We start from the raw sequence: 102,910 nt of genomic DNA, 5'->3' as shown, positions 1-102,910 counted from the left end.
CCTAGATGTCACCTAGACCTGCCTCAAAAGTCACTTTGAACTTGGGGGTGATTTAATCTCTTTTATACTGCATATGGGAATTCGTTAGGAGCTGAAAAGTTCCGTTGTTGAAATCAAAAGGTAGAAACAATTCCTCCACCTTTTTCTCAACGTCCCACCCCAGAGCTGGGCTCAGCAGAGGACACCTCATAGCACAGCCAGGGAAGTACACAGCTGTGATGGAGCTGGGATGCTATAGCACGACGACACATTTCCTGGTCCGACCGGCCCATCAGCAGTGGTGCGACACCGCAAGGTTCCTGCCCACCAGTCAGTTGAACTTCAAAGCAGAGAGCGCTTCATCACACCAGCTTGGAATTGGACCCCAGAGCATCATATAGATGGAAAGAAACCTCTAGAAGTGTGCAGTCCAACTGTCCTACCCAAACCAACACCAGTTTTGAAGTTAAAATTAAGCTGCTCGGGGCTCTGCCCAGCTGGGTTATGAATATCCTGATTGGAATATCTCAGCTTGCCCAGGGAGAGCTCTACAACATCGTGTTTGAGACCTCCAGCTCACAATGGATCTCATTTTATCCACAGTCTTATCCCAGGGGAGAAGAACTTCCCAGACATCACTGCACCGCTGCATCACGGCACGGTCTACACACCTTCAAACCACAACAAGAACCCAAAGCGTGCAACACACTCTTACGACCAGGACAGGAGACAACATAAACCACCACGGTGAGCTATGACTAACCCGCACACATCATTGCTTCCTGGGTGGGAAACACAAGGGGACCCCAACTGTCGTTAGCTCAGCTCAGTCCCCGTTTAGTCCGTTTAAGTACAAGGGGTCGCAGCTCCGAGCCACCAAGGACCTTGCTCGGCTCACGGAGGCTCACAAGCGCTCTAGACACTTCCTCATTTGTTGTTACTCCATGGAAGAAAATAAGCTCTCGAGCCGCGGATGTGCAGTCAATTGATTCATACATCACTGGGGAGAGGCACAGACATTTCTGCAACACACTCTGTGCAGCAGCCGTGAGCTGCAATGCGGTGTCATCAGATAAATCTGTTCCTCTGTGCTGGAAAACCATTTGGATTGCACTCAAATTCTCAAACTTCCAACTGGGTTCCAGGCACTATTTTTGACTTACAACAAGCGGGAGCCGTTTCATAAATTCCCACTGGAGAGAGGGCCTCGGTGCCTCCTCTCTCCCCAGGCAATTTCCAAGCTGTGCTCTGCAGGAACACCCTCTGCTCGGTTGACCGCCGGGAAGCTTTGCTCTCCAGGTCCCGCTGGACCTTAGACAGCGATGGCTCCTCAGTGGGGTGCGGGCACAATTCTGCACAACCGGCAAGGGTTGCAGACCTCAGCATACTCCTCCCTATCCACGTCTCCCCTCCCTGACCACGGCACGCACTGGTGTCCTGTGTGTCATGTGTGTCACGTGTGTCAAGGCAGGTACCACAAACGGAGCCCATGGTGCTGCAGGTGAAGAACTGGGTGGCACAGGAGCTGTATCCACTAAGAGATGATTGATCCCGGGTGGGAGGGTCAACCCAGGACCTCCTCCAGGAGAAAAGACCATTTTTGAGCAGGGATGATCGACATGGCCGCTTGGGCTCCTTGCCCCGTGTGCTCGAGAGCCCCAGCTCACACCAAGGGCTTTGCTGCATCAAGACCCGTAACAGCCCTTCCACCAGCTTCCATTGCGACTGTAGCGCTTGGGAAGGGGACGAAGACCCTGGCTTGGATGTGTTCACAGAAACCTGCGGGCTCGGTGCAGTAGCTCAAACATGGCTGTTGGGTGCCTGCAGATAAGGGGTTTGTAGCTGCAGAGGACCAAAGGAGCTGGAATATCACACTGACCCCAAGGCAAGCAACAAACGATGGGCTTGGATGGTCTTCTCTGGAACATTCCTTGAAGCAAAATAAAGGTAAAACATCCAGGAGAAGAGCAGGCTGGGTTTCACCAGGAGACATCACACCACTGAGGAGGCTCTCAGTCATTGGAGCTGCACTGACCTCCGTGAGTCACAAATGCTGGCACGACATCTCAGCCAATGGAAATGTCTAGAAGGAAAGCCAGCCACGGTCCAGCAAAGGGCAGCCACCGCCACCATCTTCAATTGATTTGGTCATGGAAAATGTGTAATTTACAGGGCAAACTGTGACTGTTCATCTCTAATGTGATTTCTACCTTAATATATGGCGGGAAGGCTGGAAACCCACCAAAGGTGCAGATGGACGTCAGAGCGCTGCTGAAAACAAAGAACTGAGGGAAATACGAAAGGTCAAGCGGTATAAATCTGTCCCAAGCACTGAGATTCATTGCAAAGGCCAGGAACTCATTATCTCTAGAGCTGTCCGGGAGGAAAAAAGAAATGTCTGGAGGATGGAGTAAAGCAGGATCAGCTGCCACGGCAGCCTTTGCAGAGGGGCTGTAGAGCAGCGTGTGAGGAGAGGTGCCCATGAGCTACCTACCATCAAACCCTGCTTGGAGAGAGGAATTTTGGGGGTGGGGGGTGTGAAGAGCATCTCCAAGCAAACAGAAACAGGAGAGCCCTACTCGGCCCTCGGATGAGCCTTGGCAGCATGGAAATGACTCTCATTTAGTGACTGTCTTCAGCAACGGATCCTCTTCCTCCGTCTTCCTCTTCAAAAAGGCAAAGGAGCCCAAAGGGTTTGGGTTTGCCTTGGCTGCAGAGAGGCTCCACTGCTTGGCCTCTTCCTCTTGGAGAGCACAAGCATCTCCTGTCATCTGCAGAAGTTGGAAAAGGTGGATTATGACCACAGAGAGAGGATCTGGAAGGGGTGGCAATGCCAAGAAGTAAGTAATGCCTCCCCCTCCTCCGCCTGCAATGCAGCAACATCCCCTTTTGGTGCGGGCCCGGCTGAGGAGCAGGCGGAAGGGATCTCTCATCCCAGGGGAAGGCTCGTGTACTCCACCGGGGTAGTCCTAGGGTAGCGCAGGGCTTGCTATCCCATCCGTGGGACTCCCACCAGGAACAGGCTTAGCCCAGGAGAGACAGAGTCAGGGAAACCCCCCTCCGACGGCAGCCAGCCCACCAAAGGCTCCCACGCATCAGGGTGGCGGTGGCACCTCGCAAGGCTCAAGGCATGGCCGGCTCTGCAGCAAGCCAGAGCAGAAACAGCACGAGAGGTTGTTTATTACAGTCATGGTCACTTAACTGGCTTAAATGAGTATTTAGGAGCTATTACAGTGAATCATGGCTGTGTCTGATGTGAGTACACAGTGCAGGAGCCACTGCAGGCAGGCTAAGAATTAGCTGGCAAAGATAAATGAAGAAAAATTAGAGTCTGGAGATGACCAAGGAAAACATTTTTCAGTTTCAGGTGACGCACAAGGAAAGCCGAGGGAGTTATCTGAGGAGCTCATGGCTGACTGTCCCGTCAAGCAGCACGTTGGCCAAGAGCTCCCCAGTTTCCAGAAGCAGCGTTGTGTATCAGCGTCAGGATAGACCACGTTAAACACCGGAAATCGGTCAACACCAGCAGATTTGAGCGCCAGAGGGAAGGGGGCAAGGATCGAGATAAGCCACCTCACTGGAACAGTCATCCCAGGTTCTTTTGGATTTTTGAAGTTTCTCACAAGCAAGATTTGAGCCAAAGTGTTTCACCCCCGTCCCACCGGGCAGGAGCATCCCTGATGTGGTCCGGAGATGCGAGCCAGCACGCGGCCAGCCCGGCTCCAGAGCCACCCCGGGCAGTGCCGGATCCCGCACAAGCCAGTGCTTTCAGCAGATGAGAGATTTATTTATAACAACGGTAATCACAGAGTTCCAACAGCAGGAGGAACGGGATGAGCTATGAATATTCATAGCAGAACCTCATAGCCCAGGGCCAAAGAGCAAAATCTTGTGGGAACGGCTTGTGAGTAACCAATTTGGGTTTGAGTTTTCCCTGCATATAAAAAAATATCGAACTAATTTCTTAAGGAAGTTTTCAACCTGAAGCTCCTACCTCCTCCGAAGGGAAAGCCGTCAGGAATGGAAGGCTGTAACCATACCGATGTTGGTACCTGACAGCAAGGACTTCTGGAGGCAGATGGAAGTGCTCCGCATCAGAGAGTCAGATTGTATTCACCAAATCCCACAGCTGAATTTTGGGGACATCCCTCCGAGCTCTCGAACGTCACCCTGACTTCTGGCAACCCGGCGGCAGGGACAAAGGGCATCCCGTGTCCAAAGTGACCGCGCGCTGTCTCTGCGCAACTCCTCCAGCTCTCCTGCTCACGCGGAGCCCCCGGAGGGGGGTGGGAATCGCATCCCCAAGTGATCCCACCCCTTGAGCCCGGAGCACTTCTGAGTACGGCCCTCACAAAGCTCAGCTTCACCAGCACCAATTACTCCAAACGACGGCAGCTCCCCCATGAACCCAACACCCTCCTGTCCACCCTGCCGCCTTCTCAGGGTGGGATTTGTCAGGGGCCACGAAGGGATGCGTTTATCACGCTGACACCGCCGAGATGAGCTAAAGCGATGCCATTCATCTCGGAGGAGTCACACGCCGACAGCCCGCCTGCGCAGGGGATGCAGGGGAGGAAGGCCGTCGCTCCCAGCTCCATCCCCGCTGCGTTTGCCGACCACGCCGCCGCGTGTGGTGCCGGGAGCTGCCTGCCGCCCCGGAGCAACGCAGAGCTGCGTGGAGGAACAAGCCCACCGCAGCCTGTTGAGCTGTTGCTTTGGCCAACCGTCACCTTCTTCCCACCTCATTGCTACTGGAGGGTCTCTCGGTCACCCTGCCACCATGAGAATAAAAACCAGGAATAAGTCAAGTTCAACCTTCCGGGGACAGCTGGATAAACAGTATGACAGCAAACTCCCTCAGCGTGTGTTAGTCTCGCCTGGGAACGGACACAAGGCTCGTGCCCGGCCTGGAGGGAAGGCTTCAGAGCAGCTCTCGCCGTGCTCAGACACGGCCATGGGGTGACCATATCAGGGAGGGAAATAGAGGAGCGGCCAGGGCTCTGTGCTCTGGCCAAGCTAGGGAGGACACCAAGTTAGGGAGGACACCAAGCTAGGGAGGACACCAAGCTAGGGAGGACACCAAGCTTGGTCCTCCAGAATGAGCTCCCCTGTGGATCTGCCCTCCCCGCCTCTGGCTGAGGTTCGATGGGGAGTGAAGCCAAGACACTGTTTGGGGGACAATCATCACAAGCTTCAGCGTTCCCATCTAAACCCTACGTGCCGTTGTTGCCTACCACAAACCCAGACCTGGTTACGGGGCCCACAAGCCAGCAGGGGCACGAGACAGAAGATGGGCAGCAGGAGGGAATGAGGGGCTGCCGAATCCCCCCCCCACTTACTCCAGCCACGGCACTGATACTCTCCACCACAGCCCTGAGGAGGAGAAGTCCCTTCCAGCCTCTCCCCATGGCGGCGTGCCCCAGAGAGGGGCTGGGGTTGTAGCCTGGCACACCCCCTGCCAAGGGAGCGGTGGGTTTGGTGCCAGCCGGGCTCCCCAGCGAGACCTCGCAGCCTCCATCTCCTCCCCAGCCCAGGGCTTTGGTGGTGCGGGTGCCCCCACACTCCTGCACAGGCACAGCCGGGAGGGAGGGGGAGCTGCCGGAGAGCGAGATTTGGGGAGAAAAGCATGGAGAAGTTACCGCAAGGAGCAAAATGCTCAATTCCAGCTGCCTCCCAATGAGCAAATTGATTGTTTCTACCAGTCCCACGGATCAATCTACCCGAGCTGTCTAATTAGACAGCAGCCAGCTCCTTCCACACATCAGTGGCCACCGGCAACACTGGGGAGCAAAAGGTCTCATCACAGAAAGGCCAACAGTGCTTCTGAGCAGGAGTGGGAATAATTACAGAATCACAGAATGGTTTAGGTTGGAAGGGACTGTAAAGATCACTGAGTTCCAACCCCCCTGCCCTGGGCAGGGCCACCTCCCCCCAGCCCAGGTTGCTCCCAGCCCCGTCCAACCCGGCCTTGAACACCTCCAGGGATGGGGCAGCCACAGCTTCTCGGGGCAACCTGCGCCAGGGGCTCACCACCCTCACAGCCAAGAAGTTCTTCCTCAGATCTCATCTCAATCTCCCCTCTTCCAGTTTAAAATCATCACCCCCTTGTCCCATCACTCCCCTCCCTGATCAGGAGTCCCTCCCCAGCTCTCCTGCAGCCCCTTTAGGCACTGGAAGAGGCTCTCAGGTCTCCACGGAGCATCTTCTTCTGATGCAGCCCGGGATACGGGTGGCTTTCTGGGCTGCGATCACACACTGCCGGCTCATGTTGAGCTTCTCATCAATCAGCACCTCCCGGTCCTTCTCCTGAGGGCTGCTCCCAGCCATTCCCTGCCCAGCCTGGATTTGTGCTTGGGAACACCCCCAACCCAGAGGCAGGACCTTGCGGGATGTGATCTCACTCCACCATCTCCTTCCCACAGACACAGACAGAGCAACACGTGGGACCACCATCAGCCCCACCTTGTCCTCCTCTCCGACATGGTCTGGGGCAGAGGAAAGCATCATACTTTGCTTTGGATACGGTTTAACTGGAGCGGCACCCGCTGCCTGAGCAGCCCAGACCATCGGGGACCGGGGGTGATGTGGGGACATCACCCGTGCCAAGGGCAACCCATGCCAAGGAGAACATTTTAGGGAAGGACAGAAAATGCAGGGTCTAACCAAACTAATGCCATCTCCTGAAATTCCCGTTCGCCTTGAAATCATTCAGTGTTTTCATGGGAATATCCGAATGAGAACATTTGCCAAGAAAATACCGACACGTTTCCCATATCGGGTCAAACAAATCCACGCAGGGAAGTGGGGAGCGTCTCCAAAAAAGGCTGAAATTTTCCACTGCAAACGCCTGTAACGAATGTTGCCGCTTCCACCAAAGTTTTATACAAAAAGCTCATTCCAAACAGCTGTAGTGGCACATTTCTATTTGTTTGTTTCCTTATGATTTCTAAATAGAGCCTCTGCCCATAAAAATTATTTCATTTCCAGAAAATAACGAGGCATCTTCGGATAATTTTGGCAAATCCCGGGGGAGGGAGGCGAATAATACCCATCCGAGCCTGTGCCTGGTGCGTGCAGTCCTGCGCCCCCCACTGTGGGACGCCGTCAGCCCCAGCGATGGACCGGCACCGAGTCACCCCACGTCCCTGCTCGGGGATGGGGCGCAGGAGCTTGCTGGATCCCTGCTTGGAAGGAGGGGGCGGGGGGGGAGGGGGGGGTAACCAGGACCCCCCCCCCCCGGAGATGGGGCTCTTGGCTGGTGGGGGGGAGCTCAGCCGTGGTGTCAAACAGCCCCGTCGGGCTCTTCCACGCTCGGTCTGCTGCAGACTCGTTCCCCGTTACTCCTGTTCAGGCCCTACACAATTAACTCAGGTTAAACGCGAGAGCCTGTTTGTACCCGATGAGTAATTGGGCAGTGCTTCGTCAGCCAGGGTAATTGCCGTCCCCCTAATTGCCATGTCATCCCCCCCAGCGCGACCTCGGCGCTGCCTCCTGCCCTGCAGCACTCGGCCTTCCCAGGCTGGTTAAACACTGCAACCGCTAATTGGCTTAGCCCCAAACCCCTCCACTTCGGCAGGGTTCAGGCCCTAATTACGGCAAATTATCCTTCGTTCATTATTCATGAATCGTAAATTCGCATGAGCAAACAGTCCCCAGGGTTTAGGATGGAGCACTGCGGTGTCTCCTAATGCCAGTGGCTCTTGGGGGGGGGGGGGGGGGGGAAGATGGTTATTGTCCCCAACCATCAGTGTCCCCGAGCCACTGGTGACAACCTGGGGGGGTCTGCGCCGTCCCGGGGCGCTGATGGAAGGGAGGTCTTCTCCCCACAGCAGATCTTGGCAGTTGGATGGGGCTATGGGGAGCCGGGCTGTGTCAGCAGCACTGCCAGCTCCACGGCACGGCGTGGGACCCTGCTCCAAGCCCACAGCAGTCCACCCCATCCCCTCAGGCTGGCACCCACAGGTCCTTCTGTCCCTCTTCTACTTCCCAGTTTGGGCTTTGTCATCTTCTTCTTGGAGAATGGCTGGAGAGCAGCCCTGAGGAGAAGGACCTGGGGGTGCTGATTGATGAGAAGCTCGTGGCGAGAACACGTCTGCCAACATCTTACAGTGCAGATCACGTCCAGGTAATTGGGAAGAGGCTCAGCGGAGCAGAACGGAGCCCCCGGACACAGCAGGCTGAGCCCGCGAGGCTGTAATTCCCACTGCCCTCATCTGACACCCTGTTAATAGAGAGACACGCGTTAAACAACGCCCTGCGCTGAGCCCAGCAGCGGCGACTCCGCAGGGCCACCAGGAACCAGCACAGGCTCGGGGCTGGCGCGTGACGAGGATGGCGACGTCCCCAAACATCAGCGAGTTGGGTTCGTTGACCTTCATTCAACCAAATATCCTCGTGGGCTGGACAAGGCGAGGTCTCACGTACTTCTGGTGACACGCCGCCCCCGCGGCCAACAGCTGTGTCCCACTGCCAAACATCATCTCCTGCCAGCTGCTTCTCGGTGAGGAAGAGAAAAGGTTGTCTTTTGCAAAGCCAAAAGCTCCAAGAGAACGACGGGCTGAGCTCACTGCGCTGCGGGGACGAGCCGGTCCCTCACCACCAGGCACCAGTGGGTCAGCACGGACCCGGGTGTAAACACATCCCTGCTTGAGGGACGGGGAACGCTGGCCAAAATTGTGTCTGCATCTGCCTCGTCGCTGCTGGGCCAGTGTCCCGCAGGGGTGGAGCGCTGTGCTGCGGCTCAGCAAGGTGCTCCGGCAGCGGCCGGGCTCTGCAGCGCAGGAGCGAGAGCCTTAGGTGGAGGGCGCGGGTTTAAAGCCCACTCCAACGCTTCCCGGTGACCAGTATCACACTACCCCGGATCAGCCAACACCACAAAAACCGGCTCCACCATGAGCTGCAATCGCTCCAGGGAGCCGAGGACACCTACAGGCACCATCCCATGCAAGAGCCGTCCCTCCCGGGAAGCCCTGCAAAGACCTCGGGCCATGAAGATGAAAGCCAACCATATCCTGGGCTGCATCAGAAGCAGCGTGGCCAGCAGGGCGAGGGGGGGGATTCTGCCCCTCTGCTCCACTCTGGGGAGACCCCACCTGGAGTACTGCCTCCAGCTCTGGAGCCCCCAACATAGGAAAGACAGGGACCTGTTGGAGTGGGGCCAGAGGAGGCCCCGGAGCTGCTGGGAGGGCTGGAGCCCCTCTGCTGGGACGACAGGCTGGGAGAGGTGGGGGGGTTCGGCCTGGAGAAGAGAAGGCTCCACGGAGACCTTAGAGCCCCTTCCAGTGCCTAAAGGGGCTCCAGGAGAGCTGGGGAGGGACTTTTTACAAGGGCATGGAGTGATAGGACGAGGGGGAATGGCTTCAAACTGGAAGAGGGGAGATTTAGATGAGATATGAGGAAGAAATTCTTGGCTGTGCGGGTGGTGAGCCCCTGGCGCAGGGTGCCCCGAGAAGCTGTGGCTGCCCCGTCCCTGGAGGTGTTCAAGGCCGGGTTGGACGGGGCTGGGGGGAGGTGTCCTGGGTGACCTTCAAGGTCCCTTCCAACCCAAACCATTCTATGATTCTGGCTGGGGCCACCTGGGGATGTGACACCATTTGTGACAAGGACCCGCTCCCCCCGGCCTTTCCAGCACGATGGCCGGGATTATGTGGGTTCAGGATGCTCTCCCCAAAGGAGGAGGGTTGAAGAATACCCCCGTGCCACCAGGACCCAGCACCAGAGCCGTCTTCTGTGCTGGCACAAGGGGTTCACCACTGAATATCAGGTTCACCACAGGACTCCGTCACTGCTCCTGCCCCACCACCGCAGAGTGCTGAACCCATCTGCAGAAGCAGCAGGTGGGGACGCGCCGTCTCAGCCAGCGACCGGTAGACCTCCCACTCGAAAAGCGCTCGCCAAGCGAGCTGCACATTTTCATACTGACGGAGTACAGCGGGTGACCCGCTACACAACAAGCGGTATTTAATATTTAAGGCAGAATTAAACCAGGCTTCACAAACACGCACGCGGCGCTTGGCAAAAGATAATACTGGAAATGATTAAATATGTTTGCAGAGCACAGCCAAGAAAAACAGCAATTATCTAAACCCCTGCACAAGTTGCAGTGCAACAAGACCTGTGGAACGGACTCTAGCGCTGGAGGAAGGACAAGAAAAATTGGGGCTGAGGGAAGAGTCTTGTTGCGAGGAAGAGCGGTAATGACAGCTTCTCTGCAGTAGGTAATCCAGGAAAAGACTTAAATCTCCTTTTTTCAATATATAGAATCAACGTGGTGGTAAAATTATTAAAGTGGGTAACGCGGTATTGACTTAAGAGATTTACGGTGTTGTCACAGTGATCCCAAATCTCTTTATCAAGTAAAAAAAGTTTTCAAAACACCTCTGTGCAAAAGAATAAGGGAAATATTAGGAGCCAAACACTGAACCTGTGGTTAAGGAAGGTTTCTTCCCACGTGCGGGGACAGACTGCGGTGGGGTCGGGAGCACATGCCCGGGTCTCACCAGGACCCTCGTGCTCCTGTCTAACGGGCAGAGGGACCTTTGAGGGACCTTTGACCTCCGTAGTACCAGCAACATCATGCAACAGATGAGGCTTGCAAGGCATTGGGCACATAGAGTGTGCCACGGTGATCCTGGCGCCCCAGGATTAACCAATTCCAGGTCCCGCATCCATCCTTTGGCATCTCCAAAACGGCACGAGGGGCTCCATCTCAACCCCAGCTCCATCTTAGAGAGCCCCAAGCAAGACCTTCATCCCCATGAAACCATCGTTTGCAATGGGGCCAGAGCAGTTTATATTATCATTATCACTATTACTACTATTATTATTATATTTAATCCCCAGTGGAACAGGCTGGAGAGGCTGAGCCCCGAAATGCAGCTCCTGGTTGCAGATCTCCCCGTCTCGGGTGTTCTCCCCGTACCAATTTGACTCATTATCTTTTTTTAGAGAGATTTATAAGCGCCACCAAGATCTCTCCACACACCAATGCCTTTACAGCAGTGCCGTCGTGGCGGCTGCCAGCAAGCCCAGGTCTACGCGGTGCTACTATAACTCAGCGCTGCAAAGTATTTACAGCCCACTGTAAATCTGCTCACTCATGAGAAGTATTTAAAAATAATTTAAAATCCTTTTCCTCCTATGTGCAGACTGAGCACTGCCTTTCTATCCAAACTATCTGCATCTCCCACTTGTAATTACTCTAAAAAAAAAAAAAATCCCAAGATAATTAATTATCCCAAGAGCTAAAATATAATTAAGTTACACTTCCCACTGAGACACAACAAGTGAAGTCTCTCCACTGTCCCTTTAGCGCAGAGCAGTTGGGATTCGGGGACAACTTACCCCCCCAGGGCAAGGGGGGAAGGTGTTCCTCCTCGGGCAGGATCCTGCCCTCAGACACAGCTTCCCACATGCCACAGAGGACACTTGTCACCACCCACGAGGCACAGGGAAGGAGGGTTCAAAAGACTGGCAAGCAGCGAGGCTCCCATCCCATCCCATCCCATCCCATCCCATCCCATCCCATCCCATCCCATCCCATCCCATCCCATGCGGCAGACATGAGATGCCCCGAGGTCCACCCAAGCCCCTGACAGCATCCAAAAGGGATGTGGGGTGCAGAGCGCCCGGCTCCATCCGAGTCTGACCTTGGGCGAAGGTCTGAGAGAGGAAGAGCCAGGCAGTGGGAGCCTCCACCTCTCCCACAACCACTACGGGTCTCTCACAGTTGAGCAGAGCTTAGAGATGGTTTGTTTCAGCAGTTGTGATTTCTGCTGCTTCTTGAAGCTCCCTCTTGGGTCCAGGGGCTCTCTGACCCAGCTCACCACCTTCCCCATGGGGAGAAGCAACCTCTAGCTTCCCAAATCCCATATCACACACCAATTTTGCTGAAAAACCAAGAGGTGGATTTAGCGCAGCGTCATCTCGAATCCCAAGGTGACCAACAAACGCACGCTGCAGACCAGGCCACCACGAACACCTGGCAGATGCAGCAGTCACCAGTATGGCACTTGCGGTGGTTAACCTTCACTCCTCCTCCATGCCTTCGACCCCATCTCGTTTCAGTAATTGCCTTCATGCCACTCTATCTGGAGAAAAGCTGCTCATGAGCAGTGAGCGAGACGGCAGCTGAAGGAAACGTCCCATGTACATGCCAGAAGCCCCCACAGGGAGCAGCCAGCACCACAAGGTGTTCTCCAGGGAAAGATTTTCTTTATCAGCAGGATCACCAGAGCACCACCAGCTCTGCTCCTTGGGGACATCCCGGGCTGACTGCCAGCACAAACTGTGACCCAGCGCTCACAGGGGAAGCCAACCAAGGCGAGATAGTGCTCCCCCTCCACGGCTGGGTTACTGCCCCTGCCCTGGGCACACCAATTACTTTTACACTTTTAATTCCGATCTTTTTTCCCCGACATCAGTTAAAAAAAGTGAAAAGCACACTGAGTAAAAGAAGTTTTGCACATGCTTCATAGAAACATCCCAAAAAGCTCGGACCACAGGTTGCACATACATACCCAGGCTGTTGTAGACGCCTGTCCGATCGGGGACTGCCTGCACCCTACTGAGGGTGACCAGTCTTTATTTTCAGAGGCCACTGACTCTGCATGGTCTTGGCAATGAGACTTTCTCCATCCCTGATGAGGTTCAAGAAGCATCTGAAAGACATTCAGTGTCACCACTGCATTTGTACTCAGTGGTCCGGCTGTTCAAATAAAGGATCAGTCCCCGCGCACACGATACAGCCTGCGCGCGGAGATGTTAGATGGGATCTGCCCCAGAGCGAGCCTCACTGAGTGAGGCCCACATCAAACGTTCATCCGCCATTCCTGAAGGCAGTCAGATACAGCTATTCCCAATTTCATAAACGACTTGTGCATTTATTGGGGAATTTATCCTGTTTGGATCTTTAGTTTGTGGTCTAGTGCTTAAGATATTTGAGTAAGAATCTGAAATTATTTCACTGGCAAAAGCACCAGTAAGAAAACTGTGCGATGAGGGAGGCAGCAGGGACCACGTCCCACCCACAGCCTGCCCTGAGAGACAGAAATCCCCAGCGTGGCAGCCAGACAGCAGGTCTGGGCTTCTTCTAAGGGGACAGGGCAGACTCTGCTATTGAATTTGCCACACTCATCGCCTCGCACTCTAAGAAAGCTGCTGCAGTTAAATGTCTCACTCAAGGGCTGTGACATAATCCCATTTACCTTCAAAGGAACTGATCCGGACACTCACAAGAAAGGAAGAACTGGCAATTATTCTCTTTAATCATAATGTCAAGGAAGCACTGTCCTGCATCACCCTGTTTTGTGCACAGGCAGAACACAGCAGCAGTTCAGTCCTTTGATTTCCTATCCCACAATCAATTTCCACTCCCCTCCCCGCAACCTCACTTCCCATTAATAGGCAGCTGACGCATTGACCCACACCACAGCTCCCAGACTGAGCCTCCAGCAGAAGCCCAGAACCACGAGGCCATGTAAGCGTGCCAGCAGCTCACCCTCTGACATCTTCCAGTTGCCACCCGGGACCCCCAGGCCAGCTGTGCCCTCCCCGTGAAGCACAAGTCCATCTGGTGAAGAAAGCCACGCTCGTGACGCACTTTACGCAGCAGGTGTGTGAACTGCACCCTCTTTTCTCATCTCACATAATACCTGAGCTACAAGAGGCGATGTTCTGTTACTGCATTTTATTTTCTCATCTGTTGCCAGTCCGTCCATCTCTACTCCCAACCACTGTTGTAGCACTGCCTGCTTCCTCGTAGCCACCTACAGCCTGTCTCCTCCACGCCATCAGATTAACCCAACATAGAAATGCCGTTGCGCGCTCTTTAGCGGTACCGGCTGACACAATGAACAGAACGCCACAAACAATAATGTTCCCCCTGCAAAGCTGCGGATATATAAATATTACCACGGGCAGCAAACTCCACCCTGCAACCAGCCTCAAGAACCTGCCCGATGATGCCAACATCGCCATCCTGACTCCGCTCCACGCCAACAAAGAGTGACGTGGAAAGTCCCGATTGTATTTGGTTTGGTAAAGTGCAAGACACTGCAGCAGCAGAAGGCTTATCGGTGCAAGAGATGTATATTAGCTAAGACCAACATGCCTTAAAAGCATCTCTAAGTTCTTTTCAGGGATGCTTTGAGGATGACAGCAGATGGGAACTAGACCTGACACATCTCCCTCTCCGATACCCACCTCTGTCCATCACTGGAAGCACTGGGAAAACTTACAGGACCCAAACCAGCCTCTTTCAGTCACAATCAAAAAAGAAGCCAACAGCAGCTGTTTGTGTCTTAGACCATTCACGTTGAAATCTACCGTACATCCTTACAGTGCGATACTACACAGCAAAGCGTAAGGCAGATGTGTCAGACTCGTCCAGTTCGTAACAGGGATTGGTATAATGAGGGCACACCGAATAGCCTGTTCTTCTGAGAAGGAACCAGTCTAGCCTCCTTCCCCCAGAGTCCGTCATACAGCAGACTGGTGCGAGTTCAGAGATGGCGCTGCTTCAAGAGAGGTACAGGATGCCCTTGGGTGCAATTCTTCTCAGAGAACCTGCTCAGTGCTCGATGAGGAAATGTCCAATAACCTCCACGCGGCGTAGGGGTTGAGTTCATCCTGGTCTCTGCAGAGCGCCCACACGTACAGCATCCGCAGCACCTTGTCCTGGAAGGAAAATCGTGTCGTTAGAGCATGCGTGATGGTCACAGACCTCCTAGCTCAGCGCTGATGGGGATGTGCCAGAGATTGTTGTTGTGATTTTCCTCTCTGGTTCTAAGCCCAGAAGTCCCAAATAAGGATAGTTTGATAATATTTGAGCTTATTTTTAAATATAAATTTCTGGTTTCAAATTGGTTCGGTTTCCAGGCTGCACTGCTCTCTGTAACCTTCAATCAAATTTAGGCTCTTTCCTGTGGCTATAACTCTGCCTCTCCCACGTCGGCCTGTGAGCTGCATCCCCTCCCAGCAGCTATATCCCTAGCTCTCACACTTCAATTTCAGCAGCCCAAATTATCCCAGAAATTATCATCACCGGGTCTGAGAAGAGATAGAGAGCACAAACCCCCAGCATTTATCAATGAAAATCAGATCACACCAAGCCCAGCCACAGACAGACGCTAATTCTGCAATCAAATCTCTGCTGTGCAAACAGCGCTTTCACCATACAGAGTTACAGACTGAAAAAAAAACAAAAAAAAACTAGAAGCTTTTCCATCCTTGACGCATGTAACGAGAACGCCAGCAGTTTTGTTCATAGTACGTGAATAAGGATGAAAGCCATATCTCAGCACATCCCGAGGCCATCACTCACGCTCTTATGAAAACAACTCCCTGAAGAGTCACTGCAGCTACCTGTGACAAAGTCTCTGCCTCTCCCAGGAGAGGTAACGCTGCCCGTTGCAGACTGGGCTGCCAGGAGCCCAAATCTGGCACAGAGTCACAGATCCATTCTGCAAATCAAAGGTTATTTTGATTTTTATCATTTAACCATTAACCACGGAGAGCATTTCGCTCAGATAAGGAAGTATCACTGAGGGATCAGATTGTGCATTGGCTCAGCTCCCGGATGTATACTTAACTACTACATTTTTTGATCGAATGTGTGAATCTTTATAGGTTATAATTTAGATACACAAATGTGAGCAGGGAGGCTTTCTGTACCAGACCAGTCATTAGAAAACTAATGCTTTAGAAATATCACATATCATAAAGTCATTTTTTTTCCTTGCTCGGTGTTTCAGAAGATTAACTTGCTTCAGCTCTGCTCAGGAGTGTTAAAAGTGATTGAAAACTTGAGTGGTGTACATGTTTGGGATATGTCAGAAGGAAGAGCAGAGGGGACAAGAGAGGAAAAACATCGAAAGTTTCACCTGCTCGAGACAGGCTGCATATTGCCACAGTGATGCTAACAGGTCTTCCCTGAGTGTAAAACACTAAGTATAAGCTCAAGATGAAGTGGGTAACATAACGGACTTAACATTGCCAGCGGAATGTTAATTTGTATGATATATGTGATTTTCAAAGTCCATTTCGTAAACTTGTGTATGAAAGGCAATTTAATCACACACTTCAGCATCAAAGCTCTGCTACATCTGGAAAAGTTTATGTTCTTGAACGTAGGATTTCTAAAGGGATGAATAGCAGATAAGCTTAGAGCCGCTGGTGAGCTCACAGCATGAAGTACCGAACAAGTAGCAAAGCTTTCTTCCTGGAAATGAGACGTGATGAAACATAAAATTTCTGCGTTTCCAAAGCGGAGAGATTTCTGGGTTTCTGATCTGGTGCTTTCATTAATAGGGTACACCTTAATCCTCAGCGTGCAGCGCATGCTGCTGCATACATTCACGGGAAGTGGGACAGCAAAGGTGTGGACTCCCAAATGCAGATTTCTATCACGGCCATGCATGCAAGGCGAAAATTTGTCCTTTAATCCCACAGTCTGCTGTGACAAACAGCATCCCGTCTCACTGTCCTTCAGGACCTAATTTCAAAAAGATTCCCTTGCCTTCGCAGCGTTGCTCGATGGGTTGTCTAAGGCTTCACCTTCCCAGATGGATTTTGTGGTGCTCCATGTGGATTCCCTACGTTATCTGCCACACCACCTGGTCCAGCCCTGGCAGAGGCTGCCCAGTCTCCCCACATCTCACTGGGGTGAGCCTGGTGGCACAGCAGTGCACTTGAACAATTGCAACGAGGTAAAATACTGCAGCAATTACAAGCATATGATTTCTATTTAGAGAGTTTACAATTTGAGGCTCCTTTTCCCTAGAAGGTCATTTGTTCAATACTCCGCAGGAGCAGCTCAGCAGTTAACACCAAATCATAGTTACCAGCCAGCCTGCATCTGACATTTGATTAAAGCTGAAGTTTTGTTTCCAACGGAGAATTTTAATGCATCTCCTTGATTTATTGCTGCTCCAGAGCAATCAGACAGCAAACGGACTTTGATATCCTGTTCAATAATTATCACATCAATATCTATCTTCTAGGAATGCAGTAATTTAATGCAAGAAATCACTATATCAGCTCTTCCTCCCCTGCAGTCGATGTGACAGGTTATAAATCAGCCCAGATGGGCCCCATCATTAAAATTAGTCCCTTTTTTTGTAAACTTATAGCCTGGACTAGAGAATGGTTGCAAAAAGCCGATATTTATTAAATGCATGTATTAATTTTAATGGAAGTCTGCACAGAACTGCCAGCTCCAGGCATCTCACAATGTCCCCCATTACATATCATTAAGCTACTTAAACTTTGCGCAGACACAAATACAAGCCAGAGCTGTCGGGATAGCGAGCCACCGGAGAACAAAGGTATTCCAGAAAAGGCACGGGCTCCTGGAGCCTGCTGTGTCATTAACTCTGGTAACAAGCATGTTCTGCGGTTACATCTGACACGTTCCATTTGGCATCACTCACAACGGAACAGGCAGGCTGGACTCGCAGCGTTAAAAGCTAAACCACAGTGAAGTACAATCCAGAGAGATGCCAGAGATTTGCTGCACAGCAGCCACACCACAAATCACCCTGTGTCAGAGGTTCCCATTATGCTGTACCATATACAGCATTTAATACACCTGGATATGGGAGAGTTTTGTGGAAGGAAAAGCTCGCAGCGCTGTAAGGTATTTTGTACTAGTGTAGTGACGCAGTAGCCAAAAACATTAACTCGGTGATTTTCCCCATCCCCTGCAAATGATTTAACTCCAGCTCCCACCGTGTTTGTCAAACAACTTTGTTCTTACTTTGAAAGGAAATGGGAGGAAAAAAAAAGAACAGGAGCAGGTGGAAGCTGTGCAATGGAGCTTTAATCTACAGCAGGATAAGTTCAGTTCTGTCCCAGAGGGTGCCAAAGGAGCAGAACTCAGAGGCGATAACGGCAGGCAGGGAGCGCGCTGGCCAGGCGCAGCAGCAACTAGAAGGGAAAGCACTGCTGGTGGTCACGGCTCTAGCTCCTCTCCTTACTGTGAATTTAAAGCATCCCTTTCTCTGTCCCTTCTAAGCGTTTGCAGACTCTCCTCATATATGGTAATTCACAATTAATGGGTCGTAACACTTCTAGAGCCTGATGGGAATAAAGAGCCCACACCGAGCTGGAATATTATTCATACCAGTCAATGGGGGATGTGCGGACACCCACCGCTCTCGATGCACAAAGATAAATCCATAACAACCGAGACAACCGGCAGGGGACCCAGGGAAACCGTACACAGCCAACGAGCATTACTTACTGGATCACCTTCCACCACTTCCCCTCTCTGGTTCTTTATAACCATCACGACCTGAGCCTGAAAAGTGATGATTAATACTGGTCCCTGCTCCATCATCTTCCCCATAGCCAGCTGCAAGGAAAGAAAATTCCGTTAAAAAACAGACAATTTCTGCAGATTCATGTGAAAGCATCAAGTATTTAACACAACTGCAATGGCTTGACCGGGCTAACAATCCCACCTTCTCCCCAAGCTGAATCTAGTTATTTTAATCAGGTTATACCCACTTTGTTAATACAGATGCTGTAGACTTTACAGCAAAGCATTTTCCCCCAAAACATTCCCCGTACTTAAAAGCTTCCCCAAAACCATTCTGAAAGTTTTCTTCAGTTTTTCCAAGTCTAAAAATCTGGGAAACATGAACAAGCTCTGTTCTGTTATTTCCAAATTAGAAACCAAAAATAAAAGAAATTTTGCTCTTAAAAAAAAAATGACATTTTCTGAAGAAAATACATCAACTAAAGTTTTTTTCTCTTGCTTTTAAATGAATCTTCTATATAAAGTTGTACTGAACTAGATAAAAAGAACTAAGTAGCAGAAAGACTTCAAGGTGAGAGCCTTTTGTTTGACAGGATTATTGTCTCTATTCTAAGATCACTCCATTAAATATTTGAAGAACTTATTAACTGAAATGCAAAGAGGAATGGAAAATTAAGTTTTGTTTACCCAAAATTGTACTCTTGAAAAATACAACCATCTTTCTGCCGGTACTGTGGGAATGCAGTATGCTACAGAATAATATCTTGCTCTTGAGTAACTCTGGAGTTACTGGCTATGTTACCCCAAAAGGTAATCATCCTACCTCAAACTTAAAGTAGCACGATTATACTCACTTTTATATGAGATACTGTATCAAAAAACATTGCATTTTATCACATAATAAAGAATGCATCACAAAAGACAGATACAAGACTGTGCCATAATTCACAAAGGCGCGTGTATATATATATATTTCTATTTTATTCTCCCCTGAGGAAAATGCAGCACTACCGCAATGCTCCTTTGCTTAACCCGAGGGAATGGGTTCCCGAGCTCGGCAGTAACTCACACCACCCCAGACCACACCGCATTTCTGCAACTGGGCTGACTCAGTCAGCAACGCGTAACGCCTTCCACCCAAGGACCAAAACCCACATCTCACAGCTCTTCGTCAGACCGATTTCCACAACCGACATTTTATATGACACCAATTGGCACTGATAATTTGACAACACAAATTTGCTCGTGGGTTTCAAGGAGGAGGACCGTATCACCGACTAGGCTGCATCCCTTACAGGCACCAAGACTTCCATACTGCTATTGCTTTACTTTTTAGTACTATGATCCCCCAAAAAACTATAACCAACACAGTATTTATATCACTCCTCCCCCGCCCGTTTCACAAGTCACATACTTAAAACTACATTTAGGCAGTCAAATAAATAGTCCTAAGAAACATCAAGGATCCAAAATTACATTAAATTTAAAAGCAGCAGTCGTCTGGTGAAATAGAGAGTGCTTAAGCAAGTACCTGGAACATGACTTCAGATGCTTATGTTTGAAAGACTGATTTTAATTTTAATTCTGCCAAGTTTGCAGCATGTGAATTCCCTTAAATCTTTGAAATGTTTGGCTTTTTTTTTTTTTTTCCAAACTCACTGAACTGTTTTTCTGGATGAGATCACTCAGCATACTCCCATAAATCCCCTCCACGGAAACGCATTTAAAAATTTAAACGCACAACACCCTTTATCCCCCTTTCTTGCAATACAGACAGCATAACAAGAGCTGCACTTGTTTATGTTCCATATCAATCATTTTCCAGCTAAGATGCAATTTTCTTGAGAAATTTCATGCAAAAATACAGGAAATGTCTTTCCAGCCACCACTCAGAATCCGTGCGCAACTCTACGCTAATTAGCACCTACAGAGGAACAAAGTTATTTGGCATACAATGAAATCCAGTCTCCTAGACACGACACAGAAAATCCTCTGATTTAAGTAAGACGCTTAGAAAAAAGCAATCACGTTTATTACTTCCATAGCCTTAATTTTGTTAGACCACATTATTTATTGCTGAAGACAATCAAGAGAATTGCAGATGCCACAGAACTTTCCCCTGCTCATTTGGCACATGCTTGCAGCTAATATCCAGAGTCACCGAAGAGGTAGGAATGGCCTCCTCTGGGCCCAGATGGATAAGATAAAACAAGAAGCCTATCAGACCAAAAGGCCAAACAGTCCTAGGAAGAGGACCAGACGTTAGCTTTTTGTGTTAGGAGATGCCCTGTAGATGATCTTCTTACTCCCTGTGAAGATATGTAGTGATTAATCAAGTCAGTTCCTGCTGTTCCTTTTGTAGGGCTAGACAGGTCAAACTCACTCTTGCCGTAGGGCATTTCCTCACGTGTTTCTGGAGCTCTCCTGCACCCGCTCCACGTTTCTAATGATGTGGGTACAAAAAGAGAGACTCCTGCAAAGGGCAGCAGGTATAGAAAAATCCCTACCCGTAGTCCGCCTTTCCGCAAACCACCAACAGCATCAGATTTTCCTCCCTCAGTTTTCCATGAGGGTTCCTGAATTCTTCCTGACGTCTTGTAGGGGTGTGACCACAAGTAAGCAACATCTGGCCAGCGAATACACCCAACAACATCTGGAACAGCTCTCACTTTCTGAACAGCATCCTTTTATCACCATGCTCCATTGCCATCTCTGCCTGAAAGCTCCTCCACTTCCTTACCTTCGACCAGACCACTGGTGGGCTTAGTCCCCTGTTAAATAGCTCTGTCTTCTCTGTACCTACAGGAACGACCCTGCAGTTGGCTTTACGGTAATTGTCTGAATGGATCCGGCTTATAATTTTATTGAGGATAATACTGCACAGCTGCAGTATATTGGACAATTATACCATAATACTTGGTTCCAACAGAAACACGTACTGAAGGTTGCTGCCTTTGAGGTAGCACCTTTGATGACAAAGGCAAACAGCTGATCTGACTTCAGATTACTTCCACACGTATTTTCAAGCACTCGTGTACAGCTGCCCTGTTCCCCTCCTCCCCTTGGACGTCTCCTTTGAGGCAGCGCTGGTTATGGCATATGAAAGGTCTGACTACAGGTGGCAATTTCTTTGAGATTTGCCATTGCAGGAAAGATCTGAAAGAAAACTCAGGGGCCATTAACAGATGACACTAATGACTTAATTAAATAGAAGTACTACTGTAGACTTACTGCTAAGTAGAACCGTAACACCTCTACCTCCTCAATAAAGGGGAACGCAGAGACCGTTAAGACTGTGCAGACATTTGGCCGCGGTCCCCAACTACCAACACTGCTCCTAAGGAGGCAAGGGCTGCGCTCACAGCCACGACCTCCCCGCTCATCAGTAGCCCTCCAGAACAGCAGTTACATCCCTCTAACAGCCATTCCTGCACGGCACAACCTCGAGTCACAGAAGCACTGAGCATTATCATCCAGAGTAAGCACCAACAAAGCCCTTTTGGAAAGCACTGGGTAGGTGCTATTTGCCTTTATTATTTGCCTTTCTCAATCTAGAAGCTGGTGATTAAGATCAAGGTGCCCTGGCAGAGAGGAGACAAAAGACAACGCCATAATTTAGGCATGATCACACAGTAGTGAACCTGTCCCATGAGCTCTCCCTTCCAGCAGCAGTGATCTGCTCCTCTGTTAGCAGAAATGGCAAATACCAGAGTGGCATGAGACAAAAAAACCCAGCAGTCAGAGCAAAGAAAAAAAACCCTCCTGAGTTTCTAATTCCTCCCCCAAGGTGAAATATAGAAAAGGACACTCACATCAATGTTGTCGATGTCAAGAATCCTGGAGTGGAACTGGAGACCCATGGCTTTGGCTTGCTGGATTGGATGGGCAAGCTGACTGTAAGTCTAAATGAAGCAACAAACTTGTGTTACACATTTGAATTTGTTCTGTCACAAAGAAAAAGGGATTTTCTGCTTAGAGAGAATCATCAAAAGAGATAAGAAAAGTCAGGTTTTTGCAAATATGTTGAACACATATGTCTTGCAAGGTATCAAACAGCTACATCAAACGCCCTGGGCTTCACATAAGCAAATTCTCACTAAAAATCCCACCTCCCCTGGCCATAAAAGGAAACCCATCATTCACAACACAGTATCCAACCCCTACCACCCTGTGATTCTGTATGTACACCGAGTGCACCTCATAGCCAAGGCACTTACGATTCTGATTTGACAGCAGACAAGGAAAAACAGTCTGGGAACCAAGCTATTTTCCTAATACCCAGCCAGACCCTGGAGGCAGACCAGCATTTCCTGGCTCCTTTCAGGCACATGCACATATGCTCCATTATTTATGCACGAAGAACTGTTGTTGGGGATAGTGAATTTCTACTTGTTTCCAGCATTATCACCGTATTCTTGGCAGGTATCAAACAAACAGGAGGCAGTCCCTACCGACCTCCCCACCATGGATCTTCTAACCTTCACGACAAGCATTTCAATGCAAATATCCTACAGAAGTTACTGGCAAAGTCACTAGAGTGAAGTTGGAGTTACAGATGAGGGATTCTGAGCACAGAAGGCAGAGACAGCTCTACGAACCACAAACTATACCTAAGCCAGTGGGCTGACAGCAACCTGCAGCTCGCTTGGTATATCTGCCACTTAAAATTTTGCTTTACTGGTTTGTATTCCAGCACGCTAGTGATCAATATCACACACTTAACACTTGTGGTATGATTCTGTTCAAGAGCCTTTTATCTCCTGGATTCACATTAATAGGACCATAATTTCCTCCCTGGGCTTATTTTATGGATGATCCTTGACTTATGAGCTTATTTTATAACTATAACTAGCTTAGAAGCATTTGCTTTTTTGTCTTATAAACTGCAGTGAATCATGCTACTTCCCTCTAAAGACTGGAGAGGAATTCTACCGTGTCACTTCAAAGGTTGCTTGTACCAATAAAGAACTTACTTTATTTTCAGACTGCTTTAAATATCTTACTCTTACATACTGCTATATTGTTACAAAGACGTTAATCACAACTAATGACAACAAAAAAATTAAATACAAAAAATTGCTTCTTCCAGCATGTGTATTTCCAGCCCTCTGGTGGTGGTGATCGGAAGGAGAACATTCACTTGAAGCAGCTAAATTTTTTAGAAACAGAGGCAGCATGGGTCTGTGTTGCCTACAACACAATTATTTTGGAGCAGAGCGAAGACCAGGACAAACGTCCATCTGCATTGTCAGGAAAGGATTTCCTTTCATGAAGTTAATTGGACAATAATACAATCACTGAATTGCAACCAGTTCATATTCAGTGCTTCAAGAAGCGGATCCAATACTGAAAATCTATCCCAGTACAGAAACAGAACCAGTTTTTGTACAATAAAACAAAATCCAGTTTTCTGCAGTGAGATTATGCAGGCTGCAGATTATCTATGCTGCAATTTCAGAAAAACTTCAGCCTCTCAAGATTATTCGCTGGGATATTGCAGCGGAGGTGTGTTTCTGTAGTAGCTCCAGGGAGAACCTGACTCTGTAAGCAGAAAAGCATCACCTTTTTGGGTCAGCTCAAACATCTCTGCACCTGCTCACCCCATATCTGGGACACAGGCTCCATCCAAATTTTTTGCGCATCCAAATCAAGAAGGGCAGCGCAGAACTGGAGCTAATTAGACTAGTTTGAGTTTCTCTCTGTTTGCTGTCTCTAAACAGCTCTCCTCTCATATCCAGACTATTCCAGAAGTCCAGCATGTACGCTTGACTGCATGAGTGTTACACAGTGTGAACATGTTACCCAGGGAAGCAGCTGGGCAAAGCAGGTAAGCAACGTCACAGATAAAACAGTTGGACAGCTTGGAAGCAAAGAAGGCACAATATATCTACTTACAAGGGAGAATCATAACCTTTTCAGACATTTTTAGTAGCTCTACTTACCGCTTCATAGCACCAATCTTTGAGGATATCAAGCTCTCCAGACATCATAGCCTAAAAGAGAAAAACCAAATAAAATACAAACATTTTAAAACACCTATATCAAAGAGTTGAAATTATCAGCACTTTCAGCAGCAAACGACTTTAAATCCTACACCTTGTGAAACTCTGAAGAAGGACAGGAGCTTCAAAGAGGAGCAGCAATAAGAACTTCTATAAACACACACGTACTGAGTCAGAAGTATAGAAACCTTTCGATAATTAAGATAAAAGCTATCTTGTACCTTCCTGTCCAAAAAGTCAGCAGAATGCACGCTACCCAGAAATCCTGGGAGGTGGGCTCTGACAGAAGCAGGAGTACAAGCCAGCAGCCGATCTACAGTTTTCAAGACTGTGAAAAATTCAGGGCTCAGAACGAACAGAAGAATCATGCTACAACTCACAAAAAGGTTTATCTTTAAACCACGGTGTAATAAACACCTGGAATTCATAACAAGATAGATGCTGGGAATTCAGCAGATTTCAAAATAAAGTTAGTTATACATGACAGGGCGTTTTTCAACATAACGCCTACAAATCATACTCGACTGCATCTGTAACCTGGCTGCCTACCGCATGAAAAAACCTCTCCCGTGAAAAATTCATTCTCCAAGAGTCAAGAGCCCATTTTTTGCAGCTTGCTTTAGTGCCACAGCACCGTTAGGGAATGCAGATTCACTGTCACAGGTCTGTCCTATTTCACTGTCGACATTATGGTTCCCGTCACACATTTGATACACAAGTCAGTCACTGCAAAGACAGCAGTGACAAAACCTAACTCTGCATCAGTTTGGATGTTTATAAGAATCACATTATTTTTTATTCAGCCTATAAGGCTACCTCACGACTAGGAGCATCATAAATAATTCTACATGTGTATTAGATGTATCAATTTGAGACATGATCACTCACTGCACTGTTTTCTAGGATGAGAAAAATAACACTTTGCTCTCTCTTAGCATTTATTTCTCTCTTCAAGCCTCATTTTTTCCAGTCTCATACAAATCTCTCAAAACAATTTCTGCTGTAGTTTTTCAAATCCCCCACTTTCTCTCTGTCTTTTCTGACATACTGTTACAGTGAGGGGAACCATATCCATTTATACTTGAAGTCACATCCTTCATCCCTGCTATCCTCTGTGTGGTTTTATACTTTAGTCTTTAAAAACACTAAGTTCCACATACTGCCTTGACTAAAGCCAGAAATATTTTCACTGTACCATTTGTCACGACCCGGTCTTCTTGCCAAGCACAGATAATTTAGAATCCAGTAGTACATACACACCAAATTCTTTCCCTTATCAATATTTGATCTCGCCATTTACCCAGTACTGTTCATTCACCGACTTCGGTTTGATCCCTCTGATGCTCATATCATTTCTCATGGGAGAAGATGGTTATTTGTTTTCGAGGCAAGAAAAAAATTTGCTAGTCTACTAAATGATGAAATATGGTTTTAACCTCAATTGTTATGTGGGATCCAAGTTCCTTTTCCCAAGGTTATTTCACGTTCTGTGCAAAGCTGGATGCTTGGGAAGCAAATCCTGTCCCAGGTTTTAATTTTAGCATCAGAAAACTAAAAAAAGCTTCCATGTTATAGCAAAGGAAAAAAAAAAAAAAACAACAAAAAAAAAAAACCAAACAAATGCATCATACTCTGCCCCACCTTACCTCCAAGACATTGGGGATTATATCATACTCGCATTGCTTCAAAAACCGATCTTTATCAAACGATGGATCCACTTTGAGTATCTCTGTCAAAACCTCCGACATTTCTGTCTTTGAGAACAATCCACCTAATAAAACAAGTCAGTGAGACTGGTGGCTCGACAACTGTTGCCAAAAAACAAGAGGAAAAACCTTTGGTTATATAGCATAGGGAAGGAACAGTCACCGGGGAATGACTGCAGGCTTTAAGTTAGGCTTGAGATTTATCCTGTACAAGCACTTGTCATCACACTGCACTTCTGATCCAGTAGCAGGTTGCTACACTGCATGATACTGGATAATGATCCATGCAAAATATTATAAAGCTCCAGAATCTGTCCCAAAGGTTAGTACCACACGGAGGACAACAGCACGAACAGTTGCGAGGAACAGAGCTAAAAGGCTAGAGACACACTTTCCCAGAAATGATGAAACATTACCTATTAAGTCAGTGACTTTGTCTGTGACAGCTCTGGAAGCCCGAATGAATGCATTATCACTTTCATCATACTTCATTTTCATTTCAAAGAACCCTGAAAGGAGAAGAGATATAAGCTGCAGTGTCCTTCCACTACACTCCTGAATTAGGAAACAACATGCAATGGGTTGCAGATCAAACCTGCCAGTTCTCTTCTAAACCTCTTTGTTGATTAACAAGTTTCAATTCCAACAGTTACTTTTCTCCTCATTTTCCTGCAATGTTCTTAACTATCAGTAACTGTCACTAGGAGAATGATGGTTTTTCTGACTTCAGCAGCCAGAAACTCTGGACCTTCAATGCAGATTGTCAGGTAGAAACTACACTAGACTTGCTTATACCAGTAACAGTCCTCTAACACCCCATGAGCCAGTCTGCTACAAGGACTAGCAGGATGTGAAAACAACACCAGAAAGTTTAACTGGGGGGGAAGAAATCAAGAATAGACCTTAAATCTTGCCAACTTTTAATAAAACAGCAAGACATCAGTAAGGATGCTGTTTTTAAGCAGCTCTACGTACTTCTCAACCTTGATAAGAAAGCAAGTCAAGCATGTCACAAAACCACAGTAGTCATCGACGGGGGAGAATTGCAAAGCAAAATCTCAAAGGCAGAAATAAGGGCAGGGGGTGAAGCAAAAAAGAAAATTTAAAAAGGCCATTCAAGCAAGCAGGCATTGTTGCAACAAACTAAGGGCTCGACCAACCCATTATCTGTCTCTGGAGACCATCAGATGGACCAGAAGTGCAGAAGGTAGTTGTGGGATAATGGGCCCTGCAGGGAAGCTTCTTCCCATCACGTCAATTAACGATTGGAATCCTGCCCTAAAGCTTACGCTCCTTCCAAAAAACACAGAGTGTTCTTGGTACAGGTGGTACATAAAGGGAGAGCACACACTGTAAAGCTTGGTGCAGCCACATCTGCGATGTTGCCTGAATTGCAAAACCCCAGTCTTGGAAATACGCATAAAATCTAGAGAATGCACAGATGGCACAGGAGTGCAGGATGCAACATGTAGGGAGTTTTAGGAGCTGTGAGCATCTCTCCTTGGAAAGGCTAACAAATGGGATGTAAAAACCCATTCTTGGATACCTCCCAAGGAGCTCCGCTTTAAAAGAAGTTGGGAAGAAACACAATCCAAAGTTAATTTTGTGCTGCGCTTTTACACAGCCTTTTTTTCCTTAACAAGTCATTTACCCTGCAGTACACCGGCAGCAATTATTTTGATTTGTTGAAAGATTCTGGTCTCAGGCTTCTTTTATGCCTTTCAGAAACATTAAGTGTCTAGATAACTATCAAAAGTCATTGCCCACTGCAGTATTTTTAGATTCTGCAATAAAAACAGAAAGGAGGCAAAGTCCCACACATTCCAGCGTTCTAAGCAGATGACAACAGAAACCATCTCACTGAAGACAAGATTTTTTTCCTCGTTATAAGCTCAAGGTCAAGAAGAAGAGATCTGCCTGCCCCTTCCCTGGTGACATGCATGCATGCCCTGGCCTCTTCCCAGCAACAGAGTGGATCTGACTAGCAAAAAAAAATAATAATAATAATAATAAAAAAAAAAAAAAAACAGAATTCAATTCTCTTTAAGCAATGTCGAAAGCAGGTTTTGGTACCTACAGCGAGCAGGGACTGATCAAAAACAATGCCTGACTGGGGGAAGGGTCTGAACACAGATGGAGCAGCTTGGAAAAGCTGCAATGTTGTCAACTACGCCTACCTCCCATTCACACCACCTCACAGCAACAGCTACAACAAAAAAGAAATGGCTATGATTTGCATTATGTTGAGACTAGTTGCACAGATGGCATCAGATCCAACACAGCAAGAATCAGAGCAGGGAAAATAATGTGCTACTCCTTTGTCTTTGGAACACTTACTATTGAAGACCACATTGTTGTCCTTGAAATCTTTCCACTGCTGATACCATTTCGAGTCTTTGTGCAGCACCATACCCATGGCCTCCCTAGAAAGCACAGAAGACATAGGTACTCGTGAACAAGTAACTTGCAACCGCGCGAGAATAAAATGGAAGACATCCTGACGAATGTCACCGCAGCATGCAGCATCGCTGAGGCAGATACACCACGCAAATGATACACGACTTAGCGGAGCGAGGCAGCAGAGGCAAAGGAGCTCTCAGACTCAGTCCCACCAAAGGTAATTCAATAGCAAGATGTTAGAACTGAGAAAACACAACACACACGCAAGTCAAAATTTCAGGTCAGAACATTATGGACCCACTTTATCATTTTCAGTGCCCAGTTGCACCATCGGAAGATTCAGTATCATCAACTTATGGTGGAAATTTGCTCTCGGACCTACCTGCTCTGCTACGTCATGCCTCACCCCACAGCCTCACTTCAGCACTTGGATTTTAACCATCCCTGACCTGTAGTTAAGTTTTAAAGTTTTTATCAAATTATACACAGAGATATTCACCCTAAATTACATCCAATACGTACTCATTAGCTTCAAATATTCGCTCCTCTTTAATCCTCTCGCCTGAGAATTCTGTTCTTTTTCGTAGTCGCTCCGGACGTTTGTAAGGACCAGTCTGCCCTAAAACACTTTCATCTATTTCCTTCTTAACGGTTTCTACTCCCTGAAAGGAAAATACCCCTATTAGGTTGATTTACTGTTCCCCCCGCCTTTCCCAGAAACTGAAAATTGCTTCTGCTGAAGAGAAAAAAAAAAAAAAAGAAAAAAAAGAAAAAAAGATAAGAGACCACGGGTTATTCGGTTATTCTCCTCTCCCTTATTCAGCAAATGCTGCTTTGCTGATGTCTATTGAAAAACACACCAGTACAAAGGCTTTCTGCTTAAGAAGTTAACAGTCTTAGGACAGCAAATGGATGGCTGTATTGAATCAACCTGAAGAAAACAGAACAATATAGTAGAAGCTATGGACACAGCTAAACCTTACAGCTGATAAGGGGTAACCTCTACAGAGTTTAAATGGGAATAAATCAAGCCAGAGGAAGGACAGCATATCAGCCCCCAACAGCAGCCAGCAGCTGCTGATAGAATGACAAGCCCCAGGTAAAAGGAAGAATGATTCCTAGTAGCCGAAAACGGGAAAAGACAGACTTCAGGACACCAACAACTAACTGTAAAGCCACCTGAAAGGTCAATAAAATCCAAGTTCTAGGCCCAAGCTTAAATAAACAGAAGTATTGCTGTCCCCAAAACAAAAAGGGGCCTCACTTTTTATAGACTTCTACACGCCTTCTAGCTGAGAAAATAGCTTCAAAGCAAACTGGTTTTTGCCAGGGAAGAGATGTGAAAAAAACTCACAATAGTGCAGCTGATACTAAAGGAGAGAGAGGAGATATTCTCCCTCTTGGGTGAGCCTACATCAAGAAAAACGGCCTGATAAAACTGGCCTGATACACATCTCACCAGTGAACAGCTACATCTTTAGTTCAGGGTCTGCCAAGAGGAAGCTGCATCCTACCACAACCACTGTTGGGAATTTTTATCATACACTTCAATAGGAACTGGGACTAAATGGCGTTTTTAGTGTTTCTCCTTCACCTTGGCTGCTCTACTTTCACTGCTGAACTTTTAAGCAGCTTTCTCTAATGACTGTACCTACAAACGATCTGCTGCACAATAAGTACGCTTTCCTATTACAACTAGACACCTGCAGGCAGAAAAAGATTTTATATACACTTTATATACAGCTACTTCCCAATCCGCATTTTTATTGAGGACATATCAGTTATGTAGCCCAATGCACCATGGAGCTTTACAGAGGCTGCTATTTTTCAACTTTATTTTATGCAGAAATTTTCTGGAGAACACACAAAGTGTCCAACACAGCTTAAGCCCTCCTCCCCTACTGAAAGTCAACATGACTCCTTCCTTAAGAAAGTTACAACAGTGCTCAGGGCCAAGACAGAATGGACACCAGAGATCTGATAGGAAGCAGACACTGGAGTTTAAGTGACTTTATGCATCAAGGATAAGCAATATGCATCAAGGATAAGCAAATAAAAAGCTCAGTCTGTTCCTACTGACTATAAAAGACCATCTGAGGGACCTGGCAGAGAAGAGAACAAGACGCAAGTCCCTGTGGATACCATCAAGCTCTAGATCATACAAATAAAATATCTCCTAAATATTGAAGCAATGGGGATCTCAAAATGAGACTAATACTACAATTTCTAACACAGCATAAACGTGCTTTTCTGAAGCAGCAGACTGAATATTCTAAATTCTACATACATACTGAAAGTACAGCAAAGCTACAAGAACTGCTCGCAGCCTATAAAAGCTCTGCAGATCAGTTAAATCTGACAATGAATCAAAAGGTTTATCTGTTTACAGAGAAAACAAATCTTTAAGCCTCAAAAAATTTACTTTAAGGTCCCACAAAATCATTTGCTGCCTATAAGGTCTGGCCTAGCAGCGTGTTACATGGAAGGAACAAACAGTTCTTAGATTAGAAAGCTGCTGGGGTAAGAGAACAGGTTTCATTACAGACACAGACGAAAAAAAAAAAAAATTAGCATATAATGTGACCTGCAGCTATGGCTATAAGTGACCTGTAGCAGATGATGTCTTATTAGAAACACAGAAAGAGGGGAACGGACACGACTGACACTCCATCTGGCCCAGTATCTCCTCTCACAAGGGCTAAAGCAAACCCTTCAGAGGAAGCATGAGAAACCAGTCAAGGGGAAGACTTCTTTTTAGGCTAATTACCAGTTGACTGGGTGACACCAAAATATATGAGCGCTTACTACTTTCTAGAAAAGGAGAGCTTTAAGCAAACCAGTTTGTTCCCACAAGTACCACTAGGACCTGTCTACAGAAGACATTTGCTACCCTACTCCACAAGCACAGCAACCAATTTTTCCAGTAACAAACTTCAGCAGAAGCTCAGCTACTTGAGACTTACACTTTTCTAGAGTTGCTGAGTGAATGTTAAACCTGCAAAACGCATCTCCTGAATTTATCAGCTCATTCCAATGGCTCACAAGGTCCTGCTATAATAGTTTTGCATTTAATTTTATACTCAGCACAAATTTGCGCGTAACTTCCATGTTAATGAGCTGTGCCCGCAAGCGCTGGGTCCTACAGAGGCATAGGACTTATGTACCTGAGAAATAGCTTTGAAGGCTGCCGTCTTGCCTAATTTCTCCCCTCCTTTTGTCACTGACTCCGCAGACTGCTTTGCTGTTTTTGCTGCTTCTTCCACACCTTCCTTTATCTTTCGGCCGATATCACTCTTACTTACTTCATCCAAACTCTGCAACAAAACAAAACAGGAAAGAAAAGGTCATTTCAGGTGAAACAGGTGAGAATTTATCTTGAGTAACTCCTCTTTTTGAATGCTAAAGACCTCCTAATGCACACACGACAAGACTAATCAAACCTAAGATGAACACACAGTTACAAGTCACAGCAGAGACTTACCGGGACACTGTGAGTTGGCATTGCAGCATTAGCCAACACCTCTGCGCAGAATAACAAATTTGGCTATTCATGGGACCATATACATTTGTAGTATCTGCTACCCACAGATTTAAAAAAAATAGTTGTTTTTTTTTCTTGACATCAAAGAGAAAGACTAATGATGCCAGAGCTAAAATACCCCAGCCCTTTCCTTTGAAACAATCAGGTAATTCTTGCTTTTTAAGAGAAGTGGTTGAGATAGCTCTTCACTATGCAACTCTTCCTACAGAATTAGAAACACGTTTCTCAACCCAACATCCTCATATACATCACTTTGGCTGTTTACAGAGCCGGGATCTTGTATGCAAGAAGCTAAAAGGACTCTGCCCATAGCTGGACACCCTTTCATTCTGCACCGGCACACATTAGATCCTTGAGGATCTCGGAAATCTCACTGGCAGCAGGCAACTAATCCTGGATAGGTCACAAGCCACAACCTCAGAGGAAGAGAAAGGACAGGATAACAGTACCAAACACTTTTCCCTGGTTTTCAGTGAGATTTGGTTAATAAAGATGCTTACAGCACCCTCAACAGTACTCAAAAGATACTGGGTACGTCCACATCAGCAAAGAGCATTACATTCAGCTCATAACTGCACTCAGAGTTAAGCTGCTACACCAAGGCACATTTAGACAGAATGTGAGTGAAAGAGCACACAGCAGAGAGCGGGGACCGGGTCCACAAAAACTTTGTATCGCACCGAGTTTAAGTCCAGTGTCTGGCTGGCTGTTCCTCAGCGGCAATCCTGCACGTGACTGCAGGCGTTGGGAACAATCACACAAGCTTTGATCTTAAACCACTTCTGAAAACAGCCAAGTTCACTTTGCTCTGAAGCACCCTAGCTATGAACATGAAGTCCACGTGCTTCAACTAACAGACAAGGAAAAGCCTCCCAAAGTACCTCTCAGCTGTAACTTACTGCAGAAAATCCTGTGCTCCCTTTAAAAGAAAGAGCAGTAAGTTTTCAGTCACTGCTGGTTTAACTACTCTAATCAGCAGGAGGGAAAAACAAGACTCGGGTGCCTGGGAGTAACTGTCAGGGTGGCAGACAACGCAACGACAGCCCTTCTCCAACTCTTCTTGCTCAGTGCCACCTCCTGGGTACCGACAGGTCTACAGCAGAAGGAAAGCTAACGATTAACCCAGCAGCACATCTTTGAGCCAGCTGATTTGTGGGCACTTTCGCCACAAAGGACTGAGTAGGACCAACATTGTCCTCTCCCGGATCTGCTCTCTCCTCCTCGTGGCAGCCCTGGAGACTCAGAGCAGTGGGTGCAGGCTGAGCACACGGGAATCATTGGGTTACCGAACAGCAGGCCCTGTCCTGTGAGACATCCCCTGGCTCCCCTGGAAGCAAAGTGAGGGAGATGCTGAACGGATGGGGACTCCTTGACTTCACAGCGGTGCCCATGCTGAGAAGGGGGCAGAAAAGAGAGAATAAGGAATAAAAGGGTTTGCGGCCCGCTGAGGACTGCCCAAACAGCCTGGTTTTGCACCAGCCGAATTCACAGATACTGTAACGCTGCAGATCAGCTTCTACAGGTGCCACATGCACCTGGTTTATTCCATATCTAACATACTGTCAGGAAGACTCCTCAGAAATTTACTCCAGAGATAAAAGTCAAAGCATACTAAACACTCAAATACATCTGCTGCCCGGATAAACTCGGACAAGAAATGAAGTAAATGATCACAAACTGCAGTGCTTAGTCCCAGCCTAAAAAATAACTTGAATTCAATTGCTTAAAAGTAGATCTACATGGACACAGTGATCTTTAAAGTTTGAGCCTAGAATGGAAGACAATCATACCTGCTAAGCATGAACGACGCCTGCTCCTCCAGGCATTCTGTTATTCCCAAGACACACAGAGCCACGGGGTCACTTACAGCATGCTGACTTAGAGGAGAGCACCTCAGCTATAGCACCAGCACTTCTACACACAACACCTGGAGCCTCTGATGTTGCAAGTTTTTTTCAACATGCAGTAAGAAGCCCGAAGCCTCATCACATTAGCAAAAAGCGTCAGTGTGAAGAGCATCACATCTCCTAAACAACTTTCCAGGGTGATCTTCCAGCATTGCTCTAACTGCCCTCCAGCGGAAGAACCACCTTAGGCTTTTTTTACTGCTACACAATGTAGAACCATAAGGACCATCTCCAGTCTCCAAACTGGAGAGGAATCATGGGACAGTGCCTGTCCTTTGACCATACACTAATTGAATAAATCTATCACACACTATTGCTGCAATTTTGTTAATGACTCCAGCCTTAAAGATTCAGAATAGTGATCACCTTTGGAATAGCCACCACCTTTCCACAAGAAAAAAGAAAGAGTGATAATTTGATTGCACGCAAAACACATAACCTTAGAGCAAAACTGCCTCAGGGAAAGGTTCTTCCACAGCTGCATTTTACCTCTTTAACTGTACCAGTTATTTCTTCAAGTTTCTTTTTAATCACTTCTGAGGTCTTCACTGTTTCAGACTCAATGGTTTTCTGTGGAATAAAACACACTGCATTTAACTATGAGGACAGAAAATACTCAGAAACCATTTAGCACATAGCACACCCCATTAACACTGTCATTGAGGGCAAAAAGAGCTACATCTTAGGGAGTACATTACTTGACTAACCAGCATCAGCATTTCATTTTTTCAAGTAATGCTGTTTATAGTTCTTCAAAGAATGCAGAAGAAGTATTTAAATACTGCCAATGTTGAGTTTAATGCCTCATTATTTTATCTGCTTGTTATTTGGAAAATCCAGTGAAGGGTCTGCTGGAAAGATTTTCCACTAAAAAAAATCCCAAACCACCCTAAGGCATCCATTTACCAGCCTGTATTTCCAGTCAAGCAGAACTTCCCATAAAAAGAGGCGTACTGAACTAAACAGTTCATTTGCAGAAAGATTCAGATTTACAGTCAGAACAGTAACAGCTCAGTGACGGGGCAATGAAAACATCAAAGGAATTGACGAGGAAGACTCACATATTTCCTTCTTGCTTCTCGAAGCGCATCAGATTCTTCAAGCTTCTTAGCTTCATCTCGGAATTTTTTAATACTTTCTTTCATCTCCTTGTTTTTCGCTAATTCCTGCTTGATGTTCTCCACAAAACCAGATATAAAACCCTTTCTTCCTCCAGAAGAGTAGCATCTAGACTAAAGAAAATCATCACATGTTTTAGAACGCAAAGAGACATTAAATTAAACAAGTACCAAAGCCAGCAGGTAGATTTACTTAAGCCAAGCATGGGGTCACTTCTAATGTATTGAATGTTGTGGAAAACATAGAGTTACCTTGAAAAAGCAGCAGCTTACCCCCAAAACAGCCAGATGTCCAACACATTTCTAATGCCCTTTCAAGTACATCTATATAGCTATTTAAAAAGATGCTTCTCCAGAGGAAGCTTAACTCCAGTTCAGGTTTAAACAATTTGATAGATGAAATCAGCAGAGCCCCAACTCCTGAACTCTGTCACTTGGACTCAGCTACTACGAAACTCCGAGCTCATCATACTAAAAAATGGAAACTTTCAACCTAGAACAGGTGCTTTTCAGAAACATATCCCCATCTTGCAGGTCAGTACTCTGACGGGAAACCACTTTCAGCGTGAAATACAAAAATTTCAGCCGTTAACCAACCTGGTGGACCTCTAACACAGGCCTGCTCATTCTATACACTGTACCGCTGTGGACTGCGGGAACGGGGTATCTTCTGGATATAAGCCATATGCCGCTGATGAGACATTTCTGCGATGAAAACATAAGATCAGGTTAGCGCACAATACAGGACAACAGCAGTCTTAATAAGCCAAGGGAAAAAGGAAAGAATACTGCAAATAGACAATATTCACTGGTCTGCCAGGAACACATGCCAAGCACTGACAAGAAACGCTGTGGGCTGGTTTGATAAGAGTCATCCATAAAAGCTCTGTTATGTGTTTGAGCCGCACTCCATCCACTTACAAGTTCATTTTGATAAAACCAAAGTTGCAGTCCAAAAGGGGGCAATACGCTTTTCACAATTACTTGAGAAAACGTACGTGCTTCACAGAACCGTGATTTTATGAAAACAGTGACGCAAAGTAAATCCATCCTTGAATTGAAACATTTGTTTTATATTGAAGCATAATGTAATGTAATGTATTATAGAAATTTATTGTTTCTTTCTAGGAAAACAGGCTTTAAATATAACTTTCTCCCAGCTGTGGAGGAAACCCAGAACCCCTCTGTGTATAAGCTTTGTGCCACCTGAAGTCAGAGACAAACACCTTTTGCCTCAAGTCATAGAACAGAAAAGACACAGTAGAAGTCCACACACAGAACGATCGCTGAGAAATTCTGCTGCACCTTCCCGAGATCACAAATTGCAAATTGTTGCATCATGTGGCTAATCCTTCAGTCCATTGTCCTGTACTGAAAACAGACTATACAGAGTTTGTAGACTCTTGTCTTTACTCCCTTAAAATGGTCTTTCAGCACTGGCCTAGCTCCTCTTTCCCACATTCCAGAAAAATCTATTCAGCCTATCCTTGGCCTCCAGACAGGCAAAAGCTGCACCTTTTACCTCAAACTAACCTCCAAGTTCTTTCTCTGCAAGACCATCTCTCAAACTGCTCACCCTAAGAAATAAAATAAATTAAAAAAAAACAAAACAAACCATGGACAAATCAAATGGGCTTTGCCATTAAAAGACTTTGGAAAACTATTTGTAAGCTGAGAATATTTAATTCTGCGTCCAAGCTAACACCACCACATCCACCTCTTTACCAGGCTCCTAGATGCTGAAAAAGTTTTGTGAAGAGCCGCACTGTCCGGTCCTGTGGCTTCAGTGACAGCACTGCCAAACACCACGAGCTAAATCCTGGCTTTCCACCTGCGACATAGTAACAGGGTAGTTGCCTCACATGTCTTCCTGGCCCAAAGACATGCGTTACATTAACTCACTGGTTTCTACACTCCTGTTAAGTCACATCTCTTCAATTCAGCTCCCTCGTATTTATTGCCTCTGTAGTTATACCTAAGCTCCACTAGCTTAAAGTACCCAGTTTAAATCAAGGAAGGAAACGCTTTCCATCTTCAAACCTTGCTGCCCAAGTCACCACTTGAGCCAGGTTTTGAAGCAAGCAAGAACAAACTAGATATTATATGCATAACTCAAACAGCTACATTAACTATAAGAACGGCATTAAAACCTGGGGCAGTCTGCCTGCTGGATTTAACTGATTGCAGTTCTTGACGGAAAAGCACGTTTCTGCCACGCTGCTAAGCAGAAATGCTTAATCCCATGTTTAGCTTTGGGCACAAAACATGATCGACCCCCTTCAAAGCCTGTGGCGCTACAAAGTGGCTTTTCAAGCCAGAACCTTTACATTCAATTCACACACATCCATTCACCTGCTCAACCCCAGGGAAAAACGTTTAAATTTCAGCCTTGCAAGAGGCCACCAGCGGAGCAGCTCAGCATCGCAGAGGGCTCTGTGAAGACTCCCTGGAAGCGCCGAGACCGATCCGGGATAAGCTGACCCGGACTGTCCCTCACTGAGCTCGATGGCGGTGCAAGTGGGGACACTGAAGTGGGGAGAGGAGCCGGGGCCCGGTTCGCCCAGTTCCCCTTGTCCCCAGGCGCCATCACTCCGGCCTGACAGCCCTCAGGGTAGGGCCAGAGCTGGGCCAGTCCCAGTGTGGTGTCCCAACCTCAGCAGCCACAGTACCCCAGAGGCTCTGGTATCTCAGCCGTCCCGGTACCCCAGAGACTCTTGTACCCCAGCGGCCCCGGTACCGCAGAGGCTCTGATACCCCGGCCATCCCGGTACCCCAGAGGCTGCGGTACCTCAGCCATCCCCATACCCCAGAGGCCCCAGTACATCGGCCGTCCTGGTACCCTAGAGGCTCCGGTACCTCAGCGGCCCCAGTGCTCCAGAGGTTCCAGTACCGCAGCGGCCTCGGTCCCTCAGCCGCCCCGGCGCCCCGGAGGACCCGGTCCCTCAGCAGCTCCGGTCCCTCGGCCGTCCCGGTACCTCAACCGCCCCGGTGGGGCCCAGCAAAGGGTGGGAGGGGAGGAGAGAGCCAACACCCGCCCGCACCGAGCTCTCTCCGTGCCGGCCCGGCACCCCCAAAGCGCTCAGCCCCGGCGCTCCCCCTCACGGCACCCCCACCTCCGGCCGGGCCGGGCCGGGCCGCGCCTCACGGTGCGGCGGCCGCGGCCCGGTGTCGTCTCCCGCCGCCTCTGCAGCCCACGGAACGGGCCCGGCCCGACCCGACCCGACCCGACCCTCGGCGAAGGCAGCGGCTCCCCCGACCGCCGCCCCGCACGCACTCACGCACGCACTCACTCACTCACTCACCCGGCAGCCGCCGGCCCCCGCCGCCATCTTCCCAGCCCGGCGTGTGACCTTCGGGCGGCGCTGCGCCGTGACGTCACTGCCGCGCGCCAGCCACGTGGCCGGAGAGATGGCGGGAGCCAACAAGGCGCAAAAAGACAAAAAAAAAAAAAAAAAAACAAACAAAAAAACCCACGAGGTTTTATCCGGAACTCGAAAGCGCCGGTGCAAAGCAGGTGCTGGGGGAGAACGCAGCACGCCGGGAAGGTTGAGGGGGGTTATTGCTCTGTTCCAGCAGCGCCAGGCTGAGGGCTGACAGCGCGGATCACAGCGGGTCGCCCTCGGTGCGGTAAGATTTCAGTCACTGCTGATGTAATTAATCAAGAGGAGGGGAAAAAACAAAACTCGGGTGCCAGGGAGGTGATAACCCCACCGAGCAGGGCCAGCCCAACAGCACCGTGCCCACCCAGCTCCCCACAAGGAAACTCCAACAAGGCTTTAACTAATGTTTTTTATTGTGAAGCAAAGCGCAGCAGAATTGGGGTTTTGTTTTGGTCTTGGTTTTTTTTTTTTTTCTCTCTAAAGTACAAAATACCAAGTGAAGTATCTGCTCCTCCTGTTCCTCCAGCGCAGCAGCATCCCCCCTCCCACTCCCACCACCAGGGCTTTCGTGAACGCACAGCACTCAAACATCGCCCCATTTCCTGCACTACCAAGGCTGGTTTGAGATTTCTATGCTGCCCTTCCATCCGCAGGGCTGCGCCGAAGGACACTTCATTAATCAACTGTAATATAAAAAAAAAAAAAGGCGAACTACCAATTTAATTCACTGGTTTCATTGCAGAAGAACAGGGGCTGTTGGAAAGGGCAGGAACCTCTAATGAGGTTTTTTTGGTCAAAAAAGCAAAGGCAAAACTAGCAAGGGGGTGGTGTGAATCACACAGAAGGCGTTTGTGAGAGCACATCGTCAGAAAGCTTATGGGGAGAAGGCTGTAAGGGAGAAAGGGTTAAGAGACTGAGATCAAGTTAGGACTTTTTTTTCCCCACTCTACATTCCAACCATTTTTTTTTTAGAGCTATTTCAACCTCACACGTTGGATTTCTGACACCACTCTGGCCCTCGCAGCACAATCCAACAGTACCATAAAGCAGAGCACAGACACCATCAGGCGACCCTCCATCAGACACAAGCGGGAGAAGCTTTAGCTTAATGATTACAGTTGATCACACTTGGAACAGCTTTCTGATGGGATAGAGTTTGGATGACAGCTTTGTGCAGTCATTTGAGAGCAGTGGTCCTCACTCTTCACTTACTCAGTGTCACGGAGGTGACACTGATACACTGAGGTCATCGAGAGGCAATCGATACCACCACCTCCGAGCCAGCAGGGTCCTGCTGGTGGAATGAAGCCCACCATGAGAATGTCTTCTCACTTCCCACTACCATTAAGAAGAATTTAATTTTGGAGGCCACACAGCTCCCAAACTGAGGTAAGGGCAAGAAATCCCATCTTCGGCATAAAGCTTCAGCTCTCCTGCCGCAAGAATTCCCACTCAAAAATAATCACTTCCAATTTGCACTACTAAAAGTGTATTTATTGCAGGAGAAGGTGAAATATCCCACCTTCTGCCTCCCACCCCTGACCAGATACACCTGTATGCATGGACCCCCACTGAAATGCTCCACATTAGCAAAAGAAAAAAAAAAAAAGTGAGGTTTTTAAATCCATTTTGAGTTCAGGCCTTCAGAATGGCACTGACACAGCTGAAGGTGGAGGATATTTTATTTATTATTTTTTTTTTTTAAAATCAGCATTGCCACTGGAGAAAAATTAAGCTATCAGCCTTTTGCTAAGAGTGGTCAGCGATTAGGTGTGAATACAGGAAAGGGAAGTTCCCCCGCACCCTGGAGACATTCAACAGCTAATGCGAATGCACAAATGCATCGTTTTAAAGACCCGATTCATACCATCATAAACTGACAACCAAGAGGAACATTCTTTCTTGACACTTCACAAGAGAATACAAATTCTAGTTTACTGAGCTCAGTTTACAGATATTTTTGCAAGCATAGGATGTGCTGCCAGTAACGGATGCTGTGACTGAAATCTTTAACTTGCATTTATTATCAAAGTCATACTGTTTACATCTGTAATGTCAACGAGATGCCACAACTACAAAAAAAGATTGTGCACATTGCAGTTCCAATGCAAAAAACAGTAAAATGGAAATCCATTTGTTAAAAAAGTAATTAAAATTACTCCAGAAAGCAACTGAATTGTTTTAAACACCTTTACATCCAGTCAAATTAAAATGGTTAACAAGAAAAAATACAAATTCAAAAATCTGGTATCAGTGTTAAAAAGGCAACTACTTAAGCATTTCTATCAATTCGCACATCGATCTCCCTCCCACGAAGCTGTATCCCATTCATCATACGGCAGGCTCGCTCAGCTACTTCTGGGGACTCAAATCTAACCACACCACATCCTTTAGACTTCCCATTCTCCATCTTGATATCAGCATACAGCACATGACCTTAAAAAGAAAAGAAAGGCTCTTGTTTAACCGAGCAGGTGCCACATAACACACTACTGTAGTTCTGTGCCTTAAACCACAGAGAATGTACCTTTAGAAACTACCATTACTTTGAAACTTAAAGCTGCAGGACAACTTTACCAAATCATTGATTTAAAGAAGTGTTCTTGGTTTGAGAGATGAATCAATTCAAACTCTTTCTCTCAATTCTCACTCGAGCAGCAGCTCAAGCTAACAAGCCCTGCCCAACCTGTCAACGCACACTTCACATCATAACTGATGAGGCCAGGACTTGGTTTGTGCTGCTTGTCTGATGGCAAAGATACTGGGGAGCAACGTCAGGGCACAGCAACCGCTGCCATGAAAAAACTTCCTGAAGCAGAGCAGCACACCTCAACAGTCAGTAGCTCAATTCAGAATATTTTTATTATTTTTTTTTTAGGACAGTTTCCCTAGACAAATATGTTCATTTAAATAAAAAGAGACTGTGCAGGTGCTTTTTGGCAGTTCTCAGGACTTCCCCATCTCGATTCCTATCTCCTTCTGCAACTCCAAAGAGGCTATCAACATAGAATCACAGAACGGTTTGGGTTGGAAGGGACCTTGAAGGTCATCCAGTGCCACCCCCTGCCCTGGGCAGGGACACCTCCCCCCAGCCCAGGTTGCTCCCAGCCCCGTCCAACCTGGCCTTGAACACCTCCAGGGATGGGGCAGCCACAGCTTCTCAGGGCAACCTGTGCCAGGGGCTCACCGCCCGCACAGGCAACAATTTCTTCCTCGTATCTCATCTAAATCTCCCCTCTTCCAGTTTGAAGCCATTCCCCCTTGTCCTATCACTCCACGCCCTTGTAAAAAGTCCCTCCCCAGCTCTCCTGCAGCCCCTTTAGGCACTGGAAGGCTGCAATAAGGTCTCCCTGGAGCCTTCTCTTCCCCAGGCTGAACACTCCCAACTCTCCCAGCCTGTCCTCCCAGCAGAGGGGCTCCAGCCCTCTGATCATCTTTGTGGCCTCCTCTGGCCCTGTCTTTCCTACGTTGGGGGCTCCACAGCTGGAAATAGCATGATAAACTCAGCCCCCGAGATGGAGAAGGGAACAAATGCTTAGAAAAACCCTGTGTTAGCTGGGTTATCAAATGGCCAGGAATTTCTTTTCAGCACTGTAGAACTCTTGCTGGTATAGCAGGGATGGTAAGCATCCTCTCAACACTCATCAACGTTGATCTAGTATTTCAGTAAGTCTGAGTGAAATTTTAGGTAAGACACTAGTGTCAGGGACATACATATCCAGGAGGTACTGTTTAATTCATATTCAAGTCTCAGAATAATTACCAGTGATAAAGTGACTTACCACATTCATTAAATTTATCTTTCAGCATTTTCCATGTAAAATCAAAAGGCAGCTGTGAAAAGAGAAGAACACACCATTAGTGAGGAACGGCTGAACAATCTGCACGTGCCGCCAACTCTTCAAAACAGGTTTTCCATGCTGGGACAGCCACTGTTCAGCATCTTCATTAACAGATGCATAGAGCTCTTCGCCTGTTAAGGAAATGGCTTCAACTGACAAAAGCCATCGTAACCTCCCCACCCTTTGGCAGCATCCAGTATTAGATATTCTGACTGAAGTCAACCGAGCACAGATGAGATCAACATGTCAGTACCAATTCATTTCAGGAGGAGGGAGAGGCAGGAAGAAGGCTACTCACGTTTCTCACAAATATCTGACAGGCTTTTCTGGCCACCCCAGCTGCAGGTCCACCAGTTCCTCCAAGGGAGCCTGCAAAATTGCCTGCAAAGTTTCCACGTTCCATGTCCATTGTTCTTTCAAAATTGCTTCCCATTGCAAGTCCCATTCGATCTATGCCTGCTCCCATGCCCTGCCCCATAGCAGGACCCATTCTTTCCATATTAGTGGCTCCAATGCGCTCCAAGCCCATTCTCTCCATGCCAGCAGCACCCATACGATCTATTCCTATTCTTTCCATAGGAGTGGCACCTATGCGATCCAAACCAGCTGGCATTCTCTCTATCACCTGACCCATTCCAGTTCCCATTCCAGCAGGGACCATACGCTCCATACCTATACCCATCCTATCCATGCCAGAGCCCATACGTTCTACGCCTGATCCCATTCTGTCCATAGTGGTGCCAACACGGTCAATGGCAGCACCCATTCTCTCGATACCAAAGCCTATGCCAGAACCCATTCTTTCTATGCCAGAACCCATTCTCTCAATAGCTGGGCCCATCCTCTCAATGTTAGGAGCGATGTGATCTATGCCCAGAGGGGCCATTCGATCAATTCCTGAACCCATTCGCTCCACGTTGGAGCTCATGCGATCCAAAACGAGACCCATCCTGTCTATTTCTGACCCTACTCTCTCCATCCCGTGTCCCATCCCGGAAGGTATTCTTTCTATTCCCGAGCCCATACGATCAATGCCAGGTGCCATCCTCTCAATCCCAGGAATGCTGGCATTTCCACCACCTGGAACACAACACACAGATTATCAGTAATCGTACAGCAACAAAAGAAAACAACTTAATGCATGCTTACACGACTGAAATGCTTTAAGCTTTGTCATCATTCAGAATAGTGACTATGAACTGTGTGCTCTGTTGCTGCAGAATATGAAGCCAAGGTTTTATTTCAGATAAGAAGAGTACTGTTGTGGATTACGCAGACTATCATGACTGCAAGACATGATTTAGGGGAGCAGTCTTCTCAGACCACGTACTATAGTTGGGATGGAGAAATTTTCATCCCTTCGCTAAGGAGCTTAACTTCTGTACGCACAAAGAAAGCCTTCCAAAAGAAACACGGGAGAAAATTTTGAAGGCATATGCAAACCTAGGGGAAGATCAGGTGGCACAAGTAGTATTTTAACTATAATCTTAGCTGCTGGCTGTCCTGCACAGTACACTGGGGATCACAACAAGAGTAATAATTTAGTGACTGAAATTACAGTTCAAACTGAGATTGCTTGGAAGAGGAATGAAGTCACATCATCCTTGCCACACAACTCAGATTGCTTCTGCCAAGCCAGAGAGAGACTTTTACAAGAAAAGCCTGCCCAAAACTAAGAGCCCTCTTATTGCCAGAGCTCCAAGAAAAAGAAAGCAAATTCCACCCAAGAACCACAGCAGAATGGCCATTATCAAGTCACAAAGCATGCTTGGACTTTTAATGTGGAAAGAAATACAAAAAGGTTGCCCGTGTCATAAAACACAAGCAGGAATAGAGTTTCTATATTTGCCTCATAAAATCGCTTGGCTGAATTGTTCTAACTCTGCTACAGAGTCTTCTAGTTCCTGCAGTAAAAAGGAACAGCTTAGGCCATTTTGCTGTTGTATGAAGGATATTATCTTATCTGTCAAATCAAGTTTAGCACTGCAGGCCTGTAAAAAAAAAAAAAAAAAAAAATCTTGAATTTGATACCTATCTGAAGGGGAAAAAGCCTTCAAGGAAATATATACTTAAGTTATCTACATATACTTAATGAAGAGAAACAAGATATATAACCCTATGGTGAGCCTATGCTCAAGAAAACTGAAGCAACCATATTTACGAACAGCTCCCATCTGCTTCAGTATTTCAAGTACCTTAAATAACACAGAACGGTTTTGGGTTATGCGACATTTGCATTTGTGCACACGAGTTAGCTTTTTTTTTTTTTTTTAAATGAAGAAATAACAGCAACAAACATTTATTATTTCTTCAGCTGAAAGCCAGCAGCATTGTGCATTTGCTTTTAGAGTCTTCCAGAAAAGGGCTAATCCTGTGCAGGCAGGCAGAGCCAACTTGTGGTTATTAAATGTTGTGATTTAGTCATTAAGCAAATAAAATTAATTATGTAAATTAGGAAGGGGGCAGTCTGCCTACTTTGAGATGTTTGGGTTCAGCTTTGTTTCAGAAGTTCTGCAGTTTTGAGTACTTCATTACTGAAAGAGTCCAATATTTCCAGAGTCATTGGGCAACTTGCTAGGAAGCTCCATGTTATACAGGCAGCAGGAAGGAGCAGGACTTAATTTTCGTATAAGTAGCATCTTACCAGTAGCATTTCAAAAATGAGCAATGCCAGAGAAGCTGACAGTCTAATAATATTTTTTCTAGTCTTCCAGTAATCTTTTTTCAGAAGAGTCTTAACGCATAATACTGCTTATCTATTTAAAGATGATATCGCTCAAAACAACTTTTATTGTATTACGCTATAAAAAAAAGCAGTGAGTTACCAAAACTGAACTGTTGTTTTAAGTGCTTTGAGTTTTTTTGAAGGCTGTATTTGCTTTGCAATCTTAAAATTAAGATAAGGATATTTTTGTCTTTTTTTTCCTAATGACTTATTAAGAAAAAAGTCGCCTTTCCTTCCATACAAGATCCACACTGAAGTTGTATGAGAGAGTGTACTTTAAAAATTAATTTAAGTTGTATAAACTTAACAGAGCACAGCAATAACAGAGCAGTCTCAGGAATAAGGACAAGATACTCCACTAGCAACTGGCTGAATCGAGCTGCACATACATGCCACAAATGCTCACAGAAGACATTAAAAACGTTCAAGTTCTGAGTCTTTCCATGAAGCACAATTAATACCTTGTGCCATCTCAAAGCTGCCACAGACAGAACAGCACTGCACTATCCTCGCTCAGCAAGTCATATTTTACACCAAGTTATTCGCTATATTGATAATTTCCCCTTTTCCCACTGGGGTTCCAAAGGAAAGACCCAGAGAAAAGCACTAATTTTAGTGCTGCGTGTTACACAGTAAGGTGTTCTCTTCAGTCATCTGATGTGGGATGTGAGTCTATACCAGATTCCTAAAATGTCTGGGAGGAAAGGAAGGAAACTAAGGTTTCACCATATTTTTCCTCCCTACTGTCTAGGCTGCAGACTACGTTTTAGTGACAGGATTGGGTCATGCATCACTCAGAACCTTACTCTTTGCCACACACATATATGGAAGTTTAGCATGAAGTTTTGAGACATAAGGCAGTGTATTGAGACTGCTAGAAGGTTTCCTGTTGCATCGGAAATGCCAATACACAGCCCCACAGATCAGTACTACTGCATCCATCTGCCTTCTGTACAGCTCTTAGGAGTTTGATCAAAACCTAACTATTACAGCAAATATATATAAAATATCATCTGTTTTGTTATAACAAAACAGACGAACAGTTTTTATGTACACTTCAGATTTGAAAAACAGGTAGTAAAAGTACTTGGCTCCGTGTATTTACCTATTCCTCTCTCCAAGGTCTCTCCAAAACTACGAGACATTCCCATTTCATTTCTTCCAAATTCTCTTTCAAATCCTCCACCCATGGCACGATCCATCTCTGAAAAGATTAAGTTTGATATGTTCTTCAGCATGTCTAAATGACTCCTGAGAGATGTTTTAATACAGGCATCATTTATAAAGATTAACAGCAAGGCAAGTTTTCTTATTATGTTCTCGTGATCATTTTATCATGTCTTCTTGAGACCAAAAAACCCAACAAAAAGCAGGACTCAATATGGACAAACACATTCATGGCAGCCACTTTGCTGTGGAGAAGTCTCTCTGGTGAACACGGATAGAGCACAGTTTATCTCTTTCTAAGCCAGTCAAACCACCTCAGCAAATCACTTTTCTGTAGCTCAGAGGCCACAAGCAACTTGTGGACACCACAGCAGCTGTAAGCTTTAAGTTTTTGCAATAAAAGCTGAGAAGAGAAAAGTGACCAGCCTAGAGAGTCTCTCCAGGGTTACGCTTTCAGAGAACACACAAGTCGGGAGTTGGATATACAAAAATGAGTGCCTACCACTCATTCTGCCCATGTTCATTCCAGCTGGGAAGCGACCAATGTTTTCCATGCCACCAAAAGGACCTTCCATTCCTAAAAGAAAATATTTTTCAGGAATTCTTTAGCAATGCATTTCAACTTAACACTACACTTCACCCACATAAGCTGCTTTCGTAGAACATTTCCGCAAGCGCCAAGACAACTCTGTATCAGATTCACAAAACCAAATTTGGTCAGAATTTGGTGACACCACAGCTCCTAAACCAAGACCAGTATTAACAAGTCACATAACAAAAACATTGGTCATCTTTTATCTGAGGTATTAACCCTTCCCCACACATCTATAGCAGTTTTATCAATATTCAAAAAGGAACAAGTTATTATTACATTGGTGACGCTTTCAAAGAACACAAATGCCTGCTAGGTGTATATGGCTAAGTTTACATGACTTTCAGAAAGCCCAAGCTATATACGTGTCAAAAAACCACAGCTTACCTCCCATTTTATTCATTCCAAAGCCCATGCCTTCCATTCCCATTCCTCAAAATAAAAGAGAAAGCTTTATATAGCAGACGTAATTCTACAACAATTCAGCCATTAGACTGGCTGTAGAAACAGAGACCATACAACACGTCCACTGTTTGGACTGAAGAGCTTACATGTGATAACTCTGAGTAGATTGCAACATTCCTTCTAGAAAATGAAGCAGCAAAGGGGAAAAAAAACCCATAGGCATTTATAAATTGAAAGCTGAATGTGTGCTACTTTTTAGGTGGCTCTTTAAAACTTGTGCTATTTAAACATATCCTAAACAAAGATTTGCAAGCCCACTAATAAGTGTTAAAAGTGACAGATGGTTTTAAAAGTTTAATGTATATTTGCAGTGTCTGCTGCTCATGCTCAAGAGTCAGAAAATGAGAGCTGTGCCTTGACCACAGTGAAAAAAAATGGAGTAGTTGGTTAAATTCAAGTTTCCATTATCAAGCTCATTACTTAGCTCAACAAAAACTCATTTGGCTTTAACACTCCTAATACACTTCAACTTTTTGTGTAGGCAGAACAAAGCTATCTACCTTCTACACAGCTTAAAGCTCTCATGAAACAAAAGCATAGGAGTAATCTTCTTACCTCCAGGTCCCATGTTGCCCATTCCCATGCCTTTGTTTAAATGATTTGCATCAATAGGTTGACCTCCAGGTCCTAATCCCATGCCAATACCACCAAGACCATCTGAAGAAAATATTCAGATATCAAAAAAGCCTTCTTTCCATAGTTTGACAAAACAGCAAGTTTTATTCTTAAGTAATTGACTTCCATTCTCCAAAAAGCTTGCTGTGTTCCCACTTTGGGGTGTGTATTTAAAGCATGAAAGTGTATAGTAAATCCAGAGTAGATGTGTCTTGAAATATACTAAAAACTGTCTTAAATATTTTTTCCTCATAATCCATTTTCCATCTTACTACTGTGAAAACTTGCTTGTTTGGTTGGTTGTTTTTAAGCTGACTCCTGAAAAATAACTGGCTAGAACACTGCTTATTTTGTGCAACTCCTCAATCTAAGGAGAATAGAGTGGGCAATTTAGTATAGAGATATTCTAACCTTTGCACAATATTACCCTTGATCGACAAATGGCTTATTTCCACCTTTGCCAAGGTTCTTCCTTTGTAGGTAAGAATTTAACCACAAAGTTCAACCTATCATTATGATAGCCACCTATAGAATTCAGAGCACACAGCCAGCCTCTTCTCTGAGCAAAAAAAAAAAAAAAAAAAGTGTATCATTCCCAGGCATAATTTTGAATCTTCCTGTACCCAAATGAATTAAGGATTCCCCAGTCCAAAGAAAGAAGAAAAAGCCCTCATTTTCCTTATAGTTAATCAGGAAGAAAAGAGTTCTCTGCTTGCAATGCATCAAACAACAGCTCAACGGCATTCTTTGCCTACGAGAAGAGGACTTCCTCATTTACAGCTCAGCATAATACACACAGGCAGTGTTGAATCTTGTTCTAAAACAACACAAGGTACCCCTTCCCCGCCCCAATAAAGGCCAAGAAATAGGCTTCCATTGGTATTTGTTGAGGTTTATACAAAGGCAATTAAACTGGGACCCAATGACTTTCTCTTGAAAGAGAGGCATACCATTATAGAAAGTCAAGGCAGCAATAAAAATCAGGAATGATACTGCTGTGGAATAAGGCTTTGACAGGTACACAGAAAACTGAACTAATTAAGGGATGGATTGATTGATGATCACTAAAGTTGTGCAAGTTAGGCATGGGAACCAAACCTGTTGTGTGCTGCTAAGAAAACAGCAACTGGCTGAATTAACGGAGTTACGTCAACAGCCACACTTTACATTTTTGCTGTATTTAGACAAATTAAGCGTCCATTCTCCCACCTTTAGCTCTTCCCTTCCAACCCAGACTCTTCCTGTTCAATATTTTCAGTATCTTATCACAGCACGGTTGAGGTTGGAAGGGGCCTCTAGAGGTCACCTGCTCCAAGCCCATTGGCTCAAGCAGGGCCACCTAGAGCTGGTTGCCCAAGACCATATCCATACAGTTTCTGAATATCTCCAAGGATGGAGACTCCACAGCCTCTCTGGGCAACCTGTTGTTCCAGTACTCAGTCACCATCACAGTAATGGTTCCTTATATCGAGACGGAATCTCCTGTGTTTCAATTGAGGTGTACTGCCTCTTGCCCTGTCACCAGGCACCACTGAAAAGAGCCTGGCTCCCTCTTCTTTATACCGTCCCTTCAGAATTTATGTATAATATATTGATAAGATCCCCTTTAGAAACGCGAAGACCTGCAAGATTCTCAGGTCCTCAATTCGGCTCTTTCAATTGAAGGAAGAATGTTAGATACCCAGGGTACCATCGGGTAGAAAGAAGCACACTTTTGTCTATTGACTGATTAATTATGTTTCCATTAAATCCTGCTATTAACAGTAATTTTACAAGGCATCGGGGTTTTTGAATTGCAATTGAGAGATTTGGAAGCCTTGAGAACGTGAATGGGGTAATGTTTAAAGACAAGCTCCTAGCTGTGAGCTGAAAGTAGCCGCCAATAAAAAAAATTTAAAAACAAGACTGAGCAGCTCTTCTTTACCACTTCCCCCTTTAATATTATTATTCAGACCATTTGGATCCCAGCTTTCCAAAGTCTGAACCAGAGTTTTACTGGGGCTGGGATTGGGCCCCAGTTGCTGAACAGCAAAGTAAAAAACATAACATGTTCAGTCATGCAGAAGAGACTTACGAGGAAGTTGTTGGGGTCGCTCTGGAGGAAAGAAGTCTCCTTTGGGAAAGGCTCGTTCATCCTAAACACAGTCAATACATTAAAATTTGTAAGAAAAGTAAGAAATTATTTCTTGCCCTTTTTCTTTTTAATTAAAATATAGAAACTTAAAGCTAAAGCAATCTTCACTGTATTATGACTGTCTTTTGGCGAAAATAATGAGAATTAACCTTCCCCAGTGGTGTGAGCTGGCATCAGTAGGAATTAAGCAAGTCACACATCCCCCCACCCCATATTTCAACCCAACCTAGAAGCCACACATCATCCACAACCAGGAACACAACTACCAGTTCAAAAAGCAGTAAGAATTTGAACATACTTACCATTTTTACATGCATCGGTCTGTCATACAGCAGTTGCCCATTAAACATCGCTATTGTTTCATTAAGGATCATTGTTCAAGCACTAGGACCACAGAGTCTTAAAGCTTTAAAGTGCTCTTTGATGCACAGTACAGAAACACAGTCAGAAAGCCACACCTCTCCATGTCACTTCTTAAGCCATCATTCACAGACTAGCAAAAATCCTTCTGCCTTCTCCAAAACAAAAAAAGCTTTGAAATCCAAATAACTAAATATTCAAAGAATGGCTTTTTAAAAATAAAACAGGAGTCAAAAATACTCTTCTGGTTAAGATTAAGTTCATCAGGAGATCACTCAAAATGTGACTCTAAACCAGCCTACGTATTTAAATGTTTCATTGGTAATTTTAGCCATTTACAACAGGAAAAAAACATGTAAAAGCACTCAGCATTTCCAAAGCAACAAATAGCCAAATTTTGAAGTTCGCCATGCTAATGAATCATGTGAAATTTGTACAAGCTTTCCTCCCACAGGGCTTATCTTATTAGGTACACAGGTAGAATGCAATTAACATTCCAACAAAAACAAATTTGGGGGGAAAGAATATTTTCATCCTTTCGATACCATAGCCACAAGCTGAGAGATCACGCGCACAGTATCTGTACTTTGTTATTGCTCGGTTTGTTATGTGCAGATGGCTATGTGGTAAACCATCGCTTGCCAGTGTAAGGGTACAGGGAACAGTGGAACACACTAGGTCGAGCCTTCTCACGTTGCAAATAGATCTGTTGTATTCCTCCTTTGCCTCCATCACAGGAATTTAAGACAAATCTTTTCTCAGAAATTGCATTTGAATGCTAGCTACAACCTAGAGACAGAAATTCACTATTTAGGCTAGAAACACATATATCCACATGGGAAAGACTTTGTTAACAATCCTCAGCAAACAGCAACAATTCTTTCAAGACAGACTTTCTCTTTTTCAGTTTTCCTTACGTTTTCCATCCACTGCAATGGCTTGACTTACTGTGACATGGCAATATCCTCACTATAGTTTATACTTTCATCCTGCTTTGTTTACTAAATTATTTGCCTACTATTTACCATCATTACTCTTCAAGGATACATATAGCCTGAACAGCCTCTATAGCTTGCTCAAAAGTGACAGTGCCGATCCCACGACTTTTGCCATCTTTATCTTCCAGTATGTCTGCCCGAACCACGACACCAGCCATGCTGAACACTTCTTTCAGTTTCTTCCAACCAACCTTGTAATCCAACTGGAAGACAAGTGATATTGGAATTATGAGAAAGATTTCCATCAAAAAACAGCTTCAGCGTTCTTCCATTTCCTTTCCTGATACTAGCGATCTTAAGAAACAAAGGGTCTTCACAGAGATAACACAAAGTTTTTTGTTCAAAATTACAAAGTAACAAACACTGTAACATATAGGATACATCTTAATTTACAACTTCACTAGCACAGAGAATCAACAAGACTAGCCACAGAATAACTTACTACTCAGTTCACTGGAACAGAGCTGAAAGTCTAAGGCTCTTCTAATTCATGAGACTTAACTCAGTTAAGACCCAGATATTCTGTTCATGGATTACACAGCACTTACATTTGCAACAAAGACAGTGCTTCCCAGTCTCCCTGCCTGTAAGGCATGAATGATCTCATTGGGTATGTTGGGATTGTTGAGTATACTAGGTGGGATATTGATCATGCCAGGGCCGCCCGGGCCTGGACCAATACCCATTCCGCCAGCTGCTGCCATGACCTTCTGCATCGCTCTCCTGGCATGCTCACCGTCAGGATCCTGCAAAAACAGAAACAACATACTCAATTCCCTCTGTGCTCCACTAAACACGTGGGAATTCAGTAGCACGACTAAAACAAAAGAAGGGGTTTAGCTTTATATAGGGCTATCTGCTCCCTACAGATTTCCAGCCAAGTACTTCACATACCATTGCCATCCACTAATTTATTTTCTTTTAACCAATATGCCAGCACCCTTCAAGTTACCAAGTTATTCCTACTCATGCATTTCCCCTGATTCTGAAAGCATTTATCTATTATTCAATACCACAATAAATCTCACAGTTACACCTGTTGGAAAGACTGATAAACCCAGAATGGCACTGGAGAGGTTTTGGAAGACAAATGCCAACTAACTCTTGGCATCTTCAAATCAATGCAACAATCTGTTTACCTTGCAGTCATATTTCTTTACATGACAAGATAAAAGTATGTAAAATTTCAACAAGATAGGTGTTTGGGCAATGCTTTTTTTTTTTTTTTACCCCCACACCAGCTTTCTAACCCGAAAAAACTTTTAATGTATCCCCCTATTGCTACATTATCTCACGATTTTAGGGCATGCTAGAGAACATGAAGCATAGGATGAAGAATTCAAGGAAGGAAATAAGATTAATTACTGTTACTTCACTTTATACTGAAAGTGAAGGTAAGCACCTTCACAATACAAGGTGAACTTATGTTACTTAGGTTGAAAATGTCACACTGTATTCAGTGAGCAAAATGCACCAGCACTGCAAGACTGCCGTCTAATTAGTCAGAAATATAGATGCTTTAAAAATAAAAGCTCTTTGAGTTAATTTGAATCTTGATCTGAATTTTAAGACTAAACAATAGCACATTTTGAAAACAGAAGAAAAATAGCTTTCACATTATTATTTCAGCTACAGAAAATCATAGTAGTCTGCGGTGGAGAACGCATTAAAGTGAATACAAGTCACTTCTCAATTTAAATTTCCTATTTCACTATTAAAATAAGGTATTGCTTAAACCAGATTAGCTCCACTGGAAAGCCAGCACTGGTTGTCATACAAACTGAAGCCTTCCAATCAGGCAAAGAGCTTTATCTATTCTGCCGTAATTTTTTTTTTTGTGTGTGTGTCACTTGAAGGCCTTCATGCTCTTCAGCAGTGAGACAGCTGACAAGGAGAGGTATGCACGAGGCAGTTGGCAAAACTGATGCTGATGGTCATCCACTATAACTTAATTCATTCCACACAGTCAGACTGGGGCAAGTGTTGCTAGAGTCCCTAATGCTGGTAAAATGCATCTGCACCAGTTTAAGTATCACTTCTGTTCTGTCCGTGTCGTACAGGCAGAAATATTCAAGTATGACAACAGTTTCATGAAGAGTTGGGCAAATTACAACCACTTCTTCTCAAGGACTGGTACCAAAGGGCAACCTGACTTCCAGTACTGATGGTATATCATTAACAGGAAACCTGACCCAAACATGGCCCACTATCACCAGCTTTTTCTTCTAAGGCCCCCTTAGAGAAGTCAGTACCTGACGACTCCCAGGTGCAACTATGCTTTTCTAACCTTCCATTTCACCTCTTCCTTCCTTTAAAGGGTAGTGAGAGGTCAACAGTGCTAGAAGATGGCTTGCGCCCAGAAGCAGGCTGCTGCTCCCAGAATTCATTACTCCTAATATCTGCGACATCTGAGAAGTGCTGCCTTTTGCTGTCCCCATCCTTCTTCCCAAGCGCTCCTCAGACTCCAGCAAGAAGCAGGTTGCTAAGGGCAGACCTTCTGCACACATTTCCTATCTTATGCTCATGCAGATGTCTTTCACTCCTCACCATTAACTGGGCAGGGCACAACAGAACACAACGCTTGCTTAGCCAAGAACACAGCTCACATACCCTAAGACCAAGAGTCAATGCTAACACTGAAGTAAGTCCCTTTTTATTTTTGTTTAATTGAACCTTCAATGCAGGTTCCAAACCACTGGAATAAAACTTTAAACTTGTACACAGTTAAGAATTAACTCATGGTACAGTTGAGCATGTCATACTGGTTGACAACAGCAAAGCCATTAAAATGGAAATAAATCTTTGAAGTATTTCAGAAACCAGCTTATTCTACGGAATTGTTTGTAGAATACATTCATTATGATGCAGAATTAAAAGGGAAGGCAGTCAAGAACAAACCACACTTATGCAGGTTTCTTCTTCAAATCACTAAACAAGAAAGTATACCTGCAGTTAAAGCCAAACTCTCCCTTTGTCCAAGCTCTGCATTGCCACCATCAGCACCTAGTCTTTAAACTAAGTTTAATCTTGATAATCATGTTCAAACTCAAGTTCAGCAGTACATGCTGATGGTAAAAAAAGGTTGATTGTCTTTTTTTAATCCTATTTCATGAGTCCTGCCTTTTGTCAATTATTATGTGCAAATGAGTCAGCCATAAATCTTCACTAAGAACTACCCCTTCACCTTCAAATTCAACATACTGAAAGAACAGATGCACGTCTTACTTCTTTCACTTTCAATGGTCTTCCACCAAGACTATGCTTGTTCAAAACCTCTGCAGCCTTTTTCATGCTTTCTTCCATCTTGAATTCAACAACACTGTGGGGATACAAGACATCTAAGAACATTGCTTATTTTTAAGAGTTTCCTAATTTCTTGCTATAAATTTATAAGTGAACTTACGCGCATCCCTGATGAGACGATTTCACAGGCGAGTAACAGCGAGGAAAGGAGAGAAGAAAAGAAGAAATAAAGTAAGTAAAAGCACAAAACACACGAAAAAACTTTTTTTTTTTTAAAAAGTCAAATCACATAAGTTAGCCCTAACAGCGAAAATAAATGTGATCTTACCCAATAAAGCCTTCAATACTTGAATTCCGTAAGATATAATTTCTTATGTGTTAACAGGATTAAACTGTAGTTTCTGAAGTTGTAACAAACAGAACTAAGTCCCGATTCTCCGAGAAAAATACCACACGCTTCATGTGACCTATTCTTCCCTGTCATACAGCAAAACCCTTGCCATATCCTCTCACCCTAAATCCATATCCTTCAGTACAGGTAAGCGTGCTCCTACTACTCTTTTTCCTGTAAGATACTGGACTAAAGGACTTTAGTACCTATGAAGGCAATATACATTTACATTTAAGAATTGACTTCTGTTTACTGGCACAGGAAGCGTAGTTTACAGAACCTGCTTTTGCACACTGGCCTTACAAATTCCTCAAACCACTACAGTGACGTTTTCCAAAACACAAGTATTACATTAATATTCCATACCACTATACATACTGCTAGGGTCCATGGGTCATTCAAACAGCCAACGCCAACTGAACACAGTGGAAGACCACCCTAACACTGTTTACAAGGCCCCATCCCACCTCCTCCCCACCCCAAAAGAAGCTTTAAGCAATCCTACGTTATAGCCACTAAGCATACACACTCTCTACCTTCCTGACTTCGTTTCGTTCCACGCCACCATACAGTTACATTTGTCATGTAGAAAATCCACAGAAGAAATCTCTCAAACACTTACCCTTGACTTTCCTTCAGCGTCCATTAAGAGCTCCACGTATGTTACCTCACCAACTACAAATCAGATTCCAGACGACACATATACCAAGGGAGAAAAGCCAAGAAAACAATGGGAATTTAGAACAATCAACAACCGTGTATGGAGCCTCTGCCTTATAAGAAAGCCCAGAAACACTCCATGTTCTCTAGACCACAAAACTGGACAATTACAGGTATGCAGTAAAGTTTTAAAACAGTTAAACATGTTCTTGATTTTCCTCCGCTTCAAAAGCCAGCTATTTCCACAATATCAGTTTCCTTGATCTTTAGTACCCACTCATTACTTAAGGCAATCCAAATCCATGGGAAAGGCTGCACGAACAAGTCTCCTTCACTTCACACAGTATGCAATCGTGTCTCCATAGTCCAGAACTTGAACAGTTACTTGCTTTTCTCTGGATTTAAATACAAACTTCCAAAAAGGGAGTCAGATTGAACCAAGAGATCACTGACTGCCTATGATTTATTTCATCAGGTTTTTAGCCGTTTGTTAAGCCACAATAAAATCCATTCTTTAGCTTCAATAACTGTTATTAAGAGTCTGCCAGATTTGCTCGCAAAACAAAACCCGTCTACAGCAAAAGGCAGAATGCAATGGAAAACTACATCTGCACCTTTCCTCACAAGATTAGGATTGCCTTTTGATGACCACATAACCATATCATGTGCCTCCAGAATACAACTACCGAAATGGCTGCTGCCTTTGAAGTGACTGGCATACAGAAGAATCAAAGAAAACTTTTTTTTTTCCCCCACTTTTTCTTTCTGGTTTTAGAAGTCCCAGTTTTTAAGTTTAGGACAAGAGGACTCCAAGTTGCATTATCTGAAAGATACAAAGCAGTCTTTGTGGGAAATCATGACCCAGTCTGAATATTGATAGCACACTTTGAGCAAGAAACTGGAGTCTCACATTCAAGAGTCTCTACCTCATAGCAAGGGGACAGATAGAGGGAGAGGTGTTCAGCCTGACTTCCCACAGGACCAGTCATTTATAGGACACAGCGTCATTACGCAAAATGAACATCCTGAAAGGTCCTTCTCGAAGCTGGAAGAAAAGGAATGCTTAATGAAATCACTATTTTTTTTTTTAACTCTGCTTTTTAAATAAAAAATAATTTAGCAATTTGAGCATTCCAGCCAAAGAACAGTTAGCTAGACAGAATAAACAAACTGATCTGTTCAGGTTTTTATGAGGATAGTGTTTGAAACTGGTAGAGGCTAAAAAAAATTAAGTCCCTTTGAAAGGGACAGGGCAGATCAGAGTGTTCAATGAGTATCCATAGCTTCACTGTCTAAACAATACTTCTTGAAATAAAGCCTAACAAAATGAATTCCATCCTATAATCTGAACAGTATGAGATCACATAGTAGGAATTATTTCCACAGTCTGTAGTGAATGGGGCTGCACTGTAAACAGCCCTGCGGGGCTAGTCCTTGGTGGTAGATGGTGGCTGTGCACCAATTCTAAATATTTAGCATTACCAAGACATTCTGAAGCCAGCCATCTCAACAGCAGCAGCCAGAGTCCAACCAAGCTTTGATCAAGAATGCAAATGTGATTCAACAATTTATGCAGTAAGACACCAAATTCCCAAATTACCTACAATACAAAACCGCTCCGTTTCACAGAGGCCAGAAGTCACAGATTAGTCTGTGACTTTGCACCTAGTAACACTACTGAGCCCCTGGATCGAGTGCTCTCCTTTCCCAACCACTAATCGAATTCAGCTACAATTCTTACTTCAGATCCACAAACGCTTCCAAAGAAGTTTGCCAAGCTTGAACATATTAAATACGATTTAACATTTACTCTTTTAACAAATCTCTGACCTCTTAACCACAAGATTTCCAGGAGTCCATCACACCAGCAATTGTTTGTCACTTGGAAAATCTAGTACATGCCAATTTTGCTCAGTGCTTCACATTCAAGCCTTATAGACACCTATATTAAAAACCAAATATACATCTTGAAGTAGCTGTTTTCCTTCAAATGACATCTGAACTTCCTGAAGAGCCAAATTAAAAAAAAAAAGCAGGGAGGATAGGAACGACACAAATAGTGCAACAGCTCAGTATCCAAGACATCAAGTCCAGAGTAGAGAACTGCAATAAAAATGCATTTTTTCACTTGAAAAACATGTAAAACACTTCAACATGACACTTCTTCCAGGAGACTCTGGTTTGAGGCTGGCAAAGGACATTTTTTTAAGAACCTATGCTGGGTCACATTTTATTTGGCTTTTTTTTCTAGATCCCAAGCCACAGTATATCAGAACATCAGGCACTGGGGATAAGCAGAATAGCAGACAAGAGTAGCCTACAATAGTGCACAGGCAATTAAGCCATGGAAAAGTACCAACAGCAGATATGCCTGTACTAAACCTGCTTCAGAGGGCAGGAGAAAGGCACAGTGATCCAGGCAGATTTTCTTTCTGCTGGAGAACAGTTAGCTTTTTTCAGAAAACATACCTTATATCCACAAGTGAAAAATTTCATTCAAGCACAAGAGACTGTTAGTTAAGGAACTCAAGTTTATTACCAGATCAGCCTCCAAAGGGAGATAAAACTTGCAGAAAACACTAGCTCTAAGTCAACAGAAGGATAATTAAGAAACACGTTCCCTGTGGTGTCTTTAAGACTTAACTTAGAGCAGATGGATTTATTTATTTTTTAAACTTCACACTTGAGAAAGTTCAGAAACTCAGCATTTCCTATAACAAGGGATTGAAGCAAAAATCATTGCAATAACCAAAAATACAAATCAAAGCAATCACCAGCATTACTTATCATTACAGTCATTGCTCCCCCCTTCCAAGCTCTATATCCACTTCCCAAAGAAGTTCATCTACATGGAAAATTAAGATGTTCAAGCCAGGCTGGTCTGTCAGCATTCAGGTATTCTCCAATGACTGTTCAAGAAGCTCAGATAAGTACATCCATGCAGTGACTTGAGGCATGACTCAGATGGATTCACCTAGCCCTAAAGACACATCTGGGAAGTAACTGGGATAACAACCTCAGATGTAGATGTCAAAAGTTGGGCAATATGATTTTAATAGTTAGTGACGAACCAAGGATCTCCGAAAGGCATGAAAGGTGCAGAGAGGCAAATCTCAGCAAGAAGAGAAGTACAGAAACTGAAAAAGAGTTAAATGCTTTATGTCACAGTAATTGCTTTGGCCTGGAGGGTCATAAGTAAACACTAAGTAGAGAAGGAAGCCTCTTGACAATATCAAAACTATATGGATTTCCCATAATCTTCTGAAGTAAAGAACTACAAGCAGCATGACTGATTCAAGAGGACCCTGCCATCAAAAGCCTAGTACTTTCAACATGGGGGAATTCAGAATTAGTGACAGCTCCCGCATTTACAGTGTTTAAAGCTCATGACAGGTAACCAGTAAAAAGTTACAGGGGGGTGGCTTGAGCTGGGGGGAGAGAAGAGAAATACACTTTATATGTATACAAAGCTTTGGTTGAAAGGGGAGAAGAAAATCATTCTTCCCAAAGTAGAGACAGAGAAGAGGTCACAAGCTATTCTTCTACAGTAGGGGAAGGGAAATCTCACCTTTGCATGAGGGAGCCCAGAAAAAAAAAAAAAAAAAAGGGTTATTCTGGCTCTTTAAGAGTCCAGGCAGAAAAGATGAAGTGAAAAGGCTGATGAAGGACAGTGCCTCTGAAAAAACAGTGAAGGCCAATGAAAATACAGCAACTCATTAGCACATCTATTGAATGTAAGGGGGAACAAGTCAAGTGTTGAACAGCACATCCACACTGTTTATGCATCCTTTTCTCTCTGCCCACCTACAACTTCAACCTGCAAGCACACTGCAACAGAATCTTGGGCACTGAAATCCAGTGGACTCTCCAGTAACAGCTGTTAGCACTGAAGTAACAAGAGTGCTCAACTAACATCTGGGATCAAGCACCATAGCAAGAGAGCACAAGTTACATCTTTAGGAGGCCACAAATGTTCCAAAAATTTCTGGAGATGAGGCAAGAAAGAAGGCAGCACATGAAGCTTAGCAGCTGCTCTTCTTCACAGAAAATTTAAGCTGGGAAAGCTTTGTTGCTTCTTTTTCTCCCATCTGTTCACACATCCAGGTTTTGATGTGAAGAGGTAAGCATGCCTGCTCCAGGCTACGGCTCTGCCTTACGTAAAGGCAGGTACAGCCATGCTAACACCAACAGTCCCTGGGGTGTCTGGAATCTTTGAATGCGACACGAGCGTGGCCTTGCCTGCAACTGCTCCCAGCTTTGCAACAGAGCAGAACATAGTTATTGTCTCATTTTACAGCTAATCTTTCTCCTTGTACTGTATGTCATCTTGCTACTCCGGTCAGGAAAAAGATTTAATATACAAATTTCTGTATTTCCTATAGGAACTAATAAATATCTCAAATTCAAATACAAGTTCTTTTTTATCATATGGCATCACCTCACTTGTGCCAGCTGCCATGAAGCATTACCACTCTTCTCCCTAGGACAGAGCCATTTGTTGGGGGACAGATTAAGACAGCTATTTAGCATTCAATCATGTTTACGTTTAGACTCCACTTACATGCTGAAGAACTGCTGCCTCATTCTTCTCCTGAAGCCATTCACCAATTGCCAGTTATCAATGCTGATTACATCAGTTTAGTAGAACCTTGTGTTTGTCAGCCAATACAAGGGAGTTTCAAACAAGAACATTTTTTAAATTTCTTTAATAAATACATCATACTGCATACCTGTAATTGAGTTTCACCAACAAATACACTGAAATGACTGAACCAAGGCATTACTCTTGAGAGATGTCACCTTTAGAAGACTTCAGATGTACACATCTGAACAAACCAGGTTGCAGAAATATGAGCAGACCTCAAAGCTCATGTCTCCTAAACCATACTTACTGACGCAAAACAGCCGATTGAGGTGAACTCCTCCTACGTTCAGCAACCTGCTATGCCATTGCTGCTAACAGCTTAAGTCTTCACGACTGCCAAGCGATGGAGCAGTCACAAAATACCTATGTTCACCCTTTGTGTACAGATCTGTTTCACATGCTCCCAAAACCTTGAACGTTTGGCCTGTAATTCTTACACTTACAAACCAAGAATTCTAACGTTTAGATTTTTCCACAGTCACATTCCTGGTTCTTGGAACTACTATGCCTTGTATCAAGAAGAACCGATTAAGCAAGTTCAAGCACAGCACGAGAGCACCAATTTGGTAGAAGTCAGTGACTAATTAGAATGAATCGCAACTACACAGCGGATCTAAACTGTTGTATTTGAACAAGCAGTCCCAAAAACCAAGAACAATGCTTCTCAATGTTTAGCATCACAAGCCCTGCAGACAGAAGGAAGAGGTTTCAATGTTCCCCTAGGAGTATCTGCTGGAATGAGTAGCTGAACAGCAAGGCAGGAAACAATCTCACACCGGACTTTTCCATCCACGTGAACTGGAGAGAAACCACAAGACACTTGGAACGGAATTCAACACAGTACTTAAAATTAGACATCTACACATACAGATACTCCTATTAACCAACGTATCTGGTGTAGCAAAGTGAAAGCATAGTTTAAGGCAAGGGACCATTCATAATTAGGGCCTGTTAAAGCAGTCTTTAAGAAGGTAATTCTTCATATTACAGAAAACCATTGCTGAATCTCTAACATCATTTCACAGCCTCTAATTATGGAAGTTTCCCAAGGCTTACAGTCCTGGAGTTCGTTACGCAGACTCAGTTCCATTTTGCCTCCAAAAAAAAACATTTTAAAACCCTTTGGAAATTTGTTTTCCCATTCATTAGGCCACACCTTGTGAACGCATTAACTATCATTCCTTTACCTAGTTCAAACACAAGTGAACACTGATCACTATTTTGCGAGACATTTGTGACTGATGCTATGTATTTTAGAAGTGACCCACAAGAGGAACGGTTGTATTAGTTACTCTTAACATGTTTTGAGACTTTTTATGATGGAGAAGCCAAGTATTTTCTTGCCACTCCACTGCACTTCCAAGGTGACTTGAAAACTAGTAAGCTGGGCATCAGCTTAAAGAAATAGCACTACATTTAGACTTGTCACCACCTGAAAATAGTCAGCTCAATTTCTCCAGCTTCTTCAACAGATGAAGACGACCCTAAGGTCAACAAACTATGGCAGCTCCCATTCACCTGGGACAGTTAAATGGAAGTGAGGAAGGGGGAAACACCACAAACATGATTTCCAAAGCCCTAACTGTGTTGCAGCACATGCCAAAGCACAAACCTGATTTTTCTTTTTTGCAGGTCACCCTTAAATACATTTTACTGCTATCAAATGGCAGTATAGATCTTTACCTAAGCACAAATCACTACAAAGTTTGGGGGCACAACTATATGTACACACACCAGATCAGCAGTAAATAACTACCTTTATTACCCAACAGATATTAAAATGCTTCAGAAAGTTTTGTTGTATGTCAAGGCTAAAATCTGATAAAAGCCTCATTTCTCCCCCCCTAAGAAAAATACTCTTTTACATCTCCGATGAAGCACTACTAGCTGTATGCCAACATGCCTATAAAGGAACTATCCATCTGGAAGGCTGCCAGGGAGCAGATGTTGTGCAATACCCAAAAAGGCTTCAAGCAGACCTTTTACAGAACTCATGTCGCTAGGTCCACCCAGAACTTCAACTCTTAAGTTTACAAAGTCAGCCACAAGTAAGATGACAGACATCACTTGGCCACCTGAGTTGTACATTACCTTTCTCTTTGACCAGGTCTTTCAGAGACTGCCACTTCACATCAAACGGAATATTTGTAATAAAAGCTCGGTATCTTTTAGCAGGATTAGCATATGGCTCAAAGCGATTTCCTCCTCTTTTGACACTTTTCTCTTTTCTTTTTTCATTTTGGCTTGGTCGTTCACCTTCACTGCAAGCAAAGAAAGATAATCACACACATTAACTACTCTGGCATTTGATCAACATCATACCACCTCCTGGAACATAACTTGTTACATTCTTAAAACTACATCAAAACTTGCAAAGTTTCATCCATTCACTTTATTTGCAAAACTGTACACCTTTCAACCAAAGCAGGTACACATGGTACCAATGCTATATAGTGTATTGTAACAAAGATTTCCTAATAGCAGACAACTTATGTCATCAAGACCCACTATCTTCTCCCACTTTCATTTAATGTAGCCGAAGTTTTTGATTTCATAAACTGAATCTCTTTAAAGCCGACCAAGCCTCACTCCATCTCCTCGTGATGCTCCAGACCAGACATCCATCCAATTTATTTTCTCCTTAGCACATTATACTACTTAAACACCTTTAAGTCAACTAATACATTGATCCACCATATTTGTAGTCGTACACTAGAAGAATTTTAACAAAATAATCCTGTGTCTAACTAAACACTCAGGTCAGTGACTCTTACCTAACAACACTTTTTTTTTCCTACTCCAATTAATACAGGTTTTGAATGGCACAAATTCAAAGCCTCTGTGCATTCCAGCAAACATATTGAATAGTTCTTTTAACTATTTCAGAATACCATCTCTAACAGGTCAAAAATTAAAAAAATAGAAATGAAGACTATTTCTCAAGCAACCTCAATGACCATCGGGTCTTCACAGGACACAAAAGCCACCAAATAACAGTATTTAAGAAAAAAAAAAAAACAGGAGACTGAAATACTTCAGCCTCAGCTGAAGTATTTCCTGACATGATTTCCTTAACTAATCCAGTTAATCTCCTTGTTCACTTTGTGCTGGTTGAGAAGATGCAGAAATCCACGTTTCGAAAGAATTCACAAGAATACATTAATCAAAAAAGCAGGTAAAGCTTCTAAAACTTATCTGTACATACACTGAGCTTTTACTTAACTTAACACCTACATAGCCCAGCACAGTTCAAGCGACGCCAGAAATTCTGGCTCTGATGCGAACACACTTCTGAATCAACACTGTCTGTTCCTTTAGAACCATTTCAATCACTGAACAGATACAACAGCCTGCAGGGAAAATGAAAACAAGTACACAGATGTCTATGAAGTTTTATATTTGAGTGTTCTCCATTTTTATTACATAGCAGCCTACACTTTTTCAGCTACCAGGCGATGTTACAAGCAAACACACAAAAATATAGCACTTTACAGATACAGCTCTATGCACGGCCATCATGTATCGCTTCATGCCAAAAGATACATAGGTTCTGCATGAACTATGCTAGAAAAGAAGTCTGTAAAAAAAAAAAAGTGTTCTTTAGTTATGTACAATATTTATTTCACCAAAAAGTGAAATTTTTAGACTTTCCCTCACTGAACTTTTTAAAAGTTTCTTGAGAAATGAAGTAATTAAAAACCCAAAAATAGATTCAAAATAGGACAATCCTTATAACACCTTAACCTCTGTTTGGCTGAAGAAATAACACAAAATTTAGTGCTTGTGTTAAAAGCTACACCCAGGTTTTTCTATGGTTATCCTCAAAATGGAACTATTTGCATTCCCCTGGGTTGTATTGCTGTATAACATGCTTCGAAGTAATGCGGTATGATGCAGACATTTTTTGCAATCCTGCGTTTAAGGCTCCCAAGTCAGCTTGAAAAACACCTCAAGCTTTGATACACCTATAAAGAACTCAGACAAGCCATAGTACCTGCCACTAAAGGCAAGCATTAGCCTAGAACATATTCCTTATCATATTCAGCGTAATAAAATCCAGCCAGGTCAAAAAAAAATGTCAGGGAAACTACTCCAGCTGCAAAGGTGGGTGGTTTTGTTTTGTTTTGTTTTTGGTTTTTTTTTTTTCTTCTTTTGTAGAATTTCAGACACCACCTCTATGGGTTTCACAAACCAAAAGGACAAGCACAGGCAGGCACAGGTGCACAGAGATCACTTAAAAGATGTGGTTACCAAATATGAAAACAGCCGAGCTTTTAGGCTTCTTTTAAGGGAGTTCTAGACAGCAAGAAGGAATGAGCGCCACATAACCTCCAAAACAGACCATGCCTGCTTGTAAGTACCCCTAAGTTGGAGAGGCAGGTGAGGTAAAATTCCCACAGCAGCTTTGCCCATCCCAGTAACACCCATCGCACTTACACCAAGGCTAACACAAGATCTACAAAAAATAATGCATTTAAGTAGTTACTTTCAGAAGGTATTTTATCTACCATGATTTTTTTCCTTGGGTTACAGAACTGAAATGCTTCATCAAGACTAAAGAAAAATTCTCCCGTTTGTGATTTATGTAGAAGGAGGAACTAAAAGGGAAGCTCTTATTTCCTCAAAAAAAAACCCAACTATTATGCACATTCCTCTGCAAGATTTCTTAAAAATGCCATCTAGACCAAACAACTGTACCAGAAATCACTAAGACTCAAAATCCAGGATAGGCAGATCTCCCTTTCCCCCAACCCAGGACACTGAAAATACATTCATATGAACACTGGCATTATCACTGTAGACGTGTTTAACTTTGCACATGAAGCTTGATATTACACATAGAATTGCACCTAGATAAAAAGATAAGGTCTCTAGAGAAACTCCAAATATAAAGAGGGTCAGGGAAAAAAAGAGTAGACATCTTTACTTAGACTTCAGGAATAAATTGTCTACTTATATAAGACAAATTACTGATTACATATTACCTAGAGCTGCCAGCTCTGCTATACTCACCAAGAGAGAGCTTTGAGGTGTAAACATAATCTAAGACACAAACATCCTCCACATACCAACTACCCAACATGAGGAGGGGAGAAGATGGGCAGATCCTTCCCTAGCCCTAGCTAACATATTACACGTCCCTGTCTCATGTGCCATGGTGGCACTGTGACCTCCCCCCCTCCAGGATCAGTACTTTCTTTGCTCCTGAACAGGCATGGCTGCTTCTGCCTGGCAGAAGACAGAAAGAGTTGTGTATGTCGATGTTTCTTCAGTTGCCATAAGCACAGTTTAACTATTTTGTGCTGGGGGGGTGGGAAGGAATACATATGGACATTTTTCCCAAAAAAGTGGCACTTGGAAAGCTGATTGCCTTGCTGGTCATGTGAAACACAATCCACAAACTCGGCAGCAGAGGAAGGTGAGAGCGTTTTTTCCAAATTGAGACACACCGCCATCTCTTCACCATACCCATAGCATCTCCAATTAACTACACACCATCCAGCTGGCCTCTCTTATTCAGATCTGTCAGCTCTGGGTCAGTCTACAGATATGCAACATGTCTGGGCATAACAGCCCGCAGCAACCAGCAGCCGGACCGACACACAGCTATGTAACACACCTCAGGAACAGCAGATAAACAAATCTGACCTCAAGTCTGAAACATTACTCACAGAACATAAGGTTCAAAATGTTGATTCTTATCTGCACAGCATTTAAGGCCTGGGGCCAAAAATTAACAGAAGAAAACGTGTTCTTTATTCCACAGATTTGACGTTAAAAAAGCTTTGCTAACTACGATTTTTTCTAAAATGAGGTTAGCGTTAACATCGGAAAGTGACAAGCAGCTCAAACTTTTTCCGCTTATCATCCCCACATTTACAGACCTGTTACCTTATTGTAAACCCTGCAGATTTTTAAGTTTCTGTGACATTCTATTGATATCAGACACACAACCCTTACTTCGCACCTGGCATCACCTTCAAGCCCTCTCTCACTCTCAAGGTGTTTCTAACCCACTCCAGAGGTAAATCATCAACCACAAAACAGAGCACACCTTACTCCAAATGTTGCTGAAATATGAGAGAGGACTGCCTCAGAAAAGCTTATTACAACCTGCCGCTGACAGAACAAAAAGTAATTAACTTAGAACACCAAAACCCACCCCGCTGGCACACCCTATGCCTCTAGGGGAGGCTTTAAGTCTCAGCAAGAAGGCCCAGCAGAAACGTTTCCTAAGCGGGATAGGCAATGCTCCCACCGGCCGCCGTACACCGCGCGGTGCACAAAGCGCCAGGCCGAGGGACGGGCTCCTTCCCCGCTCCGACCTCAGACGGCGGGAGCCCCGGGCCGCGCCTTCCCGGGGCGGCTCCGCGCTCGCCAGCCTCCGCGCCGCAGCGGGTAGGCCCCGCCCGGCTTCCCGGGCCGCGCTTGGAGCCCAACAGCGGCCCTAGCCCCGATAGCGGCCCTGGTCCCAGTCCCAGTCCCATTGCCGGTCCCCCCGCGCAGCAGCCGCGGCCCCTCCCCCGCCCCGGCTCAGCTCAGGCCAGGCCAGGCCCGCGGAGGCCGCACGCGGCGCAGCGGGCCCAGGCGGTAGCGCGGCCCACACAGCGGCCACCCTACCTCTTGGGGGGCGCATCCCCAGCACTGCTTGCCCCGTTAGGCGGAGGCGGAGCCGCCGCCGCCGCCGCTGTCGTTGCCGCCGAAGAGACGGCGGCTGCTGCCGCTGCTGCCGCTGCCGGCTCCTCCATTTTACCGCCGGCGTTTTCCGTGGCTGCCGCTACTGCCGCCGTGGCCGCCATTTTCCCAGCGCTGCGCCTTTGTGTGGAGGAGAGCCCGCCCCGCTGGCTGCGCGCGGGGCACGCCGGGACGGGGGCGGGCGGCAACGGCGCCCGGCGGCGCCGCGCATGCGCACTGCGGCGCCGCGTTTCCCGCGTAGGGCGTGAGGGGCGTGCGGGGCCCGAGAGCCTGAGGGGACGGCGGGGATCCTGAGGGGACGGCAGGGCCGGTCGCGGGTCGCGGAGCGGGAGCTGAGGGAGCTGCATCTGCCCTCTCCCCGCGGGCTGACCCACCGAGGAAGCATGGTGGGCCCCAGTCCCTCAGGGCCTGTCAGTCTGGCCCCTCCTCGGTCAGGTTCGGCCCGGTTAGCTGGCAGGCCCGACATGGAGCCCTAGCGGGTGGGTGAGGTTTAAGTGTAGGGTGATGTGCATGCTGGAGCTCCGGTGAGGCCCCACCAGCATGGAAGACCCCCATCTAACTCAGGGGATGTTCCCAGTACACGTAATGATTATGAGGATTACAAAGCACCACGCTGCAGCTGAGAGACCAACAGGATTAGAGCCCAGGAGAGCCTGAGAGTGGGTTGAGAGGGGCCTCGAAGGATGCCACAGGGGCACAAGGAGGTTTGGGGACCCTGTGAGGAGACTACAGAAGGACTTGGAGACATCTGATGTGGGGTAGAGAGGAAAAAGACTCTTCTGGGCTGCAAAGAAGGATGGAGGAGGGTTGTGAGGGAACCAGATGGACCCCAGGGGGGTGTCAGAGGGTGGTGGGGCACGAGAAAGGTGTCAGCAGGCATTGCTACATCAAAAGCAGCAGGGCGAGGGAGGGGATTCTGCCCCTCTGCTGCGCTCTGCTCCGGGGAGACCCCCTGCAGGGCTGCCTCCAGCTTGGGGGGACCCAACAGCAGAAGGACATGGAGCTGTTGGAGCGGGGCCAGAGGAGGCCCTGGAGATGCTGCGAGGGCTGGACACCCTCTGCTGGGAGGACAGGCTGGGAGAGGTGGGGGGTTCAGCCTGGGGAAGAGAAGGCTCTGTGGAGACCTGAGAGCCCCTTCCAGTGGCTAAAGGGGCTCCAGGAGAGCTGGGGAGGGTCTCTGGATCAGGGAGGGGAGCCATAGGACGAGGGGTGATGATTTTAGACTGGAAGAGGAGAGATTTATATTAGATATCAGGAAGAAATTTTTCACTCTAAGCATGGTGAGCCCCTGGCACAGGGTGCCCCGAGAAGCTGTGGCTGCCCCATCCCTGGAGGTGTTCAAGGCCAGGTTGGACGGGGCTTGGAGCAACCTGGGCTGGGGGGAGGTGGCCCTGCCCAGGGCAGAGGGGTGGGACTCGATGATCTTCAAAGTCCCTTCCAACCTAAACCATTCTGTGATTCTTTGATTGCAATGGCCTCAGGGGGGCTCCGGGAATCCCACAGTGGGTAACCCCTCCCCGGGGCACCCCACGGAGTTACTTTTTACTGAGTGCAAAGGTTCAGGGACACAAGTTGAAAGAATAAAACATTTGTTTATTCACAAATGCATATACACGCCACCCAGGAGCCAGCCTGTCACCCTGTGTGTGGTCTGTCACTGCCACATGGACCCTGTGTCCCCTGAGGAGCTGTTACCAGACCAACGTCCATGAGCCCCCCGGGAAGGGCCTGCTCTGCTCCTGACCGTGATCTGGGGGGAGAGGGGGAAGCTGCTGGCTTCCCTCCCAGTGCTTCCCCTCACAGACAGGACCTGGGCCTGGTATTTGAGGGGAAAAATCCCAATTTCACGTCTCTGTACCTTCATCCCGACCTCCAGAACAGAGCCCTGCAGGACATTTTCACAGCTTGCCGCTCAGTTTGGTTTTGGTTTTGTTTTCTTTTTTTTTTTTTTTTTTAACAAAACACAGTAATAAACAATAACCCCTAGGTAAGAAACCATCAGCTAAAAACTCAAAACAATAAACCGTAAGTGAAGGACTCTGAATCCTCAGTTTTAAGCAAGAAACACCAAAGCACACACAGGCGGGAAAACAGCGAAGCAAAGCCGAGCTCCCTTCAGAAGTGGGGCTCCCCCTTCAACCTCCCCGTGACACCAAAAGCGCTAATATATCCGCGTGAGGGACAATTAATTTCACTTTTTCCCACCCCATAGACCGGCCGAGCTAACGCCTCACAGAACAGAGGCGGAATTACCACCGCTGGGGGGAATATTTCTTAGAGAAAACTGAATTTTTTTCACAGTAGCTAGACCGCAGGGCCTGCCCGGGCCCCGCGTCCCGCCTTGCTGTGAGGAAACCGAGCTCCGGCCCCCCACAGCTAGCAGCCCCGGGCCCCCCCGGCCCCAACCGGGACACAGCCGCCCCACAGCCCCTCACAGCCGAAGTCCCCCGGGTCCGAACCCCCGGAACCTCTTCTCCGGCCGCGGCGCACCGGCGGACTCATGTCGGCGGGCGCCGCTCTCTGACTGACGGCAGAGACAGCCAATAACAGACGAGAAACAGCCGGGGCGTGGCTCGACGCACCAATGACCGGCGGAGGGAGGCGGGGTTACATCCCGGAAGTGGGGAGCGGTGAGGGGGGTGGCTGCTGTCTGGCACCAGTGATCGAGGGAGGTCGCAGCCATGTCGGAGCGGAAGGTGTTGAACGTGAGTTGGGGGGGGCATTCCCCGGCTGGGGGGGGAGGTCTCTGATCGCCGTGGGGGTCCTCAGGTCGGGCTGGTCCCGGGGAGGGTTCCCTGATCGCTGAGGTTGGTCCCCAGGCCGGGGGTGCTGGGGAGTTCCCTGGACGGCTGGGGGGGGGTACTGAGGCGGACGGGGGTCCCTGAGGGGACTGTGAGGCAGTTGGGGTGGGCATCCCCAGGCTGGGGCTCCTGGCAGCGCTAGGAGGGGGCTGGCAGGGGCCTAGAGAGTTAGGTCCTAGAATCATGTAAGGGTTGAGGGGCTTGTGGGGCCAAGGGTGGACGGACAGACAGACAGACACACAGCAGTGCCTGGCTCTGGTGGGGAGTGGTGGACGGGGTGTATTGCACTTGAGACCTCACCTGATTCATAGGGGCACTCCTGCTGTGTGGAGCTGATCTCTGAGACTGATATGGCAGCGGGGAGCCTGCCTGCCACGGTAAACACTGCTCTGGGTGACTCTGCGCCCAGCGCACACACGTCTCCGCTCTGTCTCTGTAGAAATACTACCCGCCGGACTTCGATCCTGCTAAGATCCCAAAGCTCAAACTCCCCAAGGACCGACAGTATGTGGTGCGGCTCATGGCTCCCTTCAATATGCGGTAAGAGAGGCTGTACCTGTCAGAAGGAAGCAGCTGTAGAAGAGAGGAGTTTGCTCAGGAATTGTTTTACCTCCATATGCTGCAGGGAAGCTGCTGCCAGCAGCCGTTAGAGATGACAGAGTCCAGAAGAAAAGGGATGAGGGAGAGGGAAGAGATGCTGTGGGTGATTTTGGGGTACTGAATTTCCAAAGGAGAAAATAACCATTATTCAGAAGCTGGGTTGACACGGCCTAAAAATCACTTTGACTTTTCTTGGTCTGTTTGTTCCCTTTTTTTGACATTTTGTGGACTTTTCTTTCTCCCTTTCTAGATGCAAGACATGTGGTGAATACATCTATAAGGGGAAGAAGTTTAACGCCCGTAAGGAGACTGTTCAGAATGAGGTGTACCTGGGACTTCCCATCTTCCGCTTCTACATCAAATGCACACGTTGCCTGGCAGAGATCACTTTCAAGGTGAAATATGTTCTGTATTTTCTGCACTCTCACCTTCTAGGGAGGCTGTGCAGCCTGTGGAAATGACTGGGTGCTGACCCCATGCAGAAGGGGTATCCTAGCAAAGACCTAGTCTGAGCATGTGCTTTTTGATGTGTCTTCCCTTTTCATGGCTGTTTAGTTCAGAAATGTTTTGCCCATCCATGGGCTGCAGCACATCAGCTGGAGCAGAATAAAAGGCCATGAGTGATTGTCTGCTCTGTGATGTGAATGAACTCGGGAAACGTTTGCATGCAGCTCTGGAAGTGGCCACAGGATGGCTGGAGCAGAATTGCCCCAGTAAAATGATTTTGCTGTCTTGTTTCTTCCTTAGACAGATCCTGAGAACACAGACTACACCATGGAGCACGGCGCCACTCGCAATTTCCAAGCTGAGAAGCTCTTGGAGGAAGAGGAGAAAAGAATGCAGAAGGAGAGGGAAGAGGAAGAGCTCAACAATCCCATGAAGGTACGAGAACGTGCCCTTCTCTGTAGAAGGCAAACCTCTCTCCTGCCCTGGCTGGCTTTCCCCTGCAAAGCAGGTGACTTCATAGCCATTGGTTTAGCTCTCCAGTTTCCCGAGGTGTTGCTGTGCTCTGGACAGGCAGGAGCCAACTCTCTGCCCTCAGGAGGGTTCCCCCTGTGCTGGAACTTGTGACAGGCTGTGTCTTGCCCCAGTTTTTCCTGTCCTAAAACGAGGATGATGATGATCTTAGTGCTTCCTGCCCCATACTGGGTGGGAGATTGCTGGCAGGCTCTGTTACCTCACGTAAGCCTGGCTTCCCTCTGGTCACCCAGGTCCTGGAGAACCGAACCAAGGACTCCAAGCTGGAGATGGAGGTTCTGGAGAACCTGCAGGAGCTGAAGGAACTCAACCAGCGCCAGGCAAATGTAGACTTTGAGGCCATGCTGAAGCAGTACAAGGAGTACGAGGAGGAGCAGAAGCGCAAGGAGCAAGAGGAGGATGAGCAAGAGATGAAGTGAGTGGGCTGGAAGCATTCACGGGTGTGTGAAATCGGCCACGCTGGCCTTGGCCGGGCAGGGCTGCATCTCACCCTTTCCTCTGCACCCCAGGAGTGCTTAAGAGAATGTCCTGCCTGAGGGGCCTGAGTTCACAGGAGTTGTGTGGGTGGGATGTAGTCCTGGGTGAGCTCTGAGGAGCTCACTTTTATCACGGCAAAGTGTTTAGGGAGGTTGAGGGGCCCATCTGGTGGGGAGATCTGGGCTGCTGCAGGGGCCTGACTCACCCTGAGAAGTGTCCTTGTGTGGAGGGAGAGTTTCTGCACCTGGCTGAGGCTGCAGATCACAGTGCTATGAACCTTCAGGCACTGCTTGAATGTGACTTCTTAAAAAGCACCTGAGAAGGTGGATCCCATTGCACTGCTGCTGAATTCCAGCTCCCCTTACAGCGAACAGCGCAGGCACGGGGCACAGCCGGCACCACTCGGCGTGGTGGTGGAACGGAGCCAGCTCTAACCCTCCGCATGCGGCCTCTCTCCTTGCAGAGCTATGCTGGAGCAGGCCCAGAACCGGCGGCTGCTGGTAGACTCCGACTCTGACGAAGAGCCTGCGAAATCACACGCGAAGCCTGTGGCTGAAACAAAACCTACGGACATTTTGCAGGAGGTGAGTGAGGGCAGAGGCTCTTCCACCCACCGCACCTCTTCCCCCAGACCAAATCCGCTGTCCCGGTCTGTGTGTTGCCTGTTTTGTCCCTGCCCTGTGCGACACTGGAGCCCCAATGCTGTCACGCATGAGCAGCTTAGAAAGCCTGTGTCCCTGTGCACTGAGCTGAAAAGAGACAGGGATCAGTTGGTGATTTTAGACCGTGTCTGCTGACAAAAGCTGGGAGAGAGCTGCTCCCGTCCTCGCTCAGGACGTGGTTTCCCTTTCAGCTCGAAAAGGACGGGCTCGCCTATGCCTTGGTTGTACTTCAGGCATGATTTCAGCACTCTGAAAATTACAGCAATGAAATGACTGCCTGGGACAGCCTCTCCTTTGGTTTTGTTTTGTCCATGTTGGAGACGTGCAGAACAAAAGAGCTTTCAGTGCCCGGCTTGCGAGGGAGGGATTATCCCCACAGACAGGCCCCTGCACTGCTGCTCTCCGATGTCGATCCGTGTCCGCGGGGACCTCTGTCCGGTTGGATGAATCAAAGCTGCTGTGTCTCTAAGCCAGGCTGGGGTTAATCTGAGCGATGTTCCCTGGCCCGGCACTAATCCTCATGCCCGGGGGGAGTTTGATTCAGTGGCTGGACCACCTGCAGGCACGCGGTCCTGGCTGGCAGGGCTTGTGCAGCCCTGTGGCATGCATCTGGCTCCTCGGCGTCCCAGGGCCAACCCGTGGCTGTGCAAGGCTGGATATAACTGTCACAGGCAGCGGGACGTTTGTCTCCAAGAGCTGTTTAGATCCATATCCCTGTTGTTTGTCTAGCTTGTGCCAGTCGCTGCAGGGGAAGAATATCCCCCTTGGCTGCTCTGAGCAGCTACCCTTGTGTCTCTTGTGCTTTGTGCTGCTGTTTTTTATTGCTCCTCCTTCTCCCCCATCCCTCCGCCTCCCCTCCAAGGCCAGAGCACCCTAACGCCCCTGCTCTGCTCTGCAGGACCCTCAGCCCCAGAGTAAGAAGCTGAAGACGGAGAGCTGGGAGCGAAGTGTGGGCAAATTGAACACCAAGTCCCAACTGGCCGGGCTGGTCACAGTGAGGAAGCAGAAGGCGGGTCCTGCCCTGGCTAACGGGACAGAGAACCGAGGCACCACGGCCAACACCGGTAACTACCCACACGGGGATGGGGTGGCCTGAACCGGGCCATCATGGGGGGGGTTCTAGTAGCATCCCAGTGGCATTTTGCTCTGTCTTCAGAGTCGGAATACTCTCAGGTCAATGTCCTTGTGGGACAGATGGGGCTGTGATGGTGTAAGAACAAGGGGTTGTCCCTGTTTCCAGGAGATCTCCTGATGGAGGAGAGGTTCCTTCCTGGCCCTTGGCCGTCAGCCAAGGCCTTGGAGACAGACTGTCAGGGCCAGAAGCTTCAAAACAGCGTCTCGCTGCACAGATAACGACGCTGGGAACCGTCTCAACAGTGAGATAGGAATGTAAAAGCAAGAAAATTGTTTTGGTTTGGAGCCTGATTATAAAACCTGCCAAATTGTTGGAATTTGGAACCTTCAAAGTAGTGGTGAAAACAAGCAGAAAGACTTTCCGGCACCTCATCGTTCGCTGCCCCAGGAAGCCAGAGGACCCATGGATTTGGGGAGGGAGCCGATGAACTGGTTGTTTTGGGGCTGATTGATCCTAAGCCTTTGGCTTAGTAAGTCCCTCTGCCCTCAGGGGATCCCTGGGGAAGGACAGCTCTTGTAGTTGCCCCATTTTTGATACGCTTTCCCCCGCCACCTGCTCCTGGCTGCTGGCAGGGTCTGTTCAGCCAAATTATGCCGGAGGAGCTGCCCATCTTTTCAAGGACTCGGAGCTCTCTGCCCGTGACGTTGCCGCGCTCTTGCAGCTGGCAGCTCGCATGGTCAAAGCCGAAAGCTGCCTCCTCTCTTCCCTTCCAGTGGCTGAAACCTCCCAGGGGTTTGTGGAGGGAGAAGGGGGTTTTGCAGACCTTGGGCCAACCTTGCCGCTTCCTCCCATTGCCGCGAGGTGGAAGCAAGAGGCTCCAGCCGAGGGGGCGTGGGGTCTCCTTGTCCACACGATTTAACCTTGCTGTCCTCATAGAGATTTGGGGTTGGGGGATGAGGCACTGCTCGGACTCTGGCTCCGACGGCCTTGTCTCCAGCTGCGAGCAGCCGGAGCGGTGAGGCGGGCTTGTGTTTCCACCCGGCTGCTTGCGCTGAGCCGGCAGGGTCTGCCGGCAATGGGGAGGGCTCTACCTGATGGTGTCTGCTCTTTTGCTTGGCTTCCAGGCTCGTTTCCCACAGCAACGGGCACCACGTCCTCTCTCAGCTTGTTGGGGGCGTATTTGGACAGCGAGGACAGTGCGAGTGACTGATGAGTGACCGAGCCAGCCCAGAGCAGGGATCGCGGGCTGTTCCCCCCTCCCAGCTGACAGCAGCTGCTCTCCAGAGCCCCAGCGCGGAGCTGGCATCGCCGCTGTTGAGCCCAGCGGGGTTTCCAGGCCATCTGGAGTCCCAGCGTCTTCACCTGCCCTGCCCGGGGTGCGTGTCCATCCTCCGCCCTCGCTGGCTGACACCACCAGCAGACCGAACCTGGTTGTAGCCAGTTGAGAAGACGGCTTCCTTGGAGGAGGGTATCGCTGCTGCGTTGAAGCCGATGGAAAGCCCCAACGCTGTCCTGGGCCGGTTGTGCCCAAACCCAGCTTCCAGTCAGCCCCAGGGCACAATGTGTCCCAGCCCTGCACCCATAACATGTTTGGAAGTGCCGGGGCTGACCAGGACTGGGTAGTTTCTGCGTTCTGGTGGTGCCCATTGCCCTCACCCCCACGCTGGTCATGCTTGGGCCGGGGTATGTGAGTCACCGACCCTCCCGCAGCAATAAAGAGACCTCAGGGCCTGCCTTCACTCCTGCCCCACGTCCCTGCAGGGAATGGGGGGAAGGCAGGAGCTCAGCACACCTCTTTAGCCACGGAAGGACCCACTGCCACCACTTTGCTGGCCCTGGGTGTCTCCTGACCCCCCTGTGGGGCTCAGATCCAGCTTTTGTGGAGTGACCCTGAATCCCCCCTCATTTTGCTGTTAGAGGTGACACATTCTGGATCACGGACACGGGGGAGCTCGTCTAGCCCCACGCTGCGGGGATGGGGCTGTCCTGGCTAGGCTGCCACCAGCCTCCATACCCTGCCTGACCCTCCCCGCGCCCCAACAGCTCGGTGACAAACCCCTCCCCGCCATTTGGAGAGCAGTGGGGTTCGCTTGGCTCTTGGGCAGCCACCCAATAAACTGTATGTGTCAGAACCAGTTGCCTCTTCATCTTCCAGAGCACTAATTTGTATACGGGCAGTGTAAACTAATGAAATCCAGCAAGGGCCAGTGTAGGGTCCTGCACCGGGGGAGGAATAACCCCATGTGCCAGTACAGGTTGGGGACTGACCTGCTGGAGAGCAGCTCTGTAGAAAGGGACCTGGGAGTCCTGGTGGCCAACAGCATGGCCACAAGCCAGCAATGTGCCCTGGTGGCCAAGAAGGCCAATGGCATCCTGGGGGGCATCAAGAAGAGCGTGGCCAGCAGGTGGAGGGAGGTCATCCTCCCCCTCTGCTCTGCCCCGGTGAGACCGCATCTGGAGCGCTGTGGCCAGTTTGGGGCTCCCCAGTTCATGAAGGACAGGGAACTGCTGGAGAGGGTCCAGCAAAGGGTACAAAGATGATGAGGAGACTGGAGCATCTTTCTGATGAGGAAAGGCTGAGGGACTCGGGGCTTTAGTCTGGAGAAGAGAAGATTGAGGGGGGATCTTATCAACGCTTATCAATCCTTCAAGGGAGGGTGCCGGGGGATGGGAACAGTCCTTTTTCAGTGGTGCCCAGTGACAGGACAAGAGGGAACGGGCACAAACGTGACCATAGGAAGTTCCATCTCAACCCGAGGAGGGACTTCTCTCCTGTGCGGGCGGCAGAGCACTGGCACAGCTGCCCAGAGAGGGGGGGAGTCTCCCACTCTGGAGCCATTCCAAACCCGCCTGGAGGTGTCCTGTGCCACTGCTGGAGGTGCCCCTGCTCTGGCGGGGGGTGGGATGGGGGAGCTCCAGAGGGCCCTTCCAACCCCCACCATTCCGTGATTCTGTCAGTGGGTCCTGCCCACGCGGGTCTGACAGGGGCCGCCCCGAGGACCCCCACCCCGATGCTGTGGGTCCATACACCCATCGGAAGGTCTGGCCCACCCCGGGGTGTCCACCTGCCCCACGCGGGGCTCAGTCTGGGGCTCACCTCATCTATGTCTCTCAACTTGGTTCTTACGGAGGCACCCACCTCTAATTGATAAGCAGCTTCTCGCTAATTAACCCCCTCTCAGAGCCCCACAAAGGGCGCTCTGGCGTGGGCTGCGGGGCCGGGGGCTGGTGGGGCATTTCTGAGAGCCGGGGAGAAAAGGCATTTCCCCCCCCCCCCCCCCGTCCTCCCATCCCAATTAGCATTCCTCGCACGCGCGTTGTAATTAGCCTCTTCAAATATTAATGCTGGATATTGGTCTCAGCCCTGGGGGTTGCGTTGGATGGGGTTCAGCAGGATCCGCTCTGTGGGGCCGGCAAAGCCGAGGGGGACACTGGCCACACTGTGTGTTTCCCCCCCCCGTAACCATGTCCCGCTCCTGTGTGTGTGCCCCCCACCCCGCTCCCTGCACCCCTTCCCCGGCACCAGGCGGGGGGGATCCCGGGAGGGACCTTTGTTCTGGGAAGAGACAATACCCAGAGCCGAGTCGGGGCATGGCTGGGGGGTCCCTGGCCCTGCTGCCCCCCCAGTGTGGCCCCTGAGGCTCCCCCAACCCCAGGGCAGAGGGGGAGACAGGATGCCCCTGTGATGAGCTCCCCGGGGGGGGGGGGTGGGGGGTGGTGTGCCCCTGCAGCTTGGGGGGCTCCATGTCCCCCCCCCCAGATCCCTAAAGCCCCGGGATTGGCTCCCCCCAGCCCTCTCCCTGTGCCGTGACCCCCCCAGGGACAGCCCCGGGAGCTCAGAGGGGGGGTGGGGGGGGGTGGGGGGGTGTCCTATAGCCACTGTGCCAACCGCCACTGTCCGGGGTTCCCGGTGACCCCCCCTTCTCCCTCTGTCACATGGGGGGGGGTCCCGCTGTCACTTGGGGGGCCCGATGACCCCCATCGCCGTGGGGGGGGATGTCAGCCTTCCCCTCCCGGGGCTCCGGGCATGTTGTCGCCCGTGGGGTGCCGGTGTCGCCACCCCACACCCCCCCACTGGAAACCCCCCCCCCGGTGAGGCGGGGGCGGGGGGGGATGGGGGGGGGGGCCGGGGGCTCCGGTCCGCGCCGCGCGCGGCGGCGACACAAAGCGGTTCCCGGCGGCGGCGGCGGCGGTGGGGGCGGTGGGGGGGTCCCGGCGCACCCGCGGTGCCGGTGCCGGTGCGGGGCGGCCCCGCCATGGCCAAGTGGCTCCGGGAGTACCTGGGCCGGGGGGCCCGGCGCTCCCCCCCCCGCCCGCCCCAGCCCGACTATAGCGGCGGTGAGCGCCGCCCCACCGGCACCGGCAGCGGCCCCCCCCCTCCCGCCGCCGCCGCCGCTCCCCCCGGCGCTGCCCTCCGCGGCCCCGCTGCCTCCCCCCGACACCGGCTGGTGCGGGTGGGGGGCGCCGGGCCGGGGCGGCTGGAGCAGGTAGGAGCGGGGGACACCGGGGGGACACCGGGGGAAAGCGCGGGCACCATCGGGGAGGGCGGCGAAGGGACCGGGGGGGGCAGTGGGGCATCGGGGAGGGGGGTGGGGGGTCTGGGGAGAGGAACTGGGGGGCAGCGGGAGGACCGGGGGACAGCGGGAGCACCGGGGGGCAGGACCCGGGGGAACCGGGAGGGGGGGGGGGGGGAACGGGGGGGACGGGACACACCGGAGAGGTGTGAGTGGGTCACCCGGGGAGAGCGGAGGGGGGGTGGGGTGGGGGTGGGGAGAGAGGTCCGGGGGGCACAGAGGGAATGGGGGTGTTGGGGGGGAGATGGGGAACGGGGAGTGGGGACGGAGAAGGGATGGGGAGAAGGACCAGGGGCACCGGAGGGGACTGGAGTCGGGGAACGGGGAACGGGAAGAAGTGAGGGGTCGGGGGTGGCAGTGGGGCACCCCGGGGAGGATCTGGGGTCACTGGGAGGGGGGGGTGGGGAGGGTGGTGGTGGAGTCACTGGGAGAGGGGGAAGGGGAAAGAGGTCGGGGGACAAAGGGACCAGGTGGGAGGGAGCGGGGAAAGGGCTGGGGACACCCATATTGGGGACTTGGGGGAGCCTGTAGGGTCCCGGGGAGGGCACCCAGGGTCTGGGGACTTTGGGGGGGCGGGGGGGGTCCCATCCCTCCCAGCGCACCCACCCGCAGGGCCCCAGCGAGAGCGAGTACTCGGAGCCCTTTGAGGGGGAGCAGGACGCAGCGCCCGAGGGGGGCTGCGAGGACCCCAGCGAGGCCACAGGTGGGTGACACCCCAGGCACCCCCCCAGCACCCAACCCCGTGGGGGTCCCGTGGCCGGGGTGCCTCCCAGCCCTGCCTGTCCCCAGGGTGCCCGCGGCAGGGCGAGGGCCGGCGAGCGAGGCCACGGAGGGGACCCCAGCTCTACGACACCCCCTCCGAGGAGTGGGAGACAGCCGGGGAGGGCCCAGGGGTGCCCACCGCCCGGGAGAGCCGCCTGCCCCGCGATGATGAGCGCCCGGCCGACGAATACGACCAGCCCTGGGAGTGGAAGAAGGATCACATCTCGCGGGCGTTCGCAGGTGACAGCATCCCAGGGCGCTGGGTGCCACCCCGGGGTCCTCCAGCCCAGTGTCCCTCGGCACCCCAGGGTCCCACACCGGGGTCCCCCAGCCCCGCATCCCCCAGCACCCGTGAATACCACTCCGGGGTCCCCAGGCTCCACAGTCCCCCGGCACCCATGGGTACCACTCCTGAGCATCCCCTAGCACCCCTGTGTACCACTCCTTCCTCCCGTGATCCCAGCCCCATGTCCCCCAGCACCCCTGGGTCCCACCCCAGGGTCCCCCAGCCCCGCATCCCCCAGCACCCATGGGTACCACCCCAGGATCCCCCAGCACCCATGGGTCCCACCCCAGGGGTGCAATGGGACACCACGTCAAGGCAGAGCCGTGGTGGGGACATCTAGGACGTTCCTTTGTGCTCCGTCACTGAGAACCGGTGGCCCACTCACCGGGTGCCCCTCAGCAGCAGGCAGGGGTGCTGGGACCCTGCGGTGGAGTGACACCCCTCCCTTTGACCCCGCAGTGCAGTTTGAGAGCCCCGAGCGCTCCCCCAGCCTGTCCCGGCAGCTGCCACGGTCCCCACGGCCCACCGCGGGCGCCAGGCCGGGCTGTCCCCCCAGCCCCAGGCACGTGGACACCTCGCTGCCCCTGGAGAAGCAGGCGTGAGTCTGGGGGGTCCCTCCTCCACGGGGTGGCATCAACATTCTGGTCCTACATCCTGGTCCCACGTCCTGGCATGGAGACAGCCCTCTGGGGTGGAGGGTCCCCCACAGATGGGCCCCCATAAAGTGGAGGGTGCCCCATGACGTGGTTGGTCCCTTAGACGTGGTTGGGTGCCCCATGTCATGGTTGGTCCCTTTGACATAGTTGGGTGCCCCATGGCATGGATGGGTCCCCATGGGGTGGAGGGTGCCCCATGACATGGTTGGTCCCTGCAACTTGGTTGGTTGCCCCATGGCATGGATGTGTCCCTGCGGCCTAGAGGGTCCTTATGGCATGGATGTTCCCTTGGGCATGGATAGGTGCCCCATGGCACAGTGTCCATGATGTAGACGGTGCCCCATGGCACAGACAGGTCCCTGTGGAGTGGGTGGGTCCTCATGCCGCAGAGGGTGCCCCGCATTGCTGATGGGTCCGAGTGGTGGGGACGGTGTCCCATGGCATGGAGGGTGCCCCATGGTGCAGATGGGTCCTGGGGCTGCGGTGCTGTGGTTTGGGGTGCCACTTACCGGGTGCCAGGGTGACGCACGCCAGGGTGCCACACGCTGGGGTGCCACACTCTGGGGTGCCACGTGCCGGGGTGACACACACCACCACACAGGTGGTACCACGGCCCTATTGGGCGGGCGGGCGCCGAGACGCTGCTGGCGCTGTGCCGCGAGGGCAGCTTCCTGGTGCGGGACTGTGAGACCAGCCCTGATGACTACTCGCTCTCGCTGAGGTGAGCGTGGGGCTGCTGGGGGGACGTGGGGACAGCCCTGGGGACAACCCAGGCATGAGGTGGCCGTGGTGGGGACGCCTGGGCAGAGGGGCTGGGCTGTGAGCATGTGAGCATCCCTGTGCTGGTGTGTGTTTGCATGTTCCCCCCATGATCCACATTGATACGCACACACATGTGCAATGATGGCCGGGCGGCGCACCGCGTGCCTCAGTTTCCCCTCCCCTCCCACAGGAGCAGCCACGGCTTCGTGCACGTGAAGCTCACGCGGACACGGGAGCAGCATTTTGTGCTCGGCCGCGCCGGAGCCGCCTTCCCCTCGGTACCTGAGGCCGTGCGACACTACACGGCGCGGGCGCTGCCCGTCCGCGGCGCCCGCCACCTCTCCCTGCTCTACCCCGTGGCCGCGCAGCCCCTGTGAGCCCAGCGCTGCTGGGGACCCCCCCCAGCTATGCCCCCCACCCGGTCCCGCCAGCGAAGCACCCCCATTAAACGCCGATGCGCAGCCCCCACCCGCTGTGTTCTCTGCGGCTGTAGGCATGGCGACACTCTGGTCCCTCTTGGGGACGAACTCTATGGTATGCCCGCTCCCACCACCCCCCAGGAGCTTAGGGGTCTGGGTGAGGGGGGTTATCTGGATGCGTCCCCCCACCCACCGCAGGACCTGGCCTTGGGGATGCAGTGTGGGGGTGACACTGCTTGGGATCGCCCACCGCCAACCCCACCCAAGCTCACCCAACGCGGTGTGGGGCAGGATGATGGCGCTGGTCCTCCAGGGGAAGGGGGGGTGTCTGTGCTGGGGGGAGCGGGTGTTTCCTGCGTGGTCGGCGCAGCCATCCCATGCCGGATGCTGGGTGCCGCCGGCACAAAACGAGGCCAAAGGGACCACAGTGTGGCTTCCCTGAGCTGGGGGGGGGCGGACGCAGAGCCCGCGGCCTCCTGGCCAGGCTTGGGTGCTGCTGGGGGGAGGACACCCACCGGATGCCATGGGGTGGGCGTTATTGGCGCTGCACAGATGACAGCAAGCAGGGTAGCAGGATGCTGCAAAAACAGCTTTTGGGGTTTTTTTTTCCTGCGAAGAGGCGGAACTGAAGGGGGGGGTGGGTGCCCCCCCCAGCTGGGCATCGGTGGCACACCGGGGTATGGCTCCTCTCAGGGTCGGGGGGGAACAGGGGGGCCCCGTGCCCGCTGCGGCTTCCCCTGGTACGTGCTGTTCTGCATCACCGTGGGGGGTGGCAGCGTCTTGGGGGTCTGCGCTGAGCGGGGCAGCGTGTTCTGGTAGATGCCCGTGTCTGGAGGGGCAGTGGGTGTCAGGGGTCGCAGGGCTGGGTATGGCCAGCCCTGTCCCCCGAGACATGGCGTGGTGGCTGTCACCACCTGGGGACCCTCTGTAGGACAGCCGGGGGGACCCACCAGCTGCCCCCAGCCCCGGGGGGCACCTGGGGTGGGCCCCACTGAGCAGGCAGGGTGTGATGGGAGGGGGGGTACGGGTATGGGGGGGTTCGGGCACAGGGGTATGTGGGGCAGGTGGGCACTGGGTAGGTGGGCATGGGGGGGTTAGGGCATGGGAGAGGGGCAGAGACACACAGGGGCGCATGGGGAGGGGGTATTTGGGGAGGGGGTTACCTGAGCTCCTGTGCCAGCGCCAGTGGCCGAGGACCACCAACCCCAGGAGGAGGGCTGTGCCCCCCAAGGCCCCCACCAGCCCCCACACCAGCCCTGCAAACACACCCAGCTGGGGCCACCCGCTCGGCACCACTGGCACCCAGGCACGTGGGCACCAGGGTGGAGGGGACAGTGGGGATGGCAGGGACATACTTACCCGCCTGATGTCCATCAGCTACTGCTGGTGAAGGGAAAGAAGTCAGGGATGTCCCTGTTCCTGTCCCTGTCCCCATCCTTCCTGTACTGTGACTACCCCAAACCCACCAGGTGTCTCCCTCCATGGACCCCATCAATGCCCATGGTGATGCCACCTCCCATGGACCCCACCAACCCCTGTGGCGATGCCACCTCCCGCGGACCCCATCAACCCCACAGCAATGCCACCTCCCACGGACCCCATCAACCTTTGCAGTGACGCCACTTCCCATGGACCCCATCAACCCTTACAGTGATGCCACCTCCCACGGACTACATCAACCCCCCCGGTGATGCCCCGGTACCTGTGCTGACGCTGAGCAAGGTGCCATTGCCGGTGGCTGTGTCATAGTGGGGGATCTCGAGGGTGACCCGGCAGAAGTAGTACCCAGCATCATCCCCTCGCGCCTGGTGGAGGCTGAGGGTGGCCCGGGGGGGGTGCCAGGCCACGTGGAGGTGGGGGACGCATTGGGCCGGGGCGGCGGGGACGGCGGGGTGCAGGCGGACGGCACACAGCACCCTGTGCCCCATGTCCTTCACCCACTCCAGCCGCAGCAGTTCCCAGGGCTCGGCCACCAGCACCTGGCACCCCAGCGCCACCTTGTCACCTGCCGTCACCTGCACCTCGCCTGGATCCTGGCTCACCTGCAGGGCACCCACTGCCCAGAACAGCGGCGGAGTCACGGTGGGGGGCTGTCACCCACCACCCCGGCTGTCCCCAAGGCCAGCCATGGGGCCACACACCGCTCTGCACATCACTCTGTCCGCATCCTGTCCTCCTCTCCTCTGTCCCCATCCTGTCCCCACACACGCTATCTGACCCCATCCTGTCCCCTCCCCATGTCCCTCCATCCGTCCCCACTGCCTCCGTTCTGTCCCCCCGCCACAGCGGTGTCACCCGCCTCTGCCCACCCACCCATCCCCATCCCGTCCCTTTGTCTGTCCCTCCAACCCCTCTCTGGTCCCCCCTCAGGACGGATGTCCCCAGCAGCCCCCCCTTGCCCCGGCCACCACGCAAGGGCCAGCACGAGCCCCATGCCCCCCCAAACAGCCTGTCCCCAACCCCACAGCCCAGCCATAGGGTCGCAGGCACTGTCACCTCTGTCCCCTCCCCAGCCAGCCCTGTCCCCCCCCACTCACCACCAAGGAGGGGGATGAGGACCCCAAGCCCCCACATCCCAGGGCCACCCTGCTCCGAGGGGCCACGTCCCTGTCCCCAAGCTGTCCCGGCACCCAAAGCGCTGCTGTCCCCGTGGTGTGCCAGCCCCTCATCACCCAGGTTGACTTGCTGTGACGCCACGGCTTCCTGCCACTGCGCTGCGCAGCCCAGGGGAGGGGGACCGGGACGGGGATCAGGACGGGGACAAGGATGGTGACAGGGATGGGGACAGGGGTGGTGGACACCATGCAGAGCGAGGGCAGAGGGTGGCACCACCTCAGGCCCTCCACCCTGGCCAAGGGGGTCTGAGGTGACTCCATCCTGACCCTATGTCTGGGGACATGCCACCTGGGGACCCCCACAGGGCTCCCCCCCATCACGGAGGGGGGACACATCCCAACCTCATCGTGGGCTGGAGGACCCAACATGGCCTCACTGGGAGGGCGGTGGTTCCGGACAGGGAGACAACCCCATGACCCCCATGGCACACCCCCCTCAAGCTTTACCCCCCCACCTCAGCAGCTCCTCCTTTGAGGGGAGGGGGCAGAGGTGTCCCTGCCTTGGGGTGGGAGGGTCCCCTGGACACGGCGGGGCTCATGGCCGCCCCTTGACTAGAGGGTGCTGGTTTGGGAGGGTGTCAGCAGGACTACCTCTGCAGGGGGGGCGGCCATGTTCCAGGGGGGTGTCTCAGGCTCCCCAAAGGGAACATGGCTGCCCCCCTGGGGACTACATCTCCCCCAAGGGGGAGCCTGAGACCCCCCCAGGAGTATGGCCGCCCCCATAGGGGCTACATCTCCCCCCAAGGGGGGCCCTGAGACTCCCTCGAGGAACATGGCCGCCCTCTGGGGACTACGTCGCCCATCATGCCCCGGGGCGGCGCACGAGGCCACGCCCCCCTAGGCAGACCGTAGCGGGCAGACTACGCTTCCCGTCATGCCCCGCGTCCGGGCGGGGCGGGGGGCGCCGCTCCCCCTTTGTTGGTGTCGGCGGGGCCGAGCGGTGGCGGGGCCGGCCCGGTATGGGCGACCAGGTGGGGCCGGGGGGGGCGAGGGAGGGAGGGATGGAGGAATGGAAGGAGGAAGGGGGAGAGATGGAGGGAGGGGGGAGTGATGGAGGAGGGAGGGAGAAGGGATGGAGGGAGGGAAGAGGGAGGACCAGGGCTGGAGAAGGAGGGATGGAGGGAGAGGGGTTGGAGGGGATGAAGGTCTGGAGGAAGGAGGGAGGGAGGGAGAGATGGAGGGGGGATGGAAAAGGGGGATGGAGGGAAGAGGGAGGGAGGAAGGAGGACCAGGGGTAGAGAAGGAGGGATGGAGGGAGAGGGGTTGGAGGGGATGAGGTCTGGAGGAAGTAGAGATTGGTGGGGAGGAAGGAGGGATGAAGGGGTTAAGGATGGTGGAGGGGTGCAGGAGGGATGGAGGGAGGGAGGAAGAGGGGATGGAGGGATGGAGTAAGGAGGCAGAGGGGTAGAGAAGGAGGGATGGAGGGAGAGGAGTTGGAGGGGATGAAGGTCTGGAGGAAGCAGGGAGGGAGGGGTTAAGGATGGCAAAGGCGAGAGGGAGGGAAGGAGAGATGGAGGAGGGAGGGAGAGATGGAGTGAGGAAGGTGGGGGGATGGAGAAGGGGGATGGAGGGCTGGAAAGGGAGGGATGGACGAAGAGGGGTTGGAGGGGATGAAGGTGTGGGGAAAGGAGGGACAGAGGTGTGGAGGAAGGAGGAATGCAGGGGTTAAGGGTGGCGATGGAGGGGTGCAGGAGGGAGGGATGAAGGGGCGCAGGGGGGTGCGGGGCTGTCCCCCTGCCGCTGCCCTCGCTCTGCTCTCCCACACTTGCCAAGTCATCCCGCTCCCGCCATAACTGCAGAGCCCCGGGTCCCCGCGGTGCCTGGCACGCCTGGGCCCAGCTGGGACAGCGAGGCGAGGGGGGGCCGGGGGGGCCCAGAGGGGAGGTGGGGGCCGGGGGACACTGACGGCAGGCTGGGGGGGCCGGACAGGAGTCTCTGCGGAAGATCATCACCACCCTGGCCGTGAAGAATGAGGAGATCCAGAACTTCATCTACTCCCTCAAGCAGATGATGCAGAATGTGGAGGTACTGGGAACCCCCCCTGCCCTCCCCCTGGGGACCCCTCCTGGCACAAGGGGGTGCCGCACGCGGGTGGGGTGGCACCCGCTGACACCCCGGGGTGTTGTGACCAGGCCAACTCATCGCGGGCGCAGGAGGACCTGGAGAGCGAGTTCCAGTCGCTGTACGCGCTGCTGGATGAGCTGAAGGACCAGATGCTGATGAAGATCAAGCAGGACCGCGCCAGCCGCACCTACGAGCTGCAGGTCAATGCCCACCCTGCGTGTCCCCCCCCTCCTCCGGCACCCTTGCCCACCACTGCCCCTCTCCCTCCCCACGCCAGGCCCAGCTGGCAGCGTGCGCCAAGGCACTGGAGAGCTCGGAGGAGCTGCTGGAGGCGGCCAACCAGGCCCTGGGGACAGCCAACCACCACGACTTCCCCCAGGTGCGTCCCCACCGGCGCGGGGGGCTGTCCCTGTCTGGCTGCCCGCCATGCTGGGGGTGTCCTGATCCCCCCCTTGCCAACCGGTCAATGCTGCCCTGGGGCTGTGCTTACCCCAGGCGGGCACCATCCTTTCTTTCTGCGCTGGGCGCTGGGGCGACGCTGGGCTGGCTGTGCCTGCTATGGGGCTGGGTGGGAGCATGGGGCCCCCCCGGGGTCATCCCTGACCTGCCCCGAGCTGCCCGGTGGCCCCTTTCTCCTGAGATGAAGGGACACCGTGGCAGGGACATGGGGGGCAGCAGCAGGTGTATGGGATGCTCTGCCATGGGGGTGCTGCCACTGTGGAGTACCAGAACGGGGATGCTGTGCCGTGGGGTGCCACAGCAGGGATGCTGGGCTATGGAGTACCAGAGCGGGGATGCGGGATGCTGTGCCATGAGGTACCAGAGCAGGGATGCGGGGATGCTTGGCCATGGGGTACCGCAGCAAGGATGTGGGGATGCTCTGCCACGGGGTACCAGAATGGGGATGCAGGGATGCTTGGCCATGGGGTACTGCAGCAGGGATGCCGTGCCATGGGGTACCAGAGCGGGGATGCTGTGCCATGGAGTACTGCAGCAGGGATACAGGGATGCTGTGCCATGGGGTACCACAGAGGGGTTGTGGGGATGCTGTGCCATGGGGTACCGCAGCAGGGATGCTGTTCTGCTGGGTACTGCGGCGGGGACATGAGCATGCTCTGCCACGCTGGCACTGGACAGGGGGTCCGGGCACGCTGTACTGCACTGGCTCCTGGCACTGCTGTCTCACCTGCTTTTTTTTTCCCTCCTCTTTTCCTCTGCGCTCGCAAGGCTGCCAAACAGATCAAGGATAGGTACGGCACCCCCGTGCCCCCCTGTCCCACTAACCCCCACCCTCCTCCTAGCCAGGGCCCTGTGGCGGGTGGCCCCGTGGGTGCTGGGATGGCTCTGGGCACCCTCCCCACCTCCCCACAGCCATGCAGGGCAGGGGGTGAGCAGTCAGGGCTGGGTGGGTGTCTGGCTCCCATCCCCGCTGACCCTTGTCCCTGTGTCCCCCACGCAGCGTGACGATGGCACCCGCCTTCCGCCTCTCGCTCAAGGCCAAGGTGAGCGACAACATGAGCCACTTGATGGTGGATTTTGCCCAGGAACGCCGCCTGCTCCAGGCCCTCGCCTTCCTGCCAGGTATGGCCCACAGGGAGCGGGTGATGGGGACAGGGGGACATAGAGGGGGGGAAACAGGGCACAGCGGGGGTTTTCTCCTGGTGCGAGGGAATAGCAGCGCTGGGGGCATGGAGGGCTGTCCCAGGCTGTCAAAGGACAGAGCAAGGATGGGGGTGTAGGGTTTAGGGGGTCTGCTGGGCGCCAGGGGATGGGGTGAAGACCTGAGGGGGGTGCCAGGCCTGGGGCACCCTGTGGTACCCCATCCAGAGGGGCGAGAAGGTGCCAGGGATGGAGAAATGGGTGGGCAGTTGGATGCTGTGCCCAGGGGTGCGGTGAGTGCCATGCCTGGGGTCTGTGGGATGGAACACGTGGGGTCCCGAGGGTGCTGTGCCCATGGGTCCTGCGGGTGCCATGCCCAGGGTCTCTGAGGTGCCAGGCCCATGGGACCCATGGGTGGCCCAGGGGTCCCCAAGGGGGTTGGGGACACCCTGGCTGGCAGCAGGGCTGCATCTGGGGGGTGGGAGCACTGGCACGGCTGCTCCCACGGGCAGTGCCCAGCACCCCGGAGATTGACCTGGCGGAGTCGCTGGTGGCCGATAACTGCGTGACGCTGGCCTGGAGGATGCCCGACGAAGACAGCAAGATCGACCATTACGTGCTGGAGTACCGCAGGACCAACTTCGAGGGGCCGCCCCGCGCCAAGGAGGACCAGCCCTGGATGGTGGTCGAGGGCATCAAAAGCACCGAGTACACCCTCTCTGGTGAGGGCATGGGGGCAAAAATAGCCCCAAACGTGCCAGGCTGGCAGCGGGCACTGCGGGTGGCAGCAGTCTGGGGCTGTCCCACGGGGCTGGGTGGCAGTGCCAGGCTTTGTAAGGGACATGGGGGTCACGCTGTCCCCTCTTGTGCCCTGCTTTGTGACCCTGCTGTGCCCGCAGGGCTGAAGTTTGACATGAAGTACATGAATTTTCGGGTACGGGCATGTAACAAGGCTGTGGCGGGCGAGTTCTCCGAGCCGGTCACTTTGGAAACGAAAGGTGGGTACCAGGGGGTGGCAGGGCACCCGTCACCCCCCCGTGCCACCCCATGCTGCCCCTTCCCAAACGTGCCAGCGGGTCCGTGACCCCTCGGTGCCAGGCGAGGCTCAGGGGGGTGGCGAGGGGAGGGGGGGGGGACGCGCTGACGGTGGCTGTCCCCAGCGTTCATGTTTCGGCTGGACGCCAGCACGTGCCACCAGAACCTGCGGGTGGAGGATCTCAGCGTGGAGTGGGACGCCACGGGCGGCAAGGTGCAGGACGTCAAGGCACGCGAAAAGGACGGCAAGGGCAGGACGGCCTCGCCCGCCAACTCGCCTGCCAGGTAATGTCACCCCCCCCACACCCCCCTTGTCACCCCAGCATTGTCGTCGTCCCCCTCCCCCGGGTAATGACAACCCAGCCCTCCTTGTGGGCGTACGTCTGTCCTAGGGTGGTGCAGTCGCCCAAGAGGATGCCCTCGGGGCGCGGGGGCAGAGATCGCTTCACCGCTGAGTCCTACACAGTTCTGGGTGAGAGCTGGGGACACCCGCTGGGTGCTGGTGGGGACACACCACCCTGGGGTGCAGGAGGGGATGGGGACACAGAGGGGACGGGGTGGCCCTGAGGGAACAGAGGGTGATGTAGGTGGGCATGGGGCATCCAGAAGGGCCTGATGGGGATGGGGACAGGATGGGGCACTCCATGCGTGCCCCAGGCAGAGCCGTGCCCCGTGCCCGCAGGTGACACGCTGATCGATGGGGATGACCACTACTGGGAGGTGCGGTACGACCGGGACAGCAAAGCTTTTGGCGTGGGGGTGGCATATCGCAGCCTGGGCAAATTCGACCAACTGGGCAAGACTTCGGCCTCCTGGTGCCTCCACCTCAACAACTGGCTGCAGGTCAGCTTCAGCGCCAAGCACGCCAACAAGGCCAAGGTGCTGGACGTGCCTGTGCCCGACTGCATCGGCGTCTACTGCAACTTCCACGAAGGTGGGTGTGGGATGGGGTGGGGATGGGGCAGTGTTGGGGGTGAGCACAGGGTCTGCAACTATCGTGGGCACCACCACCACCACCATGGGCACCAGCATGTCTGTCATGGGCATTGACACTACCATGGGTACCAGCATGTCCAGCGTGGGCATTGCCAGCATCATGGGTACCAGCATGTCCACCACGGACACCAGCATGTCCACCATGGGCATTGCCACCAGCATGGGCACCAGCATGGGCATTGCCACCAGCATGTCCAGCGTGGGCACTGCCACCTGCATGGGCACCAGCATGGGCATTGCCACCACCCTGGGCACCAGCATGTCCACCATGGGCATTGCCACCAGCATAGGCACCAGCATGTCCACCATGGGCAGTGCCACCACCATGGACACTGTGCTGGGGGTCTGCAAGCTCTGTGCCCGCCTGTGACCCCCCCGTACCTCCCCCATGTTCCCGCAGGGTTCCTGTCCTTCTACAACGCCAGGACCAAGCAGCTGCTCCACACCTTCAAGGCCAAGTTCACACAGCCGGTGCTACCGGCCTTCACGGTAAGGGGCAAGCAGGGCCGGGCAGCTCCTCTGGGGCTGCCGGTGGTGGGGTTCAGCCCCCCCAGCCCCATGCCAGCCCCCCCTCCCTCCAGCCCAGCCGTGCTCTTGTGCTCGCAGGTCTGGTGCGGCAGCTTCCACGTCTCCTCGGGCTTGCAGGTGCCCAGCGCGGTGAAATGCCTCCAGAAACGCAACAGCACGGCCAGCAGCTCCAACGCCAGCCTGCCCTAGAGCCGTGCCCCCCCACTGCCCCCCCACTGCGGGCACCCCCTCCAGGCAAAAGCACTGAATGTACCCCCCCACCACCACCACCTCCCCAAAATTCCACCCCCCCTCCCCATACGCTGCACTGGCAGGGCTGCACCAGAGTGGGGGTGCGCCGGCACCCATGGCCCCGCCAGCTGACACCCCCCCCCCTACTCAGTGCCACCCCCCGATCGCTGGCAGCGGGCTGGCACGTCCCCGTCCCCCCCCCCATCCCCCATCGAGAGCTGCTTCTGGCCTGAAGAATAAATTGGGATGTAGGTGTGACACGGATGTGGCTGTGGCAGGGGGCAGTGGGGGGGCACCAGCCCAACGTGGAAAAGGGGCTATTTTTTGGGGTGGGGTGGGGGAGTGTCGCAGTGGTACCCCCACAGCACGAGGAGCCGTGACGGGGCTGAGCAGGGCAGTGTTTTTATTCAGGATGGCACCCGGGGCAATGCCCCCCAAATATGAGAGGTTGGGGGGGGTGTCCATTGCTGTGCCACCTTGCCCCCCCCCCCCCCCCAGTGCCACCCCAGGGGGGTGCCTGTGCCAGGGAGGACTGGGGGGCAGCTTTGCCCCGGGGGGGTGGGGAGTGGGGGACATCGCTGTCCCAGCTGGTTCCTGGCACAAAGGGGGGGGGGGGTGGTGGGGGTCCCCCCCCCGTGGTGGCACCCATCAGTCCCCGATGAGAGCTCGGCGCCGCTGCAGCTTCTTGGCGAGTTCCTCCACCATGCCTGCACCGCAGCGGGGGGGTCACCGCCTGGCAGAGGTCCCAGGCATGTGGACACCCCCCCCCTTCCCACCCAGTGACCCCCAGAGCGACCACACTGCTCCACCACTTCTCCCCAGTGCCTCCCCAGACCCAGTGATGGGACCCAAGCATCCTCGCGCACCCCCCCATGTCCCCTTCTTCCAGGCCCCCCCCTCCCCAAGCATCTGGACCCCCCACTCACCGTGGTTGTGGGGTGGCAGCAGGGCACAGCGGGGGGCAGGACGGGGCGCCAAGCTCGGGGGGTCTCGCTTGTCTGTGGAGAAGGGCAGGGGTCAGCATGGGGGTGCCCCCCCCTCCCCCCTCCCTGCCTCAGTTTCCCCAAAGCCTCGCTGGCCTCACCCTGCCTGGTCCTGCAGCTCTGCTCCTCCGGGACAGCCCCGGATCGGGGGGGTCTCTTGTCCACCCCCGGGGGCTGCAGCACAGGATGATGGGGGCTCGGGGACGGCTTCAGGGCCCTGCGGGGTTGGGGCATGGGGTTGGCCCGGGGGGGTTGGAACACCGTCTTCTGCATCTCCTCCCCGTTCTCACCATCCGTCTCCACGAACTCTGGAGCAGAGCAGGGGGTGGGGGGGTGTCACAGACCCTCTGCCTGTCCCTGACACCCCCTCCAACCCCCCCCGCGACACCCCAGCAGCTCTGCCCCCCCCCCCCCCCCCCATCCCACAGCACCCCGAGTCACCCTGACAATCAGGCACCTCCAGCAACCCCCAAAGCCCCCCCAGATGCCCCCCTCCCACCCCAGCCACCCATAACTGCTCCCACCTGCAAGAACCCCCCCCAAGACCCCACTGAGCCCCCAGAGCCCCCAGTAGCCCCCCCAGCCCTCCAGTGCCAGCCTGTGATACCCCAGCAGCTCTGCCCCCCCCCACCCCCATCCCACAGCACCCCGAGTCACCCCAACACTCAGGCACCTCCAGCAACCCCCAAAGCCCCCCCAGATGCCCCCCACCACCCCAGCCCCCCATAACTGCTCCCACCTGCAAGAACGCCCCCCCCCCGACCCCACTGAGCCCCCAGAGCCCCCAGTAGCCCCCCCAGTGCCCACCGAGCCGCGAGCAGTACTCCCGCTGCAGGGGCTGCAGGCTGCCCTTGCTGCTCTCCACGAAGTACTGCACCACCTCGTCCAGCGAGGAGCAGCGATGCTGGGGGGGGGGAGACAGACACGGTGTCACTTGGGGGGGGACACCCCCCCCCATAGGTCCCCCATTAGTCCCCTATTCCCAGCTCACAGCTCCCGAGCCCTGGGGAGGGTCCCAGCCCTTTGGGGGTGTCCCAGTCCCTCTGGGGTACCAGTCCTTTGTGTTCCAGCCCTTTTGGGGGGTTCCTGTCTTTTTGGGGTTCTGGTCCCTTGGGTCCCACCCCCTTAGGGGTTCCAGCCTTGGGAGTCCCAGTTCCCAGGGATTCTAGCCTTGGGGGGGGTCCAGTCCCATGAGTGTCCTGGTCCTTAGGGGTCCCAGTCCCTCGGGTATCAGATCTTTGGGGGTCCCAGTCCCTTGGGGGTCCCAGTTCATTGGGGGTCAGACCTTTTGGGGTCCCAGTCCCTTGGGGATCCCAGTCCTTTTGGGGTCCCAGTCCCTTGGGGGTCCCAAGTCCTTGGGGGTCCCAGTCCTTTGGGGGTCAGACCTTTTGGGGTCCCAGTCCCTTGGGGGTCCCAGTCCTTTTGGGATCCCAGTCCCTTGGGTATCAGATCTTTGGGTTTCCCAGTCCCCTGGGGGGTCCCAGTCCCTTGGGGTGTCAGTCCTTTTGGGGTCCCAGCCCTTTGGGGCTCCCAGTTCCCAGGGTTCCTTGCGTTAGGGGGTCTCAACTCCTTGGGGGGGGTCCCAGGCCATGGGGTGTCCAGCCTTGGGGTTGTCAGACCCCATGGGTGCCAGTCCTTGTGGCTCCCAGTCCCCAAGTGTCCTGGCCGCTGGGGGGTCCCTTGAATCCCAGCCCATGTGGAGCCCGGCCCAGGGGCTCAAGGGGGTGCCCGCAGAGGAGTCCCTGTCCCCAGGGCCACCCCTGACTTTGTCCCATGTCACTCACCTGCGTGTCCACGTCGATGACGTAGCCCTGGTCCACCCACTTCACCCTGTAGTGCTTCAGCAGCGCCGTGCTGCCGCGGGGGCTGCGTCAGCGGGGTGCCCCCCCTCGCACGGGGACCTGCGCCCCAGGGACACCCCTTGCACAGGGACCCACGTCCTGGGGGCACCCCTCACAGGGGGACCTGCACCCCATAGGGACCCTTGCCCTGGGGACATGCACCTTGATGCCACCCCTCACATGGGGACCTGCAGCCTGGGGACAACTCTCATATGGGCACCTGCACCCCACGGGGACCCTTGCCCTGGGGGGACATCCCTCCCATGGGGACCGGCACACTGGGGCCACCTCTTGCACAGGGACCCATGTCCTGGGGACATCCCTTGCATGGGGACACATACCCTGATGTCACCCCTCACAAGGGGACCCAAGCCCAGGAGGACATCCCTTGCACAGGGACCTGCACCCTAGGGACATCCCTCCCATGGGGACACTTCTTGCACGGGGACCTATGTCCTGGGCACCCCCCTTGCATAGGGACACACACCCTGATGCCACCCCTCGCGCGATGACCCATTGCCCAGCGACTGGTGCTGTGGTGCCACCCGTCCCCGTCCCCCACTGGTGGCCCCCGCTCACCCATTCATCTCCTGGCGCGTGGTGACAGAGACGCCTCGGCCGTGTCCCCCGGGGCGCAGCACCATGTTCCCCCCGACACCCGCGCTCCGCTCCAGCAGCCGCTCGGCCTCCGTGCGCGTCACCCCGAAGAAGCAGCTGGGCACCCTGGGGACAGCCCTGCCTTGTCACCCCCCCACCCTGCCAGGCCACCCTGAGCCACCCCCACCCGTGCCACCCAAGCCATGCTGGTCCCCAGTGCATCCCAGTAAGGATGGAGACGCCCTCCACAGCCCCCGACCCACCCGACTCACGGTGGCTCGGGGGCGCTGGGGGTGGCAGGGGACCCCGGGGTGGCGGGGGACCCGGGGGTGGCGGGGGACACGAGGGTGGCCCGTCGGTCCTGCTCCTCACGCAGGGCCTCCAAGAGCTGGAAGAGGTGGCCGGGCAGCAGCACCAGGTCGGCGGGCACCTTCATCTGCGGGTGGGGGACACAGGGGGACACGGGGAGGGGACATGGGGCGATGGGCACAGCGAGGTCACCACCACTGGGAACCCCCAATTCGGGGCCAGCACCCCGTGCCCACCTCCGCCATGGTCAGGATGAATCCCCGCCACATCTCCTGCGCCTCCCAGCTCTCCGCCTGCCAGGGACAAGGTGGGGGACATGAAGGTGGCCTGTCCCCTGCGCCCTCTCTGTCCCCATACCCTGTCCCTTGTGCCCCCCCCAAACCTCTGCATCCCTCTAAACCAGCCCCCCACACCCCGTAACCCCATCCCTCTGCTTCTGCACCCCCTGTACCCCCAAATCCTGCCCACTGTGCCCCCCAGTGCCCCCCAGTCCCCCCACTCCCCAAACCCTGTCCCCTCTGCCCCATGTACCCCCAAATCCAACCCCCCCCGTGCCCCCATGTCCCCCCACTCCCCAAACCCCGTCCCCTCTGCATCCTCAAATCCTTCCCCCTGTGCCCCCCCCAAGTCCTACCTGTTGTGCCCCCCCCGTGCCCCCAAACCCTGTCCCCAGCCCCTTCTGCCCCCCACCACCCCACCAAGGGTACCCCACAGACCCCACTCTGCCCTCTGTGTCCCTGTGTCCCCAGTCCCCCCCGCATCCCCCCAATGCCCCCCCCCCGGTTGCCCCCCCCGTGTGGGGTGCCTCTCACCTTCAGCATCACCTCCTGTCCCTCTCCCTGTCCCTCTCCCCGCAGCCTGAGGACGAGGTTCCCACGCTCTGCCCGCACGGCCACCAACTCGCCCAGGTCCAGTACCTCCAGGGGCTGGGGGCACCCGAGCGTGGGCCCCCCCCGCCACCACGGACACGAGTGCGCCAGGCCTCAGCCCCCTCCGGCCCCCTGTCCCCCTGCCCCACACTGGGCTCCCACCCCCACCTCGGGGGGGGTGGGGTGTCCCAACGTGGGGGACATCCCCCAGTGTCACCCAAAGGTCCCCAGACCAGGGGGCTCACCTCGGGGGTCCCAGTCCCAGGGGTGCCAGCCTGGGGTGGGGAGGTGGGGGGGGGTCCTGGCCCAAGGGTGTCATTGGGGTCCCAGTTTGGGGAGGGGTCCTGCCTTGGGGGTCCCAGGCTGGAGGAACCCACCCAGTCCCACCCAAAGGTCTTGTCTTGGGGGTCTCCTGCCCACCCTGGGGGGGTCCTGGCCCAGGGGTGTCTCTGGGGTCCCACCTTGGGAAGGGGTCCCAGCTGGGGGGGGGGGTGTGCCACAGGGGTCCCAGACTGGGGGAACCCACCCAGTCCCACCCAAAAGGTCTTGTCTTGGGGGTGCCACCCTGGGGGGGTCCTGGCCCAGGGGTGTCTCTGGGGTCCCACCTTGGGGAGGGGTCCCACTTCGGGGGTCGCGGCTGGGGTGGGGGGTGTCACAGGGGTCCCAGACTGGGGGAACCCACCCAAAAGGTCTTGTCTTGGGGGTCCCACCCTGGGGGGGTCCACCCTAAGGGGGTCCCATCCATGGGATATCTCCAGCCTGGGAGGGTCCCACGGGGGGGTCCCAGCCTGGGGGGGGGGGGGGGGGTCCCACGGGTCCTGTCCAGGACAGCCCACCCGGGGGTCGTCCCCGAAGGCCCCCCCTGTACCTCGCAGTCCTGGGGGTGCCCATAGAAGGCGAGCGTGAGCCCCCGCAGCCCGGCCCAGACCCTCTGGTAGCCCTACGGGGGGGGGACGGACGGGGCTCAGCTCCGCCACCGGGAACCGCCACCGGGCGCTGCGGGGGGCACCGGCACCGGCGCACACCGGGATCCGCGGGGACGCACCGGCGCGGCCACGGGCAGCGGAGGGGACCGGAGGGAGGGGGGGGGGGCGATCCCGGGGAGGCAGTGGCGGGGGTGACTCGGGGGGTGCCAGGGTCCGTCCCGGTGTGTCGGGCTCGGTCCCGGGGGTGCCGGGTGTAGGTCCCGGGGGATTCCCAGTGGTCAGTCCCGGGGGGTGCCGGGGGTCGGTCCCGGGGGGTTCCCAGTGGTCAGTCCCGGGGGGTACCGGGTGTAGGTCCCGGGCTCGGTCCCGGGGGGTGCCGGGGGTCGGTCCCGGGGGGTGCCGGCCCACCTGGTCCCACGGCCCCCACTTCTTCACGAAGCCCTCGTAGCTGTGCCGGGGCCGGGTCGGGGGTCGGTTCCGCCGGGGCTGTGGCACCGGCCGGGCCATCTCCGCCCGCCGCTGCTGCAGGAGCCGCAGGTGCGGCCGGTCCGGTCCGGTCCCTCCCGGGCTGCGGGCACCGGGCAACCCCGCCCCGGGGCGAAGGGCACCGGAGGGGGTTTCCCCGGCCGGGGCGCGGACACGGTGCGGCGGGAGCGGGAGGGGGGTCAGAGCCCCGGTGCGGGTCTGTGTCCCCGCGTCCCCCCCGGTGCGGCGGGTGCAGGGCTGTCGCCCCCCGCCCCATGTTCCTGTCTCCCCGCCCCGGTGCCGGTGTCCCCGTCCCTCCGTCCGTCCGTCCGTGTGTGTCCCCCCCCACCTCTCCCCGGGCGGGGCGGGGCGGGGCGCGCGGGGCCGCCCCATCACGTGGCGCCGCCGCCGCGCGCACCGGGGGGAGGCGGGAGCGGCGGGAGCGGCGGGAGCGGAGCATGGCAGGTACCGGCGGGCGCGCGCGCACCCCCACCCCCCCCCACCCCCTCACCCCCCGCCCCGCCCCGCGCGCTCCGGGCGCGCGCACACCGACGCGCGCCCCGGGCGCACGCACCGGCGGGGACACGCGCACACGTACCGTGCACACACACACACCTCCCTCCCCCCTCCCCCCCCCCCCCGCCACGCACGGCGCGCGCACGCGCGGGCGCTCGGGGCGCGCGCACAGGCACCTGCGTGCACACACGCGCGCACACCACACAACCCCCCCCCTCGTGCACACACGTGTGCACCTGCGCATGCTCACAGCCCCGCAGGTGCGCGGACACGCGGGACACTCGGTGCACACGGCCACACGGCCACGCACCCACGGGGCACCCACGGGGCGGGGGCAGCCCGGGACGCCCGTGGGTGGGGGATGGGGACACCTCGGGACACCCGTGGGTCGGGGATGGGGACACCCCGAGACACCCACGGGGTAGGACACCCGTGGGTCAAGGACAGGGACACTCTGGGACACCCATGGGTCAGGGGTGGGGACGCCCCGGGACAGCCGTGGAGCAGGGGTGGAGACACCCGTGGGGACACCCGTGGGTCGGGGTGAGGGCACCCGTGGGGCAGGTCCAGAGCAGGGGCTGTGCTCCCCCAGGGGCCCGTCCCTGTGTCCCCCAGCCCTGCCCCCGAGCCCCTGTGTCCCCCAGCTGTGTCCCCATGTCCCCTAGCCCTCTATTGTCATGTCCTTGTGCCCTCACATCCCCACATCTCCCCCCGTCCCCCCATCAGTGTCCCCATCCTCCTGGCCCTGCGTCCCCTCTCCCCCATCCCCCTGTCCCTGTGTCCGTCCCCCTCATGTCCTTGTGTCCCCTCTTCCTGTGTCCCTGCATCCTTGTGTCCCCACGTCCCCATCTTCCTGTCCCCATGTCCCCGTGCATCCCTGTCCCAGTGTCCCCATCCACAAGCAGACACGAGGTGGGACAACCCAAGGGTGCTCCTGGGGGGACACCCATGGGTGCTGCCCCCTCCTCCCCCGGCAAGGACCCCCCCACGCCGTGTCCCATCCCGCAGCGCTGGCAGCCGCCTCCCCCGGCGGGGATGAGTGCCTGGAAGAGGACGAGGACGAGCTGGAACCGGGGCTGGACGAGGCGGAGGCCGAACCGGAGGCCGGCGGCGGGGTGAAGGCGGCGGGGGGCACGCGGGGGGCCGTGCTCACCCGCCGCGGCATCACCCTCCGCGTCCTGCTGCGCGACGGGCTCCTCGAGCCGGCCCGCGGCGTCCTCTCCATCTACTACCTGGTGAGCCCGACCGGCGCGGGGACACCGCAGGGGGTGTGTGTGGGGGGACACAGGGATGAGGGACACAGGGATGGGGGACAGGGGACCGGCGGGTGCCTCCGTGCTCACCCCCCGCCCCGCTCCTCCCCAGGGCAAGAAGTTCGTGGGGGACCTGGGGGCGGACGGGACCATCACTTGGCAGGAGACGGGGCAGGTCTTCAACTCGCCCAGCGCCTGGGCCACCCACTGCAAGCGCCTGGTGAACCCCGCCAAGAAGTCGGGGTGCGGTTGGGCGTCCGTCCGCTACAAGGGCCAGAAGTTGGACCAGTACAAAGCCGCTTGGCTACGCCAGCACCAGCCCAACGCGCCGCCCGCCGAGGAGGTGGGTTGGGACCCTCGGGTGCCCCGCCGGGGGGTGGGTGGGAGTTGGGGGGTGCCAGCCCTGTGCTGCCCGCAGAGCCTGGTCAGCGAGGGTGAGGAGGAGGAGATGCCCGAGGAGGAAGAGGAGGAGGCGGCGAGGGAAGGTCGGGCGGCTGTGCCGGAGCCGGTGGTTGCCAAAAAAACGGAGGAGAGGAACAAGAAGCAGCAGTGCAAGAACCTGGCGGAGCCGGCGGGGACGGGTAAGGTGACACGGGGGGTCCCTGGTGGGGACCTGAGGTGGCCCAGCAGCGGTGACGGGGCGTTGTGCTTGGCAGATCACGGCCCCCCGGGGAAAAGGCTGGAGAGCAAACCCCGGGTACCCGTCCGCTACTGCACCCTGGGCACCCGCGACTCGGCCAGGTAGGGTGCGATGGGGATGGGGACCTGTGCCCCACGGGTGGCCCCGCCGGCCCTGTGGCTGCGGGGGTGGCGGTGGTGGTGGCAGCGGGGCTGCGGCTCTTCCAGGAACCCCCAGACCCTGGTGGAGGTGACGTCCTTCGCCGCCATCAACAAGTTCCAGCCCTTCAACGTGGCCATTTCCAGCAACGTCCTCCTGCTCCTGGTGCGTCCCCTCCTTAGGGGGGACAGGTTGGGACACCTCTGATGGCGCTGGGGACACCCGCAGGGAGGAGGGTGTCCCCGATGTCATTTTTTGGGGGGGGGCAGACTGTTGATTTTAACCTCTTTCCCTTTAGGATTTCCACAGCCACCTGACGCGGAGCGAAGTGGTGGGCTACCTGGGTGGGCGGTGGGACACCAACACGCAGCGTAGGTAGTGGGGTGGGGTGGGTGGGTGGGTGTCACCCCCCCCCTGCAAAGCCCCCGGCGGAGTCACCCACCCATCCGTGCCCCCCACCCCCGCAGTGCTGACGGTGCTGCGAGCCTTCCCGTGCCGGACCCGCCTGGGCGATGCCGATGCCGCCGGCCCCGTGGAGGAGGAGGTAAAGCAGCCCCAGTGGTGGGTTGGAGGTGGTGGGGAGGGGGTGGTCCTGGAGGGTCCCAAGGGACCCGGACCCATGGCATCTGGGTGCATCAGTCATCCAGCCAAGGGTGCAGAGATGATGAGGGGACTGGAGCGTCTTTCTGATGAGGAAAGGCTGAGGGACTCGGGGCTTTAGTCTGGAGAAGAGAAGACTGAGGGGGGATCTTATCAACGCTTATCAATCCTTCAAGGGAGGGTGCCGGGGGGTGGGAACAGTCCTTTTTCAGTGGTGCCCAGTGACAGGACGAGAGGGAACGGGCACAAACGTGACCATGGGCAGTTCCATCTCAACCTGAGGAGGGACTTCTCTCCTGTGCGGGCGGCAGAGCACTGGCACAGCTGCCCAGAGAGGGGGGGGAGTCTCCCCCTCTGGAGCCATTCCAAACCCGCCTGGAGGTGTCCTGTGCCACCGCTGGAGGTGCCCCTGCTCTGGCGGGGGGTGGGATGGGGGAGCTCCAGAGGGCCCTTCCGACCCTCACCATTCCGTGATTCTGTCATTCTACGATCCGCCTGTGGCAGATCTGCCAGAGCCTGTTCCTGCGGGGGCTGTCGCTGGTGGGGTGGTACCACAGTCACCCCTTCGGCCCCGCGCTGCCCTCCCTGCACGACATCGATGCGCAGATGGATTATCAGCTCAAGCTACAGGGTAGCGGCAACGGCTTCCAGCCCTGCCTGGCCCTCATCTGCGGTAAGAGCTCGCTCCCCACGGTCCCGGGGGGTGCCGGGGCTGCCGTCACCCCACACCATGTCAGCCACAGCTGTCCGTGTCGTCCCCCCTCCACCCCACCAGGACCTTACTATCACGGCAACCCCGGCGTGGAGTCCAAAATCGCACCTTTCTGGGTGATGCCGCCACCGGAGGTAAGTGGTCGCCATCCTTTTGGGGGAAGGGTGGAATTTGGGATATGGGTGGCCCCAGTGCTGTGGGGTGACACCCCCCCCAACCCTGAGCTTCCCCATCCTCCAGCAACGGCCCAACGACTACGGCATCCCCATGGACGTGGAGGTGGCCTACATCCAGGACGGCTTCCTCACCAACGATGTCCTGCAGGAGATGGTGAGCATGGGGTGGGGGTCCCAAAAACCTCGTCTGCCCCAGCAAGGACAACTCCCTGACCCCATCGGGGACTGGCTGGGCCTCCACCACCCATCCCCATCCTGCCGTTAGCCCCGGTGATGGTGACATTCTCTTCTCCATCCTCATCATATGGACCTGTTGGAGCGGGGCCAAAGGAGGGCCACGAGGATGCTGGGAGGGCTGGAGCCCCTCTGCTGGGAGGACAGGCTGGGAGAGGTGGGGGGTTCAGCCTGGAGAAGAGAAGGCTCGGGGGAGACCTTATTGCAGCCTTCCAGTGCCTAAAGGGGCTCCAGGAGAGCTGGGGAGGGACTTTTTACAAGGGCGTGGAGTGATAGGATGAGGGGGAATGGCTTCAAACTGGAAGAGGGGAGATTTAGATGACATATGAGGAAGAACTCTCCTGTGCGGGCGGTGAGCCCCTGGCGCAGGGTGCCCCGAGAAGCTGTGGCTGCCCCATCCCTGGAGGTGGTCAAGGCCGGGTTGGACGGGGCTGGGAGCAACCTGGGCTGGGGGGAGGTGGCCCTGCCCAGGGCAGGGGGTGGAACGAGATGGTCTCCAAGGTCCCTTCCAACCTGAAGTGTTCTATGATTCTATGATCTACGATCATGCTGCGGAGGTCTCGGTGTTAGAGGGGTGGGGGGACCACGTGCCCGGCGCCCGGGGCAGCCCCAGTGCCTGCAGCCCCTCTCTCTCCCCCCACCCCAGACGCTGCTGGTGGAGTTTTACAAGGGAGCCCCCGACCTGGTGAAGTTTCAGGAGCTGTGGAGTCAGGATCAAACGTACCTGGACAAACTGAAGGTGAGGAGGGGGCTTCCTCTGCTGGGCTGGGGCGGGGGGAGGACGACTTTAGCTGGGGCATTGGCTCCAGCCACCCCATTGTTTTAATGAACTGGGCTGCGTCCCCATCTCAGGGCTCCCTGGCCTCCCGCACCCCCAAAGACCAGAGCTTCACCCACATCCTGGAGCAGATCTACAGCCTCCTCAAGCTCAGCAGCTGAGGGGCCGGGAGCCCCCCCGCTTCGACTCGGACCAGGTGCCATCCCAGCAGCCAGGGCTGGGCTTGGCAGCCCCCCCCAGCCCAAGGGGACTCATCCAGACCCGGCGCAGGGCAGCGCCGCGGGGACACCGCATCGCCCGCTGCTCCAGGGAGCTCACTCGAGGGGGTCCCAGGACCCCACCGGCTCCTGCGGTGTCACCCGGGTGTCCCACGGCCGTGCCGGCCCCGGGGGCAGCGGTGGAGGGGAGGGCAGCGGCGGTGGTGGTGGGACTCTCGGCTGTAAGTTGTTTGTGGAAGTGGTAGTTGATTAAAGAGCGGTTCCTGAGAGGTGGCCAGCGTGTGGCTCCGCTGGCTTGGGGACATCTCGCGGTGAGGGACAGGTGCCGGTGGCCTCGCCGGCTGCAGCCACCATCCATCTGCCTGGTTTTGGGGGGCTAAAGCAGGGGGACGTTCATCCGGAGCTGCTCCCCTGTCCCGCTGTGGCCCCTGTGCACACTCACAGAGAGGACACAGCCATTAGAAAGAAGAAAACATTTAATACTTTTATTCAGAGATACAAGTCAAGATTTGTGGGTCGTCTTTTTTTTTCCCCTAAAAACCAGGAGAAACCATTACAAAAAAAAAAAAAAAAAAAAAAAAAAAAAGTCTAGCAAGTCGTCCCAGTTGACAAAACGCATTTGGATTCACCTGAGTGGGAGCCAGCGTTCCCGGGACGTGACCCCGGTCCCCACCAGGGAGGGGACAGAGGCAAGGACTCCGAGGACACGGGTCCCTTGGGCTCCCTGTGCTGCCGGGAGCGAGGGGGAGCTGCCCCGAGCCCCCCACGTCTGGGAACCGGTGGCACCGGTCAGCCCGCCTAGAGCAGAGCGTGGCAGGGGAACGGACATACATCGACATGCACTGTTAAAATCATTAAAAAGGGGGTGTGTAACTATTAACGAGCCGGGAGCAGCAGGGACAGGGACGTGCTGCGGCACAGACCCGGAGTTGGGGCTCGGCCCCCGGACCGGGAGAGGTGCCGGTGCCCGGCCAAGACCCACAAAAGGGGGTGAAAAAAAAAAAAAAAAAAAAAAGACCATTTTTCTAGCAAGAAAAACCATGGAGTTGAGTGAGAGATGGGGTGAGCGCTGCCGGGCCCCATCCTGACCCCCGTAATACGGAACACGCCGGGACGCTCGGGGCTAAGGGGTGGCAGAAGCCGAGATGTACGATACCTTTTCCCACCAAACCTGTGGCAGAGGGGCTCAGCGCTCCCCCCCCCCCCCAACGAGGAGGGTGGCTATGGGGCAGAGGTGGGGGGCGCAGGAAAAGGCACGTGAGGCTCAGCTGAGCTCCGGCCCCACCGCCACGAGCCCTCGTCCTACGGCACGGGGTGCCGATGGCTCCCGGGGGAGAGGAGCCCCGACCTGCTCTGCACTGTGGTGGGTCGACCCCGGGGCTGTGGCCCAATTTCCACCCCCCTACCCCCTCTCAAATTATCCCCCCACTCTGATGGAGTTTATAGTAGGAAAAGCCCCAAATGCGGAAGCAACTTGGCTTAAAAGAGGGCAGAAAGGTGCGAGCCACCCCCTTGCAGGGGGGGGGGGTCGAGCTCTGCGGGGAGGGGGGAGAGGGCTACTGGCAGGCAGGGGACATCCCTGCTCCGTCCCTCCGGGGTGGGGAGGGACAGCACAGAGCCCCAGGAAGGGCTCAGCACCCCAGGGAGGTGCTCAGCACCCCAGGGAGGGGCTGGCTTAGTGTTTGGTGGGTGGCGTAGTGTTGTTGTGCC

At 52.2% G+C, this 102,910-nt stretch overlaps 8 protein-coding genes across 11 annotated transcripts; 4 read left to right on the top strand and 4 right to left on the bottom strand.

Annotated features, from left to right (window-relative positions):
• Window positions 1-12,989: 12,989 nt before the first annotated feature.
• Window positions 12,990-38,241, bottom strand: TIMM44 (translocase of inner mitochondrial membrane 44; the record flags this gene model as incomplete). The annotated part of the gene is made up of 13 exons (XM_082495361.1): window positions 12,990-14,655; window positions 18,221-18,331; window positions 22,051-22,140; window positions 24,181-24,231; window positions 25,887-26,011; window positions 26,363-26,455; window positions 28,284-28,369; window positions 28,869-29,008; window positions 31,511-31,660; window positions 34,284-34,364; window positions 34,856-35,026; window positions 35,510-35,617; window positions 38,215-38,241. The coding sequence occupies 13 exons, from the start codon at window positions 38,239-38,241 to the stop codon at window positions 14,536-14,538; spliced, it is 1,353 nt and encodes a 450-aa protein (XP_082351487.1). The 3' UTR covers window positions 12,990-14,535.
• Window positions 38,242-40,293: 2,052 nt separating this feature from the next.
• LOC309681690 (heterogeneous nuclear ribonucleoprotein M-like) lies at window positions 40,294-54,651 on the bottom strand. 3 transcript variants are annotated; one of them, XM_082495608.1, is made up of 13 exons: window positions 54,594-54,651; window positions 54,416-54,509; window positions 51,739-51,936; window positions 51,240-51,393; window positions 50,135-50,184; window positions 49,773-49,833; window positions 47,639-47,740; window positions 47,006-47,050; window positions 46,529-46,603; window positions 45,965-46,063; window positions 42,433-43,214; window positions 42,075-42,126; window positions 40,294-40,728 (listed from the first exon to the last, which is right to left on the bottom strand). In XM_082495608.1, exons 2-13 carry the CDS (start codon window positions 54,491-54,493, stop codon window positions 40,565-40,567), a joined length of 1,860 nt encoding a protein of 619 aa, XP_082351734.1. In that variant the 5' UTR covers window positions 54,494-54,509; window positions 54,594-54,651; the 3' UTR covers window positions 40,294-40,564. The 3 variants fall into 3 exon arrangements, with proteins under 3 accessions (XP_082351734.1, XP_082351735.1, XP_082351736.1); XM_082495609.1 differs by lacking the exon at window positions 47,639-47,740; XM_082495610.1 differs by lacking the exons at window positions 47,639-47,740; window positions 54,594-54,651.
• A 691-nt stretch (window positions 54,652-55,342) lies between these two features.
• Window positions 55,343-66,968, bottom strand: LOC309681691 (heterogeneous nuclear ribonucleoprotein M-like). The gene is made up of 3 exons (XM_082495611.1): window positions 66,751-66,968; window positions 62,221-62,390; window positions 55,343-55,499 (listed from the first exon to the last, which is right to left on the bottom strand). The coding sequence occupies exons 1-3, from the start codon at window positions 66,927-66,929 to the stop codon at window positions 55,435-55,437; spliced, it is 414 nt and encodes a 137-aa protein (XP_082351737.1). The 5' UTR covers window positions 66,930-66,968; the 3' UTR covers window positions 55,343-55,434.
• A 2,526-nt stretch (window positions 66,969-69,494) lies between these two features.
• YJU2 (YJU2 splicing factor homolog) lies at window positions 69,495-75,522 on the top strand. The gene is made up of 8 exons (XM_082495236.1): window positions 69,495-69,530; window positions 70,066-70,166; window positions 70,477-70,621; window positions 70,974-71,108; window positions 71,438-71,619; window positions 72,145-72,265; window positions 73,242-73,407; window positions 74,543-75,522. Exons 1-8 carry the CDS (start codon window positions 69,507-69,509, stop codon window positions 74,626-74,628), a joined length of 960 nt encoding a protein of 319 aa, XP_082351362.1. The 5' UTR covers window positions 69,495-69,506; the 3' UTR covers window positions 74,629-75,522.
• Window positions 75,523-77,674: 2,152 nt separating this feature from the next.
• Window positions 77,675-80,835, top strand: SHD (Src homology 2 domain containing transforming protein D; the record flags this gene model as incomplete). The annotated part of the gene is made up of 6 exons (XM_082495581.1): window positions 77,675-77,905; window positions 78,605-78,695; window positions 78,782-78,994; window positions 79,500-79,638; window positions 80,298-80,417; window positions 80,649-80,835. 6 exons carry the CDS (start codon window positions 77,675-77,677, stop codon window positions 80,833-80,835), a joined length of 981 nt encoding a protein of 326 aa, XP_082351707.1.
• A 3,587-nt stretch (window positions 80,836-84,422) lies between these two features.
• On the top strand, window positions 84,423-90,195 carry FSD1 (fibronectin type III and SPRY domain containing 1). 2 transcript variants are annotated; one of them, XM_082495606.1, is made up of 13 exons: window positions 84,423-84,463; window positions 85,422-85,517; window positions 85,625-85,756; window positions 85,834-85,935; window positions 86,784-86,806; window positions 87,016-87,137; window positions 87,668-87,877; window positions 88,055-88,153; window positions 88,316-88,475; window positions 88,583-88,662; window positions 88,873-89,124; window positions 89,587-89,675; window positions 89,793-90,195. In XM_082495606.1, the coding sequence occupies exons 1-13, from the start codon at window positions 84,452-84,454 to the stop codon at window positions 89,901-89,903; spliced, it is 1,488 nt and encodes a 495-aa protein (XP_082351732.1). In that variant the 5' UTR covers window positions 84,423-84,451; the 3' UTR covers window positions 89,904-90,195. The 2 variants fall into 2 exon arrangements, with proteins under 2 accessions (XP_082351732.1, XP_082351733.1); XM_082495607.1 differs by lacking the exons at window positions 84,423-84,463; window positions 85,834-85,935.
• Window positions 90,196-90,404: 209 nt separating this feature from the next.
• Window positions 90,405-95,977, bottom strand: STAP2 (signal transducing adaptor family member 2; the record flags this gene model as incomplete). The annotated part of the gene is made up of 11 exons (XM_082495360.1): window positions 90,405-90,652; window positions 90,872-90,943; window positions 91,030-91,236; window positions 91,736-91,832; window positions 92,713-92,782; window positions 93,349-93,492; window positions 93,639-93,802; window positions 93,912-93,968; window positions 94,488-94,601; window positions 95,413-95,484; window positions 95,813-95,977. The coding sequence occupies 11 exons, from the start codon at window positions 95,975-95,977 to the stop codon at window positions 90,594-90,596; spliced, it is 1,221 nt and encodes a 406-aa protein (XP_082351486.1). The 3' UTR covers window positions 90,405-90,593.
• Window positions 95,978-96,393: 416 nt separating this feature from the next.
• MPND (MPN domain containing) lies at window positions 96,394-101,143 on the top strand (the record flags this gene model as incomplete). The annotated part of the gene is made up of 13 exons (XM_082495359.1): window positions 96,394-96,400; window positions 97,430-97,686; window positions 97,817-98,047; window positions 98,123-98,285; window positions 98,361-98,445; window positions 98,551-98,647; window positions 98,781-98,853; window positions 98,950-99,026; window positions 99,587-99,755; window positions 99,858-99,928; window positions 100,035-100,124; window positions 100,851-100,943; window positions 101,057-101,143. The coding sequence occupies 13 exons, from the start codon at window positions 96,394-96,396 to the stop codon at window positions 101,141-101,143; spliced, it is 1,500 nt and encodes a 499-aa protein (XP_082351485.1).
• Window positions 101,144-102,910: the final 1,767 nt, after the last annotated feature.

This window comes from Vanellus vanellus, assembly GCF_965231255.1.
Source record: "Vanellus vanellus genome assembly, chromosome: 25".
Lineage (NCBI taxonomy): Eukaryota > Metazoa > Chordata > Aves > Charadriiformes > Charadriidae > Vanellus > Vanellus vanellus.
The sequence above is the reverse complement of the archived record's forward strand: the minus strand, read 5'-3'. Positions and strand labels throughout refer to the sequence as shown.

Bases quoted from the DNA above. Each gene is read 5' to 3' on its own strand.
- FSD1 (XM_082495606.1), top strand. The intron at 85,518-85,624 runs GTACTGGGAACC...TGTTGTGACCAG, and splicing joins AGATGATGCAGAATGTGGAG to GCCAACTCATCGCGGGCGCA. The intron at 85,757-85,833 runs GTCAATGCCCAC...TCCCCACGCCAG, and splicing joins GCCGCACCTACGAGCTGCAG to GCCCAGCTGGCAGCGTGCGC.
- YJU2 (XM_082495236.1), top strand. From the start codon at position 69,507: ATGTCGGAGCGGAAGGTGTTGAAC. The intron at 69,531-70,065 runs GTGAGTTGGGGG...CTGTCTCTGTAG, and splicing joins CGGAGCGGAAGGTGTTGAAC to AAATACTACCCGCCGGACTT. The intron at 70,167-70,476 runs GTAAGAGAGGCT...CTCCCTTTCTAG, and splicing joins ATGGCTCCCTTCAATATGCG to ATGCAAGACATGTGGTGAAT.
- LOC309681691 (XM_082495611.1), bottom strand. From the start codon at position 66,929: ATGGCGGCCACGGCGGCAGTAGCGGCAGCCACGGAAAACGCCGGCGGT. The intron at 62,391-66,750 runs GTAGGGTGGCCG...CTTTGCTTGCAG, and splicing joins GGGGATGCGCCCCCCAAGAG to TGAAGGTGAACGACCAAGCC. The intron at 55,500-62,220 runs GTAATGTACAAC...TCTGATTTGTAG, and splicing joins AGACCTGGTCAAAGAGAAAG to TTGGTGAGGTAACATACGTG.
- LOC309681690 (XM_082495608.1), bottom strand. From the start codon at position 54,493: ATGGAAGAAAGCATGAAAAAGGCTGCAGAGGTTTTGAACAAGCATAGT. The intron at 51,937-54,415 runs GTAAGACGTGCA...CTGTTTTTGCAG, and splicing joins GACCATTGAAAGTGAAAGAA to GATCCTGACGGTGAGCATGC. The intron at 50,185-51,239 runs GTATCCTTGAAG...ATGAAACAATAG, and splicing joins AGAGGCTGTTCAGGCTATAT to CGATGTTTAATGGGCAACTG.